The 143,048-nt window shown below is 42.4% G+C and overlaps 1 protein-coding gene across 1 annotated transcript; it reads right to left on the bottom strand.

Annotated features, from left to right (window-relative positions):
- Positions 1–35,755: 35,755 nt before the first annotated feature.
- Positions 35,756–110,629, bottom strand: GASK1B (golgi associated kinase 1B). The gene is made up of 4 exons (XM_082243337.1): positions 109,486–110,629; positions 70,072–70,286; positions 40,921–41,147; positions 35,756–36,674 (listed from the first exon to the last, which is right to left on the bottom strand). The coding sequence occupies exons 1-4, from the start codon at positions 110,345–110,347 to the stop codon at positions 36,467–36,469; spliced, it is 1,512 nt and encodes a 503-aa protein (XP_082099463.1). The 5' UTR covers positions 110,348–110,629; the 3' UTR covers positions 35,756–36,466.
- Between the last annotated feature and the right edge of the window lie 32,419 nt (positions 110,630–143,048).

Here is a 143,048-nt window from a genome sequence, read left to right on the forward strand (position 1 = left end):
TGATTATTAAGTATTGATTAAGTTGTGTTAATATTGTAAGACAGACAGTAACTGCAGTTGTCATTTTTTTTTTTTTTTAGCACTATCCACTTATATCCTAGGCGCAAAACGAAATTATTTTCTTTTATGTACTTATTTAACCCTAGCTCTCCCTGCCACTTCTCCCATGTGGAAAAGGGGGCATATAAAATGCTTACCCTTTTCCATTCATGGAAGAGTAGGCAGTGTATACTCCTTCTTATCATAAAACACCATATCTCAATATAAATATTAAATAAATATTAAATAAATAATGCAGATACAAAATTGTGGAAAAATTATGGCCGCGGCCGTTTATTACTGGTTTAAAACTTGTTAACTCAATAAATATCAATAAATAAAATTAAAAACCAGCCCAGCCATTACAGCTCAGGCCATATCAATAAATTAAAACCAGCCCAGCCACTAAGGCTCAGGCTTTATCAATCAATAAAATTCAGCAAATTTTATTAAAAACATCCACAGGACAGAAGGGGAACTAAACCCTTCTGTCACCATCCACAACCGCGGCCAATTCAATACTAGTTGCTAAGTCTGCATTAAAAATGTAGAGCCCAATATTTGATAAATGGACTCCATCAAATCTATACAAAGCTTCAATCCCCCCTTCCAATTCTGAATGTCTAAAACTAAAAAATCCTATTTGCCTAAGAAGTTTTGCCAAAGTCCTATTGATTTTTTTCCTAATTTTTTCAAAAGGCCGCAGAGAAGGGGAGTTAAGCCACCTAAGCCTCTGCACGATTTCTGAAAAAATTACAGTTGTTTTAGGGGATGACATCGTAAAATTATACAAGTCATTTCTAATCCTGAAAATCAATTCCAAAGATTTAGTTTGTCCTATATCGTTACCTCCCAAATGGATTAATAACACATCAGGGGGGGGGGGGGGGGGGTACAGCTGATGCAACCTACAGAGCTCCAAACCCAGATCCTCCCACAACATTCCCCTCCTACCACACCAATAAACCTGGAATTCTTCAGGATTCAGTCCCAAGTTCTCAGAATAGACTCTGGATCTTGCTCTTTGTTGGGCCCAGTGAATAAACGAATGGCTGACTATCCAAACCACCCTGACAGGACCTAAAATAAATCATATCATATCATTAAGGCGAACATATAACTTGTAGCAATTTGAATTCCATCTACCTAATTTTTTTATTGCTCCAGCATCAAAGCCCAAAACTGATGCTTCCGTAGCAGCCCCAATCCTAAAAGAGTGGGAAGTTATCTTTACATTCTCCAGACCTAAACTAGCCACACACAATTTGAGAACTTTGTTAAATTGGTACTTAGTAAGCGGGGAGCCAGAAACATGTATGAAAAAAGAAGAATTTGCAGTAATGGGTCTTATTTTTAAAAATTCTTTTACTAGATAAACAGGACAAATGTTGGAGCCCTGTAAAGCATTCAAATCTAACCAAACACCTCTATTCAACTGATCAGTCTTTGATCTTTTAATAAACAATTTTAAAGAATTTGAAAAAACTTGTACATTCTCAAAACTCAACTCAATGATCTCAGAAATCCTGAGAGCAGCAAAAAAAGCCAGGGAAAAAATAGCTTTAAACAGTGTAGCTTAAAAAATGGAGAAACATACCTTGTGTGTAACTCCACAAATACTACCTAATATTTGTGGAGTTATTGGATTTCTCCCATCCTTCTTAAACGTTCTTTTTCTATAACCTTTTAAAGCCTGCTTGACTGAAAAGAAGGAGTTACAAGGTGGCATGTTATTTAATTTCAAGAAAAAAACACACCTGCTAGAATCTTTATCACATGAGCATAAGAGTATTCATTTTCAAACAATAACTCCAAAAATTCTAACACTAAATCCTCAGAAAATTCGTCTTCATCCCTTTTAGTACTCAAAAAGGACTGCCACATCCCCCAGGCAGATTTATATCCCACCCAGGTGGCAGGAGCCACTGAATCCTGTATCATTGCAGGGACTAACTTCAAACCAAGGTCCACAGTTTTCTTGGACAAGCTCTGCCTATCAGATCCGCCTCCGGGTGCAACTGAATGAATCTTTCTGTCTGGAAACGAGATAAGGCATCCGCCATGTCATTGTCTTTACCTGCCACATGCTTTGCCTTCAACCAGATATTCCACGACAAACACTTAAAAATCATGTACCTTAGCAAGACAATTAAAGGCGGAGACCTAGATGAAAGACAGTTGGTGGCATATAATACACCCTTATTGTCTGTCCTGACTAAGATCCTCTTATTCCTGAAATGCTCCCCCCATATTTCTAAAGCTACAATAATTGGGAACAGTTCCAGTAATACTATGTTCTTCACTAAACCTCTCACTTTCCAGCTGGGATCCCAACCACCAGCACACCAGTGTGTACGCCAGATGGCTGCAAACCCAGCTGATCCTGCAGCATCTGTAAACAACATGAAATCACTGTCCAGAACAAACTCCTCCTGCCAAACTGCCCTTCCATTGCAGTTTAATAGGAATTGCAACCATACTAGCAGGTCTTCTTTCATATCACTAGACACTCTTACGTGAGAAAATGGAGATTTTAGACCCGAAATTGACATGTATAGTCTTCTAGAAAAGGCCTTACCAATTGGCATTACCCTGGAGTCAAATGCTAGCAGTCCTAATAAAGACTGCATTTCATGTAAACAAACTTTTTTCCTCCTTACTATCTTCAATATGTTGTCCTTAAGCTTTTCTATCTTTTCAGGTGGTAACCTAAACTCCATTTCCTCTGTGTCTATAGTAATTCCTAGGAAATCCAGACAAGTACTCGGACCCATTGTTTTCTCTGTTGCCAATGGGATGCCAAAACGCCCACAGATATTAAAGAATGTTTCCAAAAGATAAAAACAATCATCAGTGCCTTGCTTTCCAAAAAATAAAAAATCATCCAAGTAATGGATTATACTCCCCTTACCCGACTCTTGCACTGTGACCCATTGTAGGAATGAGGCAAATGTCTCAAAATACTTGCAGGAAATTGAGCATCCCATTGGCAAACACATGTCAAAATAAAATTCCCCATTTAATGAAAAACCTAGGGAACTAAAACAATTGGGGTGGACCGGTAATAATCTAAACGCAGATTTAATGTCTGCTTTAGCTAGTAATGTTCCTACCCCCAAACTTCTCAGGACCACCAGAGCATCCTCAAAAGAAGAATATTCAACTGAAGCAATATTCTCATCTATTTGATCATTAAGGGACCCACCCTTGGGGAATGATAAGTGATGGATTAATCTAAAAGAGCCAGGCTCCTTTTTTGGAACAATCCCCAAAGGGGATATTCTAAAATTTTTAAATGGGGGCTCCTTGAACGGTCCTGCTATCCTACCTTCTTGAATTTCTTTGTTCACCTTACTTATAACAATATCCATATATCTATCAACAGACTTCAAATTCCTATAGCATTTACAACCCAAACCTAAAAACTCAGGTAGATGAAAACCGTAACTAAAACCATTAATTAGCAACTGTGAACTCACCCTGTCTGGGTATGCCTGTAGATGTGGGTACATTTCTGCCAGCCTCACTGGAGACTGTGCTCTTCTGAATATTAACCTGTTGCTGGCTTGCCCCAATTTTTCTGAAGCATTTTGACACCGGGTGTGCCCCTGAACAAAAGGCACATTCGTGTCTATATTTGCATGCACCTGCCCATCTACACTGGCTCTCATTGAAGTTAAAGCATATACCTTTACGAAAAGTACTGGTATTGCTTTGACTGTTCACATTCTGTCTAGCTAACGGCTGTCTCTGAGGGACAAAAAGGTTAAGCCATAAGCCTATGTCCTTTTCTCCCCACTTTAAGTTCTTATGTATAGCAACTTTCTGTCTAAAAGACTCGTCATATGAGAACCATGCAGAACTACCAAAGTTCCTGTATGCTTCCAATATGATATCTAAATGTCTAAAAAGACCTACACTTCTATCCGGATAACATTCACATAGAACAGAAGCATAAATTAAATAAGCTTGAAGCCAATTATTAAAGTTTTTTGTAACTGATCTTCTCCTATCTTCCTCATTTTTGTCCTCCCTCTTATCAGCCTTGAAAAGGAATTCCTTAGCAGAGGGGAGCAATGATAAAATATCAATGAACTCCCCCTTCCAAATCCTCTCCTTCACTGCTGATGTGAGGTGGAAACCTAACGGAGACACTTCACAAGCTATAACCTCCTTAACACATGTTTCAGGAACATTACCTACACTACTCTCTAAAACAGAAACATTATTCACAGAATTTACATTTGTAATGCTATCTACATTTTGGCCACAAGATGGCGCCCATACTTCTGCAACTGTTCTTTCCTGACTAACCTGTCTATGGCTAATTACATCAACTTCTTTAGCTAACCTACCAACTACTTCAACTAAATTGGACAGGCTAGCCATGCTATTGGACTCACCCTGTCTCACATCTCTCGGTTCGCTGGATGGTCCTGCCGCACCGATGACTGGGATGGCTCGACTCTCCTCACAGAAGTCTTCTACCACTGCTTCTTCCTCCTGACGAAAAACCGGACGACTTGCTGCACCTTCCGACGCCACCGGGGACTTCCTCCGCTGTCCCGGCCCTCTCCTCCGGTCTCTTCCTTCGCTCCTGCCGCCCGCCGGGCTCCTGGACTCCGCGCACCGGGATGCGTCCTTCGCCCCTTGCCGGACCTGACCTCACCGGTGACGGTGAATGACGCCGGACCGGCATCCTCTTCCTCTTTGTTCTTCCACCGGAGATGACGCTGCCGCCGTCACCATGACCCGGCTCCACTTCCCGCTGCTCCGACCTTCCTTCAGCCACAGACGCTCCGGTAAGCACAGGGGGGAATTCACTTCCACAGCCGGTGCGGTTTCCACCCTAGCTCCTTGACCGGACGGTCTCGGGATATTCAGGCAAGTGCAGATCCAATCCTCACCCCCGGCTTCTCCTGCCCTCTCAATTAATTGCCTCAAAAGGCTCATTCTCTTCCTGAGGGGTAGTATTACAGAGAACCTCTTCTGCTGCTGCTCCTGAGGTGAATGAGCCCCTCACAGCTGGGCTCACCTATTTATACCCTAACTTCCCGCCTAGCTTCTCCTCACAGAGCTTCCCGCCACTGCAGGTGCATCCAATCACCTGCAGCTACCAGTTACTCACCTCAGGTAGCTCATCCCGCCTTTTCTTCCCTGAGGAAAAAACCCGGGAAGACCCACTGACCTTATACTGACCCTATTTAACCCTAGCTCTCCCTGCCACTTCTCCCATGTGGAAAAGGGGGCATATAAAATGCTTACCCTTTTCCATTCATTTGTGACAAACGCGGGTGATTATTAAGTATTGATTAAGTTGTGTTAATATTGTAAGACAGACAGTAACTGCAGTTGTCATTTTTTTTTTTTTTTTAGCACTATCCACTTATATCCTAGGCGCAAAACGAAATTATTTTCTTTTATGTACTTATTTACTTTTAAAAATGAATCTGATGTATTGATATCAATAAAAGTTTTAGATTTATTATACAGTTTTTTCCCCAAGTGATACCGGTAACGTCAGTTTCAAACTTCTTCTGTATCTTCATTCCCAAACTGCAACAACTTACATTTAGGAGAACACAGAATAAAGCGCGGCAGTGGGGTATTCTGTTATAATAATCCAAGTACCGAAAGGTTAAGTTTAAGTTTGCTATGGGGATGAAAGAAAACTGAAGTGGAAGATTGTGATTCTAGCAGTATGTTTAAACTCTTTTGTACTTTGACCTTTTGTATCTCCATGAATACACCAACCCAACTGTTGTATGAAGTACCTTATCTGCTTAGTCAGTGCTGATAAAGCCATTTATGTAAACCTTCACATTCTACACTAGCTTACTATTCTGGAATAGAAAAGGGTCTTTACACAATGGGATGCAGTATTCCCTAAATATGAGAACGACCAGGGGAACATCCGCAAAAGCTGAAAATTGGAACATTTCTAGGAATTACTAAAATCTTCCATTTTTGCTATCCACCTCACAAAAAGATTTGATGCATTAAAAGAGAATGTTTAGCTGTCACTTCAGAAAACCCAAAACCAATAAAATGTGTATTTAATTACACTTCATGAATAATAGTTAAACTGTACATGAAAAGCACATAAAATGCCCAGTTTAAAATCTCCGTTTTAATAATTTTCTTGGCTAGTTCAATAATGATAATTGTCACCCACAATAATGCTGGCTCTATACTACATTACACTATCTGATTTTAATTAGCATTGACTCTAGAGATGAGCAAATGTTTATAAAATCTGGAATTTTGACTTTGAAGAAGTAGAATTACAATGAGCAGAGATTTGCACAAGAAAAAATCCGCATAACAATGAAGCACATTTTTTAGTCATTGTCAGTGTTTTTGACAGAAAAGGAAACTTATTTGACTGTTTCGTTTAACCCTATGGCTGTACACATGTTTAAAAAATAATTTTAACCCTGATGATTGCAGAAAACTCCCAAAGAATTATACAGTTAGGTCCATGTATATTTGGACACGGACACAATTTTCATACTTTTGGCTCTGTATGCCACTAGAATATAATTTAAATGAAATAATCCAAATTCATTTGAAATGAAGACTTACAGCTTTATTTCAAGGGGTTGAACATAAATATCAAGTACAAATTGTACGAACTACAACCATTTTTATACACAGTCCCTCCATTTTCAGGGGCTCAAATGTAATTGGACAACTGAATATAATTATAAATAAAATGTTCAATTTTAATATTTTGTGGAGAATCCTTTACTGGCATTGACTGCCTGAACTCTGAAACCCATGGACATTACCAAAGACTGGGTTTCCTCCTTTCTGATGCTTCTGATGCTTTGCCAGTCTCTAACTGCAGCTGTCTTCAGTTGTTCTTTGCTTGTGGGTCTTTCTGCCTTTAGTTTTGCCTTCAGCAAGTGAAATACTTTCTCAATTGGGTTGAGATCAAGCGATTGACTCAGCCATTGCAGAATAGTCCACTTCTTTTCCTTCAACAGCTCCTAAGTTGCTTTTGCAGTGTGTTTTGGATCACTGTCCATCTGTTCTGTGAAGCACCGTCCAATCAACTTTGCTGCATTTGGCTGAATCTGGGCTGACAGTATATCTCTAAACACTGCAGAATTCATCCAGCTGCCTCTCTTTTCTGTCACACCATCAATAAACACCGATGACCAAGTGCCACTGGAAGCCATGCAAGCCCACGCCCACACACTGCCTCCATCATGTTTTACAGATGATGTTGTGTACTTTGGACCATGAGCTTTGGACCAAGACTTCTCCACACTTTTTTCTTCCCGTCATTCTGGTACAGATTAATCTAGATTCATCCGTTCAAAGAAGGCTTTTCCACAACTGGTCTGGCTTTTTTTCGGATGTTTTCTGGCAAAGTCTAATCTGGCTGTTCTATTCTTCAGGCTTATGAATGGTTTACATCTTGTGGTAAACCCTCTGTATTTGCTCTCATGCAGTCTTCTCTTGATTGTAGACTTTGACAATGATACGCCCACCTCCTGGAGAGTGTCCTTCACATGTCTGGATGTTGTGAATGGGTTTTTCTTTACCATAGAGAGGATCCTGCAATCATTCACCACTGTTGTCTTTGATGGATGTCCAGGCCTTTTTATGTTGCTGCATTCTTCTTTCCTCGGTATGTATTAAACTGTTGATTTAGCCACTCCTAATGTTGCTGCTATCTCTCTGATGGATTTGTTCAATTTTTGAAGCCTTAAAATGGCCTGTTTCACTTCATGGACAGCTCCTTTAAACCCATGATGTAGGTTCACAGCAATAGGTCCAAATGAAAATACCACACTTAGAATCAACTCTAGACCTTTCCCCTGCTTAATTGATGAAGAAATAATGAAGGAGTAGCCCACGCCTGGCAATGAAACAGCTTTTGATTCAATTGTCCAATTACTTTTGTTCCCTTGAAAAAGAGGGGATGGCTAATCTTAAGAGCTGTAATTCCTAAACCCTTCCTCCGATTTGGATGTACATACCCTCAAAATAAACCTGAGAGTTTGCACTTTCAGCCCATATCAATTATATAACTATAGCTTGAATATGTTTTGGTAAATACCTGAAAAAATCTAAAATTGCGCCTGTGTCCAATTATATATGGACCTGACTGTATATTGAAGGCAGACACCCTAGATAATAAAATCTAGTAGTTCCATTTTTTTCTGATACACAAAATTAGCACAAAGGTCTAGGAAATGCAAAACTTCAGGTAAAAATGCACTTAAGTTAATTTTAGGGCACACAAATGCAATAAATTACCCAATGCCCTCGATGCATGCATTTAAGTTCGCATATACCTGTATGTGGAGGTGAGGTGGCCTCAAAAATGTGATGATTTTTTGGTGATAGATTCTCTTTAATGTCTCACCCGTCCTCCACTGAATCTAATGCAGTACAGATAGCACTGCATAGAATTCTTCCACAGCCATATCATTTGGCAAAGTGACACAGGACCCACAAGTGACACACATAGCCTCCCGATTGCTTCCATCTGACAGCTGGCATTCGGCTTGTCAGCTATAAAAGGGTTAGAAGAGTGAAAGGGTTAAAGCCCAGCTCCGTGCATTTTTTCAACATAGACCCTAAGGTAGGGATAATAATGAAAAAAATCAACTCAGGCCAGAGTACTTATCTTAAAGTGGTTTAAAAGGATAAGTTCACCTTTTGACAAAAAATAATAAATGCACATTTTTTTGCAGTTAAAAAAATATGCATTAGTTATTTTCTGTTTTGGGAGCCCGTAAAGCATTGCACCAACGATCAGCACATCGATGATGCCATGCAGGTCTCTTGCAGATTTGTCACTGTATCAGCTTGCTCGTACCTTCTGACAAGAAGACTCAATGAACTACCACTGTGCTCACAGAGCCGTGGTAGTTAATTGAATACTACAAGCCGACAGCCGCAAAGGCTGCCAGACTTTGTAGTTTTCCATTCACAGAAGACTGTGAATGAGTGGCGCGGCCAGGTGGGCGGAGCCCTGTGTCTTTTTTGAATTGTTGCAGCAGACACGGGGAGAAGATCCCCGGTTTGCTATCACAGTGGGGATTGGGGGGGGGCACAAGGGCCGATGTATTCATAAGATGTTACATCCTAAATATGGGTGTAACATGTCACATGTTTTTTTTTTTTTTAATTTAAAATTTTCAAGTTTAACAAAACATTGGACAAGGTTATGCAAGTACAACACACAGAATAAAACAACAACTCGTGGAGGGGATTGGGGGCAGCCTGCCCACTGATAGCGAGCAAGGTAGGGGAACTCTGAGTAGGGGAGGGGGCCAAGCTCCAAGTCCTAGGGTTTGCTAGGGAAGGGTCATGGGGGGGTAACGTATGTGGGAGACTCATGGATCGGAAAGATGAAGGGATCAGGGGGGGAGTCCAAAACATTGGCAATGTAACTCGAGAAAACATTCCATTTGGCGTTGAAGGCGTCGGCCGCATGTGGGGCCGCAGAGTTGAGGCGGTCAATGGAGTGGAGTGTGGTTAGCTCTGACCGAAGCATGGATATGTGGGGAGGAGAGGTGGCTATCCATTGTTTAAATATCAAACGTCTGGCGATGAGCAATGTGGTCAGGATCCAAAGACGAGGTGGGTCGGCTGAAGTGCTGGACCATTTCTGTAGACGCTTGTCCCAGTAACCGAAGAGCAATAACAAAGGGTCTTTTGGTGCGGATACAGTGGTTACCGTTGTTATGAATGCTAAAACCTGGTCCCAGAATGCAGAGATCGGAGTACAGTCCCAGAATTTGTGGAAGAGGGAGGGTCGCTCAGCATGGCACAGCGTGCATTTGTGGGCATCCGGAATCGATTTGTCCGACAAGAAAGGGATATGCGCCCTATAGAATATTTTAAGTTGTGTCTCTTTCCACGTAGAATTAGGGGTAAGGTTTAGGGTGGTCCGAAGACCGCTGATTATCTTGGGTAACGTGTCCTCGCCCGGGAGGTCTTTAAGCCAGTTCGATGCTGAGGAAGTGAAGGAGGCAGGTGGGCAGAGATGGATGAGTGGTTTATAAATATCCGAGATGGTATATTTGCCAGAGTCCAGTAGTGTGTCAATGGGAGAGAGCTTGAAAACCTGCTGTCAGGTTTAGTGTGCCACGTATAAAGTGACGGCATTGCGCCAGGTAAAAAGAGTCTGAGGGTGGCAAATTGTACGTTGTCGATATTTCAGCACAAGACAGCAAAAGTCCAGTTTGTGGGTTGCAAAATTGGATGAAACTGACCAGTCCCTTTGACTCCCAACCTTTATAGACCGCATGTTCCAAGCTGGGGGGAAAAGCGGGGTTCCCCCGAATAGGAAGATGTTTGGAGAAGTATAGGGGTAGTTTTAAGAGTTTCCTCACCTCCCTCCACGCAATAACCGTGTCCCACAGGAGCAGATTATGGCGCAGTGTGTTGAACCCATTTGGCATGTAGGAGTGAGGCTAGTGTAAAAGGGCTAAACATCTGGGATTCCAACTCGAAGTTTGAGAATTGTGAAGTCCGAGATATCCAGTCCAGTGCCACTCTCAATAAGCACGACAGGTTATACAAACGTATATCAGGAAAGTTTATACCGGCGTCTTGCCTGGGGAGGCACAATTTTTTCGAGGAGATGCGGGGTCTCTTTCCTCGCCAAAGAAACCTGGAGAATGCCCTGGAGAGGTCCTGTACATCCTTATGCTTGATCAATAAAGGGAGAGTTTGAAGGAAATATAAAATGCGGGCAAAACTGACCATTTTGATCAGGTGGCATCTCCCCAAAAGAGACAGCGGCAGTTCCTTCCAGTTTTCCAGTTCCCCCTTCACTTTAGCAAATAGCGGCGGGTAATTGAGGGTATAAATAGACGCGGGGGTCCTTCCAATTTTTATGCCAAGGTAGGTAATAGAGTGTGTCGCTATCTTAAAGGGGGAGTCCGATTCCCACCCCCGGGCTGTACCCAGCCCCAAGGGGAGAATCTCGCTCTTGGAATAATTAATTTTGAGGCCCGAACACTTTCTGAAGGCGTCGAACGTAGATACAATCGTGGGAATGTCTGCAGAGGGGCACGAGGTGAAGAGGAGGACGTCATCTGCAAATAAAGAGATCCTCAGGTCCAAGTGACCCAAGCGGATCCCATGTAGGGGGGCAGGGCCGGAGAGATATCTAGATAGGGGTTCCATAGCCAGGTTAAAGAGTAAGGGAGATAGTGGGCAGCCTTGGCGGGTACCTTTAAACAGTCTAAAGTCTTCAGTCATAGAACCACCTACACAAAGTCTGGCCGTCAGGGAAGCGTACATAGATGTGATCAGTTGGACGAACGGGCCCTGAAATCCCATGATATCCAATATCCAAGGCAGCCAGGCAGCCAGACAAAATTGACATTGCCGAATGCCTTTTCGGCATCTAAAGTTACTATAGCCAAAACTTGGGATGGGTGCAACCGCGCTTGTTCCAAAACCAGCAGTACTTTTCGGATATTCGCCATGGCCGATCTTCCCTTAGTGAAGCCGGACTGCGCTGGGTGGATCAAGTGGGGCATAATAACCGCCAAACGTGAGGCTACAATTTTTGATAGGATTTTGACGTCAAGATTGAGCAATGAGATAGAGCGATAGGATCCCGGCTCTAGGGGGTCTTTGCCTTTTTTTTGCAAGCAGCTTAATTATGGCTTGGTTACCCGTTGGGAGGTAAGGCCCGCCGTCTCAAATGCTGGCGTATACCGCCACCAAAGTAGGAACTAGACTCGCTGTTATAGATTTGTAAAATTCCCCTGTGAGCAGTGGTGGGATTCAGCCGGTTCGCACCGGTTCCATAGAACCGGTTGCTAACTTTCTGCAAGTTCGCAGAACCGGCTGAATCCCTCTGCGCGTCTAAGGACTCGCAGGGCAATTGAATGTCCCGCGCTCGGGCAGACGTGGCGGCCGGGGGGCGGAGCAGTGCGCCCGACCCACCCATTCTGTGACAATAGCGAATGAGAATTCGCTATTGTCACATGACCCTCCTCCTGGCCAATCAGGGAGCGGGTCCTCCCGCTTCCTGATTGGCCGAAAGGCAAACACCGTGCCATTGGACAAAGAGGAGGCGCCGCGGGAGGACTCAGAGACATGGGGAGCCGACTGCGAGACCGTCCGTGAGGTAAGTGCATGGGTCTCGCGGGGGGGCGGGGGATCGCTGGCACTCTGCAATTGGGGGCAATGTTGTGGCTGGCACTCTGCAATTGGGGGGCAATGTTGTGGCTGGCACTCTGCAATTGGAGGTAATGTTGTGGCTGGCACTCTGCAATTGGGGGGCAATGTTGTGGCTGGCACTCTGCAATTGGAGGCAATGTTGTGGCTGGCACTCTGCAATTGGGGGCAATGTTGTGGCTGGCACTCTGCAATTGGGGGCAATGTTGTGGCTGGCACTCTGCAATTGGAGGCAATGTTGTGGCTGGCACTCTGCAATTGGGGGGCAATGTTGTGGCTGGCACTCTGCAATTGGGGGCAATGTTGTGGCTGGCACTCTGCAATTGGTGGCAATGTTGTGGCTGGCACTCTGCAATTGGAGGCAATGTTGTGGCTGGCACTCTGCAATTGGGGGGCAATGTTGTGGCTGGCACTCTGCAATTGGGGGGCTATGTTGTGGCTGGCACTCTGCAATTGGTGGCAATGTTGTGGCTGGCACTCTGCAATTGGGGGGCAATGTTGTGGCTGGCACTCTGCAATTGGAGGCAATGTTGTGGCTGGCACTCTGCAATTGGGGGGCAATGTTGTGGCTGGCACTCTGCAATTGGGGGGCAATGTTGTGGCTGGCACTCTGCAATTGGGGGGCAATGTTGTGGCTGGCACTCTGCAATTGGGGGCAATGTTGTGGCTGGCACTCTGCAATTGGAGGCAATGTTGTTCGGCTGGCACTCTGCAATTGGGGGGCAATGTTGTGGCTGGCACTCTGCAATTGGGGGCAATGTTGTGGCTGGCACTCTGCAATTGGGGGGCAATGTTGTGGCTGGCACTCTGCAATTGGGGGCAATGTTGTGGCTGGCACTCTGCAATTGGGGGCAATGTTGTGGCTGGCACTCTGCAATTGGAGGCAATGTTGTGGCTGGCACTCTGCAATTGGAGGCAATGTTGTGGCTGGCACTCTGCAATTGGAGGCAATGTTGTGGCTGGCACTCCAGCCACAACATTGCAATATTCTCCAAGTCCTCCAGTTTGTCCATAATGAGACGTTTGATTTTGTCTTGGGTTTGCTCCGTGCCTTGCATCTGATAAATTTCGTCTTCCACACTGGAGATCCAGGATTCGGCCTCATTGAGGCAGTGGGAGTGAGACTCCAGCTCTTTCCTTATAGCAGCCATGCCTGCTGACATGGCCTGTTCCACCGATGCCTTGATCGTGGGGGTGAGCAGCTCCACCACCGCTTTTGCAATCCTCTCAGTGGAGGGATCTGGGGCCGAAGTGGGCGCCGTGGTGGGTGGCCGGAGGTCACCTTCTGGCTGCCTAGTTGTGTCCATGGCTGCCGAGTCTGCCGCCGGACCGGAGTAGGCCGCGACCGTGGCCTCGATTTGTGGCGTGCCCGGCGGAGGCCTCGCGGCCGGTTTCTCCAGGAAACGTTCCATCCTGGAACGAAGTGCGGGTATCGGCCGGGTCCGGGTGATGTCCCGAAGCAGGAGGGGATGTTAGAGGCGGGCTGGATGTGTCGGGTAGGGCTTTTTATGCCGTTTGCTGGGGCGCACCGCGGGAGCTGCTTTAGAGCCTGCTACTCCATGCGGCGCCGGAACCGGAAGTGTAACATGTCACATGTTAAGAAAAGTGAACTTATCCTTTAAACCCAAAAGCAAACTTTTTTTATATTGCAGCTTACCAATTCTAAGATATGATGGCTGCATTCGTTTTATTTTGTAGACTTTCTTCCTTCTATTTTCATCTGGTGATTTGGCCAGTAAGTCTGTTGTTTTCCAAAAGAACAAGCTCTCTTGTAGATGTATCAGTTACAGTTATGAGACAAACCATTGAACACCGGTGGGGTGCTTACAGTGATCGGTTTGCTGTAACTGCTTACAATGTGTTAGGGAGAGTTTGGCTTAAATTTTTTTAAAGCATTTACATCTGCTAAGCCATCTAACTATCTAATTACCTGACTATGTTGCTGTCCAAAGGTGCCTCCTATGCTCCAAAAGCCTAATAAAAAAAAAGTAATGCAGCCACCACATCTAATAATTGGTATTCTGCAATATTTTACATTTTTGGTCTTGCGTTTAATAGTACAGTAATCCCCCGCTACATCGCGGTTCAGTTTTTGCGGTCCCGGTAATTCACGTTTTTTTTTGTAATGTTATTTTACTATATAAATCATTAAAAATGAAAGATTTTTGTGTTTTTCATAGCTCTTGCTCTGTCTCTAAGTATCTTTTATGTGTTTAAATGAGTTTCTATTGTTTTAAAAGTGTGTTTAAAGACCTTAAAATGCTTCTACACGTACAGTGACAGTAAAAAAATCATGCCTACAATGCATTTTAATAGGGTTTTTCTATTTCGTGGAATTTCACTTTTCGCGGCTGGGTCCGGAACGTAACCCCCGCAATGGAGGGGGGTTTACTATACTCTAAATACAGAGCAGTTCACTGCAAATTTTTTTCACAAGATTCCCAGTTTTCTGGGTTTAATGACACCCAGCAAAAATTAACCCAGAGGACCAGGGTCATGCTAATAATGCAGGTAATTATGGTACCGATCCTTTAAGAGGGTATCACCATAGTGCACTTCATGCATAGTGTATTGAAACAAGGAGAATCAGCATCACAAGAGGACTTCCCTGAGCCAGAGAAGAGGCAAATAAAAGGAAGACCCAGCTTTGTATCCTGTAGGCTTGGAGCAGAGTAGTTACAGAGAGCTTTACTAACAAGTTCAGGTGTCCATAAACATGAACTGAAACTAAGTTGTAGAGAAGAGACTATATAGTTACATAGTTACATAGTTACATAGTTAGTGAGGTTGAAAAAAGACATGAGTCCATCCAGTTCAACCTATGATGTGTGTGTGTGTTTGCTTTTAGACGTACATTGTATACCCCTGTATGTTGTGGTCTTTAAGGTGTCCATCTAACAGTTTTTTGAAACTATCAATGCTCCCTGCTGATACGACTGCTTGTGGAAGAGAATTCCACATCCTTACCGCTCTTACAGTGAAGAACCCCTTACGCACTTTAAGGTTAAACCGCCTTTCCTCTAGTTTTAGTGAGTGGCCACGTGTCTTATTGTATCTCCTTTCTCTGAATAGTTTGTTCCTTATGCTCGGGTCGCCAGTACAGTATTTGTACATTGATATCATATCCCCCCTCAATCGTCTCTTCTCCAGAGAGAATAAGTTCAGGGCTTGTAGTCTTTCTTCATAGCTGATGTCCTCCATCCCCCTAATTATTTTTGTTGCCCTTCTCTGGACTTTCTCCAGTTCCAGCACATCCTTTCTGAGGACCGGTGCCCAGAACTGGACAGCATACTCCAGATGTGGCCGGACCAGAGTCTTGTAGAGCGGGAGAATAATCTCTTTATTTCTGGAGTGAATCCCCTTTTTTATACATCCCAGTATTCTGTTGGCTTTGCTTGCTGCGGCCTGGCATTGCATGCCACTGCCAAGCCTGTTGTCTACCAGTACCCCTAAGTCCTTTTCCATCCTAGACTCCCCCTAGCGAGTAGCTTGCTTTCTGGTTTCTGGCCCCCAAGTGCATTACTTTACATTTTTCAACATTAAATCTCATCTGCCATGTAGTTGCCCACTCCGTTATTTTGTTCAGGTCCGCTTGCAAGGTTTCCACATCCTGCATAGAAGATATTGGCATGCCTAATTTAGTATCATCCGCAAATACTGAGATTGTACTAGATATCCCCTCCTCTAGATCATTTATGAATAAATTAAACAGGATTGGTCCCAGGACAGAACCCTGGGGGACCCCACTTTCCACACCCGCCCAATCCGAGTACTCCCCATTAATCACCACCCTCTGTACTCTCCCCTGGAGCCAGTTCTCTATCCAGGTACTCACCTTATGGTCCATACCTATCTTCCTTAGTTTGTACAGTAATCGTTTGTGGGGAACGGTGTCGAAGGCCTTTGCAAAGTCCAGATACACCACATCCACAGGCTTACCTTTATCTAGGTGGCAGCTCACTTCATCATAGAAGGTTAATAGATTGGTTTGGCACAAACGATTTTTCATGAATCCATGCTGATTAATACTTATAATACCGTTTTCATTACTAAAGTCTTGTATGTGGTCCCTTAACATCCCCTCCAATATTTTGCAGACTACAGATGTTAGGCTGATCGGCCTATAGTTACCCGGGATATATCTCGGCCCCTTTTTAAATATTGGTACCACGTTGGCTTTTTTCCAATCAGCTGGCACCATACCCGTCTGTAAACTATCCTTAAAGATCAAGAATAATGGTCTGGCAATCACCTGGCTGAGCTCTTTAAGAACCCTCGGGTGCAAGCCATCCGGTCCCGGGGATTTATTTATGTTAAGCTTCTCTAGTTTAGCTCTAAGTCTATCTTCTGTTAGCCATGGCGGCACTTCCTGAGGTGTATTATTTAGTTCGGCCTTACAAGCTGGGTTCGTGTAGACCCCCAATTCCTTTGTGAAGACTGAAGAAAAGAAATTATTTAACACTTCCGCCTTTTCTCTGTCCTCAGTGGCCATTTTTCCTTTATCATCTTTTATGGGGCCAATGTGTTCTGGCCTCGCTTTCTTACTGTTTATATACTTAAAGAACTTCTTGGGGTTCTTTTTACTCTCCTCTGCTATATGTCTCTCGTGTTCTATTTTAGCCGCCCTGATTTCATCTTTACATTTCTTATTACACTCTTTATAATGCTTAAATGCTGCCACTGACCCCTCAGTCTTGTATTTTTTGAAGGCCTTTTCTTTAGCTCTAATATACATTTTTATGTTGGAGTTTAGCCACCCAGGGTTTAGTTTTGTTCTTTTAAATTTATTTCCCAGTGGAATGCACTGGCCCACCCCCTTGTTAAGTATGCTCTTGAAGCACTCCCATTTTTCCTCCGTGTTCTTTGTTCCCAGGGTTCTATCCCATTTGATATTTTCTAGCAGCGAGCGCAGTTTAGGGAAATTGGCTCTTTTGAAATTCAGCGTCTTAATATTACCCTTGTGTTTCCTATTACTGTAATTAATACTGAAACCAATTGACCTATGGTCACTGCTCCCTAAGTTTTCCCGTATTTCTATATCCGTGAGCAGGTCTGCATTGTTGGTAATCAGTAGGTCAAGTACCGCATTGTTTCTTGTCGGTGCATTCACCATCTGACCCATGAAATTGTCCTGCAAAATATTTAGGAACTGCCTAGCCTTGGCTGAGTGCGCGGTTCCTTCTGCCCAGTCTATATCCGGATAATTAAAGTCCCCCATTATAATGACATTTCCCATCCTTGCTGCCAATCCTATCTGTAACATGAGGTCCGCCTCCCCCTCCTCACTCTGGTTGGGGGGCCTATAGCATACGCCCAATATTACCTTCCCCACCGTGCCTTCCCTTTGAAGCTCTACCCATAGGGATTCTGCCTCGTCCATAGCTCCATTATTAATATCATCCCTCATATTTACCTGTATACTGTTCTTAATATACAGACATACCCCTCCCCCTTTTTTACCCTCTCTATCCCTGCGATAAAGGGAATACCCCTGAATGGTCGCCATCCAATCATGAGAGCTGTCGAACCAAGTCTCAGTTATCCCCACAAAATCTAAGTCCTCCTCAAACATCAGCAGCTCCAGCTCTCCCATCTTGTTGGCCAGGCTTCTGGCATTGGTATACAAGCCTCGTAATTTAGATCGGTTACATTTATCCTCATTTGATGTTTTTAGGCTGCTCTCTTGATTTTTCCCCGTACCCACCCTGGGTTTAGGAGCTCCGAACACCCTACCGCTAATGCCCCCATTTCTGCCCTCTGAATCTTGCTTTCCACTGGCTAATTCTACATCTGTACCCTCCCCCCCATTCCCTAGTTTAAAAGCCCCTCTAACTTTTCGGCCATCCTCGCACCCAGTACGGCTGCACCCACCCCATTTAGGTGCAATCCGTCCCTACCAAAGAGCCGGTGACCGACTGAGAAGTCGGCCCAGTTCTCCAGGAACCCGAAACCCTCCTTACTACACCAGCTCCTCAGCCACTCGTTAACTTCCCTAATCTCCCGCTGCCTCTCTGGTGTGGCTCGAGGTACAGGTAGTATTTCGGAAAATACTACCTTGGAGGTCCTAGTCCTCAACTTAGCGCCTAAGTCCCTGAAATCGTTTAGGACTCTCCGTCTTCCTCTGCCTATGTCATTGGTACCCACGTGTACCATGACAGCTGGGTCTTCCCCAGCCCCACCCAGTAATCTGTCCACCCGATCCGCGATGTCCCGAACCCGAGCGCCCGGCAAACAACAGACTGTTCGGCGCACACGGTCTATGTCACAGATTACACTGTCTGCCCTTCTAATAATTGAGTCCCCTACCACCAGCACCTGTCTTTCCTTTCCCTTTCTCCCGGCCTCACTGGAGGAGTTCTTCCCCTGGCAGCTAGGGGCGTCACTCTGCTCCAGCAATGCTGGTCCCTGACTGGTTTCCCCAACATCACTCAACGGGGCGAATCTGTTGGGGTGCTCCAGCCCAGGATCAGCCTCCTTGCCTTGTTCCCTTCTACCCCTCCTAACTGTCACCCCTCTACTCTGCTCTGATGCCTGCACCTCCGATACTCCGCCCACCTCTGTGCAGACCCCTGCCTGCACCTGATTGGTACAATCCGGGCTCTCCTCCGGTATGGACATTCGTCTCAGTGTTGCCAGCTGCTTCCCTAGATTCAGGACCTGAGCTTCCAGGGAAGCAACGTGCTCACATTTTGCGCATTTGTATTCGCCCTCGATCACCTGTCCGAGGAACGCATACATATCACAAGATGTACACCGAGTCGCATCTCCACACCCGCCGGGCATTGTACCTACTAATCTAATCTAATGGGGATTCAGCGATTTAAGTCTATCCTATGTGGCTATTTCCTGGCTTCCTAACGCTACCTTCTCACCCTGTGGTATTCCGCTTCACTCACTTGACGCTCAGTTGCACAACACTCACAATCTCACAGCCCAGTCAGTCGCACAACACTCCCAGTCGCACCACCCGGTCAGACGCACAACACTGAGTCGCACAGCCCGGTCAGACGCACAACACTGAGTCGCACAGCCCGGTCAGACGCACAACACTGAGTCGCACAGCCCGGTCAGACGCACAACACTCTCAGTCGCACAGCCCGGTCAGACGCACAACACTCTCAGTCGCACAGCCCGGTCAGACGCACAACACTGGGTCACACAGCCCGGTCAGACGCACAACACTAAGTCGCACAGCCCGGTCAGACGCACAACACTGAGTCGCACAGCCCGGTCAGACGCACAACACTGAGTCGCACAGCCCGGTCAGACGCACAACACTGAGTCGCACAGCCCGGTCAGACGCACAACACTCTCAGTCGCACAGCCTGGTCAGACGCACAACACTCTCAGTCGCACAGCCCGGTCAGACGCACAACACTCTCAGTCACGCAGCCTGGTCAGACGCACAACACTGGGTCACACAGCCCGGTCAGACGCACAACACTAAGTCGCACAGCCCGGTCAGACGCACAACACTGAGTCGCACAGCCCGGTCAGACGCACAACACTGAGTCACACAGCCCGGTCAGATGCACAACACTCTCAGTCGCACAGCCTGGTCAGACGCACAACACTCTCAGTCGCACAGCCCGGTCAGACGCACAACACTCTCAGTCGCACAGCCTGGTCAGACGCACAACACTCTCAGTCGCACAGCCCGGTCAGACGCACAACACTCTCAGTCGCACAGCCCGGTCAGACGCACAACACTCTCAGTCGCACAGCCCTGTCAGACGCACAACACTAAGTCGCACAGCCCGGTCAGACGCACAACACTCAGTCGCACAGCCCGGTCAGACGCACAACACTCTCAGTCGCACAGCCCGGTCAGACGCACAACACTCAGTCGCACAGCCCGGTCAGACGCACAACACTAAGTCGCACAGCCCTGTCAGATGCACAACACTCTCAGTCGCACAGCCCGGTCAGACGCACAACACTGAGTCGCACAGCCCGGTCAGACGCACAACACTCAGTCGCACAGCCTGGTCAGATGCACAACACTCAGTCGCACAGCCCGGTCAGACGCACAACAGTCGCACAGCCCGGTCAGACGCACAACAGTCGCACAGCCCGGTCAGACGCACAACAGTCGCACAGCCCGGTCAGACGCACAGCTCTCAGTCGCACAGCCCGGCCAGTCGCACCACTCCCAGAACACTCAGGTAGCAACAGGTACTCCCAGACACTCAGGTACTACACTACACCCTCAGTCACTGTTCAATCTCAGTCACCAGTCTTACTTACCTAGTGTGTGTCCCTTTAAGCCTGTCACTAGCAGTTCCTGGCTGTGATTCCTCCCTCAGTCGGTCAGTCTCCTCTCAGCACCCCGCTTCCCTCGGTCACTTCCCGGCCAGCTAGTCTCCTCTGCTCCTCTCTGAGGGGGGGGGGGGGGGTTCCCGCACCGCTCGCCGCAAGGGACAGTTACTGTACGCCGCCCTCAACGGGGGGGGGGGGTTACCGCACCGCTCGCCGCCCGCTCTTACAAGGGGGGGGGGGGTTACCGCCGCCCGCTCTTACCTCGGTGGGGGGGGGCCTCTTAGCACCGGACGCCGCCGCCGCCGCAACAATGGAAAGGGGGGGGTTACCGTTCCGCTCACCGCCCGTTTCCTTTCTGGGGGGGGGGTTCTCGCCCGGACGCCGCCGCTCCTCTGAGGGGGGTGGGGGGGACTCACACACCCGGTCTGTCACACCCCGCTCCTCTCACTCGCACACAGACACTGATCCCGCGCGCTCTGCTCTGCTCTGCTCTGCTCCACAGCACCACCTGCCGGCCTCCTTAGCAGGACATCTATTTCATATATACAACTGTAAATAGTGACATCAGGTCAGAGGTATGAATAGGACATATTCCCCTCATAGTATAAAACAGTAATTTCCTCAATATTAAAAAAAAATACAGACAACGGCAATGTAAAGAATTTTATTACATCACATAATCCTTGGTCCATACAGGAGGTCTTCTGATTCTTGAATATGTCTAGGTGTTTCAGGTTCCTCGCTTCCAGTTTGGTTGTTATCAACAGGAATAAAAAAAATGTCCTTTGTCAAATAAAATTCTGAGAAGTCTTGCTTAACACGCACAAGACAACTGACTTTCCATATGTGTTCTTCAGACAGTTCATAGGTGTATGTTGACTTGTCACTCTAAGCCAATCACTACCTTAGCAAGACCAGGGCTTGGCAAATTCTTTCTAAACCTTCCATGCCCCAGCACTAAAAAAGAAAAAGTATGCAACCACAATTATATCAGCCAGTGAGAGCTTAAAAATGGCAAAAACATGATACACTATGCTGACATAGCTTTGTTAAATTACAACAACACAATATACAGTATCTCACAAAAGTGATTACACCCCTCACATTTTTGTAAATATTATATTCTATCTTTTCATGTGACAACACTGAAGAAATGACACTTCGCTACAATGTAAAGTAGTGAGTGTACAGCTTGTATAACAGTGTAAATTTGCTGTCCCCTCAAAATAACTCAACACTCATTAATGTCTAAACTGCTGGCAACAAAAGTGAGTATACCCCTAAGTCAAAATGTCCTAATTGGCCCCAAAGGGTCAATATTTTGTGTGGCCACCATTATTTTCCAGCACTGCCTTAACCCTCTTGGGCATGGAGTTCATCAGAGCTTCACAGGCTGCCACTGGAGTCCTCTTCCACTTCTCCATGACATCATCATGGAGCTGGTGGATGTTAGAGACCTTGCGCTCCTCCACCTTCCGTTTGTGGATGCCCCACCGATGCTCAATAGGGTTTAGGTCTGGAGACATGCTTGGCCAGTCCATCACCTTTACCCTCAGCTTCTTTAGCAAGGCAGTGATTGTCTTGGAGGTGTGTTTGGGGACCTATCGTGTTGGAATACTGCCCTGGGGCCCAGTCTCCAAATGGAGGGGATCATGCTCTGCTTCAGTATGTTACAGTACATGTTGGCATTCATGGTTCCCTCAATGAACTTTAGCTCCCCAGTGCTGGCAGCACTCATGCAGCCCCAGACCATGACACTCCCACCACCATGCTTGACCGTATGCACTTGTCTTTGTACTCCTCACCTGGTTGCCACCACACGCTTGACACCATCTGAACCAACTCCACTAGCTCCTTCCTCAGGCATACTGGCTAAAGAAAGTGACACTGGGACCAAGAAGTGATGTTTTACATGTCAATTCCATGTCATTAACAGCAATCAGTAAGATCCTTCACTAAAGTAGAAGAACCTGCAAAGTTCTAAGACGTTTGTGTGATTTCTCCAAAGTGACACCAGATCTCCCCCCAGGATTCTACTAATGTAGCAGTTACCATGTTAGACACAATAGGTAATTTACTGAAGAAGCCAAGTAGAATTGAAAAGATTCTGAGTTCTGATGTCCTGCCTTCATTAAAAGTGAAGTTTTATGTACTTATAAGTTCCTTCCCTAGTTAATTCTTTCTCCCCTAAGCAACATTCTAATAAAATGTTTAAATAAAGCCTTTCCTTTTCAATACATGCCTTAATTAAAGCTAGGTTTACATTACTGTGATTGGTGGGCATGCACAAAATTGTGCATTCCCGACACACAGAGAAAAGCATTGCACTTCACTAGACACGTAGGGGAGCCGCACTATGCAGCGTGATTTAAAAGGGTGGGAAACGTCCTTTCCCGTGTTTCTCATGAGTAGGGCAGCCTATTGAATTAAGTGAGCTGTCCTACCCATGATGTACATGCGCAAACACGCTTGCACAGGTCTGAACGGAGCCTTAGTCCTAGTGACATCATCAGAGGCGTAACTAGAATCTTCAGGGCCCCGGTGCAAGAAACCATGAAGAGCAGGCCGGACCCCTGGCCGGGGCCCTTCCCGCCAAGCCTGGGGCTCTTCCCACTGATCCTGGGGCCCTTTACTCTCATTGCGGAGCCCTTTATTACGGTCCCACAGCGAGACCCTTTCACAAGTTCTGCAGTGAGCCCCCTTCCTGCCATCTTGGGGCCTCCCCATGGTCGTGGAATGTCAGGGCCCGGTTGCAAGTGTGACCTTTGCGATCCTAGAAGTTCACCCACTGGTGTCAGTAGTTTTTATTTTTTTGGTATTTTAATTGTATTATTTTTGATTATTTTATTTTATTTTTTTACAATGTCACTGACTATGACTCTGTCCATTCAGAAAAGGAAGGAGCTGGTAAATTATATATTTACTGACCCCTTCCTGGTTCTCTATTGTGACACATCCCCTGCAGCAGCTGGAAGGAGAGGGGAGGGAACACAGCGGGGGGGGGGGGGAGCAGGGGAACACACAGGGGCCCAGAGACAGCAGAACAAAAGTGAACTGGATAGGAGGAGTGGTGAGGGCAGCATACAGAGGAAACAATCTCCTCCTGCAGCTACAGGAGGAAAAAGGAGGACAGTGGTTTCTCTACATGCTGCCCCCCGCCGCCCCTCCTATCCAGGTGTACAGGGGAGTTGCACAGGCCCCCTGGAGCATTGGGCCCAGTTGCAATTGCAACCCCTGTAGTTATGTCCCTGGACATCATCACTCGGTTTCTGTGTTTTTCTATGCAATGCAGACAGATCATGGGAGAAATTGTATAAATATCAAAATGCCTTAATGGGGGGATGTGAGTGTGGAGGAATGTGCATTCCTAAGCAGGCTGTATTTACATGCAGAAGGTAATGATGCTGAGCCTCTATAAATGAAAGAAGTTGAATTCAAAAAAATTAAAGGGGTGGTCTAGGGACAATCAGGCTGGAGAGGAAAGGGTTAGATGATGATAAATGTCCTCCAGCCAGGAAGTGAGACTGTCTCTTGCCGACTTGCTACAGCTTCTAATGCATACTGTGAGAAGCTAACATTATACAGTGGAAACATTTTCAGTTCAGAAGAGAAGCCTCTGTACAATTGTACAATACTAAAAATGAGGCTAAAGTTCAGCCATTACCATTAAAATCTATGTCTGTGTCATGTATGTGTTTACTATCCATTTAAGGAAAAAACTAAGATGCTAACAGTACATGAAAAGATTTTGAAACAAAAGTACATGTGAAGAATTTCAGAGCGTATTTCTGTTTTAAACAGGAAATCCATTGCTTCCCAGCTTCTAACATTCCCAGGGGCACATTTTCAGACTTTATCCACGTCAACAGAGACAGAAAGCAGCTGTGGGTAGTGAATATTACCAATGTGTTTTAATACCCACTAATGATCTCATACCATTATCTCCTTTAGATATATTAACTTGTAGGACCTTTTTAGTTAACACTGTGATCTTTCTGTCTGTTTCACTAATAGCCTAAAAGATGAAGAAGGCCACAAATGTTTCCATTTTAATTGGATACAGATTGTAAACCCCAGGTACATATTGCACTTTTTACCAATTAATTCTGTGGCCAAAGAAAATATTACGCATCTTTATTTATTTATTTTAATTTTACTGGAAGGTTGAAATATATGAATATTTTGTATAATGGACTGGCCGAAAATGAGTCAGCCCAATTATATGCACATATACAGTATATTGTATGATGTCAAAAGAGGTTAGTATAGTTAGCTCCTTGTCAGGCACTTGCTCTCATTATCTGCAGTAGTGTATCTGTGTTTTATTGTGGCATGCACATCTGTTGTCACTGAAAGCATGAGATGTTAGGCCCTTTCACACAGGCGGACCGTTCAGATCTGCCTGTCCATTTTTTTGGCGGATCTGAACGGTCCCCCCATGCATCTCTATGGGGGATCGGATGTCAGGTTGATAATTTTAATTTCTATCAAATGATGTAGCATCCTTTAATTTCTAACACATTACTCAGTCCATATCAGTATTGGTATCCAGCATGATATTTTCCCCAGTGAGACCTGATGTGTTTTCAAAGTGTTCCTTTAATTTTTTTGATAAGTGTATATATATATATATATATATATATATATATATATATTGTGGGGATTCGCTCGGTAGCGGGTGTGGATGACCCCTTTGGGGGGTACGTTTACACAAGGAGATAGCCGAGAAGTGGTTGCAAACAGTTTGGTTTATTCATGCAATTTTCTTCACCAGACTGCATGCAGCAAAAACATCCAAACATCTTCCCACAACAAATGTCCATTGAACATGTCCCTTTACTCTTCACATTGAGAATGTCCCTTTGCTTGTCTCTTCACATGGCAAACATTCCTTTATTTCTTCCACATAGAAATAGTTCGTTTTCTCACCTTGAGAAGTCTTCGCAACTGTTTACCCTCCTTAGCGCACATCACTTCAGGGGGTCTTCTCCCATGCTTACACAGCTTGTCGGGAGGCACACATCTGACTGTCCTCCTCTATCCACACGGCGTCAGGAGGCAGCAGTCCTTCTCCCATGCCCACACGGCGTCGGGAGGCACAGGTCTGACAGTCCTCCTCTTCCCAGCTCACACAGCGACAGGAGGCAGCAATCCTTAGACCTCCTTTGGACAAATTATAGAGGCCTTCATTTCCTCATTCTGAACAGCTGAATGGTTTTCAACTTCCTGCTGGCTAGCTCTGTAGCCAACACCCTATAATATTTAGTGAATTGTCTAACACCAGCAGAAGTGTATCTCCTGTCTGTGACAACATCCAGAGATTTACCTGACTTCCTGTCACAATATATATATAAATATTTAGATAAAAATTATATTGAATCTGGGATCTGAGAACATCATAACTGCCAATAAAAAGTTATTTTTAATCATTAATTGCAAAACATCTTGTCATATACGTTTTGTAAAAGTGCAGTTATCCTTTAGCATACAGTATCATTAGCATATGAATAATCTGTGCTTTGGTTCTGTGAATTCTGTAAAAATACCCACAGACCTCTCTCCACAAGGTAATTAAACCAATAAATCTTTAAAACTAAAAATATTGAACTTTGATTGTCATCACTGATGGGTCGGTGTGTTGCTGGTTGCAGCTACAGAATGGGTCACCAATAGAAAAGGCAGAAGGCTCCTTCAAGGGTAAGTGCTGTTACATTTTTCTCTTTAGGTTAAAATAGCCCTAACCTTTGTGTATGTAGCACTACCCCCTAGAGGACTACTGAGAATTACACTTTCTGGATTCCCCTGGGTTATCCTTAGCAATTGATAAATGACAAATGGCTTTGAAAGTCATTGGCTCAGTCAATAATCAATCCAGGGTATGTTTTCTTTTTTTGTGTTTTTATTTGGAACTGGGATAGGAGAAGGGATGAGTGGGATACTCCAACTATAAACTATGCACAATCATGAGGATAACTAGCTGTAGTGTGCGGAAAGGCCGCTGCTTCACCTTGCCACTGAAGTGAAGATAGATAATGTGTTCCTGCTTGAATTTCTCTTCAGGGTTCAAACTTGGCACCCCTTTCTCACTTGCTGTATGTGCTTACACCTGTCCACTGACTCTGCACTGGAGTGGTTCCCTTCCTGGGCAGACCCCCGGCAAGCTTCCCGGTACTCATGGACACTGTTTTTCCCAAGGTTACTCTGCCTCCAACTCCACTAGTCAGCTTTCCTCGACCTCCTGGCTCAGCTCCACACTCCTGGCTCACAAGGCCGACCACCTGTGACCACCATCCACAGCAGCAGAAGGAGAGACGAATGTCACCCTCCTTCTGGGACCGGGCTTCCTGCCCAAAAACACCCTGCCACATGTACCCCTGGCTTTTATAACATATCCCAGGATGCGCCACTGCTTGTGCCAACCCACTGGGACAGCCACAAAAGCCTGTGTGTCACTGGCTGGGTTTCCTCCACTGTCCAACAGGCTCCCCTATTGGACACAGTGGGGACACTCCCTCAGACCAGATGAATAACACATGGACACATGCAACAGGCCTGACTAGAAATCCTGCTCCCCTGATAAGCAGACAGAGCAATTAGGTTTTACCTGCGACTCTCCTGATAAGCAGGCAGAGCAAATTACACTCCCTACCTAGCACCTATCTAGGAGGGTGCTACATGTATTAATCTACATAACGAAAGAGGCATATGGCAATATAATGTTGTTTGTTCAAACATAAGTCAAGGTAAAAAATATACTATAATAATGCATTTGAAACTGACAGATAGCAAAGAATTTCAGGGAATTATAAATAAAAAGACGCTCGGATCTCAGTTTGTTATGAAGTATGAACAACAGTACGTCTTCTGTTTAACATAAAAAAAATAGTGATGATAACATTGGATATTGCCTGTTTGTAGTATTTAAGAACTTTTCTCTGCCTAAAAGCTTGAAGAAGCTTGTGCTTTTTGTGCTCTTTTGCGCGTTTTTATTGAGTTTCTTCGAAGTTTTTTGAGCATAAGCGTTTTTTTACCAAACCCTACCCTCGGCTCATTTTTTCTTTTTTTTTTGTGCATTTTTGAGCTTTCGTTAGCTTTTTGAGCTTTTTCACGCTTTTTTGCCCATTTTTGGGCACTTAGGTATCTTTTCTGCTCACAAGTTCCTCTCAAAAACACGAGTTTGGTAGTGTTTTTTTTCTGCCTGAAAGAGCATAGGCCTGTAAAATCATGAAAAAGCCATAGTGTGCACAGAGACATTGGCTAACATTGAGAGGAGTTTCCAGGCAGAAAAAAATGAGAGCTCAAAAGAGCTCAAAAGCCTGTAGGAGCAGGTTATTTGAGCTTATTTGAGCTGCAGTGTACATGAGCCCTAATAGAGTTATTGGATAGTTAGTTACAGCATATTCAGAATATTTTGTCTAAACTAAAACAAGAATTATCCAAATATAAATGCCATTGTAGCGGTCAGAGGAGTAGGGGACCGCAATGCAGAATTCAAGTACGGTACAGCAGACAGAGAGGCTGAAGCAGCTACCGGCTTTATTAACCAACAGAGTATAATGGCCGGAGAATGATGTTAACAGTAATAACAGATTACATAGGTTTACAGCAAAGTTAACTGCAACGTGATACTTAAAATGGCGCTCCCGTTACCGCACACACAGAAATACAGGCTACTCTGCTATATGATCCTATCTGATTCCCGCTAACCAGGACACGTTGCTGCAACGCTCTGTCTACAGAAACCTGCTCTATGCCCTGCCACAGGTTAGCACCGGTGCACACTCACAGTTCTGTAGGTACAGCTGCTTGATCTCAGTCTCTGTGATGGTGGATGCAGTCAGGTCTCTGGATCTGTCCCTTGCTGTCTGTAGCTGCAGTCTCTTATGCACTGGTCTGGGTTTCTTTGCAGGTTGTTTATCTTGTTCTGTCCCTTGGAGGTCACTGCAGTCTGGTCCCTTGCTCTGTAACTTGCTTGAGGTGCTCTGGGATCTTCCCTCCTCTCTTTCTCTGGTTCTCAGCTGCAGTCCGTAGTACCACAGTTCAGCTCTGTCTCCTCTGGCAAGATCCTGTTGCTCTGTCCCTGGATTATGCAGTCTATATGCCCTCTCAAGGCCACAGCATGCAGTACCTTTCCTCAGCTCAGCACAGCCATAGAGAGACGAACACCACACACCGTCCCAGGAACTTCCTGTTTCCTCCTCCTTTCCAGAAAAGATCCCTTCACTAAAAAAACACCAACAACTGTGGCTTATTCTCATTAACAACAACAGTGACATCTGGTGGCTGAAAGATGCATGACAGTCTGTGGGAATTTCTCAATAGAAGTACAGTGTAATGGAGTTTAGTCATTCAAGGGGCTGACCCCCTACACCATTATCCCTTTTAGTACCCACACTTTATCTTTGGTGGTGGGTTGCCTGGATTTAAGTGTCTAATGACTGACAAGTTTTTTTTTTTTGTATTGGCTGATTTTACATACTTTTCACAACAGTTGCCTGTGGACTGCTAGAACGCTGTTACATGATAGGGGGTGAAATAAAAAGATTACAACTGTGTCCATGCCCTGTTAGATGTATTAGGAAAAAAGTAGAACATTTCTAAAAGACCCAGTTAGTAGGATCACAAAATGCAATTTTTTGTTGACTTGCAGATACTACTATCTGGCACTTATGATTGTGTTAGATAACATGTCCCCTGCTGGATGCTGTGGTTCCTCCATCTGGTCACTACGTCACTACAGGGGCACAGCAGTGTTGTTGCAGTCAGCAGGATGTACCATATAAACCAGCAGAGGACACATTATCCAACACACCAACAAGTGTAAGAAAGCTGCGGTATCTCTGCAAAACAAGGATGAAAAGATTTACCGCCTGCTGCAAAGGCAAGTATTCCATTTCTTTCCTTTCACACAGGCGGTCCGTATGTCCGTTTTTCATCCCATCCGATTGCAGATGAAAAACGGACATAATGCATGTCAATGGGATTGCGGATGTCAGCGGATGACCATCCGCTGACATCCGATTTGCCTCATTTACGATCAGTTCCGCTTTTTGGAACGGAAGAGAACCCTATTTTTGTTCCATTTAAAAAAACGGAACGGACACAAAAACGGATGTCAGCGGTGTCATCCGCTGACATCCGCAATCCCATTGACATACATTATCTCCGTTTATCATCCGCAAACGGATGGGATGATAAACGGACATACGGAACGGACACTCCAGAGTGTCATCCGTGTCTGTGTAAAAAAAAAAAAAAAAAAAAAGTGCCGGAGCGGAGGGAAATACGGTCCCATGTGAAAGGACCCTAAGGCCTCTTTCACACGGAGCGGATCATATCTCGATCCGCTCCGTCACTTTTTTTTTTTTTTTACGGACACGGATGGCACTTGTGTCATCCGGTCTGTATTTCCACATTTCATCCCATCCGTTTGCGGATGATATACGGACATAATGTATGTCTATGGGATTGTGGATGTTAGCGGATGACACCGCTGACATCCGATGTTGCGTCCTTTCCGTTTTTTAAAAGGAAGAAAAATAGGGTTCTGTTCAGTTCCAAAAAACGGAACAGAACTGAAAGGACGCAAATCGGATGTCAGCGGATGGTCATCCGCTGACATCCGCAATCCCATTGACATGCATTATGTCCGTATATCACCCGCAAACGGATGGGGTGATATACGGACATATGGAACGCCCGTGTGAAAGAGGCCTAAGGGCCTGCTGACTGTTTGGGATCCTAGTGCAATTGTGCAGGACTCCAAGATATGTTATCACTGAAAAACTGATGGTGATTAAAAAAACAGTGTATTATTTAATTCACAACTTTTTTTATTTTTGGTTGAATTTTAGGATTAAAGCTGTTAAAAATTATGAAAAGGGTTATGCCTATGTTTTATACTGTTTACCAGAAGAAACAATGACTGCATATTTATTTATTCATCAAATCTGAAAATCCACAAAACAATTACCAACATGGTAAAAAAGGTGATTTTACAATGTTACCATATGTAACACCTGGGTTTACAGTGTGATTCAGGAACACAATCTTTTACATGTAAGGATAAAACACAATATTACATGGTATTAACCTTTGATAGGTCACTTCTTTAGCATTGACACAACTTTAAGTGCTATGCAGATATAACATTTTTATATTTAAAAAAAAAACTATATTTAAATATATAAGTTCTGTGCATTGTTTTCTTTTAGTTCCATTGTAAACATATTAAATGATCCACATAATAATTTAAAAGGCAATTATGTTCCAAAGACCATCAGAGGAAAATAAAAATGTAAATGCAGTGCTGAATTAGTAAAGAACACGTATCATTAATAATGCTGTTGATGCATTACATTTTTCTGACCAAACATAATAATAATTAAGAATAAATGAGAATACAATAAAGAGAAAATGGACAAGAAAGATGATCAAAGGCTGAAAAAATTAGGGAGAAGACCAAATGTCAAAGGCACAGTAACAAGGTCTCCATAGTCATACCAGTGACTATGGTTCAAGAGAACAAGGGGCCAAACTATGACCCCTTGCTAATAATGTGGTGCTTTCACTTCCACTATTAATGATTTGATATCTATTCTATGGATGTGTCCGAACAGAGAAAACTGAAAGATTTACTGCAACTCTAGCACCTCTCCCACCCTTTATTTTGTTATAAAATAACATTTAAATGTTAAAATAAATGTCATAGTGATTGCTTAAACTTATTCAAATTTCATCTTTGCCACTAAATAACTCCCATTTTTTTTGTACATATTTTCTGATAAAACAGTAAAACTCAACACTCCTATTGTATAAACAAAGCTGAACTCCAGGCAGATATGAAAAAATAATAATGTAGTTATGTTTTCTTTTTAAAAAAATAAATGTACGTTTTACTAGTACCTAAATATGTCTAAATATTAGCTTGTTGTAAAACCCTGTACTGCAGTGCTCAAGCAAAAACAAAAACAAGAACCAGAACCAGGTGCTCAGTTCTGACAGTATACATGCTGGCAAGATAATAAGTGTTATAATTCATGACTGCACTGGTAAATTTCATTGTCTAATTCTTTATCAAAGCTGTGCTGCTGAAATAGAGGTTAATGACATGACTGCTCTGTCTGATAGGGGTGCCTCGATCTCAAGAATGGATGCAAAGCATCACAAATCCTTTGGCAGGTAAAGTGTTTTCCATATGCAGTATGTATTTCAACTGTACATTTGAGTGCTTACTTGGAATTCAGCTTTAATTTATACTTTTACTTTAGCCATAGTGATGAGTAATTAATTAAACAGCAAAAAAATAAGTTTACTGTATATAAAGCAAAATATGTATCCTGCAAATGCCTTCCCTAAGGTTTCCCACCACCAGAGCTAAGCTATGTCACATAATATGTTAACATTAGGTTGAAATGTACACAGGAGTCTCCCCGGGTACATGTCAATTGATCATGGTGGGAAAGGGTGGGAAGGTAAATACAGGAAGCTTTTTATGCCTCCTTTAAAATGAACCTTATACTTACCTACTTTGAGCAAAATACAGATCCATTTGAAAATGCAAATAAACTATATTGGCCATTTGGCATGTTAAAGAGTAAAAAAAAAACATTTCCCTTCATTAAACCTCCTTTGTCCTTCCGGTTTTACCCTAATCACTTTATGTCACATTGTAAAACTAGTAAAAAATGTTTACCCCAATATATTTCATAATATTGTCAGTCTAAAGGACCAACACTCCATTTCTAAAAAAAAAAAAAATATTAAACCTGCAAGGAAATGTAATAACAAGGAGAAAATAGATAAGATAAAAACTGGAGCAAAAGAAAAACTGGTTCATTGCCCAAAGCAACCGTTCATATGCATTAGCATTCATTCTCTAACCTGTATAAGAAAAACTGATTAATATGGACAACACTTCTAATTTTGTTCCAGCTTCTTAACCGTCTCCAAAGTTTTTTGGTCCTGTATGCAAGATAATATGAAGCCATGCCTGTGATATCAGTTCAAAATATACTGCTTGCTATTACACGAAATGTGTTAACACCTTTGTATTGTATCAAACTGTTCATTGTAATAATAATAATAATAAAGATTTACTTTTATATTGTCTGCTAAATATGTGATTAATGTGTGGGTTTTAATACTGGAAATAAAGTAGAAAATAATGTTTAATAATAAGTAGTATCAGTGTACTGAAAGTTAATATATTGTAAAAAATATATATATATTAAAAAAAAATACAGTAGAAATGATCCTTTGATTTTAAAGGCTGCCTCCAATATTTTGACAAATTTCATTATAAAAGGTGAGGATGTGAAATCACCCACCTTCTAAATCAATTTTAGAACCTTTTCAGTTCCATCACATTTGCAAAGAAGCTTAACTGTATTTCTGAGAAAAGTTTAGCAGGTAACCGAAAAACAATCTAGTCTAGTGTATGAAATAAAAAAAAAAATGCAAAAATCACTGACTATACAAAGTGAAGTAAAATCTTCATCAATGAGTTTGTGTCAGTTAGCAAAATACTTCTGAATAGCTGTATTTGGCTATTGCGATATGCATATTGTCACTGCTCATTATATTATTGAGTCAAAGTCTAAGAGAAAGTTCTTCTTATGGCTCCCAATGCTTATTATTATTGAGAGCCAAAGGCATATTCATATTCCCTTTACTCACTAAGGCTTAGTTTCCCAGGTACATTGCTTAGGAAAGTTTTCCCCACCAGAAAAACATAGTAAGCGGATTTATACACTGCTCTGCCTTACTAATCAATTTTTGCAAACTGATGGAAATAGGACTTAAAGTGACCCAGTCGGGTTGGTGAAGTATTTGATCCCCACCACATGCTGTGGTTTTTCCTGCCAGGAGGGAGGAACCATTATGTTCAGAGGAGGAAACAGGTGCTCAACCCGTTTGGCTTGTTGAATATCTTCAGTGGTTGGTGAGCACCAAGAAGGCAGCATTTTTAACAAATGGAAAGGTAATGGTTACTACAAAATACATCTACTGTGTAGCAGTCTAAACAGGTCCCAAATCCAGTTATTATTCAATGCTAAAGCTGTATAAAAAATAAAATATAAAAAAAACTTTACCTTTTCTGAGTAAGCCAAATCCTTCTTAGTAAACCAAAAATGTTTAAACAGCAAAAACTGACTTTTAAGGTACCCCAAGAAATTCACAGGGTACAACAAAGTAACGTAGGGAGACTATCGTACACCCCTGCGTACATTTTTTCTTACAAAAATATTAAAAAGGACCACTACAAATTATGCCAAAAAATCTGACAAAAATATACCATTTTTTTTCCTGCAAAGTCAGTTACTCTAAGATAATCATATATCAACAATGTCTACAACTGGTAAACAAATTTTCCCATGTGGGGCAATCAATTCCACTTGGCAGGTATTATCCTTATTATAATAACATCATGTCCCTCTACATGTTTTGCAGGGCTTTCCCATTGCTTTCTCAGGAGGATGAGACCCAAAGAGGCCAGATAAACGGGTCATGTTGTTTATATACTTAGGATAATACTTGCCAAGTAAAACTTATTGTCCCACATGGGAGAATTAGTTGATGTATGATAACCTGACTATGCAGATTTTTTTTTGTGTGTATATTGTGTATATTTGCCTGACTCATTTTGTAGTGGTCCATGTTAATATTTTAGTAAGAATAAATTTGTGCAGGGGTGTATATTTCCCCTTTTTTTTTTTTTTTTTTTTAAAGCCCGAAGCGTGTGAAATCACACTCAAAAAAGACTTAGCACCCGGTGCATAAAAAAGTGCACACACGCAAACGTGAACACACAAAAACTGCACAGGGTGTGCGAAAATGGTCTGGCCTCCGAAGAGGTTGGACCTATACCTTGATCCCCCGGGGCGCAAGACTCCTGACAGGGACTGAGGTACTTCCTATGGTTTGCCTGGCCGAGACCTGGCAAACCCCGTTCTCCAGGGGGACTGCCGAAACAGCCCACCCCAAGTACTGGGTGGGGCTCCCCCGAAGGGAGACCCCCATGAGAGAGGGCGAACTAAGCCAAAAGGCCATGTCCACCCCCTCCCAAGACTTTCAAGGTAGGCCCAGAGACCCACACCGTACTCGTCGTGCAGGAAGAGAAGAGTGATAGTGAAGTGACACACCACAAAGAAAAATACACACAAACAAAAAGGTGGGAAAGGGGAAGTGGAGGAGTGAATTAGTGCCTAAGTGAAAAACAAAGGCAGGCCTTCCGGCCGGAATAAAAATTCCTCTGGTCGAAGCCAAAAGGCCTTGCCCAAGAGGCAGGTGCTTAAAAAAGTGTGTAGGTGCAGTGACCATGGTGCCGAAAAACTCAAGGCGAGCTGCCCCTCACCAGTGAGAATTAAGGCACCCCTGGGCTGCCACCCCAGGGGCACATACACTACAGGCTTTTTCTACCCCGGCCCAATAGCCAGACCGAGTGTAGCCCTTACCTACCAGGAGGTTTGGAACGTGGACAGCTTAGGGTGAGCCTGCCTTCAACTGGGGACAAGCCTTTTGCAAGGCCAGATTCAACCCAGGAGGAAAGGCCCTCCCACCGCCATCCCTATTCCTCACCAATTACATCCAGGAGCAATACTAACCGTCCTTTCCCAGCTTTCTTGCTCCCTTCAAACTGGTAGGGGCGGACCCATTCAAATCAGAAGGCAACAGACCCATCCGGCTTTCTCTGACAGTGCCTACTTCCCGGTCCTCCAGTTACGCCCAGAGCGCCCCGGTTCATTTCAGCCCCTGCCGATACTAACCATCAGGGTCCATACCAACTGATAAGAACAGATACTACACTTGATCTTAGCCAAAAGGCCGAGAAGCGATATATTTCCCCTTATGTTACTTCATGATAGTAATAGCATGAACCTCCATATTTTTAGAAAATGCAAAATTGACTTTTGAGATGCCCCAAGGACACCATAGGGTACCTATGGTGTCCTTGGGGCATCTCAAAAGTAAATTTAGCATTTTCTAAATAATGTGGAGGTTTGTGCTATTACTATCAGGATGTTGTACCCCCACAGTGTGCCTGGAGCCCCCCCCCCCCAATTTTAAATGGTTCACTCCTAAATAAGCTTCCATCTTCCTCCTTCATCTTACATACTCCCCCTCCCAGACGCTGCATCTCATGGAGGGTTTTAGCAACAGAGGCAGTGCTGCCAATCAAAAAAGCTGTGGGCAGGGCTAGGTGTGACCAGCTGCTGATTACCAAGTCAAAGGCTTGTGAAACAGCAGTGATAATGCTAATAGCCACACTTTCTACAGCATTTTTATCCCACTGTAGTGCAAGCAGGCATGGTCTTCTACATGAAGGCAATAATGCTGCTCTGAAGACACAGTGCAGCAGTATTGTCACACCATTAAAAGAAGCTACATGAGGTGGAATTTACTGGCAGGATCAACAAGTATTCAAGCCTAAGACTTTGCAAGGGAACTAAGTAAAAACTGAACATGCAGATGCACTTACAGACAAGTGCTGCAGCAAATGGGAGACCATGATTCTACTTTAAGTGCCTCTGGTGCAATGTACATTGTAAATGACTATATATTTTTAAAAACATAAAAATAAGAAATTGGAATCTATGTTATATATTTCAAAGCCATTATTTCAAGGAAAACATAATTTTCCATAAACCACAATTTCATAATTTTAGCACCAAAATGCAGAATATAGAATACTAATTAGTCCTATAATGATGCTTCATTCAAACTGAAACATACAACAATGTCAGCGGATAAATACACACATCAATCTTTATCTCACCAACATTCTTTTATGCAGTCCAAACATGAAGGACATTCAATTGTTGATTGTAAATTCAATAATGATAGTGCAATACACTATTACTCCACACTTACAGTACTATAAGAAGACTATACTTCCCATTATAAATTGGCTTTACACATAATTTAGAGTTTTGTACTATTTCAAGTAAATGTGGCGTAACAATTCTACTTTCACTTGCTTAGTTCTTTGAGGTTATTGGTCAATTTAATCATTCATTGGTATGACTTTAATTCCGTGAGCATTGATGTAAGTCAGCAGGATTTTGGCCCTTCTTTCTATTACATCAATAAGTTTTTCAATCCCTTGACGTCCTCGCTGACTTTCCCAGAAAACTTTGTCCAGAAAAAACGACTGAAGGAGTCTTTCACGGAGTTTCTGACTTTTTAACACAGAAACTGCAGATTCAGGGAACCTAGAGCAGATGGTAAAAAAAAAAAGCTTAGTATATTAAGGTTTTTATTAAATATTTTGTGTTGGTTGCTAGAGGCAATGTAAACATTGTTTTTTTTTTCAATTATATATATATACATATATATATATATATATATATATATATATATATATATATATATATATATATATATATATATATATATTATAATGCATATGGTAATATCTTTCTTCGTAATATGCAAATGTCCCTGATGTTTAAGGCTTTAGCAAGAGGAATTCCTAATTTAACATCACCCTTTTGTTCTGTTTATTAAACTGTATGTCCAGCAAAGAACTAACTATAGAGCGGGGACCATTACTAGATAATCCCTCTCATGTGAAGCCATCAAGCCAATTGAATAAATAGCCCACTAGCCACAAAATTGGTATAGATTTCTGTACCAGATACATAAAAAAACAATCGAGAAAGGTCCCAGAATGAGAGTAGGTACTTCAGGCAATACTATTAGTTTGACTATAAGCAAAAAGGTACTTTGATTTGGGACAAAAGTATCAAAAAACATTTCCATTAGTGAAACCGCCACCCAACACACAATATCTAAAAAGTGACAATGTTGTCTTACATATTAAAAGTACCATAATCCGGACTCTCATGGAAAAAGCAGACAGGCAGAGAGGCTTAACCTAGTCTCTCACTACACTGAAGTTCTCTATTGGAGCCAACTGGCTCATAACATTCAACAAAACAAAAATGTGATCAGTAATAGGAGAGTTACCCTCTGTGGAGAAACTTAGTGTTAATCCCACCAATCGCCACAATTAGTTGCAATCTAGCTGTTAAAGTGTCTAAATAGACATATCCTTCATGGGGGGTATATTCAAGCAGACAGATCTTGCAGTGTTGTTCAACATCGATTTGCGATATAAATAGATTGAACAGTCTTAATTAGACCCACTGTAAGGTTCATAAAGTGAGATGTGACTAAGAAACCTATTTCAAGTATATCATTTAGTTAGAAAATAAGACTGGTTTGCCAAAACTATTTGTAGGGATTTCCCAAGCATTTCAGGTCAGAGTGACAGAGGCCTAATGAAAAAAAGCCTAGGAGGAACTCACTCAGATACAGATAAATTAGGGACCTTGAAGCCATAGAACCGTTTGGAAGACCTTCTCGGATAACAAACAGGAAATGAATCTGCCTAAAAAACAGTAGTAGCAGAGAGGCTAAACCCAACAGCCCTTACAGCATCCAGACAATAGAGAAAAATCTCTCTGGCATGAACTGGACCTGAATAAAACAAAGGTAACACACTACGCTTATTAAGCCCACAGCAAAGCTAGCAATAACTGGTGACCTGAAAAGATGGGAAAGTGTTAATATATTTCTCCCATGACCATGGATGCTAAGAAGTCTCAACAATGAGGGAGGCAATTACTGACCAAATAGATTCCACCCAAAAAGTTTAAGGACAAATAAAATTATTTGGAGTCTATAAATCCAAAACAGAGCAAAATCCTCATCCTTCTTGGATAAAAACCTTGAAATCTGGAGGAAATCATGAGAACAATAACTCAACAATAACTCAACTATTTCTGAGCAGCTAAAAGAAAGTTCAACCGACTGAGTCATGGGAAAATACAAAGAGAAAGATTAAGGTGGAGAAAGGAGCTGAAACTCTATTTTTTAACCGGTGGTAAGAACTTCCCGGACCCAAGTGTCAACTATGCAAACTTCCCAAATATCTGTGAAGACCATCAGACATCCCAACACCTGTAATGGATCTATCTCCAGAGTCAAAGGGAGTGAAAGAAGCCTGGTGGTTCTGAAAAGTGGAATCTGACTTTGAGGAAAATATGGTATGTTTTAATGCAGGAGGAGAAGCACTGACCTGTGTTATTGATTCTAAACCTGGTGTAGCAGGGGTAGATGAGAAAATGAATCCTTCGACTTTTAATGATTTTGTCCAATGCAGGGCCATAAAAGACAGTCTTCCATGAAAGGTAGTCATAACAAAACCTTTTCACACTGTTGCTCCTGACCAGCACTTAAGCCAGAATGCAATGCAAATCTGGACAGAACAAAAGGTTACCCTTTGGGAGACATAAAATGGTTAGCATCCAGTGCTAATTGTACAAAAGATCAACTCACCAATTATCCACCAAAACAAGTAACAAGCTGAGTGTCATCACTAGCTGTCACCAGATCACTGTTTAGTCATTTAGACCACTCAGCCATTTAGTCATTTTGACCACTCAGCCAAAGTCTCGGAAATAAGTGCTGGGGGAACATGAGTTGAAGGGCAAATGCCACCAAAGAATACATTATTTGAGATATTGCTTCCAACTTTTTGTCATCAGGATCCTGGAAAAACAGAGCGCCTTCTGTAAGAAAACCTTTAGTGGAAATCTATGAAAACCAAGCCCAGGCATCATGGTAGGGGAAAAAATGGTGGAATTCTCAAATTTTCAATGTGAATTGAACAACTTCTGACTAAAATTCAACTGTTGGGGAATTCTGAAGGAAAGAGAAGAATATTTCATCCAACAGAAAATCCTGACAGATCCTTGATAGAAATAGGGAAATTAGACATTTCTGCGGGCAGATTCCACTGTGGAAAGTGGTGGTGGGCATTTTAAGTATCTGTGATCAGGGAAGCAGTAAGATATAGATCCTCTCTGAGGATCTGAAAAAAGGAATTGTTGCTCTACATAAAGATGGCCTAGCCTATAAGAAGATTGCCAAGACCCTGAAACTGAGCTGCAGCACCGTGGCCAAGACCATAAAGCGGTTTAACAGGACCGGTTCAACTAAGAACAGGCCTCGCCATGGTCAACCAAAGAAGTTGAGTGCACATGCTCAGCATCATATCCAGAGGTTGTCTTTGGGAAATAGATGTATGAGTGCTGCCAGCATTGCTGCAGGGGTGGGGGGTCAGTGCTCAGACCATACGCCGCACTCTGCATCAAATTGGTCTGCATAGCTGTTGTCCCAGAAGGAAGCCTTTTCTAAAGATGATGCATGATGCACAAGAAAGCCCTCAAACAGTTTGCTAAAGACAAGCAGACTAAGGACATGGATTACTGTAACCATGTCCTGTGGTCTGATGGGACCAAGATAAACGTGATTGGTTCAGATGGTTTAAGTGTGTATGGTGGCAACTAGGTGAGGAGTACAAAGACAATTGTGTCTTGCCTACAGTCAAGCTTGGTGGTGGGAGTGTCATGGTCTGGGAATGCATGAGTGCTGTCAGCACTTGGGAGATACAGTTCATTGAGGGAACCATGAATGCCAACATGTTCTGTGACATATTAAAGCAAAGCATGATCCTCTCCCTTCAGAGACTGGGCCACAGGGCAGCATTCCAACATGATAACAACCCCAAACACACTTCCAAGATGACCACTGCCTTGCTAAAGAAGCTGAGTGTAAAGGTGATGAACTGGCCAAGCATGTCCCCCAGACATAAACCTTATTGAGCATCTGTGGGGCATCCTCAAACGGAAGGTGGAGGAGCGCAAGGTCTCTAACATCCACCAGCTACGTGATGTCATCATGCAGGAGTGGAAGAGGACTCCAGTGGCAACCGTTGAAGCTCTGGTGAACTCCATGCCCATGAGGGTTAAGGTAGTGCTGGAAAATAATGGTGGCCACACAAAATATTGACACTTTGGGCCCAATTTGAACATTTTCAATTAGTGGTGTACTCATTTTTGCTGCCAATGGTTTAGACATTAATGGCTGTGTGTTGAGTTATTTTGAGAGGACAGAAAAATTAACACTGTTATACAAGCTGCACACTCACTACTTTACAGTGTAGCAAAGCATAATTTCTTCAGTGTTGTCACATGAAAAGATAAAATAAAATGTTTACAAAAACGTGAGGAGTGTACTCACTTTTGTGAGATACTGTATATATATATATATATTTTTTTTTTTTCTTTAATAATATATTACTGAGCATTACACAGCTTCTCTAACTGCTTACTGAGGAGGACCTTCATCACAGGACAGGGGAGGCACCTGGGTTTAACCATTTCTGTTTATTTATTGCGACTGTCAATCAACACTAGCAGAGCAGAATATCTACCACACCCTGAGAGACAGCTCTATCTTGGCAGAAAAGAGAGAGTGTTCACTGCAAAATAAAATCAGTAGTGAAGGTAAAGGCTTGCAGGGAAAAAAGGGTTAAGGGGAGAAGAAAATTGGCAGATTATTAAGGATAATAAATGAACAGTTTTCATTATCTATGTATGAGATGCTTACTCTTTAATTCCTTCAAGTAACTTAAAATTCAAATTATCTTCACTCCTGTCAAAATATCCTTTATTTTTAATGAAGACCAAGTGCCGAGGGTCATGTTTCCTTTGTACGATGTGTGTTAGGTCGATGTTCTGGGGGTCATCACATTTTAAGTGTAGGCCTTGTTGGACACAGCTATCTTCTTTTCGAGGTCTGAAGCCACAGCAGTTTTTGTCAAAACGAGTGTAAACCTGCAAAGCAGTTGGAGTTTGAGAGATTAGGAAAAATATACTTAAATGTACTGTATATCAATCAAATGCAACTACTTTGTTATTTGTTCCCATTCACACAGTATACCTAAAAAAATAAAAACAAGTCTTAATTCTCTGAGATTTTTATAAAAAAGGTGTCTCATGGCTTAATGCAAGTACTTCCCAGCTAGCTAATATGATATATCCCAAAAGCTGGGATGGGAACTAGCTGAGTTCAGTTCTCATGAACTTACAATGTAGAAGCCTAGCCTCTCAGCTTCCCAATGTCCCCAAAACAAGTAAAACTAAACAGTAGTGTTGAGCGAACACGGACTGTATTATTCGTGTTCGTACCGAATAATTGGATTTTTTGTACCCGAACACGGACACGGACACTTTACTGTATGTTCGGGTAAAAATCCGTGTTCGGTCGTTTTATTTCCGGGTTTTGCATGCTTTGGCGCTCTTTTCATGGCGGGCTTTCAACAGCCAATCAACAATCGTTTAACTGGTGTGCCTTAAGCCATCCCAGCCATGCCTGCAAATGTCTCAGTAGCTGTGATTGGCCGTCTGAAGCATGTGACCAAGTCTTTATAAGTTCGAGGCAGCCGCAGCGGCGTCATTATGCTGCTTAGATTCAGGGACAGAGCACACATCAACGTGCTGGCTGCTGATTAGGGAAAGATAGGCAGGAAAAAACCATTTGTGTCCGGATAGAATTGAGGGACAGGTCGGAGTGTTTAGGCAGGGCGAGTTGTAGGCATTTTAGGGATAGAGTCTGCTGAATTATATAGGGTCAGTGTCTTCTACAAACTACAATCAATATTGCTGTGTGGGGGGTGGGGTCTGCACTCAATCCTGATCTACGATCTCTTCTCAATCCTGTTAGGGACAGAGTCTGCTGAATTTTAGGGAAACTGTGTTCTACAAACTACAATCGATATTGCTGTGTGGTGTGGGATTGGAGATAGGCAGGTGTCAGTGATCCACATCCATTTTTCTGTGTGTGAGCTGCAGTGAACACAATCTTTTTGGGCTGCAGTGAACACAATCTTTTTGGGCTGCAGTGAACACAATCTTTTTGGGCTGCAGTGAACACAATCTTTTTGGGCTGCAGTGAACACAATCTTTTTGGGCTGCAGTGAACACAATCTTTTTGGGGTGCAGTGAACAAAATCTTTTTGGGGTGCAGTGAACACAATCCTTTTTGGTGTGCAGTGAACACAATCTTTGTGGGGTGCAGTGAACAAAATCCTTTGTGGGGTGCAGTGAACACAATCTTTTTGGGGTGCAGTGAACAAAATCCTTTTTGGGGTGCAGTGAACAACATCCTTTTTGGGGTGCAGTGAACACAATCTTTTTGGGGTGCAGTGAACAAAATCCTTTGTGGGGTGCAGTGAACACAATCTTTTTGGGGTGCAGTGAACACAATCTTTTTGGGGTGGAGTGAACAACATCCTTTTTGGGGTGCAGTGAACAAAATCCTTTTTGGGGTGCAGTGAACAAAATCATTTTTGGGGTGCAGTGAACACAATCTTTTTGGGGTGCAGTGAACACAATCTTTGTGGGGTGCAGTGAACACAATCTTTTTGGGGTGGAGTGAACAACATCCTTTTTGGGGTGCAGTGAACAACATCCTTTTTGGGGTGCAGTGAACACAATCTTTTTGGGGTGCAGTGAACACAATCTTTGTGGGGTACAGTGAACAGAATCTTTGTGGGGTGCAGTGAACACAATCTTTGGGGGGTACAGTGAACACAATCTTTGTGAGGTGCAGTGAACACAATCTTTGTGGGGTGCAGTGAACACAATCATTGTGGGGTGCAGTGAACTCAATCTTTGTGGGGTACAGTGAACACAATCTCATACTGAAGGTTTGAGGGTGCTGCCTGTTCCATACTCCCCCTACTCCTCATCTAGCCTTTTAGGGGTACAAACAATAGTAATTGGGGCCTAGTGTGGTTGTGTACGTGTGATATACATACACTTTTTTGGGATCATATTTTCTATTCCGCTATTTAATCAAAAACCTTTGGGGATCAGTTAAATTGGGGGATAGTCTGTGTTGGTACGTGTGAGAGAGATCCACCTTTCCAAGTTGTTGGGGTTCATCTCATACTTCTGAAGGTTTGAGGGTGCTGCCTGTTCCATACTCCCCCTACTCCTAGCCTTTTAGGGGTACAAACAATAGTAATTGGGGCCTAGTGTGGTTGTGTACGTGTGATATACATACACTTTTTTGGGATCATATTTTCTATTCCGCTATTTAATCAAAAACCTTTGGGGATCAGTTAAATTGGGGGATAGTCTGTGTTGGTACGTGTGAGAGAGATCCACCTTTCCAAGTTGTTGAGGTTCATCTCATACTTCTGAAGGTTTGAGGGTGCTGCCTGTTCCATACTCCCCCTACTCCTAGCCTTTTAGGGATACAAACAATAGTAATTGGGGCCTAGTGTGGTTGTGTACGTGTGATATACATACACTTTTTTGGGATCATATTTTCTATTCCGCTATTTAATCAAAAACCTTTGGGGATCAGTTAAATTGGGGGATAGTCTGTGTTGGTACGTGTGAGAGAGATCCACCTTTCCAAGTTGTTGGGGTTCATCTCATACTTCTGAAGGTTTGAGGGTGCTGCCTGTTCCATACTCCCCCTACTCCTAGCCTTTTAGGGGTACAAACAATAGTAATTGGGGCCTAGTGTGGTTGTGTACGTGTGATATACATACACTTTTTTGGGATCATATTTTCTATTCCGCTATTTAATCAAAAACCTTTGGGGATCAGTTAAATTGGGGGATAGTCTGTGTTGGTACGTGTGAGAGAGATCCACCTTTCCAAGTTGTTGGGGTTCATCTCATACTTCTGAAGGTTTGAGGGTGCTGCCTGTTCCATACTCCCCCTACTCCTAGCCTTTTAGGGGTACAAACAATAGTAATTGGGGCCTAGTGTGGTTGTGTACGTGTGATATACATACACTTTTTTGGGATCATATTTTCTATTCCGCTATTTAATCAAAAACCTTTGGGGATCAGTTAAATTGGGGGATAGTCTGTGTTGGTACGTGTGAGAGAGATCCACCTTTCCAAGTTGTTGAGGTTCATCTCATACTTCTGAAGGTTTGAGGGTGCTGCCTGTTCCATACTCCCCCTACTCCTAGCCTTTTAGGGGTACAAACAATAGTAATTGGGGCCTAGTGTGGTTGTGTACGTGTGATATACATACACTTTTTTGGGATCATATTTTCTATTCCGCTATTTAATCAAAAACCTTTGGGGATCAGTTAAATTGGGGGATAGTCTGTGTTGGTACGTGTGAGAGAGATCCACCTTTCCAAGTTGTTGGGGTTCATCTCATACTTCTGAAGGTTTGAGGGTGCTGCCTGTTCCATACCCCCCCTACTCCTCATCTAGCCTTTTAGGGGTACAAACAATAGTAATTGGGGCCTAGTGTGGTTGTGTACGTGCGAGATACATACACTTTTTTTGATCATATTTCCTATTCCGCTATTCAATAAAAACCTTTGAGGATCAATTGAATTGCGGGATAGTCTGTGTCGGTACGTGTGAGAGAGATCCACCTTTCCAAGTTGTTGGGGTTCATCTCATACTTCTGAAGGTTTGAGGGTGCTGCCTGTTCCATACCCCCCCTACTCCTCATCTAGCCTTTTAGGGGTACAAACAATAGTAATTGGGGCCTAGTGTGGTTGTGTACGTGCGAGATACATACACTTTTTTTGATCATATTTCCTATTCCGCTATTCAATAAAAACCTTTGAGGATCAATTGAATTGCGGGATAGTCTGTGTCGGTACGTGTGAGAGAGATCCACCTTTCCAAGTTGTTGGGGTTCATCTCATACTTCTGAAGGTTTGAGGGTGCTGCCTGTTCCATACTCCCCCTACTCCTCATCTAGCCTTTTAGGGGTACAAACAATAGTAATTGGGGCCTAGTGTGGTTGTGTACGTGTGATATACATACACTTTTTTTGGATCATATTTTCTATTCCGCTATTTAATTTAACTGGGCCTCCATGCGAGACCTGTGTGCCTTGTTGCGCTGTTTTGAGTACTCCACCAACATGGCCAGTGGCAATGACGCCGTTCTCAGCTTAACTATCCCACTTCTATGCCTCCTTGAAAAAACAATTCGGGCGATGATGGAAGAGGATGTGGCACAGGATGAGGAGGAGGAGGAGGATGAAGAGGTAACATTTCCAAGGCTTTCAGGGCAGTCATTCGCAAGGGGCTCCGAGGGTGGGTTCCTGCACACGCAAACGCCAGGGACGCAATTGTCCAGCAGGGGCACAGTTCTGGAGGATGAGGAGGATGAGGAGGAGGAGGAGCTGGAGGAGGAGATGGAACCATGTTCACAGCAGGGTGGCACCCAGGCCAGCTCATGGCCATCACTGGTGCGTGGCTGGGGGGATACAGAGGACACGGACCATACACCTCCCACAGAGGACAGCCTTTCGTTGCCTCTGGGCAGCCTGGCACACATGAGCGATTACATGCTGCAGTGTCTCCACAACGACCGCCGAGTTGCCCACATTCTAACTTGTGCTGATTACTGGGTGGCCACGCTGCTGGATCCCCGTTACAAGGACAACGTACCGTCCTTAATTCACTCACTGGAGCGCGATCGCAAGATGCGCGAGTACAAGCGCACGCTGGTAGACGCCATGCTGCTGGCATTCCCATCTGACAGCGGGGCCACAGTGGAAGCACAAGGCAGAGGAGGAGGAGGAGGAGGTCGCCAACGCAACCAGGGCACCGCCAGCACCTCAGAAGGCAGGGTTAGCATGGCCGAAATGTGGAAAAGCTTTGTCAGCACGCCACAACAAACAGCAGCACCAGCAGCTCAGATGGAACGTCTTAGCAGGAGGCAGCATTTTACCAACATGGTGGAGCAGTATGTGTGCACACGCCTACATGTAGTGAATGACGGGTCTGCCCCCTTCAACTTCTGGGTCTCCAAATTGGGCACATGGCCTGAGCTTGCCCTTTACGCCTTGGAGGTGCTGGCGTGCCCTGCAGCCAGTGTATTATCTGAACGGGTATTTAGCACGGCTGGGGGCGTTATAACAGACAAGCGCAGCCGCCTGTCCAGAGACAATGTGGACAAGCTCACGTTCATTAAAATGAACCAGGCATGGATCCCACGGGACTTTTCCGTACCTTATGCAGAATAGCAATGGATACCGACCTTACCCACCCATTGTTCCATTTTTGCTCTTTCTCACTCTTTTGGGGTGTACCCTCATTTAAAATTTGTGAAAAGAAGCAGTGTTGGCTACCTCGTCCTCCTCCTCAGGGCCAGATTAATGTAGGGGCTATTGGAGCTGCAGCTCCAGGCCCCTACCTTTTATATAGGCCCCGGGTTGGCCATATTCACTGTTACCGCTCTTCTGTCACTTGTAAACACAGAAGTCTGGCTTCTATGCTCGCTTCCCCAGGCAGCACCCTCAGAACCTCCCCACACAGCGTGAAGGCCGGACAAGGAGGGACAGTTGGCGATGCATGGATGTGTTTATGGGCTTCAGAGACAGCATCCCATGTTGAATTAGGCATGCATGGCTGCACCCTTCCTCCTCTGGGTGCATGGCAAGGCACGGCCCTAAGGCCCTTCAAAATCCTCAGCACCAAGCCCATGATGCTGTTAATCCGGCCCTGGTCCTCCTCCACCGCCGCTTCCACCTACACCGCCCATAGGTGTGCGCAGCCTATTGCATTAAGGTGTGCACCCCAAAGTTGAAATACACATGCATGTGTTTGCCAGCAGGGAGAGTAATGTATCGGGGCCATGTACCTGTAGGCAAGGAGAAATAGAGCAGAGCAGGTCCCAGGGAGATCTTTCCCATCTCCTCACTGGCAATGCTATGTGCCCTAGGTGATTAGGGTGTGCCCAGGCACACCCAGCACACCCTGTGCGCACGCCTATGTCACCGCCACATCCACCACCACCTTAACCTCCCTCCTACTCCATATGGGCCTCGTCCTTCAGAGATGAAGAAGAACATTGTTTTATTTTTCTGTTTTTTTTTGTTGTTTTAAGTTATTTCCCTATCCACATTTGTTTGCAGAGCACTTGCCATGCTCTTAATTACGTTTTGCTGCCATTTGCAGCACTCTAGCCCTTTCCTTTGGTGTTTTAGAGCCATTTTAGTGCCTTAAAGTTCGGGTCCCCATTGACTTCAATGGGGTTCGGTGTCCGGGAAAAGTTCGGTAAAAGTCCGGGACACGGACCCGGACTTTTTTTTAAAGTTCGGCCGAACCCGTCGAACACGGACATCTAGGTGTTCGCTCAACCCTACTAAACAGGTTTTTTTCCTGCTGGAAGTTCCAGAAAAGAGCATATAAACAGGTAAGCTACTATTTTTTAATATTTTTAAGCTTTGTGAATGAGAACATGTAACGTATATAAAATAGGTGTAGTTTAACTTTGGCTACACAAGTTGAAATACTCTTTAAAAGTAGCTTTTATTTTAGGTATTTAAGCCTTTTTAAATACTAAAAAAACTTTCAATGTGCTACAAAAACACAGTAAAAGCATCATATACTGCAAATGCAGCTGAACACAGAGACACTATGAATTCGTTTTGAGAGAATGAATCAGATTTAGACTTAGACAAGCACGTTCCCACATTAAACTGTGTGTCGGGAAAGTGACTGATGCACATTTCCTGCTTCATCCTGGGCTCCACCCTGGCACAGCTATGTTTAGCTTGGAGAACATAAAAGTATGATACTACTGCTAAATATAGGGTTTTAAGCCAGAGAGAACAAGGCTATTTCCTAGATGATGAGGCAGTCTACAACAACCACAAACATTCCCTCATCCTCTGTCTGAAGCCCTATAACAAACAACAACCAGGTTCCATCTATTTGAAGAACCTTCGGGATACTTTGCCAGCAGTTGCTCCATTTAACACTATAAATGTGCCCATACAATGGCAGATCTCTTTCTTAACTAGACATAGGATCTCTGCCCTAGTTTGTTCTAATATCTGCACCATGGTATTACGCTCTTCATTTTTCTTGACTTGATGCAAGGTACATTTTGTTACATGCACAATGAGGGTACTCTTTCTATTAAAAATAAAATGTGTGCATTCTGATGACAAGGCCCATTATTCCTTAAAGAGGTTGTAAACCCCAAAACATTTTTTTTTTCTTTTTGCAACCTGAAAGAGAAACACATAATGAGCTAGTATGCACCGCATACAAGCTCATTATGAAATACTTACCTTAGAACGAGCCCCCGCTGTGCCGTCCGCTTACCTGTATGACGAGCGACATGTCCAGTTGCCCATCTTCCGGGATCGTGGCATCCGGCCATCTGATTGGCCGGAGCCGCGGTGACGTCACTCCAGCCCACGCGCGCGGGAGCCGACGGTCAAGGCACGGGCTGTGCCAGTGACGTCACTGGCTGCATGTAAGGTAAATATCTCCTAAACTGTACATGTTTAGGAGCCATTTACAGTACCTATAGGTAAGCCTTATCATAGGCTTACCTATAGGTACAAGTTACAGAGGAGGGTTTACTTCCTCTTTAATGTTTATCCCTCAACGTCTATAAAAAATCAACTGCATTGCTTGCCAATATTGGGCAATGTGGGATACATTTCAAGATAGACTCTGGAGGGTAGGTGTTCATTCAAGCATGATGCAACCACTCCCAGGACACAATAACACCAGAGAAATGTATTAATTTGGTAAGTAGTCTCAGTCTACAGGAAAGAAAATTAACGTAATTTTTATATAGTGGCTCCATGCATATTAGCATTTTTTTAAGCTCAAAAAAAGCTAGAAAAAAAACACTGGATGAAAAATGCTGATAATTGCATTTTTTGTGCTAGCTTTTAGTAGCATTTCGGTCGTTTTTAGAAGCTTTTAGGAGCATTTAGGAGCATTAGCCTCTTATTAGCGTTCTTGCTAATGCCCCTAAATGATTTTAAAAGCTGCTAAAATGCTACTAGAAACTGGTACACAAATTATATTATCAGCATTTTTCATCCAGCATTTTTTTCAGCTTACGAAAAAAGCTACTGTGCATGGAGCCTTTAACTTCAGGTGTTTTGGCTCTATGTGCCTTCACTTCCCCAGTGACACAACAGGAAATGAGAGTAAATATATCCAAAGTGAGATGAAATCCACTATTAGAAGGTTGTCTCTGGATCACGTATCTCCATTGGAAGATCCCCTCTCAAATCCCTCCAAAAAAAGGTTGAATGAATATAACTTAATGCCAACCTTCTACCCTGCTTTGAAGCACTCATACTAAGAGAGAGAAGCACAGCTCTATAAACTAATCATGTCTCTATTGTCCTGGTGACCAACAAGCAGCCTGCAGGCTGGCCCACTATGCTCTAGGCCTGTAATCAGTGACAGAGGCTATGGCAGACCATGGCACTGGGACTGCCAGTTATCAGTGACACCTGTGGTCAAGCACTACACCCAGGAGCTCAGCTTTTGTTACAAAACTCTTCACAGGAGCACTCGCTATGCAGAATACTGTGAACACAATGTAGAATAAAGCTTGTACAGCGTTTCCCCGAAAATAAGACCGGGTCTTATATTAATTTTGGCACCCAAAGACACAGTAGGGCTTATTTTCGGGATAGGTCTTATCATGTAATGTGCTGTCTTCTCTCCCCCTCTCCCTCCCTCCCTGCCTGTCAGGAATCCAAAGTGTGAACCGAGTAAAACTGGTTGTAAAATCCTAGAATCCAGTCTATTATAGTATAACAGTATATCATGTCCAATGTGTGTGTTTCTGTAAAATAATTGTGCCAAATACCTTCATTACAGCTCCTCTCTGTGCTTCCTTTACCCACCAGAGCTCTCTTCCCTGCTCCGAGCACTGGAGAGGGAGCCCCGCTGACAGCTGGGTGAAGAGGAGGAGAACAATCGGAGGTCAGCTGAGCGCCGGTGCAGTACAAAAGGTATTTGGCACAATTATATTACAGAAACACACACATTGGACATTATATAAAACAGTAATAGAGTGGATTCTAGGATTTTACAACTACTTTAACCTAGGGCTTATTTTCGGAGTAGGGCCTATATTTCAGCCCTCCCTGAAAATCACAGTAGGTCTTATTTTCTGACTTACTTATTTTTGGGGAAACACGGTAATTAGGATTGAATCTTTTATTAGGGGCCATTGTGGGAGGGGTGCCCAATGCCATCTGTCACTGTTATGGAACCTGGTATGACAAATAATTGAGTGACCTGTTGTTCAGTCTGTACAGTGTTTGGTAAATCCACAGATCTGGTTATATTCTTTGTGTGGGTGCTCTCTCTGACATGAACTCCTCTCGTTCGCTGGCCAGAGCCGACTACTCAACACTAGTGATGGGCCGAATACCCCCCTGTTCGGTTCGCACCAGAACATCTCGAACAGGGAAAAAGTTCTAGCGAACATGCAAACTCAATAAAGTCTATGATACATGAACAGGAAAAATCAAAAGCCCTCATTTTATATGAAAGTTATTGCTATAAAAAGTGCATGGGGACTTGGGTACCGCCCTGGGGGACATGTATCAATGCAAAAAATGTTTTTAAAACAATCGTTTTTACAGGAGCAGTGATTTTAATAATGCTTAAAGTGAAACAAAAAAAAATGAAAAATGAATTTAAATATCATGCCTGGGGGGTCCCCTTAATGTGCCTGTAAAGTGGCTCATTTGTACAATGTATGGATCTTGCTGCAGCAATACTGGCATTTCTAAAAGAAAAAATGTCATTTAAACTTGCTTGTGTAATATATATTCGGCTCCCCGCAATATAGATTAAAAAAAAAGAAAAAAAAATGGTCTGGGCCCCCCCCCCCAATATCCATACCAGACCCTTATCCAAGCATGCAGCCTGGCAGGTCTTGATATGGGGGGACAAGCGAGTGCCCCCCCTCCTGAACTATACCAGACCACTTGCCCTCAACATGGGGAGGGTGCTTTGGGGTGCCCCCCAAAGCACCTTGTCCCTATGTGGATGGGGACAAGGGCCTTTTCCTGACAACCCTGGGCTGTGGTTGTGGGGGTCTGTGGGTGAGGGGCTTATCGGAATCTGGAAGATCCCGCCCCCCCTCCATGTGAATGGGTATCGGGTACATCGTACCCTTACCCATTCACCAAAAAAGTGTAAAAAGGGAAAAACCACATAAGACAGTTTTTGACAAGTTCTTTATTAAAAAGAAAAAAAAAGAGTGTCCCTCAATGTAAATCTATCTTCAATCATGACACCCGCTGACTCTAAAACTAGAATAAATTTCAAAGAGTGACGTCAGAAGGGGCGGTGCCAATGGGTGACGTAACCCGGTGGCCTTGCCCCTTGCCTATAAAACAGCTATCAAAGCTGAAGAAAGGCATATGGCAGAGCGTCTCAGAAGAACGTTTTTTACGTTTTTTTGGTGAATGGGTAGGGGTACGATGTACCCAATACCCATTCAATAGGATGGGGGCGGGACCCTTGTTAAAGTCCACCCGCAGACCCCCACAACCACAGCCAAGGGTTGTTGGGAAGAGGCCCTTCTCCCCATCAACATGGGGACAAGGTGCTTTGGGGGGCACCCCAAAGCCCCCACCCCATGTTGAGGGCAAGTGGCCTCGTATAGTTCAGGAGGGGGTACACTCGTTCATACCCCCCCATCCTGGACTGCCAGGCTGCATGCTCGGATAAGGGTCTGGTATGGATTTGGGGGGGGCACGCTGTTTTTTTTTTATTTTGGCGTGGAGTTCCCCTTAAAATCTGTACCAGACCTGAAGGGCCTGGTATGGATTTTGGGGGGACCCCACGCCATTTTCTTATTTTTTATTTTTTTATTTTGGTGTGGAGTTCCCCTTAAAATCTATACCAAACCCAAAGGGTCTTAAAGTGACACTAAGAAATATCCTTATTCTCCAAAAATAATTCATACACATCCACTGCTAAATTGTCATTAAATTGTTTTTGCCTCCATGTAACTTCCTCCTGAGCTCACAAACCTTTCCATTTGTTTGGAACGAGCAGTGCATGTTAGCTGTGGTCATGTGTACTGCTCCATGCACTACAAATCCCATTATCCATAGTCCCTAATCTATCTCAAAAGTAAGCAAGAGAGGGTTGCTATTGTTGTACATGCAGTGGGACCATCTATAAAAAAATAATACCTACCCTCTAACTAAAAAATGTCAGATCACAGCAGCAAAAAGAAAGGAATCTGGTGATTTGAAGAAAAGCAATAGAAGGTAATTAGTTAAGCTACCTATTTGAAAAAATTTTTGTTTTTTAAACCAGAGTTTAGCGTCAAGTTATATTACTATACATACTTGCTATACAAGAATTCTATAAAGAAAATACTGGAGCTATTGCATCACTTGTTGGTTTTATAGTTAACCCATAAACACCTCATCATACCTTGTGAGAAAAATTAAAGTGACCCTGTCATAATGTTTTTTTTTCCAAAACTGTCATACTGTACCTACAAAATAGGAGAGGGAATACTTAACTTTCCCATTGTCTGTGCCACCAGAATCCAGATGAATGATACCCCAGGAAGTGTCAGCTTTCCTGACAAATTCAAAGGAGGATTTCTAATGAACAAAGAGGTGTTCTGGCAGCAAGATAGCGAAGAATGACCTCCCTTTTTTTGCAGGATTGAAAATGTTTATTTAATTTTAGGGTTGATATATAAATGTGGCAAAGGTCTTGAAAGTGTTACATGGCTGAGCAAAGTTTGAGATGTGCCAATGCAGGGGTTTCCAAACTATAGCCTGTGGGCCATATCCAGCCAGCTTCAATATTTTATCCGGTCCTCTGATGTAAGAAGGGACCCTGATGGATACCCTGATGTAAATATGATTGGAATTCTAATGCAAGGGGAGACTCTAATGGGCTTAAGTTTATTTGTAGTTTCTTTGTTTTGTTTTACTGTAGTTTTTTTTTTTTCTGCTGTTCTAAATCATATCATATTAATCTATAAAACAGATTTTTTTGGCCAGAGAATATTTGTAAAATATAGAAATTGGCCCTCATACTGAAAAGTTTGGAGACCCCTGTACAAATACAGTATATTGATGTTTGCATATACAGTATCATATGAACTTATAATATTAAAGCTAATTTTTTGAATAAGTAATGTGGACAAAACACCTGTAAACAAAGATTGTGATGTTAAGCCAAACAAAGAACAGTTACTTGATGTGTTGAACCAAAAGGTTATGATGTTGGCATCATTTTCACAGTGTTTGAAAACTGCTTTTTACAACAACTGTATAATGATCTGCTAAAGAAGCATACCAGACCCTGGAAGAGAATACTTCTCTAACTACAACATGCACAAAGAATTTAGGACCATAAGTTTACATGTAATGACATTTACCAGGCTATAATTAGGTAGCAATAAGTCATTAGTTAATAAATCACCGCTCTTTTTGCTTCTGTGTATGTGTAATTTATTAACTCATATCACTTGCAAGTTTCTACTAAATACAACCATAAAATAGACGCCTTGTTCTGAATGGGTTTCCTAATGCTTGCACGCGTTCGCTTCTCACTAGACCTGGGGAATGTGGCAGGAGGGTGAGGAATGCTGTTACTATTGACAGAAGTTACTCAATACAAAGGCTGAGGCTTCACAACTACTTGTGTGAGGACAAAGTGCACAGGAAGGTTCTCTGAAGTCAAAATAAGATTTGTATAGGATAAAATACTTCATCTTTCTACAGACTTATCAGCACGGGTTTACTGTAGAAAGAATATGCTGATCTGACACATTATCTTCAAAATATAAAGGTAAGCCAGAACATGTTTAAGCATAACTTCTTAGGAAGAAATTTCATTTTTGCTGAAATACAAATTAACCTCCCTGGCGGTATGATTCTGTCAGGAATTCTGTTCCAAAAGCGGTACAATTCTTTTCATGGAAATTTGGCGTTTTGTATTATAGGCCTACAATTCTTAGTAATTACTGACTTAAACCTGACCAAAACAAGTCTCTAGTAGACATCCCAGATGTGATAAATTTGAAACACAAACAAGTGAATTATAATCGAATCAATAATATTATTTTATTATTTTATTATTATTTAATATATAATATATATAATAAAATTATATTATTGATTAGATTATAATTCATGCGTTATATATTATATATATATGTGTGTATATATATATATATATATATATTGTGGGGATTCGCTCGGTAGCGGGTGTGGATGAATTATAATCGAATCAATAATATAATTATATATATATATATATATATATATATATATATATATGTGTGTGTGTATATAGATATATATATATATATATATATATATATATATATATATACATATATACAAATGCATATATATATGCATATATATATATATGCATATATATAATATAAAATGTGTTATGTGTTTTGTGCAACGTTTTTTTTTTTTGAATTTCCCTCCCTAGTTCCGCTCCCATGCAGCATTGCTGCTGCAGGGAACGGAACTAGGAAGTCCTCCTACCGACAGACGAGCGGCGGAGATCTCGGCTGGCGGTCACAGCAATGAGAGCTCATCGCTGGATCGCCAGGATAAGGTAAGAGAAGCTCCGCTGCGCTGTCTGCACGCTCTGCCCATTGACCCCGAGCGTGACTCGGGGATACCGCTAATAGCAGAAAATTCCTACCCAGAGTCACGCTCGGGGATACCGCTAAGGCGGTTAAATGACATGTAAGTATATATCAGAGTTCAAGTTCTTAGAATTGGAATGAAAAAATATAAAAACACACTATTTGGTGGATGGTTTTTAAGGCTCCGTTCACATCTAGGCATTTTTGGGCGATTTTCTGCTCTAAGCCTCGGCTCTAAAAACACCCAACAAGACAAATCCCATTCATTTCAACAGCCCCTGTTCACATCTGAGTGTTCTGTCGCCTTAAATAAAATGTCCATCGCTCAAAAAGTATATGAGCTTATTTTTGACCCCTTTTACACTGAGACGCTTTTTAGGCACTTTCGCGCTAAAACAAAGTGCCTGCAAAGCTCACAAAACCAATTTCAATAAAAATCAATTAATGCTTTCACACTGGGGTGGTGCGCTGGTGAGGCAGTGAAAAAACTCCTGCAAGCAGCGTCTTTGGAGCAAGGTTGGAGGAAATGCATTGAAAAGCGCACAAAAAGCACTTCAAAAGCACCTCAAAATAGTTATTTTGAGTCACGTGACCTTCAAAAAAAGTGCACCACTGACACCTGAAAAGCACCTGAAAAGCGCCCAAAGTTTTCAAGTGCCTCAGTGTGAAAGCAGCCTTTTGGCAGATTACAGGCATTTTACTGTCAACTCAAAAGGCCTACACAAAAATGCTGCAAAGATGCTGCAAAAAAGCACTTCAAAAATGCAAGAAAAAACTTCCGAAAAACGCCCTAAATATGCCTAAAAAACACCTGTAAAAATAGCAACGCCTAGATGTAAACAGAGCCTAAATGGGCACTATGCCAAAATGTTCAGTGTAAAGATTATCACATATAACTTAAATCTGGGTTGGTAAAGATGTGCAACAACAGGGGCAGAAAAAGATTTTCTGCTCTAAGCCTCGGCTCTAGAAACACTCAACAAGACAAATCCCATTCATTTAAACGGCCCTTGTTCACATCTGAGTGTTCTGTCACCTTAAACAAAATGTCCGTCGCTCAAAAAAGTATATGAGCTTATTTTTGACCCCTTTTACACTGAGGCGCTTTTTAGGCACTTTCGCGCTAAAACAAAGTGCCTGCAAAGCTCACAAAACCAATTTCCATTAAAATCAATTAATGCTTTCACACTGGGGTGCTGCGCTGGTGGGGCAGTGAAAAAACTCCTGCAAGCAGCATCTTTGGAGCAAGGTTGGAGGATTAAAAAATGCGTCTCAAAAGCACCCCCTCTTCATCGAAATGCATTGAAAAGCACACAAAAAGCACTTCAAAAGCACCTCAAAATAGTTATTTTGAGTCACGTGACCTTCAAAAAAAGTGCACCGCTGACACCTCAAAGGCACCTGAAAAGCACCTCAAACGCGCCCAAAGTTTTCAAGTGCCTCAGTGTGAAAGCAGCCTTTTGGCAGATTACAGGCATTTTTCTGTTTTTCATTGGTCACTTGTCAACTCAAAAGACCTACACAAAAATGCTGCAAAGATGCTGCAAAAAAACACTACAAAAATGCAAGAAAAAATGTCAGAAAAACGCCCTAAAAATGCCCAAAAAATGCACCTTCTAAAAATAGCAACGCCTAGATGTAAACAGAGCCTAAATGGGCACTATGCTGAAATGTTCAGTGTAAAGATTATCACATATAACCTAAATCTGGGTTGGTAAAGATGTGCAACAACAGGGGCAGTAAAGGTGGCAAGCATTAATGGGCTACTTGCTTCAGCACAGCTTCAGCACAGCTCAGAAATATTTTTCTTCTCAACTGTCAATGTACCAAAAAAGATTCTTCCATGAAGCATTTATTATACGAGGCTCTTGCTATTTGGTTACCTGTACACTGAGATATTAGTGTATACACCATGTGTTATTTATAATCAGATGAGATGTTGTGGGCCCTACCTCCTTACATTCAAAGGAGTTTTACTGCCTAATTTGTTGGTGAACTCGGGTGATGCTTACCATTTGAAGGCCAGTCAACATACACAAAATCATACAACATACAACAATGACTCTTAAAGCCTAGTACACATTACTAGTTTTTTTTTTTCAATCAACCCGCTGAGTTAACAGCTCAGGTCAAAGTCGCAATACTAACAATCCGATATTAGTACAGCGATTGTGTTGTGACAGGGGGGACGGCCCTGCTGCAAGAACACTCTAGTCAGTGCTTCCAACCATTGTCTGAGAGCCCTGATCGGGAGACGGTCAGCAGACCTTTTTCAGTTATGACCCTTCAACAGAAGGAGGCCAAACGTCCGGGGTTCCTATCGGACCGGCTTCTGTACACACAGGCCAAATGTCGGCCCGGTTTCAAATGAACATTCGGCTGTGTGTACTAGGCTTTCATTTTTTCCTTTAAATGTGGTAATAGTAAATATTAATAAATAGCTATTACCAGTAATGGCAGAAAAAAAATGTCATATAATCACCTTTTGCATTTTTAACACAGTTTACACAGAATTATCTCTTAGTAAATTATTTGAAGGTCAGTATTTCCAAAATAAAAGCAGAACTATTTGTCTGGTTCCTGGTAGTTCGGTTCACACCAGAACATCTCGAACAGGGAAAAAGTTCTAATGAACATACAAACTCTATTAAAGTCTATGGGACACGAACATGAAAAATCAAAAGTCCTCATTTTAAAGGCATTATAAGCAATTTACTGCCATAAAATGTGTAAAGGCACCTGGGTACTGCCCTGGGGGACATGTATGAATGCAAAAAAATATTTTTAAAACAATAGTTTTTAAAGGAGCAGTGATTTTATTGATGCTTAAAATGAAACAATAAAAATGAAAAATTATTTTAAATTTCGTGCCTGGGGGGGTCCCCTTAATGTGCCTGTAAGGTGGCGCATCTGTACGATGTATGTAGCCTGTTGCAGCAATACTGACATACTGACTGACAGGAAAAAATGTAATTTAAAATTTGCTCGCGGCTGTAATGTATTGTCGGCTCCCGGCAATACAGATGAAAAAAAAAATGAAAAAAATATCATAGACCCCCCCCCCCCCCTCCCAGTTCATACCAGGCCCTTCGGGGTTTGGCATGGATTTTGAAGGGAACCCCATGCCAAAATTTAAAAAAAGAAAAACAAAAATAAACGGCGTAGGCTCCCCCCAAAATCCATACCATTTGAATTTACTGATGTAAGCCATGTCTCTGCACTTCCTGGTTGCCAGACTATTGTGCCTTTACCAGCCAATATCTCACTTGTCTCTCCTGCTGCAATCCGTATCTTCGCTACCATTCGTTACCGACATTTGACTTGCTCCTCCACTACGCTTCTGCTTGATCCCTACCTGCAACTATTCGTTACTGACCTTTGGCTTGTTCCTTGACTATGTTTCTGCTTGATCCCTACCTATATCTGCTAATGGACCTTGGCTTGCTCACCTGCTGGTGGGGCGATCCTGAGGACCGCGACCTGGTGCTAACATGCAGCAAAGCCCATCTCCATCATCAGGAGCTCTGGTGAACACCAGTTAGTACTTAGATTCCGCACCTCAGGTGAGCCTGCGTCATCTGCCAGGGTGACCTGCCTATGTTCTTATCCTGTTGCTTCCTGTGTGAGCTTCCACTGCTATGAACATTCCGCTAAGTTCCAATTAAGTTCAGGTGTAAGGCAAGTACCTAAATGGGCGATGTTTAGGCCAAACTTATGCTCGGCCCAAACCGTTCACCCATCCCTAGTGGTGCCTCAACACTGTAACCCCTCACAAGTACTCTTGCTGGGTGCAGGAATGGGCCCTGCTGTTAAAAATTAGAAACAAAAATTTAAATTACATGTACTCGTCATACAGGTGTAGAAAAATTGGGCCTTGGGTGTTGGTGGTGCCTAAACACTGTAACCCCTCACAGTTACTCTTGCTGGGTGCAGGAATGGGCCCTGCTGTTAAAAATTAGAAACAAAATTTAAATTACATGTACTCGTCATACAGGTGCAGAAAGATTGGGCCTTGGGTGTTGGTGGTACCTGAACACTGTAAGCCCCCACAGTTACTCTTGCTGGGAGCAGGAACAGGCCCTGCTATTAGAAATTAGAAACAAAAATTTAAAATTACATGTACTCGTCATACAGGTGCAGAAAGAATGGGCCTTGGGTGTTGGTGGTGCCTGAACACTGTAAGCCCTCACAGTTACTCTTGCTGGGTGCAGGAATGGGCCCTGCTGTTAAAAATTAGAAACAAACATTGAAACTACATGTACTCATCATACAGGTGCAGAAAAATTGGGCCTTGGGTGTTGGTGGTGCCTGAACACTGTAAACGCTCACAGTTACTCTTGCTGGGCGCAGAAAAGGACCCTGCTGTTAAAAATTAGTGAGTTCCAACCTGTGGGCATGTCACAAATAAGGCGGTTGAGGGGCAGGTTGAAGCCCTGTTGAAGGTCAGCCAGCCGAGCACTGGCATTGTAGAACCGCCAGAAATGGCCACAGACTTTTCTGGCCTGCCTCAGAAGATCCTGCAAGCCCAGTTATCTGTTCAAAAAATGCTGCACCACCAAATTCAGGACATGTGTCAAGCATGGAACATGTGTCAAGTATCCTTGTCAGAGGGCGGAGAGAAGGTGTGTGCTATTGTCACATATAACTATTCCTCTGAGCCTGCCCCTGCAGAGCTGACAAAATCTCTGGCCCGGTATGACTCCTGTCCGCTAGACAGACCAACTGAAGCACTGCATGACATATTTTAGCATGACCGCTTAGGGAGCACTGCTAGTTCAGAGGAAAATTCAGCAGAGGAGGCTATAGAGGAAGAAGAAGATGAGGAGGAGACAGATGTGGCAGAATCATCACCGATGTTTTGGAGGCATGGTGGCGCAACAAGATCCAGCACTGACCCCTGTCCTGCATCCTTCCCAGCTGCCAGCAGAGTTACCCAGTGCGTCGTGAAGGAAATGTAACGTCCCTGACCATGCCTGCTGGACTATGAGTCAGCAGTAATGTGAACCTTCCTGCTGACTGCTCTGTCCAACGAGGCCCCAACATTGCCTTCCACATGATGGTACAGAGCTGGAATGGCCTTACGTGAAAATAAATTTATTTTTGGAACCTTCCACTGGGTTACAGCACATTCCGTAATTTCACGAAAGGGAGCAGAGTCTACCAGATGAAATGGCAGCAGTTGTAGTGCTAGCAATTTTGCCAAGCTAGCATTTAGACGCTGAGCATGTGGATGGCTGGGACAATTTTTTTTTTACAGTTTAAAAACTGGGGTAGGGAAAATTTGCCTGCTGACAAATCAACAGGTGGTGTACTGCTAGCAGATTGGGTGAAAGTACCTGTGGTACCCATTGCTATATCATCATCCCTCTCAGTGCAGGTTTTTGAGAGGAATTGAGGTATAGTAGAGGTAGAGATCTCAGATGAGGAGCAAAGAGAAGTCTGTATTTTATTATGATGTGGGTCTTTCAAGTGCTCTTGCCAAGGACTGCATGGCAGGTTGTCATATGTCTTGTCAAGCATGTGGCGCCCAAGCAGCTGGTGTTCTGGCCACGCTTGATCCGCTTCAGACAGAGATTGCAAACAGCTACACTGTGGTCTGCTGCACATGTATTGAAAAATGCCACACCAATCAACTTTTGGAAGTTGGCGGGGAGATAGCAGCTCCCTGCACCTATGGAGCTCTGTGGTGTGATGCAATACGGTGGCTGCCCTTAAGCTGGTCCCTGGAGGACATCCTGCCTTGTTGGAGTTGTGCCGCCTCCTCCTCCTCACTTTCCTTCTCTTTTCTCTCAGGCACCCAAGTACGGTCAGTGACCTCATCATCTCCTCCCTCCTCGTCACTGGAGCAAACTTGGCAGTATGCTGCAGCTTTTGTAACATGGCTGCTGGTTTCTTGACCGTCATTGTCACCCCCTCTCTCTAGGCTCACGGTTTTTCCTTCCTCAACCTGGGAACCAACATCTGAGCATTCAAATTGCTGCGCATCCTTCAGTATCATGTAACTGACACTATTATCGAATAATTCAGGTGACTCCTCCCTGCATGATGTTGAGGAGTAAGGAGTAGCTGTGGACAAGGAGCCTGTGGAATAGGTCCATTGGTAGCTACGGTGGAAGGCAAACTAGTATGAGCCTGGGTGACAGAGGATGAGGACGGTTTAGTTGTCCACTCCACCAACCCTTCTGCATGTTGTGCCTCAATAACACAGCCAGCACCGGAAAAAAAGGACAAGTGTGCCCCGCCTGCAGAGGATGCACCATGTCTGTGACCTCCACTTTTCACTGTGGATACAGGGGCTGCTTGCCCTATTTTAGTGGACTGTTAGCATCTGCCTCTCTTTGTTGGCCTTTTTGACATGATCGGGATTTTTGGATGGGTTTTTATAACTTTTTAATATAGAATTTGGAATGGAAATATGATGCTTGGGTGCATTACATTTGTGCTTGGTGCACTATAAACTGTTTTATTATTGTTTTTTTTATTTTTTGGGGGGTATTTTTATAACCTTTTATTATAGAGTGTGGGAAGGGACTATGGTGCTTGGGTGCAATCATTTTGTACTTGGTGCACTATAAACCATTTTATTGAATTTTTTTTTAAAAAAAAAAGAAAAATTAAATAAAGCATAAAAAACAAAAACCCCTTCTGACACAGAAGGAATAGCACCTGTGACACAAAAGGGATGACAGCAATTATGCCTTAAATAAAATTAGCGTTGCTGCACTAAAAAAAAAAAAAAAAAAAAAACACTGCTGCCGTAGAAGGAATAGCACCTGCGACACAAAAGGGGGACAGCAATTATGCCCTAAATAAAATTAGTGCTGCTGCGCCACAAGAAAAACCTACTGCTGACACAGAAGGAATAGCACCTGCGACACAAAAGGGGGAACAGCAATTATGCTCTAAAAAAAAAAAGAGTGCTGCTGCGCCACAAAAAAAACCCCACTGCTGATGCAGAAGGAATAGCACCTGCGACACAAAAGGGGGAACAGCAATTATGCCCTAAGTAAAATTAGTGCTGATGCGCCACAAAAAAAAAACCCACTGCTGACGCAGAAGAAATAACGCCTACTTCACAAAAGGGGGGATATCAATTATGCCCTTTAATAAAATGAATGCTGCTGTACCACAAAAAAACCCCACTGCTGAAGCAGAAGGAATGGCACCTGCAACACAGAAGGGGGAGTATTAATATTGCAGCAACAGAACCTAATGCTGCAAAAAAAATTGAAAAGAAAAAAAATATCAATGAAAAAAAAATGGGATCAGTATACACCAATACTTCAGTGGCCCCACTACACAAGAATCACAGCACAGCACTACACTGACTGCACTACACTGTGTTATACAAAAATCAGCCCTGTGTTAGACAAGATAAATCAGCACAGCACTACACTACACTGACTGCCCTACACACAAGAATCAGCATAGTACTACACTAAACTGACGGCAGTACACTGTTACACAAGAATCAGCCCTACACTACACTGCACTGACTGCATTTAATATGACAGCACAATCCACTAACTACCTGCCTAATCTTCACTCCTAATCTCCACTAACACACTACACACAGCTGCCACATAAGCAGCCTTATATAGTGTAGGGTGTGGACTTAGCCCCTAAGCCATAAATGGCTAAAGGCACCCTGCCTTTGGCCAATCATGGCTTTGACAGGACATTGTGCTGTGATTGGCCGAAGCATACAGGTCAGGTGCATGCTTTGGTCAAGCATAAGCACTTAATGCACTGCAATCGCGCAGTGCAATATGGGGTGCTCATCGGCGGGCAAACTTCCCTCCGAGCACCACATTTGTTTGCGTGTTCAGCGAACACACGAACACCCAATGTTCAAGTTGAACTTACGTTCGACTCGAATGTTCAGCCCATTCCTAGTTCCTGTGACCCTAGTTCTAAAAATAAGGCAAATACACCAAAAGTGGAAACAGAAATAAGGGACTTTTTTAGGTGCCGCAGATAACCCCAGGAAACAGATATATGACCATTTATATTAAAATGTTAAATCTTTTATTTTATCCAACATAATAAAAATATCCATTAAACAGATCATGGAATAAAAACCATCATCTGTGACTGCAATTCTCTGCTACCCAAACCCTCTCATTAATCAATAGATTTATGAAGTGACAATTCAAATAGGATATATAGGAACGTAACGCGTAAGGGGGGAGGAGTAACGCATGACGTCACCCGCGGCCATCACATTGGTTTGAATTCTCATGCTGTTTTAATGCACTGATTGAGTGCCTTTTTTGTAACTACCTTTTTATAATTGTGATTACATTTTATGAGAATACAGAGAGCACTAGATTGCATCTTATTTCCACAGATACGGAGCCTCAAAAAGATTCCTCTAGTCAAGCTGGGACTTCCACATTTGAGTTTACCACAGAGATCCTGTGATTGTGCTATGTGACCTTTTTTGGTCGAGTAAGTGAGGTGAAAGGCAGTGTTTGTCTGTGGTGGATGGGCTGAACTTCACCATACACTTCTGCATGGTTTATGGAATCACTTTTCAGCCCACAAGTGGCTGAGTTGTTGTCCCGTCACTTTTTCCAGGCTGCCTATGGACTTTATTATTTGTGTGTCACTATTTTATACTATAGGTCAAGTTGTTTACAGACTGTCCATTTGTGCTTTTTATTAGTGTTTGTTTTTAATATGCTGCACTGTATTTTCTACCAATTACATGAATAGAGACTAGTGATCGACCAATATCGTTTTTTTTATTGCCGATACCGATATTTTGGTCATCGCACATAGGTATTGGCCTATATTTTCATACATTAGAATTTTTTTTTTTTTTACAGGTACACTTGTGGAGGGATCTGGGGGTCTAAAAGACTCCAAACCCCTCCTCTGCACTTAAAAGCATTCAAAATGGCTGTTTTGGATGCTGTCATTTTTTTTAATTTGGCGCTGAGTACCCGGAAGTGATGTTTTGGCATCACTTCCGGGTTTTTTACATGGAGACCCGATCAGAGCCGAATGCGGCTTTGATCAGGTCTTCTCTTCGGCGGCCATGCAGGATGGTTGCCTGGGTCTCCCGGTGGGAAGGGAGACCCAGGCAAACCGCGGAAGGAAGCGGGAGGGGGGGATTTCCCCTCCCGCACCTTGTAATGACAGCCGAGCGGCTTCTCAGCCACATCGGTTGTCATTACAAGACAGCCGACCGTCGGCTATGGACGCGGGTACCGGGGTGATGCCTCTAGCTGCAGGAATCACTCCAGTACAAGCACTTTCCCGAAATATTGGCAATATCGGTCACCTTGGTGGCCGATTCCGATATATTGGGGAAAGTGTATATCAGCCCTCGATAAATCGGATTTGCCGATAATCGTTCGATCTCTAATAGAGACTACTTAAAAATGAAAGGCAAAGGGACAAGGGGTAAATTGCAGTATCTGGAGTAGAGGCTTTTGCTTGATGGTAAACTAGAATGTAACTTTGGATGGACTCTTATTTTATGATGAGTGGGTCTTTAACTAGAGGATTTTGTGCCGAGGAATTTGTGAAACAATTTTAAATGTGTCTAACAACAATAATGTATGGTTCTTTTTTTCTTAGTTCCTTTTTTTTGAAAGTGACTATGTTTGCATACAAAAAAGCTTTTGAACAAATAATTGCAGTGTACTTGCAAGTAACACATTACCACCAAGCAGTTATAATATTTTCTCTATAAAATAATTTTCTTTGGTGCACTTATTTCTAGACAAATTCAAGACTGCCAACCAACACCTGGAACAATAAATAAAAAAAATACTAAATGATATGATGTTTAGGAAGCACATGATGACTTTAAATCCTCCAGATTCATAAACAGATTGCGCAGATAACATTTTGGAGGCTTTATAAAGTAATGTGTTGAAAGAAATCAGATTTTGTTGTTCTGTGTAACTCTGACCCTGGATTAGAAGGCTAACTATCTCATATATTTTCCCACTCATTCCACCAACTTGTTGATAGGGTCTACAAGATGAAAAGCAGACACCTATTAATAAGCTGTCATGTATTTTGAAGTGTGACACACGCCAAACTATTTCTAAATGACTTGTACTATGTTTGGGGTCAATATAATCCTCACATGACTTTATATTACATTCCAGACATAGCACAGTCACAAAAGGAGAGTTATGTATGTAATGATCACAAAAGGAGCTAATAAAGTCATAAGCCATCCTATTTTTATCTGTGGGATTCTTTCTCAGCAAACTTATTATACTTCACACAAATATTCAAAAGAGTGTAGGCTGGGTCTATGATAAAATTCAGTTTATCTTTATTAGTTCACTTACAGTTTGTATCCTTTCCAAGCTCTCCAGCTCCTCCATCCAGTCACAGGTGCAGGTTCCTCCAGGATCCGCCACTCCCCTTCAGACTCCTGTAGGACATATGAGGCCACACTCTGTTCTCCTTTGTTCTTTGGACTAAAACAACTTTATCATTCAAGTTTCAAGTTCCAGCAGTGCTTATTCTGGAACCCAAACCACATAATTGTTTTAAACCCAAAGGAGAACATGATGTTCTTGTCCTAGTACAAACAGTGTTATAGCAAAAGTGTATCATTTTAGGATATATATACATATATATATATATATATATATATATATATATATATATATATATACACACACACATATTATGTATACACATACCTACAGTATATCAAGTCCAGTTTGTCAATTAAATATTTCCATCTAAAATCTTTTCAGAAAACCATTCAAAGTGGGTCTTTTTATCAGTGGGCAAACACAGAGTTGGAGGACAGCAGAGACTGGAGATGACTGGAGACCAGAGAGGTGGTGCAACAGAGAAGAAAGCACAAGAGCAGGAAAATGGGAGTTGGAGTGTAAGGGTAGAGAGGGAAGTAGGTGCAGAAGAAGTAATAAAAATGGAGGATAGCGTAGATGATAAACTAAATGGATAACAGAGAACAACTACAGCAAAAAGAAACAACAGCGGAAGGTAGAGAGTGGTCATATGGGAATAGAAGTAGGATATTGGTGCAGCACAGTGGCTAAGTGGTTAGCACTTCTACCTAGCAGGGTCGCCCGTTTCAAATCCAAACCACAACACTCCCAACTCTGTCTGGAGTGCATGTTCTCCCTGTTTCTGCATGGGTTTCCACCCACACTTCAAAGACATGCCAGGAGGTTAACTCGATCCTGTCCAAATCAGACCAGTATATGTATGAATGTGAGATAGGGACCTTAGATTGCAAGTTCCTTGACGGCAGTGACTGATGTAATTATGCAATATATATGTGCATAAATTGATGGTGCTAAATAAGTAGCTTTAATAAATATTGGACATTGTGTAGAGGAGGAATAGGAAGCAGAGGCCAAAATGCACATGTGGAGAATTACAAAACTGCAGAGTAGAATAGGTTTTCTTTTCTAGAGTAAAGGTTCCAAAATATAATTGCCAGTGATCAGTGTGCACAGTCAAGATACACAAGCACACTAAATAAGTGCAGTTAAAACAATTTTGTGTAGTGATTACTTCAGTACTTCACAATTTTCTTTGTCTATTAACTTAATATTTGTATTACTTTGTGTTGTTTTTGAATGTTTAATACAGAGGTGTAACTAGAACCTTCAGAGCCCCGGAGCAAGAAACCATGAAGGGCCCCCCGGACCCCTGGCCTGGGGCCCTTCCTTTCAAGCCTGGGGCTCTTCCCACTGATCCTGGGGCCCTTTACTTTCGTTGCAGGACCCTTTCACAACTTCTGCAGTGGGCCCCCTTCCTGCCATATTTGGACCTGCCCATTGTGGTGGAATGCCAGGGCCCGGTCGCAAGTGTGACCTTGGCGATCCTAAAAGTTCACCCACTGGTGTCAGTAGTTTTTATTTTTTGGTATTTTAATTGTATTTTTTTTTTTTTTTTTTTACCATGTCACTGACTATGAAACTGTCCATTCAGAAAAGGAAGGAGCTGGTAAATTACATATTTACCGACCCCTTCCTGGTTCTCTATTGTGACACATCCCCTGCAGCAGCCAGCAGGAGAGGGAAGGGAGCACAGTGGGGGGGGGGAGTACAGTGGGGGGGCAGGGGAGTACACAGGGGCCCAGAGACAGCAGAACAAAAGTGAACTGGATAGGAGGAGCAGCTACAGGAGGAAAAAGGAGGACAGTGATTTCACTACATACTGCCCCCGCTCCCCTTCTATCCAGGTGTACAAGGGAGCCACACTGGCCCCCTGGAGCATGGGGCTTGGTTGCAATTGCAACCCCTGTAGTTACGCCCCTGGTTTAATACACTCTACGGTTAGAAGGTCAAGCGCAGAGAATAATAGAAATAGACTTTGTACTTGCGACGGGAACTTGTATAGTATTAGAAATTAGACAAAAATAAATGATGTGCTCCATTTGTATGATAGCACATAGATAACATTAAGGCTGATTTACCAATAGAGTTGAGAAATGCCATACAATAATTAGTGTGAATATTCACTTATTTTATCTAATAATGTAAAAAGCAATTTTCAGTTAATTTTGAATACTCAATCAAGTGCACGTGATATAAGTGAATAGAAATTTGCTTTTCAAATGATGCCACTGTAAAGTGATGCCACAGGCATCACTTTACAGTGGTCCATGACATAGAGATGAGACAAAACACTAATTCTGCCAATTTGGAAATACCATAGCACAATAATCACCACTAAGTGCATTTTTTTTCATGTAAAGTATAAAGAATGCCATCACAACTTGTAATTTAACAATTTAAGTTGGCATTTATAATACTTTGGATAGTTGCACATGCAGGAGCCTGGGGCACCAGTCCATTCACTCACCCAGAGATGTATAGTAACTAAGTAGAACTACTTCACTACTGTACTTAAATACCGAAAGGCGGTATCTGTACTTTTCTAGAGTATAATTTTTTTCTCCTACTTCCACTTTTACTTCACTATATTTTTTCAATGATTTCAATACTTCTACTCCAATATTTTTTTTTGTGCTGCATAGTTACTCTTTACAATTATAAAAATTACCACTGCCAGAACAGTAGATGGCAGGTTTCATGAAGCTCAAAACATGTGTATTATCAGCGCATACAAAAATAAATGCTACTGTATGTATAAATAAAAGCTGCATTTGAAATAATAAAAAACAATATGATGTTCAAACTTTTGACTTCTTTCCTTAATAACTACATAACACAGTACTTGTACTTTTACTTTCAGTACTTGAGTAGCATTTTTTTAAAAACTACTGGTACTTTTACTTTCAGTACTTGAGTAGCAAAATTTTCAAAAAAACTACCTGCAATACTTAAGTACAAAAAATGTTGAATACTTTAGTACTTCTACTCAAGTCACTTTTTGATCGAGCACTTTCACTTCTACTCAAGTCACTTTTTGATCAAGCACGTACTTTTACTCAAGTATGGGTTTCGAGTACTTTATACAACTCTGCACTCACCCCATAATGTTCCCCAACCTTCTTTTCTATGCATGTAACCCATTAAACCACACTCTTCTCCACTAGGAGCACAAGAATTATAAACCATTCTATCCATCTCATATGGCAAAACATGTTTTTTCCATCAGCATAGGATTCTATGGAGATTCTAACCAAGTCATACAAATTTCTGTTATTATTTTATTTTTTTTTGTTTCTACTTTCAGATCTAAAACATCTTTAACTTTATTTAGATATGTTTGGGGTACATATCAAATTAGGACCTCAAAACAAATTCAATGGTAAATGGACCAAAAATATTTCAGTTACTAATATGTCTATTTCATATCAGTGCAATGCATCTAGCATTAGCATATTCACTAATTAGCATTGGGGCTTTTGGTCTTTTTCCTTTCCTGCAGGAACTGAACATTCTGCCGTGTAAAATAGAATAATGCAGATTGGTATGAATGAGCTCTTTTTACCAGGATTGCAGCTGTTTCCTCCTTTTCAGCTTGTCGTTGCTCTCATAAATTCTGTGAGTATTGCTACTGGTTGTATGATGCTGTGGTATGTTGTTTGTGACTGATTTATAGGTGTACCAAACTAAACTCAGGATAACTCAAAGATCACATCTTCACTGGTAGTCTACCATCAATCTTAGTTCTGGAAAGGTTGTTTAGTGCTACATGGCAAAATCCTTACTTGTACTTCTTATTTAAAACATTATTTAGCAAGCAAGAAATAGAACTCATGTAGATTAGTAAGTATGTGTTCTTCTATAGTGAAAAGGACAACAAAGAATTAACAACTCATTTATAAAGAAACATACTATTGCAGAAGAAAGCATGAAGATTAAGATACTGTTGGTGGGAGTGGGGTGCTGAAAGGAAGATGTCTTACCACTTGTCAATATAGGTGACATATCTGTCCATATTACTAGTGTATTAGGTCAAAACCCAGTGTTAGTGATCACTAATCACCTTTTTGGAACACCACCACTGCAGTGACCAAGACTGGCTCAGACAGCTGAAAGTAATCAACACTTTCCATTCTTTGGTTAAGGTACCTGCATTGTGATTGGATTATAAAGTATAATCAGTCACTAACTTTACCTATAGAAAGATGAAAAATAAACAGTGAAATGGTGCAGATCTGAGAGGAGAGAGACACACTTTTTTAAAAACATTTTCAGTGCAGCCTGAAAACTTCTTAAAGGAAGCCTGCACAAATTTCTCCAGGAACAAGGAACCAGCCTAAGGAATTAGGAGCCAGCAAAAAACAGTTGTCGCCTTAGTGACCAGTATTACTCCAATTTTATTGACACACAGTGATGTATATGTGTGTAAATGTGTCAACTGGGAAGTATTGGGCCTGACAATGGTGATTATAGAGAAAGGGTATGAAATCTCAACACTTCAGTCAGGGGAAACTACAAGTTCAATGCCTATAGTACTGAAGGTCTTGGAGGTTTCCTACCCCTGTTATGGAGTATAAATCATTTTTAGATAAGCAAGAATAGAAAATGAAGCACCAGACCTGATGCTGAAGAATTTGGAGTATGAAGTACAGGTCCAGAGGTGCAGAGTACCGCGCAGTCTGATCCCTGGACACACAGTGTTATGCTACTGATATGGATTGTCAGCTGTTTTTCTTCCAGACATCTCCTAGTGGTGCCTGAAGAAATGCCAGTCTACAAGACTACAAATGGACTTCAGTGACCACATCATCAGACACCAGTTTATAGTTGCCATTGTGACCTAGCAACCAAGGTTTATGCAGCACCGTCTTAAAGTATAATTATTTATGTTGGATAGAATATTATTACTTAAGCAACTTGTTCATAAAATATCTCTACATATACAAAAATGCTTTTTTTCAACAGGCTGACAGGTTTCCTTACTTGTAGAAGAAAATCAAAAAGTGCCATTTTGGACCACTCATAGTGATGGACGTCTGGACAGCCCAGGTCTGCCTTTGGAGCTTTTCCATTTAACCAACACTTGTGGGAAAGAATTGTTTGGTACGTTTTCCACTTAAGTTTGACAGATGACTGTGTGATGTTATCAGTAGGAGACAAGGAGGAATCCCACAGTATAACTGGACATGGCAGGACATCTGAAAAACAAACAACAACAAAAATAAAACATATAGCAAATTTTACTATGCTTATTTCAAAATGAGAAAATGAGAATCCAGATACTGTCAATAACAACAATTCACATTTCAACTGTTATTCTGTGTCTACAAAACAAAAAATAATATCAGATTGTTTGTTATGGGTAGTCCCCCATTCCTTTCTAGTTTTTAAAAATGAACATTCTTGTAATGTTGGCCAGTTATTTTATCATCACTTTTTAGAGTTTGCTCACTCCATGTCCATTGACCTGTGTTATTCTGCACAGATCAATGAAAGCTCACCATGAAGGCACATAGAAAACTATTGAAATTCTGCATTTTTTGCACTGCACCTCAACTCATGTAAACACATCTCAATGCGTAGAGAGGAATAAAATGTAATTTTGTGACATTTAAAAAAAAAATAAAAACAGGCAAACAGTGCCTTGTAACAACGCAAGATACTGTTCCGTATCACCGTTACATATTGGACACCAGGCACCACACCAAAATGGCTTGTTTTAGACTGAGGGATGGTGAGAAAGAGCTTATGTAGTGAGTTTGTTTCTGTGAACAAATCCCATACTTACCCAGATCCTATACTCACCAGGCCCGAATGGCGTACATCTCACCAGGCCCAGATGGCGTACATCTGAGAGTACTCAAAGAGCTCAGTAATGTTATATCTAGACCACTGTTGCTGATCTTTGCAGATAGTATTTTGAAAGGAACTGTACCAGGTGACGGGAGGAAAGTTAATGTGATACCAATATTCAAAGAAGGGCAGAGGCATGTCCCGGGAAATTATAGGCCAGTCAGCCTGACGTCAATAGTATGTAAACTTCTGGAGGGGATGATAATGGACTATATCCAAGAGTTTGCTAAAGAGAACAACATCATCAGTAGTAATCAGCACGGGTTTACAAAAGGGCGTTCTTGTCAAATCAATCTGTTAACATTCTACAAGGAGGAGAGCTGTGAGCTAGATAGGGGGAGACCAGTGGATGTGGTGTACCTGGATTTTGCTAAGGCGTTTGATACAGTTCCCCACAAACGTTTAATTCATAAAATAAGGTCTGTAGGCATCAATTACAAGGTTTGCTCTTGGATACAAAACTGGTTAAAGGGATGTGTCCAAAGGGTGGTAATAAATAACGCATACTCAGACTTGTCTGGGGTGGTAAGTGGGGTCCCCCAAGGTTAAGTCCTGGGACCAATTGTGTTCAATTTATTCATAAATAGCATTGAGGACAGGATCATTAGCTCAATCTCAGTTTTTGCAGATTACACAAAATTAAGCAGGGCAATTACTTCTCATCGTGAGGCAGAAATCTTACAGAATGACCTGAACAAAATAACAGAGTGGGCAACTACATGGCAAATGAGGTTTAATGTGGAGAAGTGTAAGGTATTGCACTTCGGGACAAAAAACATAAGCGCCCAATATACTTTGGGGGGGGGGGAACCCCTGGGGGAATCAAAAATGGAGAAAGATCTAGGAGTCTTCGTGGAAGATAGACTTGGCAATAGCATGCAATGTCAAGCTGCAGCTGCCAAAGCCGGCAGAATATTAGCATGCATAAGGAAGGGGATGTATTCCAGAGATAAAACTATAATCCCACCACTTTATAAAACACTGGTCCAACCACATCTGCAGTATTCTGTCCAGTTCTGGTCGCCAATCCTCAGAAGGGATGTGTAGGAGTTGGAGAGAGTCCAGAGAAGAGCAACTAAACTGATTAGGGGACTGGAGGACCTTAATTATGAAGAGCGCTTACAAGCGGTGGATTTATTCTCCCTGGAAAGGAGACACCTGAGAGGGGACATGATAGTAATTTACAAGTACCTAAACGGTGATCTCAACATAGAAAAAAAAACTGTTCAGTCGCAATGAATGCATGAGGGCACGAGGCCATAGAGTGCAATTAGAGAAGAAGAGATTTAACCTTAGGCTACTCAGGGGTTTTTTTACAGTAAGGGCTACAAGATTGTGGAATTCTCTACCACAAGTGGTAGTAACTGCAGGGAGTATGTCTACTTTTAAAAGACTCTTGGACGTACATCTCAAGGATCAAAACATTCAGGGGTATGGGAAATAATTAAGTCCACACACACCTACACAGGTTGAACTGGATGGACTATCGTCTTTATTCAACCACAACTACTATGTAACCATGTAGATAAGGATAAAGACAAGGCCCTATCTGTACTGCCTAAAGCTGAACTATGGGCAGGAAAGTTTAAACCTTTTCTTTTTTCTACAAAGTAATTTCTTGTGATTGTAATGCTGTAGCTACTGCCAAAAAAACTACTCGTATCCTACATAATGAGAGCCTTGAGTCCTTTTCCTTTATATCCTGTTTGTATGACCAATGGCTTCGGTGCTCACTCCTTTCCTGGCCACCAATCATTTAACATCTTACTGCTGTTCTACATTAACTAGTATTTACATTGCCGCTGGCTTCAGTGAGAAGACCTAGGTGTTTCAGACCTGTCCCTAACATGGCTGATTTTGGTTCACAGGCAAGGGCAATGGAGTGTGCAGGAACGTTGATGGGTCAGAAGGGAAAAGCAGTTTTCCTAACCCAATCATCTGTCACCCTGGGAGCCAGCATTCTCCTATACACAGTGGTGGACCTGGTTTCCTTGGGTCCTCACCTCCAATGCAGGCAGGTCAGAGGACATGCAACCATCAGGGCACAGGAGGCTGCAGAGACCATTCTTACAGCTTAGAGGAGCTTAGAGGATCGAATTGGTAAAACTGCTTTTCTGTTCCCCAAATGTCAGCAAGCATTTACCCTTGCAGTGTGGGGTCTGCCCCACCACAAGGGAGGAATTTTTCTATCCCTGATGTTTAGCTTTATGGATGAATTTTTAATGCAAAAGAAGGTACTGTTTTTTTGGAAAATTAGACTTGTAAATTTCCAGTTTCATGTGTTTGTAAAGACACATACAGTGGTATCTTTACATCCACTGAGCAATATGTGTGCCAAAATGCATTTACATTCTTTATATGGGGGCTTGTTTATCCATTTCCAAAAACAAAATGTGCCAAACATGCATTGGGACTTTTTATTGAGTTCCCTGCAGTTATGAGTAGATATTAGAGATGTATCTGTAAATGTGATTGAGGTGTCTTCACAATCCACCAAATGAAACATGCTGCTAACATTTGACTGACTACATTAATTGTATAATATTAGCTATCTACCAAAAATTCAAATATAAAAGCTCTGAGTTACATTTTTTACCTCAGCACTGAATTTCATAGAAAGCTCTGATATTTAGCTTGCAATTTATAATGTAAATGGCAAGTCTTTAATCACTACCTTGACATCCAGCATATTTCCTTCTGGAATACGCCCTCATCACCCTCATCCTGTCTGGGAATTCAGCTGGGCATACTGCTGCCATAGTGAACTATGTAATCTGAGAACTAATTTTGTACATTAAAGTGATGTGTAGTAAGATATCTTCAAAGGAGAGATGTCTTTGTTGTAGGATAGGATAAAATGCCATTACATTGTTTTAACATAAATAACTAACAAGTATTCAAGCTCCCTAAGACATGTTACTAACATGAAAATCTCAACAGACATTTACAGCAGATCGTATTGTAGAAGCTTACTTATCCGGATAACATCCAAGACCTCAAATAAAAAAACAAAAATTTCCACTTGTCACAATGACACATGCCAGGAAAAAAAATGATTCTCATAAGAATTTACTTTTGAGTATTCTCTTCCACAGTGAACAGTTTTACCTCCCTTTAATTTCAACCTAATTACAGCTCAGTAATTTGTTTTTAAGTGGTTCCTATGATCTTTTGATTGGTGGTTTCTTGAGTTCTATGAAATAAATGCAGCTTTCTTAAACTGGCAGATGAAGATCATTATTATCCCAACTTATAGTTTGAGTAAGGCCTCAGTCCCCAAAAATCTTTGCTATGTTGAAATCTATGCATCATGTTTAGGCAGGCTACATACGTTACAAACTGATTGCACAATCTGCTAAAGTTAGGTTGAATTGTACTAAAATGAAAATATTTTATGATCAAATTGTTAGAAAATTACTTGAAAAAAGAAATTGTACAGTGCATTTTTTTGTCACCCAATCTATCTGGCCAATCATAAGGCGCTTTTCCACTGCATGGAACCGAACGGTTCGGCTCGCTTTTGTGCTTTTCCACTGCTGGTACTGCATGGTATAGTGTAGGAATGGTACGGTACGGTGGCGCTTTTCCACTGCATGGAACCGCATGGAACGGCACGGCTCTCAAAAACAGTACCTACTCGATTGTGGTTCCAAGAGGTACCATACCCGGTACCATATCCCACAATCCTTTGCATGCAGTCACTACTAGCCACTGATTGGTCAGAGAATCCCACCCACCCAGTTGTTATCCCACCCACTTAACTTTAGTACTACTTTAGTGGAAAAGCAAACCATACCGTACCGTACCGAACCGTTCCAACACCGTACCATGCGGTACTAGCAGTGGAAAAGCAAACTGGGCCAAGCAGGGCCGAGTAAAGCCGAGCCGGTACTTGCAGTGGAAAAATGCCAATAGAGATCTGTCATCAGAAGCCCTGCTGACTGGCTCTTGACAATCTTTCCAGGGCTATGACTTGGCTTTGGAGTGTGAATCCCTGCACAACAACAATAGAAGGTCTATGGCCTTTTGTAGAAACAGACCTGCCAGTGGTCATTAAGTGGGTAAAGATGGCAAATATCTCAGTTTTTGTGTAAGTACAACATCTGGAGAGATTTCAAGTGTCAAAATGTATACTTTTTGCAATTGTCTAATCAGTGACTTGGACAGTCTTATTGGATCAATTACTTTCTGGGGCCCACAAAAGGATAAAAAGATTGGGGCATAAAGGAAGCTTTTTCTGGCTAATTAAGCTAATAGCAAGTATCTGATGTCTGCTGTTAATTTATTTTTCTTTTAAAGGTTTAAAGTGGAGTACAGGTTCCCTTTTAGCTAAAAGTCAATGGGATTGCACTAAAATTGTAAACATAATTAAGTGTAGCGCAAGCTTTTTGTTTTATAACGTGATCCCCAAAACAATCAATTTACGTGTACACAAATGTCTGTGTTCCTTTATATAATAATAAAAGTCCAAAGTCTCTGTCTTCAGTGTGCGTTATTTGAGTTTTGTCACCGTGCTTCTCCTCCAGTGCAAATGTGTCACTTAAAAAATGTATTCACCACCAGTGCAATATTCCTTCACCATCCACACTAACTGCTTACCTTTATATTTGAGCCATTTAACAGTAAGTTTTAAAAGCTCATTGCCCCTTAAATAGGGCTATTGATCTCGTTTACACTAATTGTATTAAACTTCTATAAACCATATGCCTCCAATTTCTCCTCCAGCAGCAACAGCTCAAGAAAAACAAAACAGCTCTTATAGTACAGTATATAATAAAACCATTCCCATTTATTAAAACCAAAAATAGCACTCCCAAAATAAGTGCACTAAATCCAATGCACACAGAACAATTGCCCCCTAATCCATAGATTCCCCCCTTAAGCATCAGCATTAGTCCCATGTAATGTACAAGATGGCTCACTTCCCGTTCTGCCTGTGTGTGTGATGACGTCACTTGACCACATCACTGATGCGTTTCATCAACTAAATGTGACTCTCTCAAAGGGAAGAGGGCTGTGATGTGCTTGCAAGTACTTTTAAGATTTGGGCTTGCACTAATAGCTGGAAAACAACATTCTGGGCTGATGGGAATAATTGACAGCAAGTTCTGGTGCTGCCGTGTCATCATTCCTTTTTTTGATGCAGGAACCAGAAAGCTGATCCCAGCACAGTTTGAATAAATATACTGAACAAAATTATAAACATAATACTTGTTTTTACCCCCATTTTTTCATGGGCTAAACTCAAAGATCTAAAAAAACAGGATTCAACCGTGAAGAGAACACCTCTCCAAAGTGCCAGACGCCATTGAATGTGAGCATTTGCCCCGATGAGGACTACAAGAATGTAGATGAGCTTACCTGAGACGGTTTCTGACAGTTTATGCAGAAATTCTTTGGTTATGAAAACCAATTGATGCAGCAGCTGTCTGGGTGGCTGGTCTCAGATGACCTTGGAGGTGAAGATGCTGGATGTGGAGGTCCTGGGCTGGTGTGGTTACACCTGGTCTGCAGTTGTGAGGCCGGTTGGATGTACTGCCAAATTCTCTGAAACATCTTTGGAGACGGCTTACGGTAGAGAAATGAACATTTAATTCACGGGCAACAGCTCTGGTGGACATTCCAGCAGTCAGTATGCCAATTGCATGCTCCCTCAAAACTTGCGACATCTGTGGCATTGTGCGGTGTGATAAAACTGCACATTTTAGAGTGGCCTTTTATTGTGACCAGCCTAAGACACACCTGTGCTATAATAATGCTGTCTAATCAGCATCTTGATATGCCACACCTGTGACGTGGATGGATTTTTTTGGCAAAGGAGAAGTGCTCACTAACACACATTTAGACAGATTTGTGAACAATATTTGAGAGAAATAGGCCTTTTGTGTACATAGAAAAAGTCTTAGATCTTTGAGTGCAGCTCATGAAAAATGTTAAGTATAGTTTCTGCAATGAAAAAGTATATATTTGGAGGGGCTAGTCTACTGTTAATCAATAAGCTAAGGGGCTATGTTTTAGGATTAAGGGCACTTGTTGAGGGTTCATTCTAATGGGAAGGCAAAATCAGGTGTTTAGATTAGGTGTTAAAAGTTTTGTTTCAGTATCAGTGGTTACGTTTTTTGGAGAGAGATCAAAGCTCTCAAATCAAATTAATACCAAATAAATCCTTGGCCTTCCTCCCCACTAGTTCCGATTGTGATGACTACTCCATCGAGACTACTCTTCTTACCAGTGTCTGACAGGTTTGGTCATCACCTCTCTCCATGATCCTGGCTACAGACATATTGAAAAAGATCTTAGAGGATGTCCATGACCACTATAACTGCTGAAAAGTGTTTTTTCCTCTTTAAAATGGACAGTCTATTTAAAGACTCATTTTGCTTTTGCCAAAGTGTACAAAGGACTTTGTGTGCAATTTGTGATAAGTGATACACCAATAAAACATGGAAATTATTACCATTCCATATTTAAAAGCAAATGTGTTAACAGCAATAATGTGACAAAGACTTTGCACAATAGTATCAAAATGGAACAGACACATTTTAAGCCTGAGTCACCTTCCTGAGGAAACCGCTTGGAGATAGCAAAATGCAGACCTGCTAGATACACACACGCAACCTAAACCTAATGACTTCTTGTCCTACCAAAACAAATTACATTTTTTTTCTTTTACAGTAAACTACACTGCTTCCCCTGAACAAGCAGATCCCCAGATACATAATGCTATGGAACATTCACATTTCATTAGTATCTTGGCTTAGCCTTTTGTAACTTTTTATTTAGAACAAGTAGTCTATTAAGGTTTTCAGTCATCCAGCATATGGGATATCAAGGGATAATACATCATCATCATCATCAAAGACAACTAGATTAATTCAAATACCTTCTATAGTTCTTGAACTGGAGGGATTTCCCTAAATTTTATCCCACTACTTGGATGACTGAAAACATTCATAAACATCATACAATACTGGGGAACAATTTAAAGTGCCCCCCAACATTATATTTCAGCTTATCTTTTTTTAGATGTGGTGACTGCATTCATTTTCTTATTTTCAGCTTTTTTTCCCTTTATTATTGCCTGTCGATCTGGCCATTTTTCAGTTTAATTTAACAGACTAAGCTGCCCAGCAAAAGTGGAAGTTTGAGTGTTGAGACAAACCATTTGCCAATGACAGGGATGTTTGCAATAGTCAGCTTTTATTTTTTATGAGAAACCTTTTTCCCCAAAAAGGAAAAATAACTGTTGCTATAGCTGCTTAAAAAGTGTTACTAAATCCACATCAATAAAATCAATCTGTATATGCAGCAAAGCATGTTTTTTTATACTCATTGTGGAACCTAAGGTGTTAATTCTTTGCATTGTGTATAAAGGCTGTTTGATCATGTATCTCTGATTCTCTTTTTTCACTGTCTCCAAAAAATAACCTGATGTTTACAGAGCCAGGGGACGGGCTGCACAGCCTCAGTTTGGTGTGTTTTGCTAGAGAGTTTTTTTTTTTCTTGGGAGAGTGCATGTGATCAGCACAGGGCCAATTAACACTGTCCAGACAAAGGATCAGGGGGAGAATGAAAATTCCTCCTACAAGCTTTACTAGGATGAAAGTCACAAGGCTGCTATATACTGCTGATAAGAAAAAGGTATTTATCTGTATATATTTACTAAAATAATTGCATTTCCATGTTCTGTGGGAGACCAGTAGTAGTAAATGCAGATTCTGGGTTTAGTTTAAGTCCATCCAAATCTGCTAGTGCATGTCTTTTTTGGGGTGTACCCCCTTCTTCAGGGTCCAAGCAGTACTAATACACAAAGTTTTAACAGAATGTTAGTATGACAATCTCTGAGAGAAGAAAAAACACACAAACATACACAGCAATGGTAATTAAACTTGGATAGTTAGTGAGATAAGGCAAGGAGAGAGGGTGGAAGAAGTTGTAAAACTGTCAGATAGTGATTCAGAAAACTGAGGCCCACATTTAGTCCGTTAGCTTTTGTGTCAAATAGAATTATCATTCTTCTTTCAAAAATGTCCTTCCTTGAGCTACTTTTAGGAACTAAAATATTCAAGTCTTGCATAGTGTGGTCTTATTGTGTGAAATGATGTCCCACAGGTGTGCAGAAACCATATTCCTTATGTTCCCTAATGGTTTGTCTGTGTAAATTAATTTGTTTTTTTGTAATTTCTGTTTTTTTTTTCTAACATAAGATCCTTTGTTACATTTTTTTTGCACTGGATGAGGTACACAGCATTACTGGAGGGGCATCTGTATGATCCGATAATAATAAAGGCCTCTTTTGTGTGTGTGACATTTTTTAAAAGATTGATTTGGCTGCACAGTTTGCAGAATTTTTTGTTGCAGGGCTCGGTTCCTTTATTTGTGACTTCATAATCAGAATGAAATTTCCTGCTGATTCAATTATGTCTGAGGTTAGGTGGTTGTCTGAAAGCCAGTATTGAGGGATTGTTGGAATATTTCTTTTAGTGTTTTATCCTCTGTTATGATGGGTTGCAAATCTTTGATTATCTTTCTTATCCCTTCAAGTGCTGGTACACATTTTTTTCTTTTTGTATTGGAGAAGGTTTTCTCTTCAGGTTTTCAGGGCTATGTTTACGTTTGTATTGATACTTTTTTCCTTGTAAACTTTGTTATGGAAAAAGTCTGCTAGTACTCTAAGGCTCGGTTCACACTACGTCGCTCCGACTTCGGGGGCGACTTGTGAAGTCACGTGCAGCGCGACTTTGGCACGACTTGCACAGACTTCATAAAATTAATGTCTATGCAAGTCGCTCCAGGTCGCCCCGAAGTAGTACAGGACCCTTTTTCTAAGTCGGAGCGACTTGTGTCGCTCCTATTAGAACGGCTCCTGTAGCAGTCAATGGACCGCGAATTTGCATGACTTGTCAGGCTGACCAAGTCGCCTGACAAGTCGTGCTAGTGTGAATGGAGACTAAGATGTTTATTTCTGACTTCTTGGTCCATGCATATTCTGTGGTATCTTATAGCCTGGCTGTGTATGATGGCCTATTTGGTGTGTTGGGGGGTTGAAACCGTGGAGATAGTTGCACCCATCAGTGGGTTTCCTGTATATTGAGGTGTGTAGCTTGTCATTCCTGATGTATACTGTGGTATCTAGGAAATTGAAATGTGGGCTTGAATAGTCCATTTTTAGTTTACTTGATGGGTGAAATGTGTTGATGAATGAGAAAATTCTATTCAGATTTTCTTCACCTTCTGTCCAATAATATGATGAAAATATCATCAATATAGCGAAAGTATCTGTATGGCTTTTGTTGTATGCTGTAATGGAACTTGTCTCCCAGGTCAGCCATAAATAAGTTTGCATATTGGGGTGCCATTTCACTTCCCATAGCAGTACCCACACACAGACAATATCATTATGTCATTAAGATGTCATTATTGAAGGTGAAGTAGTTGTGTGTTAGAATGAATTCAATGAGCTGTGTAACATCCTTGGCACCGCATTTGTGGTTTGGTGGGGATGATAAAAATCTGACATGCAGTATTCTCATCCTTGTGAGGAATGTTACTGTACGAACATTCTATACTCATGGTGACTAGAAATGTTTTGGATGGTAATTACTGTATACTGTTGATCTTGTTCAGAAAATCAGTTGTGTCTTGCAGGATACTGGCTGTATTTATGACTATTGGTTTTAAAATTTTTTCTACAAGGACTAAGATTTGTTCAGTAAGTGTGTTCATATCTGTTATGATGGGTCTGCTTGGATTTCCTGGCTTGGGGATCTTGGGCAGCATGTAAAAGTCCCTGATTTCTGGATTTTACAGAATCACACTGATAAGTTCTGAATGCAGGTGGGTTGATAGTGGTTAAATGAGACCTTTTAATTGTTGAATAAAAGTCTGGGTCGGATCATAATCCAGTTGTTTATGATAAGCAGCATTTGCCAGTTGCCTCTGGCCGTCTTGTATGTATTTGTATCAATCACAACTGTTCCCACTTTATATGGTGGTTTACTAGAAACAGCCTGATTGTTGTGTAAATCGTGTATAGCCTTTCATTCCGGAGTTGAAAGATTGTATAAACTTCTTCTTTTACTAGGTGGATATCATCTATATTAACAGTCTGTTAATGTAGGTGTCCAATTTGGTGTTATGTTCTTGTGGAGGTGTGAAGTTGCTGCTTTTTTTTTGTCACATTCTATTGGTATAGGGTTGCTATAATTTCTGTGAAAATAGTCTCCTGAACAATTTCTCCATATCTGAGAATAATTATTCAATTTGGTGGTTGGGCAGAATGTAAGGCCCTTAGAGGGAACTATTATTTCTGGTTCAGAAAGTTTGTGATAGTACACATTGATGATTCCAAGTTCCTCTGTCATATCTACATTTTCAGTCAAGTCAGTGCATTCATATGGGATACTTAGGATTCTGGATTGGCTTCCAGGTCACTGGTAGAAGGAAGTATAGATGTGTTGTTTGGATTGTATCCAAAGAGCCTGCTCTTGGTATAGTTTCTAGAGCTTTCTTTTGCTTCTTATTCACAGCAAGTTTTAATTTGGTTAGCTTTGGAAGGATCCAATTCTGTTAGGATTTAAAAAAACTGACTGCTTTTATTTCCCAATTTTTATTCTTTAACCATACAGTTTGTGTATATGGTTGCTCATTAGTCTTTCGCTGGTACGTCTACAAAGTCCTTCTGCATATGAAGAGTTAGGTGTATTTTCACAAGGATTTTTTAATCCCGAGGCCATGTGGTATGAGATTCCTCTTTTTGCATCTTGAGAGAAAAAAGTCGTCACTGTTATGGCACTTTTCCACTGCAAGTACCGGCTAGTACCGGCTCGGCTCTACTCGGCCCTGCTTGGCCCGGTTTGCTTTTCCACTGCAGTACCGCATGGTATAGTGTCGGAATGGTTCGGTACGGTACGGTATAGGTTTGCTTTTCCACTAAAGTAGTACTAAAGTTAAGTGGGTGGGATAACAATGGGGTGGGTGTGATTCTCTGACCAATCAGTGGCTAGTAGTGACTGCATGCAAAGGATTGTGGGATATGGTACCAGTTTGGTACCTGTTGGAACCACAATCGAGTAGGTACTGTTTTTTCAGAGCCGTACCGTACCGTTCGGTTCCATGCAGTGGAAAAGCAAACCTATACCGTACCGTACCGAACCGTTCCGACCCTATACCATGCGGTACCGCAGTGGAAAAGCACAAAAGCGTGCCAAACCGGTACGGTTCCATGCAGTGGAAAAGCGCCATTACTCTGTGTTTCCTTTGCAATCAGGCTTGAGGTCATTGTAGCCGTATTAGTTCTTACCATTCTGCTTAACATTTTGTGAATCAGTACTGCTTGGATCTTGAAGAAGGGGACATACCCCGAAAGCTTGTCCTGAAAAATGTTATGTTAGTGCAAATAAAAAAAGTATCACGGACAGTACTCAATTGTCTCTTTGCAATCAGGTTAGTTAACTGCTTCTTCATGTGACTATCTTCCATCATGCTTGAAGTGATTGTAGTCGTATTAGTGCACTTGTTACAAAAACAATTGACAGTGACTTTTTTTTTCTTTCTCTTTTTGTGTTACCCCATCCCACTGGACATAAGCATTATTGTGGCAGCACAGGGATGGACCTTGTTCGGTCCAGCCACATACATGTGTCGCTATTTTCTTGTTAGCAGCATGCTCAGTTGAGCCTAGCACTGTTACTGCACTCTCCCCGACAGCTGCTAGTCACAGAAGAATGATTGGGAGTTGGTAGGACAGGTTCCTAATAATGTAGTCACTGGTTTCTGTGACAGTCAATCAGGAATGACATGATTAGAAAGCTCATGAAAATCCCCAGGTGTTAAGGTCAAACAATGCCGTTGACATTAAGGGATCAATACTCCCTTAGACCATCAAGTACACCTGTGGTTTTAGTTTCAAATCTCTAGAATACAGTAGTGTGCTAAAATCCCAGGACCCCCTAAAAACATTTTCATGAGTCCCTGCAGTGGTTGGTGGCTTATAATTAACCTCTGTTTACATCCCCTAAACATTTTTGGACAGAGCTGGACATTCTTTATTGCACTCCTATTTTCATCTCCTCAAACACTTGTCTACCTAGGTATTTTTAAAAATGTCATGGTAGACAAGTGGTTAAATCACTCACAGCTGCTGCAGCAGTTCTGGACTTGATACTGGCTTTAGGAGCCAGCAAGGGGCTTTCTGACCAAATTGATTTGGCAGCTGTAGAGTGGCCTAATTAATTTTACAAGGCTGTCAAAGGCATACTCCCCCCTCCACCATGACCACCAGAGGCTCCTACGGTGTTCCCTGGGCTCTCATGTTCCCAGGACCGTATCAAACAGCTTCCCTGGAGTAAGCAGAAGGAACTCAGAAAACATCCAATTCCTGTATCCTTGTGTGACTAATGACCCTGAAAGCAACATATATTACATCAATTCCGGGGTCACAGCAGTCATTCTTAGTGCAGCTGAAGCCGCAGATATTCCAACACGATCTGTGCTAGAATAGGTGCATTGGAGAGCATGGAAGACATTTGGGGTCTAATAGACTCCTAATGTCTCCATAAAGAGTACCTGTCACCTGCTCATGCTATCACACAGGGAGCTTGTTAGCCCCTTTGTGATAGCATCAAAGTAAAAAAAAAAAAAACGAAAAAAAAAAATGTTTTTTAAACAAATTTAAAGCACCCCCATCAGCCCTGCACAAGCCTTATATAAAAAGCACATGCAAACATTAACTGTGCCACACATGTGAGGTACATTTGCGAATGTCAGAGTGAGAGCAATAAGGCCCCTTTCACACGTGCAGACCATTTGTCTGGTTTTCATTTATCTGTTGACGCATGAAAATCAGACAACAATGCATCTCTGTAGAAAAATGGATGTAAATGGATGATCATCCATTTACATCAGTTTACATCCGCATCCGTCAACAACCGTTTTTTGGAACAGATCAAAGCCCTATTTTTGTCTCGTTAAAAAAAAAAAAAAAAAAACTGACAAAAAACGGATGTAAACAGACAAACGGTTCATTTTTGCATCCGTTTTTGCATTGGTAGTGGAAGTAATAAAACTGATGTACAAAAACTGATGAGAAATTGATGAGAAGCTGAAGAAAAACTGATGTAAACAGATGAAAAACAGATATAAATTGATGAGAAGCTGATGAAAAACTGATGTGAACAGATGAAAAAATGATATTTGAACAAACATGACTGAATTGATGAAATGAGTGATCTGCGTGTGTAAGGGGCCTTATTCTATGGCTGTAGTTCACAACTAAGGGCTCTTTCACACGGGCGTTCCGTTTGTCTGTTTTTCATCCCATCCGCGGGCGGATGAAAAACGGACATAATGTATCTCTATGTAAATACGGATGTCAGCGGATGATCATCCGCTGACATCCATTTTTCGTCTGTTCCGTTCAGTTTTTTTGAACGGAAGAGAACCCTATTTTTTCTTCCGTTCAAAAAACGGAACGGACGCAAAAACGGATGTCAGTGGTGTCATCCGCTGACATCCGTATTTACATAGAGATGCATTATGTCCGTTTTTCATCCGCAAACGGATGGGATGAAAAACTGACATACGGATCGGATGACACAAGTGTCATTCGTGTCCGTTTCAATAAAAAAAAAAAAGGAACTGATCGGGCATAAAAAACTGAACGCCCGTGTGAAAGAGCCCTAACTCTAAACTGATGACCCGTAAAAGCATTTTAAAGCGTCGTCTATGGAGAACTTTGGGTACTATAGTTTTTTGAGATTCAACAGGTGTGCGCAATTTTAATACTAATACTTGGTATTGATTTACTCAATGCAAACCCATCTTTTATATTTTACCAAAACATTGGGTACAATATTGTGTTTGTTGGCACTATAATTAATTTTAGTGTTTTTTTTTTTCCCTCCGAAAATATGCCTTTAATAAATAACTGTGCAAATATTGTGCAACATAAAAAATTACATCTACCACATTTTGGGGGTTTGCAGTCATTTTTAGCAAAAATCCAGATTTAACATATGTGCAAAAAATTAGAAAAACTGCCCTGGTAGAAAAGTAGTTAATACTGTACTTCTATACAGGACCTATGTATATATTTTTACAGTGGTGGCCATTGTAATTGAACAATTACAAGTTGTAGTCAGGCAATTTGACTTAGATATAGGCAAATACTTGATGCACTGAAACTGTACCAAAGGAAAGCAGCTTCACGGTCAACTTAAACTTACGATGTTTTGGCCAGCAGATTGGTGATCAGCATACACTTATCTACTCATGAGGTAGCAAATTTACAGTTTATTCTCAGACATACTTCGGAGCAAATGCCTACAGTTTATGGCCAATCAGCTAAAATTGGGGGTGCAAAGATTTAGTATAAGCTAGGTTAGGCAGCGGACATCGTGTATACTGCATGTCCAGTTTTACATTAATATCCTTATTCGCACTTGTTCTTTAACTTTCTGGGAACAGATTGTGTATTGTGTGTGCTGATCAACACAACAACCTGAACAAATAGGAGTACATTCCAGAACAAACAGCTAGATGGCTAGCGTTTCTGTGACCACAGACAAATTTACATTTACACATCTAAGTAAATGACCCACAATAACGTCAGGAAGAAGGAATTACAGATTAGCAGTTGCAATCCTAAAAAAAAAATAAAAAACAGATCATGTTAGTAGAACTTAAGCTGGTCATACAAGAATAGAAAATCGAATGAAAAATTGAGCCAGTAGACACGTTTTTGTATTGTTATTGTGCTTACTGCAGTAGTCGGTTTTTGTTTTCAAGATCAAAAACAAATGAAGAAACATGTTAGAGTATTTTATTTTTTTTTATTCAAACAAACAATTTTCTAATTATGTATAGGTCACTCTTTAAAAATCTTTAAGTGAAATGTGCATGAGCAGTAGGGGTAGTAGTAGTAACTGATTAGAAAAATACAATCTTTAATGTTAAAATTTATTGTAATTAATTGATGAAATTCACAAGAAAACTTCTGATACCCTGTGTGATTTTGTGCATCTAAACAGATGCTAAAATTTATAGTATTAATGTCAGCCTTTATATCTCAATTATTGTGGCTAATGTTCTATCAATCTGATGTTAAATAATATGTCACCTCAACATTTTTTATTCCTGATATGTGTCTCTTGTATCGTGTACTTTTGCTTCTTTTGTGTGACATACGGTGATCCTGCTGGTTACGCTGCTTTTCCTATTTCAAACTGACCGCACTAGGCATGACAGCACATCCATCCCAGTGTGGCCAGTTTTCTGGCTGTGCTTGGAGAACAGCCTGCCTCTCCTCCAATGATCAGACTTGAGGTGACATGCCACCGCTGCACAGGCTTTCACTTGGAAGATCAGTGTACTGCTGCTTCTCCACCTCTACCACTACCACCCCTACCCCCTGCCCCTTATGCGGCTGAGAACAGAGATTATGTGATCACTTATAAAACAAAGAGAAACGAAAGGTATTTATGATATTAAATATACTGTATGTAGCCGGGGGTGGACTAAAGTTATCTGACATTGCAGACTTGTCCTCTACCTTTCCTCTATTTTCCCCTAGTGCTGGGTTCGGATTATATGCATCATACTCCTGAGCCTAGAAGAAAGCATTCTGGGAACTGTAGTCTCCTGAACAGAGATCACTGAACTGCAGAGCTAACAATGAACTACACCTCCCAGCAGGCCATCTGCTCCAGGGGAGAATTGTGGGAGAGACTATAAAGGGATCTGCTGGCCAGGCCCACGATCTCTTGCTTCCCGGAATCCATCGAGTATGCACCGGTTCGCCACTGTATAAGAGGATCGCGGCCTACTAAGCGATACCCACCTTCTGCAGTTTCAGCCCAAGCGGGATGGACGTTGCTCGCTATGCCAGGGGTACCCCAGCAGCATCGCTGATCGCATCGGAGTCGGTTGGCTCACTGAATCAGCAGACCACAGCCATCTCAGCTGGCTTTCAGTGCAGAGAGTCGACTTTGCCTGTTCTTAAAGAAGTCATTAAAGGTCCTCAGGATTGGTGAGAGGGCACTTGCCCAAAATCCAGTTACCAGTCACTAATACATCACTCTGAAAACTGTATACAGACACCTTATACCTGGATCGCTTACCATTAGTCAGAACAAGCCGCCCTGCATTGATTGCCTATCACTGTGCCATCTCTAGGAATTCTTTGTTTTTTTTTAGCTCCAACTGCCGGTGAAGATAATTGCAAGGCCTTGAATTCTGAACACTGCTATTTTATTGCTCTTAAGAGGGGACATGCTCCTGGTATCTATAATACTTCATCTCTCATTAGGATTAAGGTATTATAGGCTGGCCTAGGGTTCCCCCTTAGCAGTAGTACTACTCATAGCAACCAATAGCTTTTTTGAGAGATCCATTTACCTACTGTCTGTTATTGTGTACATACGTGTCATTCATTGTTTATTGCTAATTGTCATTTAACTGCTCTGAGGACTATTTCCACTGAGCCCAGACTGTTTATCCAGGGCTTGGCTGACTAATACCCTTTTTAAGTCTCTTCTCTTAAAGCAACTGCATTGTGTCAGGAGGGCTGGAAAGTTCACAGGGTCAAGGCGGCACAGAACATGCAATTACAAACAACCCCTTTGGGGGCAGTGCTACATGTATATACCGTATATACAGTATCTCACAAAAGTGAGTACACCCCTCACATTTATGTAAATATTTTATTATACCTTTTCATGTGACAACACTGAAGAAATGACACTTCCAATGACCAGTATGAGAGAGTGAGAGCGATAACACCAAATTTAAACACCTGCTCCCCATTCACACCTGAGACCTTGTAACACTAACGAGTCACATGACACCAGAGAGGGAAAGTGGCTAATTGAGCCCAATTTGGACATTTTCACTTAGGGGTGTAAACACTTTTGTTGCCAACGGTTTAGACATTAATGGCTGTGTGTTGAGTTATTTTGAGGGGACAGAAAATCTACACTGTTATACAAGCTGTACACTCACTACTTTACATTGTAGCAAAGTGTCATTTCTTCAGTGTTGTCACATGAAAAGATATAATGAAATATTTACAAAAATTTGAGGGGTGTGCTCACTGTTGTGAGATACTGTATATACACTGCTCAAAAGAAATAAAGGAACACTTTAAAAACACATCAGATCTCAATAGGAAAAAATATCATGCTGGATATCTATACTGATGTGGACTGGGTAATGTGTTAGAAGCGAAAGGATGCCACATTGTTTGATGGAAATGAAAATGATCAACCTACAGAGGGCTGAATTCAAAGACACCCCAAAAATCTAAGTGAAAGAATGATGCAGCAGGCTAGTCCATTTTGCTGACATTTCATTGCAGCAATTAAAATAGTACTGAGTAGTTTGCATGCCCTTCCCCACCTGCTTGTATGCATGCCTGACAACGTCAGGGCATGCTCCTAACGAGACCATGGATGGTATCCTGGAGTATTTTCTCCCAGATCTGGACCAGGGCATTTCTGAGCTCCTGTATAGACTGGGTGCAACATGGCGGTGTCGGATGGACAGAAACATAATGTCCCAGAGGTGTTCTATTGGATTTAGGTCAGGCGAGCGTGGGGGGCCATTTAATGGTATCAGTTCTGTCATCCTCAAGGAACTGCAAGCAAACTTTTGCCACATGAGGCCAGGCATTGTTGTGCACCAGGAGGAACCCAGGACCTACTACACCAGCGTAGGGTCTGACAATGGGTCCAAGGATTTCATTCCGATACCTAATGGCAGTCAGGGTGCCATTGTCTAGCCTGTAGAGGTCTGTGCATCGCTCCATGGATATGCCTCCCCAGACCATCACTGACCCTTCACCAAACCAGTCATGCTGAATGATGTTACAGGCAGCATAACATTTTGAATGGCTTCTCCAGACCGTTTCACGTCTGTCACATGTGCTCAGGGTGAACCTGCTCTCATCTGTGAAAAGCACAGGGAGACAGTGACAGACCTAACAATTCTGGTGTTCAATGGCAAATGCCAATTGAGCTCCACGGTGCCAGGCAGTGAGCACAGGGCCCACTAGAGGACTTTGGGACCTCAGGCCACCATCCTGAAGTCTGTTTCTAAAACATTCACACCTGGAGGTCAATTTATAGGGCACTGGCAGTGCTCATCCTATTCCTCCTTGCCCAAGATACCTGCTAATGGGTTAAGGACCTTCTACTGCCCTGTGCAGCTCTTTTTAAATAACTGCCTGTCTCCTGGAATCTCCTCCATGCTCTTGAGACTGTGCTGGGAGACACATAACCTTCTAGCAATAGCACGTATTGATGTACCATCCTGGAGGAGTTGGAACCTCTATAGGGTCCAGGTATTGGCCAATGCTACCAGTAGTGACATTGACCCTAGCCAAATGCAAAACTAGTGAAAAACAGTTAGAAAAGATGAGTAGGAAACAAAATTTCAGTGGTCGCAATCTGTAAAACGATTCCTGTTTTGGAGATTGTCTCATTGTTGCCCATCTAGTGCACCTGTTGGTAATTTCATTACCACCAAAGCAGCTGAAACTGATTAAAAAACCCCTTTGCTACTTAACTGACCAGATCAATATCCCAGGACTTTTATTGACTTGATGCTGTACTCTGATTAAAAAGTGTTCCTTCCTTTTTGTTGAGCATTATATATATATAAATATATATATATATATATATATATATATATATATATATACACACACACACACACACATACACACACACACAAATATTTTGTCTTTAATTTCCATTGTAAACTGAATGGGTTGGCTTACAAGGGAAGGGTTTACAAATAGCAGAGTTATAAGCCAGTTTTTTTTAGGGATTAGGTTAAAGGTTACATTTATGCATTAAGCTATAGTTAATGTTTACAGGTTATGTATAAGTGAAGGGTGATTTATTAATTTTTGTGTGTGTTACAATACTTTTTGGGTGTATGCACACAATTGTTATTCTATTTTAGTTCTAGGTAGGTCAGGGAAATATATGATCCTCTGCTGCATTTTACTGCTATCTGGGACTCTTTTACATTATAATTCTCTCCCTCCTTTTTTAGAATAATTTCCAGTTCCTGTCCTTCTGACCACAATTTTGGAAGACAGGAAATGCAGGTAAATCTCCAACAGCAATACAAATGTAAATGTATTTTTTAGTACAGGGTGGGCTAGAACTCCAATCAGCTTTTTATTGCTGTCTGTGTCCCTGTTGCATTTTTCCCTCACTTCCTGTCCGGTTAAACCATTTTACTAAGAGAGACAGGGATAAGAAATCTCCCAAACTGAGCCCTGAATGGCAATCAAAACACATTGGTACTAATAATGATCACACTTTATAAAAAGTTTTTGCTGAATTGTTTTCACTTTAATGCGTAATAGTTCTAGATTGTAAGCTCTAATGAGCAGGGCCCTCTGATTCCTCCTGTATTGAATTGTCTTGTAACTGTACTGTTTGCCCTCATGTGGTAAAGAGCTTCGCAAACTGCTGGCGCTATATAAATCCTGTATAATAATAATAGTGGAATATAATAAATTAAGCAATCTATTGTCAAAACTTCCTTGTCAAATCAACCAAGCCAGTTTTCAAAAGTAAAAAGAAAACACCTAGGCATGAAAGACCAGCCATCTATAATTACCAAATTCTGGTTATTTTCTGTAATAATTCTGTACAATCATCACAATGAATCAAAGGAGATCATTTTTTAATGCCACTGCAGGACAGTGATATATATTACGAATAAACTAACAGCAGGTCTTTTTATTATTGGACCATACATATATAATACCTGAAATGTGGCTTTTTCAAGCTTTTGCCCAAAACTACAGCTGCAACACAGACACTTGATGATGTAAAACACATTTCCCATAGATATTGTAGGTAATACAACAGCTCAGCAAGAGATACATTGAATTACATGAGCATCACTTTTTCTAGCCATGATACTCTGGGAAGCAAGAGGCCAATGGAAATAAAAACACTAGACTATCACCATGGAGAAAAATCCTGCATACAATGGTACAGAATCAACGTATGGTACAATGCCTTTGTTAACTCCGTGCTGTAACAGCATCAGGGACACAAGGGTCTGTAATATACCAGGAAAGATCCATTCAACTAAAACAACTCTTGATGCTTTTGGAGGATAGCACTTTGTGGTGTACAATTATTAATAGATACATGATTTCTTTATATGCGTATGATGTAGTGGCCATATAGATGAGTTCATTACCAAGACCTTTTTTATATTTTTAATGGAAAAAATACTGTCCCTTCCTGTTGCCTCTGTTGTGAAGAACAGATACTATAAGTTCTGCAAAATTATTTCCACACCCCAAATAAGAGGGGCAAAGCCCCCCTCCAAATGGTTGAAGAAAATCAGAAAAAGAACACCAGTCTTCCCATTGCCCAGATACTAAATGATAAAGTGTAACTGAAGTAGAAAAAAAAGGAGATTTGTTAGAAGAGACTTTGCATGTTTAATCTGCCAAAAAATACTTTTCTGTTTTTGTATCATTATTTACAACTACTGTATCATTATTTACAACTACATTACACCTACTTTAGGCCCCTTTCACACGGGCGCTCCGTATGTCCGTATATCACCCCATCCGTACGCGGGTGATATTTGGACATAATGCATGCCAATGGGATTGCGGATGTCAGCGGATGACCATCCGCTGACATCTGATTTTCGTCCTTTCAGTTCTGTTCCGTTTTTTGGAACGGAACAGAACCCTATTTTTTCTTCCGTTTAAAAAACGGAAAGGACACAAAATCGGATGTCAGCGGTGTCATCCGCTGACATCCGGAATCCCATAGACATACATTATGTCCGTATGTCATCGGCAAACGGATGGGATGATATGCGGACATACGGACTGGATGACACAAGTGTCATCCGTGTCCGTAAAAAAAAAAAAAAAAAGGGCCGGAGCGGATCGCAATACGGTCCGCTCCGTGTGAAAGAGGCCTTAAGTGCAAAAAGCCTGTTAGGGCCCATCCATATCAAATGTGCTGGGCAAACTTGCCCAATGTAGCCCCAATGTTTAGACAAGGCAATTTTGCAGTTGTATGCACTGAAAAAGTGGGAATACCCTTTTTTTTTTTTTTTTTGGCACAGTGTTTAACGATGCAGAACATCGCATCACAACCCACAGCAATAAATGAAGATGAATGAAATGCCACTTTGTGAAATTTTAATAAATTTGAAGGAAAAAAGTCATCAATGCAATGGGTCATTTAAGACACATCATCCCTGCAGCATTCACAGCACACACTAGTGGCTGCAGTATAATGCACCTGCTGGTGTGAACAAGTCTTTTATCATATCAGAAATTCAAAGCTGTTGTGTGTCCTGTGCAGGCTTTATGCAGTATATTGAGCAGTCTAATTAGCCCTTCCATTTCTTATATTGGTCTATAAAATAATCAGTGTATGTTGTCTGAAAGATGAGGAGATTGAGAGGGTAGTTTAGCAAAAGACAGCTGTGCAGGACTGATACCACTCAGTCCACTAATATTCTGTGTGTAAGCTCACAACAAGACTTAGGAGCTGAGTGCATTTCTGGCAGATTACCAGGTATTTGTATTCTTTAAAGGGATTGAGCACATAGAGATGTGCATGCATTGCAGAGATGGACTGCATATGTTTTATTTCTATTTTTTTTTTTGCTCTGGCATACACTTTGGGGTGTATTTATCAAACATTTACAGAGCTTTTCATTCTGTGAAACTGGGTGTACATTCATTCTGTATCAATGGGATCAAAACTGAAAGTTCACATTTTATTTTCTCTCTGGTTAGAAATAGTCATTCATAGAAATCAGAAAATACCGCATTATAGTCACTAGGCAATCGTAGTAAAAACTATTTATACCCTATGATCATAAGCTTCATCTAATGGCCATAATGTAGCATTTACCTTATTGCTGTGAATGAATACATTCAAACTGTGGAAAAAAATAGCTTAACCACTTAAGCCCCGGAAGATTTTACCCCCTTTCTGACCAGGGGGTATTTTGCGATTCGGCACTGCGTGACTTTAACGGACAATTGCGCGGTCGTGCGACACTGTACCTAAAACGAATTTGACGTCCTTTTTTTCCCACAAACAGAGCTTTCTTTTGGTGGTATTTGATCACCTGTGCAATTTTTTGATCATGCGCTATAATCAAAAAAAGAGCGACAATTTTGCAAAAATAACAATATTTTTCACATTTTTTTATATGAAATTCCCCAAAAAATGTAAAAATCAAAAATTTTTTAAACTTTTGGCCAATTTGTTTTCTGCTACCTAGGTTTGGTAAAAAAAAATCACAATAAGCGTATTTTGATTGGTTTGCGCAAAAGTTATTGCATTTACTAACTAAGGGAAAGATTTTTGTCATTTTTGTTGTTTTTTTTTTTAACGAGTAATGGCGGCGATCTGCGCTTTTTTTTTTTTTTTGCGGGACTGCGACATTGCGGCGGACAGATCGGACCCTTGACTGACAGTTTGGACACTTTTGGGGGTACCAGTGACATTACTGCAGTAATCAGTGCTATACATATGCACTGTTACTGTAAAAATGACACTGGCAGGGAAGGGGTTAACTTTATTAGAGATGCCATGACTATGTGTGTCCCTAGGGGAGTGCTTCTTACTGTGCAGGGATGTGACTGTGTGTGTAACAGCACAGATCAACGGTCCTACATAGCAGGACTGTTAGATCAGTGCTTTTACACAGGGAAGAATGACAGGCGGCTTTATTTACACTAACCGACTGCCTTTCTCCCTTCACAGTGGACGATCGCACGGAGGTGTCCGTGAACGAGCCGAGGCGGGAGCGGGAGCGCGCCTCCGGCGGAGCGCGCCCGCCCGCTATTGGCTCCCAGGCTAGTGACGTACCGGTACGTCACTTTGCCTGGCCGGGGCTGACCGCCGCAGTATATGTACTTGCGGCGGTCGGCAACCGGTTAAAGCAGTTGTATACCCCGCTTGGTGATTTTTACCAGGAGGTAAGCCAATAATGAGGCTTACCTGTAGGTAAAATGAATATCTCCTAAACCTGCACAGTTTAGGACATATTCACCCTGCATGCAGCCGCTGACATCATCGTGCTGGAACTTCAGAGCTCCTTGCCGGAATGGAGGGCTCCTGCGCACATGCGCAGGAGTGACATTATTGCGGCTCCAGGCAATCACAGTGCTGGAGTCCGCGAACCCGGAAAAAATCTCGGGGGAACATTTCAGCTCCCTCAGCATCCTTACTCTCCAATATGTGTTCCACTGGCCGCTCTAGCCAGTTTACGCCAAACGCCAGTTATGAACTTTGAATGAGCATTGGCGAATGCAGATATGAGATCTTGTTACAACGCTTTACTATCAGCATGCTTGAACCTGCACCAACATCTAGCCATTATCAGAATGTGATCTGGACTTCCAGGTAGAAAGAGGAGATTATTTGGGCACTGAAGAGCAGTGAGAAACCTTCGGGCACCCTTGATTGCTCCATCCTCTATTACTGTTATCCGCCTTTTTTGAGTGGACTGTTGTATCACAGTGGCAATAGTGCTTGTACATCTATCCAGCTCACGTGGAGCCTTGAATTGGGATGCACACAGGTCAGTTAGTGTGTATACTGAAAAGCGCACATTGATTCGCTTAGGTGGACTAGATATCTGCATCACTGGCAGTTTGAATCTTTATACCTGTGCTATAGTAACAGCTGATTTCCTCCAGAGGAGGCCATGTATCTGCTAGTGTTTTCTATATTTGGGACTGGCTACGGGCCATTTCTACAACCTTGACTCTACAATACAAGATTTCTTGTTTGTACATGGACTGACATTTTTGAGGAACTAGGCTCCATAGTTATAGGGATATTCCCTGACATGGAAGATTGGATTTAATCCTCATCCATTCATTTATACTAGTAGGGTTTGAGGCTGTGCACCGGTGCTATGCTATTAGGAGTGAATGGGGCCCTTTTGTATGTGCCCACCGTGACAACGTTGTCTGTGTGGTTTTTATATGAGGTGTCTGGGTGGGTATTTTTAATGACACACTTTTGCAATTTACCAATTTTTTTCAATAAAGTAATTCTTTTTGCATCTTACTCCGTTGTTGGTTCTCCTTTACAACTACTTTTGTGGAGTGACCCTTTGGGGCCCCTCCGGTGTACTTTTTTCCCTTACAGTTGTGTTTGAGTTGTGGAGGCACCCAGTCCTATCTGGACAAAGCAGTGATCTCATTTGATATTTCCCATTCCTATGGTCTGAGTGGGTTTAGACGGTCCTGTTTTTATTTTCAAATTAAAGCTCAAAATGATGCCTCTCTTAACATGACCCAAGGAGCCAAATCTTGCAACTAGACAATACTTGGGACAATACAAAATTTCTTTAAGGTGATGATCATTCCCCAAATCCTAGTAAAATGCCAAAAGGACAACTGGCACAACAACCAGGGAGAGGATAACTCAAAAACACCTTCCAACTGAAAGGCCAAGGTAAAGAGGAATCAGGACATCAGAGTATGGTCGCAGTGCTAAACACATTTACAAACAGTGATCTTTTTTTTTTTTTTTTTAAATACAGCCCAGCATTATGTATCGTATGTATGAACATAAACAAAAAATACATAAATGCTGGTACTACTAACAATAAAAATATATTTAAAAAAGTGACATACTTAAACTAAAATATACTAAAATATATAATATACTATATAAATACTATATAAATATACTATATATATAAATATACTAAAATATTAAATTGCAATGTTCAGTCATACACATCAGAGACTATGGATGTTTGTTTTGTAAGTAAATACACTTGTAAAAAAATAATGTTTATGTATATTTGGCATCATCTTATGGTCTTACCCTTTCAACAGGAAAAGGGAGGAAGATAGGATTACACTTATCAGTCTTATACATTCCTCTTCCTTGATATACCCGATACATCAGCTTAGGAGCAGGCATCAATACCGTAACATGCATGCTCGAAATTCCTTTAAAACAGAAGTGATTTATATGATTCCAAAGCTGTGAAAACCTTCCTGTGTATAAAGTAATGATACGAATGTTTCTTTCATGATAAAACGTAAAGAATTTGTTTTAACATGTTAAGGCATCACTTTCTCAAAGTGATTCTTTTGTATGGAAATTCTTATATGTATGTATTGAAATGAGTGGCTTGAAGTAGCGGTTCCTGTGGCTCTCAGCCTCACACACTTAAAGTCATACTAAAGTCTCGTTTTTTTTTAGTTAAAAATAACAAACATGGCATACTTACCTGCTCTGAACAGTGGATTTGCACAGAGCAGCCCAGAACCTCCTCTTCTCGGGTCCCTCCTCGGTGCTCCTGGCCCCTTCCTCCTGTTGAGTGCCCCCACACCATGCAGCTTGTTATGGGGGCACCCGAGCCAAGTCATAGCTCCCTGTGTCCATTTAGACATGGAGCCGCTGCCTGGCCCTGTCCCCTACTCTCCTCATTGGCTGACTGACTTTGATTGACAGCAGCAGGAGCCGATGGCGCCATGTTGCTGTCTCAACCAATGATGAGGGGAGTCCCGGGCACCTAAAACACTCCTACAACATCGCTGGATCCAGATGGGGCTCAGATAAGTATTAGGGGGGCTGTTGCAAAAAGAAGACTTTTTATCTTATTGCATAGAATGCATTAAGATAAAAAACCTTCTGCCTTTACAATTACTTTAAGTTGGCCATACACCAGGGGGATTTTGTTTGAACGTTTGCACGTACATTTTGAAAAACCATTTGTCAGACCACTCGATCTTCCCACCATTGAGTCAACTCATTTAATTCAGAAGCCCCTAAAATTTTGTCCAAACCTGCGACTTGAACGTATCCCAAACATAGTAAATACAGTACATGCGGAAAGTATTCACAGCACTTCACTTTTTCCACATTTTATTATGTTACAGCCTTATTCCAAAATGGATTAAATTTATTATTTTCCTCAAAATTCTACACACAATACCCCATACTGACAATGTGAAAGAAGTTTGAAATCTTTACAAATGTATTAAAAATAAAAAAGGAAAAAATCCCATGTACATAAGTATTCACAGCCTTTGTCAAGACACTCAATTTTGAGCTCAAGTGCATCCTGTTTCCACTGATGATCCTTGAAATGTTTCTACAACTTGATTGAAGTCCATCTGTGGTTAATTCAGTTGAATAACATGATTTGGAAAGGCACACACCTGTCTATAAAAGGTCCTGCAGTTAACAGTGCATCTCAGAGCACAAACAAAGCCATGAAGTCCAAAGAATTTTCTGTAGACTTCCGAGACAGGATTGTATGGAGGCACAGATCTGGGGGTACAGAAAAAGTTCTGCAGCATTGAAGGTCCCAATGAGCACAGTGTCCTCCATCATCCAAAAATGGAAGAAGTTTGGAAACACCAGGACTCTTTCTAGAGCAGGCCCCCAGCCAAACTGAGCAATTGGGGAAGAAGGGCCTTAGTCAGGGAGGTGACCAATAACCCGATGGTCACTCTGACAGAGCTCCAGCGTTTCTCTGTGGAAAGAGGAGAACCTTCCAGAAGATGAACCATCTCTGCAGCACTCCACCAATCAGGCCTGTATGGTAGAGTGACCAGGCGGAAGCCATTCCTCAGTAAAAGGCCCATGGCAGCCTGCCCGGAGTTTGCCAAAAGGCTACTGAAGGACTCTCTGGTCTGATGAAACAAAGATTGAACTCATTGGCCTGAATGAAAAGTGTCTTATCTGGAGGAAACCAGGCACCGCTCATCACTGCTAAGCACACAGCCAAGATAATAAAGGAGTGGCTACAGGACAACTCTGTGAATGTCCTTGAGTGGCCCAGCCAGGAGCTTAGACTTGAATCCGAATGAACATCTCTGAAAGTGGTTGTAAAATCATGCATTCTATACATTAAGATAAAAAAACCTTCTGTGTGCAGCAGCCCCCCTAATGCTTACCTGAGCCCCATCTCGATCCAGCGATGTCCATGACTATCTCAGCCACCCGGGACTTCCCTCCTCATTGGCTAAGACACAGCAGCAGCACCATTGACTCCCACTGCTGTCAATCAAAGTCAGTTAGCCAACGAGGAGAGAGAGGGGACGAGGCTTAACTGCAGCGTGTCTGAATGGATACACAGAGCTGTGACTTGGCTCGGGTGCCCCCATAGCAAGCTGCTCCCTGCGGGGGCACTCAAAGAGAGGGAGGGGCCAGGAGAGCCAAAGAGGGACCCAAGAAGAGGAGGATCCAGGCTGCTCTGTGCAAAACCACTGCACAGAGGAGGTAAGTATAACACGTTTATTATTTTTATTGAAAAAAAAAAAAAACGAGACTTTGCAATCACTTGAAGAGATCTGAAAATGGCTGTGCACAACGCTCTCCATCCAACCTGATAGAGCTTGAGAGGTCCTGCAAAATAGAATGGAAGAAACTACATTTAAAAATAGGTGTGCCAAGCTTGTAGCATTATACTCAAAAAGACTTGATTCTGTAATTGGTGCCAAAGGTGCTTCAACAAAGTATTGAGCAAAGAAAAGAAAGGAAGAGGAGGCGCAAACACCTAGTGCATTACCCGTGGTCAATGTTGCAAATTATTTAATAAAAAATGCCAAATGCATACTCACAGACGTAAAGATAAAAACATGTTACAAGAATCCACCATGTGTGAACTGGAACAAGTCCTTCAGTCAGGACCGCTAACGCGTTTCGGGGGTCAGGCCCCCTTCCTCAGCGCTGGTCTTACCACATGCAGATCACAACTATATATGACAGCTTTAATTGCATCAGTTCAATCCCCCTCCCTCCCTCCTCCCCCCAGGAGAAAGTGGGCGGGACCATCCAGTGCTTCTGATATTGGCTCTCTCAGCCTTAAATGGAAGTTAACCCCTTGCTCATCTTGATCTAAAGATCATATAGTATCCATCCGGAACTCTGCACCCTGAAGTGTGCATATGTGAGCAAATGAGCCGTTAGGATGACTGTTGTTATTACTGGTGTGTGTGTGTTCAGAGTGGGCACTTGTCAGCAGGAAGCTGGATGGTTTACAGCATTCAAGGAGATTGCATACAATTCGTACATACCCCGCCGTGAGCAGGAATAAGGCTGGAACATACCAAAATGTGTAAAAAGTGAAGCGCTGTGAATACTTTCCCTATGCACTGTAGGTTTTATTTTGTGCCTAGATGCGCATTATAATATATCATATTAACTGTTAGAATTTTGTTCATTCGAGAAAAATTTTCCATCCAGCTCCTCCAAATTTCATCAACACTAAATTTAAAGTCTACCACCACCAACCTCACTTAAAAAAATCAAACGAACAATCCAAAAATAACATTTTTCAAATGAGATTCTAGTAGTGTATGGCCAGCTTTAGCCTAAGCACAATCTGCTCCTCTCCTAGTATGCGTGTCTCACTGGGAGGTCTCAGGAAGGAAAGTCCAGGCTTTGACACAACTGTCTTTCAGCAATAATTGACAGAAGCATTGCTGAGCTGCTAGAGAACACACGTCACTTTTTTCCTCGATGAGTTTCCATTTGTATGTAGTTGCTTCCATGAAACATTCTGTGTATGAGCCAATACTGGCCTTGCAGTGTCAAAAATATTTCATTTTTTTGTTAATGTTTTAGAGTCATATCACTAAAAGATGACTTAGAGAGTTCACTTAAAGTACAGGTAAGTTCACTGTATTTAAAGGGTAACTCCACTTTCGTGGGGAAAAAAATCAGCAAATAAAGAAAAAACAATATAGCGTATACAATTGCGACACAAATCATATTGTAATGGATTGTTATTAAAAAATTACCTTTCCTTTTCAATTTGCATTTGGTTTAGTTTTCTGAAAATGCAATGCAATATGGCTACCTGGAGGTGTTCTTTTTGTTTAATACGTTTTTATTGAGAAATTTGTACAAACAACAGATAGGAACAAAAATGTATCAACCATTATGGGAGAGGAAAAAACATACCGTCTCCAACAGCATACTCATGACCATGAATATGAACAAAACATTCGAGTTGAAATGTGAGCAAGAATGGTAACAAAATGCAGCAAGACAACGGAGAGGCAGAATGATAAAGAAGAAACAAAAGAGTGGAAAGGAGATGAGAGAAGATAGGAAGAGAGCGGGAAGCGGGAGGAAGAAGAGGGTGGTGGGGGGGGGGAGGGAGATAAGGGAAGAAAATACAGGAGGCGACCGCCTCCTATGGCTGTAGAAATAGAAAACATTAAAAAAGTGAATAACCAGCAAAGTATTATGACATTAACGCAGCATATCTTCCATATTATAAAGGTGATCCACAGTTTGAAGCCAAAGAGAAATAGGGGGAATAATTTGGCCTTTCCAGTATCTAGGGTTTAAAGCCTTGGCGGCATTCAACAGGTGAGGGGTAATGGAACCAGGAGGTGTTCTGTACACAGAATGTGTACTGATCCACACCCCAGAAACATCATTTCCTGCTTGTGTGATTGGCTCACCAATTTTCCCAGAAGTCTGTCTAAGATACAAGTCAGATTTCTGGCATCCCCTGCAACAAAAATGTCATTTTTGGAGAGATACTTCCATTAGGAATACGTCTAAAGGGATGCAGGCCCAGCAGATTTCCTCATTAGAGCCCTACAGCTGCCACAGCTGATAAATAATTAAGAAACCACTCCCATTTGACCCACTCAGCACAGAGGCACAGAGGAATAAACAGGGATTTCTTCAGAATAACAAAATGTAGGAATTTGCAACAAAGTTTGTTAAAATCCCTGTGTAGCACCCTACAGGTAGGTGCTAGGTAAATGCATAGTGGGCCTGTCTGCCTAACAGCAGGGCCGTGTTTCTTTTTGCTAGGTAGGTTGTCATGGTTTCAAAGTGTGTCTCCTGTGAGGGGAGTCTCCCCACTTGCTCTATTAGAGGCTTCTAATAGGGCAGTGGAGGAAACCCAATCAGGGGGGCACATCCAAGCTTGTAACTACCTCAGAAGGCAGATTATGCTGCAACTGATTCTGGGAGTGGGTATAAGTTTGGGGGAAGAGCGTTATGCGGTGTCTTTGGTGGGAGCAGAGTCCCAGGAGGGAGAAAATGGCTGTCTCTCTTCCTGTCTGAGGAAGTGGATGTCTTGGGGTGTCACCTTAGAATCCAGAGAGTTCTGAGTTGAGCTGAGGGGATCCTGTGTGCCGAGAACCAGCAGAGAGCGAGAGGGGTCCAGTCCCAGGAAAGCCTACACAGGTCATGAGTACTGGGGATTGCCCCTGGGGGTCTGCCTGAAGAGTTAGAGGAGACCACTCCAGAGGAGGTTCTGGGATCCAGTGCCAGCTAGTTGAAAGGGGGTACCTAGGTTGAGGACCCTGAAGTAATAGAGGGGGTACATATTCAGTGGACCCTAAAGAGCTAAAAGTGTAAAGGGGGCACCTGCGGTTTGGGCCCTGAATTATACTAGTTGAGAGTTGCAGTTATACAGTAATCCACGGCAAGCTACCTCCAGTCAATGCATAACTGAGTGGTCAGAGACTTTGCATTGCAGTGGTGTCAGTAGTTCTATGCTCCACAGTCCTGAGTCTTCTGGACCAAGAGTCGAGGATTCAGCACTTCTGTCAATTAATAGTGTGTTCTAAGCATCAGTGAGCGCTGGCTAGCAAACAAGTAAACCGTAGGTGCAAAGCACCTGTCCCCTGCGCTCTGAGTGGTGCAATCCTCTATCCACTTCGGCTACAAACTTGCAGATGTTGAGAACTATTGACACGGCAACTCTGGAAAGCTTCGGCCTTGCAGCCCCTTACAAGACCAGGGTAGTCTGGGACCACTATAAACGACAAACAAACACAAGGGCGCACCGGCCTAGTGCATTATCCTTTAATAGGTTTTACTTAAAATAGTAGAATAGAAATACTCACAAATGAGTTCTTGATAAAAGCATATCAGACAAGATATAAAATCCTCAGCATTGAGATCGGGAATGAATCGCCCCCCGAAGCTGTATAGGCTTACGCATTTCGAGGCTGCGCCTCTTCTTCAGAGCCTCTGAAGAAAAGGCACAGCCTCGAAATGCGTAAGCCTATACAGCTTCGGGGGGCGATTCATTCCCGATCTCGATGCTGAGGATTTTATATCTTGTCTGATATGCTTTTATCAAGAACTCTTTTGTGAGTATTTTTATTCAACTATTTTAAATACAACCTATTAAAGGATAATGCACTAGGCCAGTGTGCCCTTGTGTTTGTTTGTCGTTTAGAGTGCTGGCTAGCGTCGGCTGGCGTCAAGGCAGCGTTAACAGACATTTTCTGGATAAAGTCCCAAATTGTATCTAGTTAAGCCTAAAAGGAGTATCCCACTCATTCCCTTCTCCCATCCCCTTTTTCTACAATAAAACCACAAAAAAAAAGATGCCAGAGTTGTCAATGCCTCAGTTCTCACACCCAGGGTCACAGCTCACATGGGCTGGAAGGTAACCGGTAGCAATGGCAGACCCACATCAGGCCACAGGCATCAGGCCTGGAAAACCTGCTACACCTGTAATGTACAGAGATCACCCAGAGGGGAATGTTTTCTCAACAAAAGTGGAGTTATGCTTTAAGGAATATGGTGCTTCCGGGGTGTTAGCCGATGGTGTATCCATTGCCGGAGGACAGGGGGTGCTGGTGGCACCAGCAGCTAACATCCTGGAAGCAAGGCTGATGAGCATCATATTCCTTAATGCTGGATATTACTTTTACATACATCTCTCGGTCTATTTTATTTTCAAACTTTTTTTTTTTTAATGTATGGAACTGGCATATCTAATGTATTGTAATGTAATGTATATCTAATGGGACATTTGCACCTTTCATCTTGTCACTGGTTATTTTATGAACCAAAATGACTGTATATTGTTTATTAATAATACGTTGCTGCATTCAATTCATGCTAGCATGCTGGTAAATTCCCTTGACAATATATCCTTGGGAAAGGAGCAGCTTACATTAGGATGTATCCTATAAGGATATAAGGTCATGCTGATTCTTTTTTATCCTATTGTTCTCTCCAGATTGAATAGAAACAAAAAAAGCTAGCACTGCACATACAGCTCTACAGAGGACTTCCTCAACATGCATCATCCTATAGATCTAAATGTCAGTTGGATAAACAACCATTCAGGTCTAACATAACTGAACAGCATGGGATAAATATTGATAGTATAAAACTCTGCTCTGGATTTACATAGGGTTGTCATTCATAAAAAAGAACTTTGCTCCTTTAAGCCCTGTGAAGAGCCTGTAATGTTAGGGATGTTTTTTTAATTCTGAGTGTTATCTGCTGGTATCAAACATTTATGACCTCGAGTTTTCGTAACAAAATATTTGAAGTTCATGCAAATCAATATTCACTGATAAAGTTATCAAGAAAAAATAAAAAAACAAAATGGCTCATTTTATTACAAGAATAAAGTCACATCAACTGCAGCGTTAGTTAAAATAGGTGATTTTCTTACAGTATATCTAATGACAAAGCTTTTTTTGTAGTTTTGGACAAAGTAAAGAAGTATTAGAACCCCTGTTAGGTTTTTATTGCTGTTTGTGTCCCCGTTAGGAAAATTCACCCTCTCTATTTGTCTGGTTTACTGTTAACTCCAAACGTGAAAGAAAATCCTAAATTTTGCAGTGTCACCAGAATAGGAATAGAGAGGAAATCTTCTAATGGGGACTCTAGTTCTCGTGACTCTGGTGAAAACCAGGAATTCTCGCTTTTGGAGTGATTCCCTCTCACTTCCTTTTTTGGCTTTGGGACAGGAAGTGAAGGGAAATCTCCCAATGCTAAGTGTTATAACCTTCCCTTCCGCTATGCAAAATGAAAAAAAAAAAAAAAAAAGATTTTGCCTTCTACTTCAGCTTGAAGTGCAGTAACCCATAGCATGTATTCGAAATTCACTATCCTTAACCTTCTTAGCGGTATTCCCGAGTGTGGCTCGGGGTTAAATATCTGAGCCAAAAGCAGTAACCCCGAGCCACACTCGGGGTACCGCCAGAAGCATCACTGGATTCTGTAAGCAGGGTTACTTACCTTGTCACCGGGATCCAGCGATGTGTCTCGGCGGTGTCTCGCGGCGGTTCTTCCTCCCGATCGTCTCCGTGCCCCGGCTTCCATCTCCTGCAACTAACGTTCGCAGGGGGGTGGAACCGGCGGCAAATTCAAATGGAAAAACACACCAAACACACTGATACAGTTCAAAATAAAAAAAAAAATCACATTAATTTGCCCCCCAGTGCCCTTTCCTGCAGTTTTACTGTACTTTTTATGTATATATATATATATATATATATATATATATATAATGTATACAGTTGGTTTGGGCTGCTCATTCACAAGAATTACATGCTAAATAATGGTACCGCTTTCAGCACCTAAAATCCAAAAGAATCATACCGCCAGGGAGGTTAAAGGATAACTCCACTTTTGTGGGGGAAAAAAAAAATCAGCAAATAAAGAAAAAACAACATTGCGACACAAATCATATTGTAATTGAATGTTATTAAAAATAACCTTTCCTTTTCAATCTGCAGCTGCTGTAATTTTCTGAAAATGCAATGCAATACGTCTACCTGGAGCTGTTCTGTACACAGAATGTGTACTGACCACACCCCAGAAACATCATTTCCTGCTTGTGTGATTGGCTTACACATTTTCCTAGAAGTCTGCACTAAGATACAAGTCAGATTTCTGGCATTCCTTACAACAAAAATGTCATTTTTTGTGAGGTACTCCCAATAGGAACACGTCTAAGGGGATGCAGGCCCAGCAGATTTCCTCATTAGAGCCCTGCAGCTACCACAGCTAAAAGATGATTATGAAACCACTCCCATTTGACCCACACAGCACAGAGGCACAGAGGAACAAACAATAATTTCTTCAGAATAACAAAAGGTAGGAATCTACAACAAAGTTTGTTATATTCCTTGCAATGTACAGAGATCAACCAGAGGGGAATTTTTTTCTCAACAAAAGAGTTACGCTTTAAGCGTAAGCCACTTTAAGCCACTAGAAACATAGAAACATAGAATGTGTCGGCAGATAAGAACCATTTGGCCCATCTAGTCTGTACACTATAGTACAGTATGGATTCTGATTGGCTGCTGTGAGTTACTTCACTTACAAATAAGAATAGTTTATGAAATAAACCATTTTAACAGATCTTATGATTGCATTTACTGTAAATATTATTTGACAAATACCCCTTCTACTTTATCTACAGTATTTTGGTTCTGAAACTTGTTTCTGGTGTAGACAAAAAGTGTTAGGGCCCTTTCACACGGGCGCTCCGTATGTCCGCAAATCATCCTATTTTTTTGCGGATGATTTGCGGACATAATGTAAGTCTATGGCATTGCGGATGTCAGCGGAATACCATCTGCTGACATCCGATTTTCTTCCTTTCAGTTCTGTTCCGTTTTTTGGAACGGAACAGAACCCTATTTTTGTTCCGTTCAAAAAACGGAAATGAAGGAAAATCGGATGTCAGCGGTGTCATCCGCTGACATCCGCAATCCCCATAGACTTACATTATGTCCGCATATCATCCGCAAATGGATGGGATGATATGCGTGCACACGGAGCGGATGACAGAAATGTCATCCGCTCCGTGAAAAAAAAAAAAAAGTCCCGCAGCGGAGCTCTCACACGGAGCGGACGTCTGAAAGAGCCCTTATGTGCACCACATACTTGTCTATAGACATAGGTCAGGCAAACAATAAAAAATATTTGGGGCAATTTGTCAAAAGGTCATTCTCATATGAAATTGAACACAAATGATTTTTCTTTAAAGTGGTTGTAAACCTCATACTTTAAAAATGAACAAAGCATATCCTTCTATAGTGTAAATGTGTCTCAATCCTGACCCCTAAGTGTCATTTCTGTCTGCTGCTTCATTGCTCTGCTATCAGCATTATATACTTTCCCTGACACCAAGAGAAAAATGGTTACAGGAAAGGAAGCTTCAGCTGATTGACAGCCTCAGCTGTGTGAAGGAGGGTGTGTCCCTTCTTTCCAATCAGCTGTCAGAGCTCTCCTGACTGAGCTCTGCTGAGTGTAACTTCAGCTCTCTGCCCCATTTTTCTGACAGCTCATACAAGCTTTATAAATTCTGGATTTGAATGGCTGCAGAGAAGAGAAGTCTACAGATAAACAGGTAAAATGTAGGATGGTTTGTTTAATCTCTGTGTATCACCTGATGCCAGTCATTTCACTGGTTATATTTAAGGGTTTTCAACCTTTTTATTATGTTACCAGAATAAAAAAATTCCATACAGGGCATACATGCCCAATTTTATGGTCACTAATCCCGACCACAAACAAGATTTGTTAAATCTGCAAAATTTACCAATAACAATGAAGTATTAGGTCCTACCATAATCCATTCACTATCAAAATAGCTGCGCTGTCATAATAAGTAGTCATTGGTAAATTATGCTGGAAAAACAGATCATAACTGGCAGGTGACTATGTTAAGGGTCATATATCACAGTTCAAAAATGTAGAAAAGTATACTTTTTGTGTACAAAATATTTCCATTGTTCAAGTCTCTTCAGATTCACAAATTTCTTTTATAACTACAGAAAACTAATGAAAATGTGTTATTCAGAAAAAGTATTACTTTGGCCCCTTTCACACAGGGTGGACTCCTCCAGGAATCTTTCCACTGATCCCCACTGGGCAACACAGGTGACTGGTCTGTGTCCGCTACGCTTATGCAGAGCAGACACAGACACAACCTGCTTTCCTCTACGGGTGGCGGGATGTAAATGTCCCTTTACACATGATTGCCATCCGATTCAATCCACCAGCCGGATGGGGAATGGATCCCCATCTGTCTGTTTTTAGCAGATTAAATTGGATGTCGGCAGGTGTAAATGGATGCATGTTCGTTTATATCTTCTGCTCCATAGGGGACACTTGAGGGTCCGATCAGGTCAGGAGGGCCTGATCAGTCAGTGCCTGTGAAGGGGGCATTTGCTGGCTGTTATTTCTTTAGAATAACAATGTTATCTTATTAGATACAATGAAAAATTACTCCCTCTAAAAAGCACAACTTTAATTATATATAAGCACACACCTGTGTAACACTAGTTTATTGCGTGTGTATAAGTATGAGAGAAATGGCTGGACATTACTTAAAGCAATTTTTCATTTTACACTAAACCAAGAAAATGTAATTAAAGAGGAGTTCCGCCTCCCAGGAAAAAAATTAAAAGTCAGCAGCTACAAATACTGTAGCTGCTGACTTTTCAATATTAGAACACTTACCTGTCCATGGTTCCCGCGATGTCGGCACCCGAAGCTGATTTTCATATCGGCTCTTAGGTGCTGCTGCCATTCAGGGTAAGGGAACCCGGCAGTGAAGCCTTTGGGCTTCACAGCTGGTTCCCTACTGCGCATGCGCAAATCGGGCTGTGCTTTCTAATTGGTCCGGCGGCGGAGAAAGGAGGAGGGGGCTGGGCCAATTAGAAAGCAGTGCTGTCTGCCAAAAGTGGGGAAGGGTACCTGTCAAAAACAGGAACCCATTCCCCCCTCCCCCCTGAAAGGTGCCAAATGTGGCACCGGAGGGGAGGAAGGAGCATATAAGCGGAAGTTCCACTTTTGGGTGGAACTCCGTTTTAAATTTAAAAGACAGATAGTTCTGTTGTACACGTCTGCCTTTTTGATCAGTAACTGAAAAATAACAAGTTAAAATATAAACAGAGATCCACCACTTGCACAGCCTATAAAGTTGACAATATTAGGAAGTAGGAAGATCTGTAGGGCAATGTTTAGGTGGGCCCATGCTATATAATTATTGCTGATCTAACAGATTGAATCTAAGGCTGGCCATACATGAGTTGTCTTTATCGTTTAACCAGCGAGTTCAACGGGAAAAAAAATGACTTGATTCCCCCATCTACACATTCAATGTGGATGGGGGAATCCCTCCTGCTGAGCTTTTGTATTCTGACAGCAGGGAGACTTCCCACGTTGTCAGAATCCACTGATCAGCACTGACAGCTTTACCTGACTGTGTCGATCAAGACATACTTTTCTGAGAGGATGGCTGTACACAAGACGATCCTCTGTGTACAAATCAGCCTTCCCAGGAATTGGAAATCTGAACCAGACGAATTTTGATCCATATAAGTAAAATACAATAGGTTTGTCAGGATTAGTGACTATACAGTTGGGTACTAATAATTAGTTGGCCACAAAAGCAGGCAAGTTAAAATATTCAAGGTCTTTTTTATAACTGGAAATTAATACAAGCCCTATAAAATTTTGAGCAGAAACCTCAGACAGATAAAAAATAGGAATACATACTGCAATTATGAAATGTTTCCTTTTTACTTATCAAAGGTTCCCAGATATTTTACAACACAACTACTCACTGTAGTGCATTCTCTGCTTAAAGCATATCCCATTATACATGGAAATAATCATCTCTGAAGGTGTACTGCTATTTTCACTGGTTTATTGAATTACAGTAACTTTACAGGATGGACAAATATAGCACCAATAAAGTCTCTTACAAGGTTTATAGTGTTAGTACATGATAGACATGTCTGCAATGTGTAATATTTAGTAACCACAGAAACTATGATGCACATCCTTTAACTTACACAGCAGGCTTAGGAAAAAACTGTGAGGAATTACAGTTGCCCAAATATATAAGTCAAGCTTTGATCAGAAGAGCCTGATGGGTTTTGTGGTACCAACATAGCTAATCTTCCCTTGTGCAGGCCAACTATTACATGAGAAATAATAAAGCCCCCAATTAAGAGCTAATTACTGCTGACATTCATTCAGGAAAGAAATTAAAGCAATCTTGCATATTACCTTGAAAGTTTGAGCCATAAGAGTCCATTCAGACTATCGTGACTTGTCAGGCGACTTGGTCGCCTGACAAGTTGCGGTCGGTCGGCCGCCATTGAGTAGCACAGGACCCGACTTAGAAAAAGGGTCCTGTACTACTTTGGGGCGACCTGGAGGCGACTTGCATTGACTTCAATTATATGAAGTCCGTGCAAGTCGCGCCGAAGTCGCTCAGCACACAGGTCGCCCCACAAAGTCGTGTCGCGACAGTCTGAATGGGCTGTAACATGATATAGAAATGTTTACACTAATGCAAGTATTTTGAAAACTTCAAAATACTATACAATGTTGAATCAATTCTTAATACCCCCCAAAAAAAGTCCTACCAAAATATATCTGACTGTGATTTTCCAGTAAGGTCATTTTCGTACGGGGTTTATCGGCTCATTTGTCTCATGCATAGTCAGAGCCTGGATATTTGTTCACAAAATAAAAAACTATCTGAAAAGGAAAGAGAATTTGTTGTCCTTAGTAACTATATTCCAACTGCTATTTTACTAATGGCAGTTAGAAAGTGAAAGCAATAATTTAATTGGCTGCTGTGGGTGACACATTTACTTTCAGACATTTTTGCTATAGGATTCCCATAGAGTGAAATGATGAAGAGTAGAGGAGAGCAAGAAGACAAAGACAGGTGGTCATTGTACATGTGTTTCAGGAAACCAAATCTATTCTACAATAGAACAATAGATCCTCTCACCTTGCACGAACTCAAAATTTCGGCTTACAGCTGGCAATGACCGGTTAAGCCCCAGTATCCGATCCAAGTGGAAAGCAAACACTTCACTCATGTCCAGGGGTCGTTTAACAAGACCACACTCTCCCTGGCAGGCTGATGAAACGGGCTTTTTCTTGGACGGCATTTCAAACAGGATGAGATGTGCATGGCTTGAAGGCACCTGTGTAATCTTTTGTATCCTGGAATCTGCTAGGAACCGCATTGCTCTTATGTCAGCTGGACTAAACCAAGGTGGTGCTCTGTCACTGTATATTCTAATGTTACTCTGATGCTTGTTCGTCTCCCCCCTAGCATCACCTACAAGATTTAATCCCAGGTCCCTGGATTTGTGGGTGGGGGTTCCCCTTTTTTGATTCCCTTCCGCAAGTTTGTCCTCAATTTTATGAATATCTTGAAAGACACTGTGCCCCAGCTCATTCTTTCCAAATGATGCCGATTTCCTCCTCTTCTTTGGTTTCACAGTCCCCCTGATATTGGCCGGCTTGATTCTCTTGGACCTCAGAGTGATGTACACAACATTTGGCTGCAGTGTTGGAGAGCTGTTTACAGCGCCCCCATCTGGCTGTGAATTTTCCACATAAAATGTATTCTGTTCCAAAAAGTTCCTTGGTTGCTCAGTGGTAGACACTTTCTGAGTGGGCTTCTGTGGCAAAACACTTACCACCTGACTTACTATAAAAATCCCATACAGAATACAGGCAGTGCAAAGCAGTAGTAGACTCCTCTTGCTCTTGGGACGTCTCCCACCACACGTTCGACAGATCCAGGCACAAAGTAACCGAATCAATGAGCTCCTGAAGGTTCCTGTCCGAGCTGAGGTCATCTCTCCAAGCAATCTACATAGTGACAGCTGCTAGGAAGCTGTGATCTCCTGTTGGGATCTTGCATGCTTCTTAGAAAGAAAAGAAACAGTTTGTTTAGGAAATGGAAGGAGCTTGTTCGGAGCCTGAGAATGGGAATGTGCTGCTGGATCTCACAGTGACTCTGACACTCCACTGCAGAGAGCCTTTTATCAGCTACCACTAGGGAAGTGATTTCTTTCACTGAATGAATGGAGACAACTGTGTAAACAAAGCGAGGCGGAGATCTCCAGTCCAAATGTCAGGGGCTGCCTGCCTAAGAATTGTTCATGTGAGAAAGAGAAAAAAAAAAAAATGCAGCATATTTTTGTCATACCAGGAAACGTCTGTTTGCCGGGACAGAGAACTCTTCAGTACGGTTTCATTCCCTCATATTAGAAGCATTTTAATATAAAACTGCAAGGCGAACTCTGCCCTGAGCAATGACAGCTTAATTTGTGTGAGTGGCTATTATATAATACCTCAGGAATTCCAGGGAGAATTAGAAACAGTCTCTCTATAAAACCTAAATGGAAATAACATTTAAGAGCACCACACCCTATTTCCTAAGCACACGTTCAGCAAACTCTTTCAGTTACCTTAATATTTAAAATGCATTGTAACAGTCAGTTTATATAAAACGTTTGCTGCACTCATCATTTCTGTGCCTCATCTGACAACGTGTCATTGTATTTTCCCCACTAGGTGTGGAAACACTGTATAGCGTTCCAGATATTCTGCTTCCTTAGTAAACGTGGTTAGATTTTCATTTAAATGTTTGTACTAAAATTGTGCGAAATCCTTTGTCAGAGCATTCTTACTTGCGCTCATTGGGTCAAATTTAGTTTGAAAGCCCTTCAAATTTCATCCAGACCTGCTACTTGAGTGCAATCCAGGACTTAATAAACATGATTCGATTTTCATTTAAACATTTGGAAATCTGAAAAATCGTTCATCAGAATGTTCTTGCGTTTAAATAGTTTTGCTCGAAAGCCCTTAAAGTGATTCTAAAGCTAGATACACACTATACAATTGTCTTTAGATTTTTTCCTTATAGCCTCGTACACACGATCAGATTATCGAACGATCTTGCGTCCGATTTTTGTTGCATGCTAGTCTCATATGGAAAGTGAAGAGGTTACTTTCATGCGAAAATTCCCGTACGACAGAATTCTACTTCAGAAGTGATGTCATGTGTTGAATTGTTTTGTATGTGTTCTTTCATTTCTGAGCATGCCTAGTCTTACTCTTATGATTTTTTTTTTTGGACAAAAACTGTTCTTATTAACCGCTTGCCGACTGCTCACAGTATATTTACTGCGGCAGTCAGCCCCTCACAGGCAGAGCGACGTAGGTCTACGTCGCTAGCCTGTGAGGCTCTGGGGAGCGAGCGCGCGCCCGCGGAGGCGCTCTCCCGCTCCCGCGCGGTCACGGACCCCCCGCACGTGTGACCGGCGGACCCGATGTCCGCCGGTCACTCGGCGATCGTCGGGGGAGAGGGAGAAAGTCAGGCGGCTTGTGTAAAAAAGCTGCCTGTCATTTTCCCCTGTGTATGAAGGATGATCATACAGTTCTACTGTGTAGAACCGTTGATCACTGTTCATACATCTGAAGCCACAGCCAATCACAGTAGAAAGCACGCCCCTAGGGACACACATAGCCCCTCCCTTTCAAAAAAAGTTAACCCCTTCACTGCCAGTGTATTTTTACAGTAACAGTGCATATGTATAGCACTGATTACTGTAGAAATGTCACTGGTAACCCCAAATGTGTCAAAAATTTCAGTCAAGGGTCCGATCTGTCCGCCGCAATGTCGCAGTACCGCAAAAAAAATCGCAGATCGCCGCCATTACGCGTTAAAAAAAAACAAACAACAAAAATGACATAAATCTTTCCCTTTGTTAGTAAACGCGATAACTTTTGCGCAAACCAATAAAAATACGCTTTTTACGATTTTTTTTACCAAACATAGGTAGCATAAAACAAATTGGCCGAAAATGTTAAAAAATTTTGATTTTTACATTTTTTTGGGGGGGAATTTCATATAAAAAAATGTGAAAAATATTATTTTTGCAAAATTGACGCTGTTTTTTTGTTTATAGCGCGTGATCAAAAAATCGCACAGGTGATCAAATACCACCAAAAGAAAGCTCTGTTTGTGGGAAAAAAAAGACGTCAAATTTGTTTAGGTACAGCGTCGCACGACCGCGCAATTGTCCGTTAAAGTCACGCAGTGCCGAATCGCAAAATACCCCCTGGTCGTTTAGCAGCCAAATCCTCCGGGGCTTAAGTGGTTAAACTAAAATTGGACGTTGTGTTGACGTACGATAAAAAATTTTATAGCCTGCACATCCAGATTTTGTCGTCCAAAAATTCGCAATCGGCTGTCGAAATTTTACTTCCGATTTTCGTATCTTGTGTACGGGCTTTTAGTCTTGGTTCACACTAGCGCGATGTCAGACATCGCATGTGATTTGCACCGCATTGCTGTGCAGATCACATGTGATGTCTGTGCAATGCGATTTCAGCCATACAGATTATATAGCTGAATTCGCATCACACTCGGTCCAAAATGGTGCAGGACTCTTTTTTTGGTCCGCACTGGAATCGGGTAGCATAGGTGTTCACACCCATGCAATCTGATTCCTGCACCATTTGACAGTTCGCACTGCGATCTGCGAACCAATATAGGAGTGTCATTAACTTTCTATTGAAACCTGCAGCGATTCGCATAGGGAAGTGTGAACTGCCTGCGAGTCCTATGCGATGCGTGAACCGTCACTGGAATCACGCTGGTTCCGCATCGCACTAGTGTGAAACAGGAATTTAAGGTTGTATTTTTTTAAAAATAACAAATGCTATACTTACCTGCTCCGTGCAATGGTTTTGCACAGAGTAGTCCAGATCCTCATCTTTTTCTGTCCCTCCCGAGCCACACTCCTGTAAATGGACATTGTCCATTAAGAGAGAACATGGCTCAGCCCTCTCCTCATTGGCTCACTGGCTGTGATTGACAGCAGCAGGAGCCAATGGCTCCCACTGCTGTGTGAGCCAATGAGGCGAGAGAGACCGGGGAGAGCCGCTACTGGATCGATATGGGGCTCAGGTAAGTATAAGGGGGGCTGGGAGGGATCTGCACCCAACAGGTTTTTTACCTTAATGCATACAATGCATTAAAGTGTTACTAAATCCAGAACCTGCATTTACTATATCTGGTCTTCCAGAACATGGAAATGCAATTATTTTAGTAAATATAGACGGCTAAATACCTTTTCTCATCAGCACAGTATATAGCAGTCTTGTGACTTCTATCAGTTCCTAGTGAAGCTTGTAGGAGGAGTTTTCATACTGCCCTGAGCTGTCCTATGAGGGTGCAGGGCTCCTGACCCTCTGTCTGAATATATCTGAACAGTGCTGATTGGCCCTGTGCTGATCACATGCACTGTCCCAAGAAAAAAAACAACCTCTCTAGCAATACACACTAAACTGAGCATGTGCAGCCTGACTCCAAAGGCTCTGTCTTATCCAGACAAGTTTTGGAGTCAATGAAAAAAAGAGGAGGATCTGTGCATACAATATCAAGCATCCTTTTTACACAATGCAAAGGATTAACCCCTTGGGTCCCACAGTGAGTATAACAAGCATGCTTTACTGCATATACAGACTGATTTTACTGTTGTGGGTTTAGTAACACTTTAAGGTAAACAACCTTCTGCCTTTAGAACCACTTTAAAATGTAATCTAGACCTGCTATTTGAAGTCACAGACATATTAAGCAGAAATAAATGTAGAATTAGCCACTTCCCCCAAATGGATGTACCCGTACATCCTTGGGGTTCAGTGGTAATACCGGGATGATGCCTGCACCTACAGAAGTGATTCAAGTGGCTAATTAGCCACTCGATCACTTCTGCGGGTCTCACGGGCCCATCGTGGAGAGCAGGAGCAATGTGGCCGGCACTGATGGCTGCCTGGTACAGAGAGAGAGGAACTGATGTCGTTCCCCTCTCTCTGTAACCCTGGAAACCGGGAGCGACGAGTATTTGTCACTTATGGTTCCGCCCCTTTGTTTACCTGGCCACCAGCAGCCAGAGAAGCAGCCAATCGGACTGATCTCGGTCTGATCGGCTGCATGGGGGGCCAGAAGAGAAATTTGGGGTCTAATAGAACCCATATATCTCCATAAAGGGGACCTGTCACAGCCCATGCTGTCACAAAGGATGTTGTTCATCCCTTGTAATAGCAATAAAGTTATTACAAAAAAAAGTAAAAAAAAAGTTTTTGCATAAAAAAGTCCCACCGTACATACTCGCAAATGCAAACGCATACGTTACTCCCGCACTACTACTGGTGATCTCACTACTACTACTACGCAACAGCAATAATTCTAGCATCAGAACTAAATTCTAAACTCTAGCAACCCTAAACTGGTAAACTATAAAGGCATTTAAAGTGTCACCTATGTAGAATTTTAAGCATCGTAGTTTGCCGCCATTTGACGGGCAGGTGCAATTTTAAAGCGTGACATGTTAGGTGTCTATTTACTCTGTGTAACATCATCTTTTACATTAAACAAAAAAATTGAGCTAACTTTACTGTTTTTTTTTTTAATTCATGAAAGTGTTTTTTTTCCCCAAAAAAAATTGTGTTTGAAAAACCGCTGTGCAAATACCGAGTGACATAAAAAATTGTAACACACACCATTTTATTTTTTAGGGTCTCTGATAAGGAAATGTAGGAGCAAAGTGTCAAAATAGGCTTGGAAAGGAGGTGGTTAAATGAGCAGGCAGCTCTTTATTGCAGAAGAGGCATAGAGTGGCAAAGATTAGCTGGTGCACTGCACACAGAATCTGGTGCAGCTGTGCATAGTAAACAGCTTCTCAGTTTAGGACTACATTCACATTAGTGCATCTCCAAAGTGACTTTCATCTGACTTTACATTCTCTGGATCAAAATCATATCAAAAGTTGCATCAAAGTGCTGCAGACACCTTTTTAAAGTCACAACGATTTAAATGGGTGCCAATGAAAAGAATGGGCTGGGACTTTTCAGACGTCGCACCAGTGTGAATGAAGCCTTATTGTCAAAGCTTCAAGTAATTGTAAATGTTTGTTTCCTTTTTTTCCTTCTTTTAACAAACATGCCTATACTTACTTGCTTTGTGTAATAGTTTCGCACAGAGCAGCCCTGATCCTCTTCTTCTGGGGTCCCCTGTTGGTGCTCCAGGCCCCTCCTCTTCATTGGGTGCTCCTATGGTAAGCCGCTTTCCATGGGAGCACCTGTGCGGGCTCGCTCCTAAGTCCAGCATACATTGTCACAGACAGCGGGACTCAAGCCTTTACAACCACTTTAATTGAACAAGCTGAAGTTAGAAGCTGATTGGTTACTACGCACATCTGCACCGGATTATTTGTGAATCCATTTCAGTAAATCTCCACCATTTATTTTTGGGAATAAGCAGTGGCGGCTGGTGCTCAAAATTTTTGGGGGGGGGCGCAAAAAGAAAAATGTAATAGGTATTGCTTCGCGGCAAAAACACGGTAAAAAAATTGCGTGACTTTGAGGTCATGGTACAGGCATGGCACAGGGGATGGTACAGGCATGGCACATGTGATGGTATAGGCATGGCCCAGGTGATGGTATAGGCATGGCACAGGTGATGGTATAGGCATGGCACAGGTGATGGTATAGGCATGGCACAGGTGATGGTACAGGCAATGAATAAGCACAAGGTGTGAAACGCGTCTGCTGTCCAGTCTGTCTTGCAGTCTTGTCTGATGTTGTACCTATGATTTGAAGAAATAAACAGCTGCTCGGGATCTATCTGGCTCAGCTGAATGTTTTCAGAGCGGTGATTTGTTTCATTTTGGTTTACAGGTGATGGTATAGGCATGGCACAGGTGATGGTATAGGTATGGCACAGGTGATGGTACAGGCATGACACAGGTGATGGTACAGGCATGGCACAGGTGATGGTACAGGCATGGCACAGGTGATGGTATAGGCATGGCACAGGTGATGGTATAGGCATGGCACAGGCATGGCACAGGTGATGGTATAGGCATGGCACAGGTGATGGTATAGGCATGGCACAGGTGATGGCACAGGTGATTGTATAGGCATGGCACAGGCGATGGTATAGGCATGGCACAGGTGATGGTACAGGCATGGCGCAGGTGATGGTACAGGCATGGCACAGGTGATGGTACGGGCATGGCACAGGTGATGGTACAGGCATGGCACAGGTGATGGTATAGGCATGGCACAGGTGATGGTATAGGCATGGTACAGGCATGGCACAGGTCATGGTATAGGCATGGCACAGGTGATGGTATAGGCATGATACAGGCATGGCACAGGTGATGGTACAGGCATGGCACAGGTGATGGTATAGGCATGGCACAGGTGATGGTATAGGCATGGCACAGGTGAGGTCACAGGTCGGCTTCAATCACTTACCTGCTCTCCTCCTGGGCTGCCTGCGAGACGGCGGCGGGATTCCGGGAACCGTCTATGGCGCTGCTCGTCTCGTCCTCTTCAGTCTTCTTTGACGGCGGCGGGCTCTCTGGGTCTTCTGATCGGTCCGGCGGGAAGGAGATCGGGCGGTGACGGTGCGTGACTGACGCACGCACCGGCACCGCCCCCATTGCGACGTCAGCGGGGTCAGCAATCGGATGTCCTGGATGATGATTGGTCCAGGCTGGAGGGTGTCCTAGCGCTATGACCTGCGCCCAGGTTACGCCCCAGAAGGCAGCCAATCGGCGCCTCTGCTGGGTCGTAAACCCCACCCCCCCCCCCCCATAGCCACCACATAGGCCGGCGAACGGGATTTTTTTTTAACTTTATTGTTCTTTTTGTAATCTTTTTTTTTTTTTTCTTTCCTTTTTTCTAAGGGGGGGGGGGGGGGCGGCGCCCTGGCGCCCCCTATGCACAGGCCGCCACTGCCAATAAGACAAATTAAAGCTTGCCGTACATAGATCAATTTTTTGTAATCAGTCAACCGGCTGAACGAAAAAAAACTAAGGGTTTCCCCCATCCACACAAACGCGGTGGATAGGCATTGGCTGCAGTGTTGATCAAAATGCATTTTCCAGCAAGCTCGTTCATGAGAAGTCGATCATTAGATTGATTTCTCATGAATAAGAAAGGCCATAAAAGCACAAACATTAGGGCAGTCGCTGCTGAACTGGGCAGATTTCGATCCATCCATGACAAGTGTGACCTGCCTGCTTGCAGTCATCTACTAAATGTACACTGAGCTGCACATGCACAGCTTATCATGCATTCCTCACACACCCTGGCTGTGTCGGAATGACTGACTCCTGTGCACATGCATGGAACAACTTCATTCCTCCAGCTGTAAATCCAACATCCGGAAGAAGTTCCAGAAGATGACAGTGGCCAGCAAGGGATGTAACTGTCAACTCTCTGGAAGTTGGAGGCAAGTATTTTGTGGAGTTTCCACTTTGAACAGGTTTCATTATAATATCTAAAATTTTTCCCAAACTGAAACCACATTCACTGTTAAAGTTCCATTGGAGTTTTCTCATCACTAAGATCGAAAATAAACATTCATTTGACCCCATTAACCATTCAAAAAATCGACCAAAGATTTAAAAAATGAAATCTTTCGACCAAAATTCTACTGGTGTCAGGCTTAATGCATTTGTAACATCATTTGTTTTTCTTTTAAAATAACAAACATGTTTTACTTACCTGCACAAAGCATCCCCAACCCCTCTCTTCTTGGGTCCCCCGTTAGCGTTCCTGGCACCTCTTCTTCTTGGTTTGCTACCGTAGGACACCATTTCCTGTTTTTGCACACCTGCAGGCTCAATCCTGAGCCAAGCTGCTTGCGTCAATAGATACAGACAGCGAGGCTCAGCTCCGCCCTTTCCTTGCTCATCACAGAATTTGACTGACAACAGCGGGAGCCCATGGCTCCTGTTGCTCTCAGCAAAGCCTGTGAGAGAGAGGAGAAAAGAAGAGAGCCGCTACAGATTGGAAAAGTGCTTGATCGAGATCGGGCTCAGATAAGTATAAAGGGTATGACAGAATAAATTAAGGTAAAGAATGTTTAAGCTTTACAACCACTTTAAAGTGTATTTCCTCTTTTTTCCATCATATTTATTAAAGCACTACTTTATACTGTATTTGCTATGCGTTCTCTTAAGGTGCCCAACTTATAGGCAGAGGCAGTCTACTTTCTCCACGGCAGGTGGCACTCCTCCACAGCAGCCCTGTTGCTGGAAAGAAAGGTTCCTCTATAGTTTCCTGGGTCACTGAGGAAGCTATCCTTTTGGAAGCTGCCACTCCACATGACTCAAGCAGCCATCTTGGGTCAGGCAGAGCCTTTTAAGGCCCTGGCTCCTGGGTTTTGGCGTGCTTTGGTGAGTGGACAGAGTAGGGCCAGGTATAGTGCTAGGGAAAGGTTCCTGATAAAGGGAAAACTCATCTCTTGTGGACATTCTCCCAATTGGGGACCAGACAGCCAGGCCGCATGCAGTCCCCTCTTAACAGAGGCTGTCATTACGGCTGGAATCTACTCCTGTCACACTACTGATCTGTAAGTGTACCCAGTTGGATGGCTTTCTCACCAGTTTTGTGAACTATTGCTGCATTTCTTTAATACATGTTAATTGAACCTGCCTGTGTGAATTATAGTCTCCGCACCATGCTGCATCCCACCTACAAGCTAGTAAAAGGTTAAACCTTTGATAGGACAGACAGTGTTCAAATCTAGTTTACAAATGATAATGGAAATCTGCCATCACAGTACAGACAGGGTGATTATGGTGTACATTAACTCCCCAGCCCCCTTGCATTCCACAGGAAAAAATCAGTTTAGGAGTAAGATATAAGAGCAAGTAAAAGCTAAGCAGCATATTTTGAATATTTTTTTAGGCCTTATTTTCACGGGTGTACTTCCATGCAAAGGGCCGTGTTTGCCCACACGAGTATGAATAGGTGTTCCCTGGCTCCACATGCAGGCAGTCCCATTCATGTCTATTGGGATGCAGTGGCTGCATGGAACAGCACCTGGTCCCAAATGTCTTGCTGATAAATGGTAGTAATGAATGGGCGCTATGAATAAACCAGTGTTCCAGAACCCGAGGTTCATCCAGTGTTATGAACCAGAGGTAATTGGAGCACTTTTTTCAACATTTAACCTGTATGTATTTTGTGACAGCACAGTATTTTGCACCTTCCATAACACTGTCCTTCAACATCTTGGCTTTTTTGTGATGGTCTTGCAGCTTGATGGGCTGACATTTTGGCACAATGAGGGGAATAAGCAAGATGTAGACCCTTTTGAATTTTGTAGGGATGCCACAGCAAAAGCTCCATTGCTTGCACCTAAATCATGTACCTAATGGCAATTTATAAAGAAAGAAATCCGTATACTTACCCTTTCTGAAGCCATTCTGGTCCGGTCCAACGCTGAGCTGTCAGTGGCGGCTTCGCTGTGGGGGCAGGTGCAGACGAGGCAGCCGACAATGGAAACCCCATAGTAACTCTATGGATGACGTCACTTCCCAGGCATTTCACAGCCCTTGGTGGCTGTGTCCTCTGTAGAGCTTCCGTTGCTGAAAAGTGGAATAGATTGGCTTTAAAAAAGGTATGTATAGTGATTCCTTCTTTACAGGGCTACATAGGTTAGTCTTAGATCATGGATGCCTGTAGATGTAGCGATTTTAGTGTTGGGGTGGACTTACCCCATAACTCATACAAAAAATACAGTATCTATTTATTTATTTAAAATATATGGTTATGGGGATTATTAACGGTTGCTTTTTGAGGTGTATAACAATTATTTGTAACATTTGTTAGTATAAGTTTTGTTTGAATTTGGTATCTGCAATATACTACACTTTGTGTATGCTAATAATTTTCTATTTCTTTTTTTTAAAAAATAATGGTTAGGTGCCATAATGTAATTGTATTTAACATTTTAAGTTGTGGATATTTCTTGATATTGTACCGTTCAACAAAATTTTAAATAATTAAAAAAAAAAAAAAAAAAAAACAAGTCTGTGGCTGCCATCTCCTGGCTGTAATGTAAAAGTGATCCAGGTGACTATATACAGTGTGGGAGGTGTGCCCCCCCCAACATAAAAATAACCTGTCACTTGCTGTATCCTATCAAATAGGGGGCTTGTGATAAAGTTAAATAAAAAAAAAAACAAAAACATATGCTTTAAAAAGTAATTATATCAAAGTTTAATAAAAAAAAATAAAAAGTAAGTCCATTGCCCTGCGCACACCTGCAAATGCATACAGTGTGCAAATGTATGTAAACCACGACTGAACCACATATGTCAGATATTACCGTAAAAGCAATAATTCTAGGACTCTCTCTTTTTATGGTGTACTCTAAACTGATGAGGCATGTAAAACATCTCTTATTAATAATTTTGTGTACCATAATTTTTTGCCACAGTTTGGAGGTTGACACATTTGGCATCTATTTATTCTACACATCACTGTTGTGATCTATGATTAGCCCACAGCAATCTCATGGTACCTGGCTGGCTGTACCATGTGATTAGCTGTAGCCAATCACAGATTACAACCAAAAGCAAGCTGTTCATGAATGGTTAGCCCATTCATGACAGCTAAAACTTTTGATCTTCACTGTATAAGCAATAACAGCGTATAAAAAAAAAAAAAAAAAAACTGATCTCCCCTCCAGAGTGGAACAGTGACACTGAGCTGCTCTGATGACAGGATGTAAAAACAAAATAGTAAAAAAAAAAAGAAAAATCTTTTTAAAAAAATTGAACAAAAAATTATTACTATTTTTTTTTTTTTTTTTAACATACTGTCACCAGTCGATATCCCTAATCACCTTCACGTCAATTATATAATGATACTGTACTGCAAAAATAAAAATGTGGAAACATTTTTTTTTTATTTATTTCTTAATTTTTCAAAAAATTGTGACAAAATATTACAGCTTAAAAAAACTCGCCATGCTTACTGAATACCTCTCACATACCAATTAGTATACACTTGTAGCACTGCCCCCATGATGGCTGCTGGTTAGCGGGTGTTCCTCTGTACTCATCTGACCCTGAGAACCTTCCAACCCACCTGACCTTTAGGTTCTGACATGACAAGTATATTCTCCAAAGGACACACTGGCACAATGAAAGTACCGTTTGGTTATTTTACTTGAATAGATAAACAGGTATAACTTGGTAGTAGAAGAATGTATTAATTTCGGTCTATCAAACCCCACCAAACTCAGTGGAGTCTAACAGACTGACACAATATTAAAATAAAAAGGTCAATAAGAAAAATCAAACATCATTGATAATACAAACAAATAGAATGTCAGCAACTTCTGTCAATACTATTGCGATATAGAATAGCTATGGCCTAAACAAGAGACCTCTGAAATCACTCCAGCTATTACTGGTCCTAACTGATAGCAACTCGAATTACTGTAACTAAACCCAATTAAAGCAAATAAATGCTTTCTTCCCTCTCCTAGCAAGGCCTTGCTAAAAGTCTTCACCGAAAGTTGGAGCTCTTATCACTGTTCGCTGTGATATTTGTAATCCCAGGGTAGTAATATGTGTAATCCTGTCAGCAGTCAGTGTGTTATTAAGGGAGAATTATACTTGCAATTAGGATTTCACTAGGCACTCTTCCACTTGACAGTGTCCACATGTGACAATCCTGTGACAAGAAATGATGCACCCTCCCACGCTCCGGCGTCTAAGAGTGATCCATACTCGACTGTCCCAGTCAGTCAGCTCAGCTTCCTCCCGCTCTCCTCTCAGCTCCACTGAATCCGCTACCGCTGTGTAGTCACTCACCAGTAGTGATGGACGAACATCTGCCGGGGCGGTTCGCGAACGTCAGTCGCAAATTTTCTCAAAAGTCCGCGAACCGCAAGTGCACGGCGGGCCACATTGATTTTAATGGGAGGCGAACTTTAAAAACCTTTAGGTCATATTTGCAGCCACAAAAGACGTACTAGCTGTGCACAATTAGTCCCAGCATATGGACAATGTCATAACAGAAGTATTACAATTGGAAAAATTGCCCTAAAAATTATTTTTATTTTTTTTACAGCAAAAATATGTATTTTTTTTTCATAAATCAGCCAGAACTGACAGCAGCTGGTAAATACATGTCTAATACATATATGGTCCATTCACACATCTGTAAAATGGGTTCGCATTCATTCCACAATTTGGCGGGAACCTTTACAGACCCATTGATTTTCAATTCCAGTCTGAAAAATTAGGCATTCACAGGATAAAGAAGTGTCGGCCATTCCAGGCCCCAAAAATTAGCCCACATGGGTTTACCTGACAGCTAAGAACGTAGTATTCTGTGGCTGAAGGTACATTAGGCATTCACAGGAAAAAGAAGTAAGTGTCGGCCAGTATAGGCCCTAAAAATTAGCCCACATGGGTTTACCTGACAGCTAAGAATGTAGTATTTGGTAGCTGGAGGTACATTACTTATTCAAAGGATACAGAAGTAAGTGTCGGCCTGTATAGGCCCCAAAAATTAGCCCACATAAAGGGGCACTCTGACAGGGACACACTGTCAGCCTGTGTCCCCTCCTCATCCAGCCTGTGTCCCCCCTCATCCAGGCTGTCATGCAGCACGTGTCCCCCGTCATCATTCAGCATTTGTCCATGTCCCCATCAGAGTCCTCCTTTACATCCAGTGTGTCCCTGTCAGAGTCCCTCCTTTACATCCATGTCCCCATCAAAGTGCTCCTTTACATCCAGTGTGTCCCCGTCAGAGTGCCCCTTTACATCCAGTGTGTCCCCATCAGAGTGCCCCTTTACATTCAGTGTGTCCCCATCAGAGTGCCCCTTTATGTGTCCCGCTCAGAGTTCCCCTTTATTATTCCAGTCAGAGTGCCCCTTTATTATTCCCGTCAGAGTGCCCCTTTTAATATTGCGGTCAGAGTGCCCCTTTAATATTGAGGTCAGAGTTCCCCTTTAATATTGCGGTCAGAGTGCACCTTTATTTTTCCAGTCAGAGTGCCCCTTTAATATTGCGGTCAGAGTGCCCCTTTAATATTGCGGTCAGAGTTCCCCTTTATTATTCCCGTCAGAGCGCCCCTTTATTATTCCCGTCAGAGTGCCCCTTTAATATTGCGGTCAGAGGTCCCCTTTAATATTGCGGTCAGAGTTACCCCCCCTCCCCCCCCTATATAGTGCACTGCACAGCAATGCCAAAAAAATTGCAGCCCTTTAAATTACTTTTGTGGACATTAACAGAGTGATTTGTGTGACTGCTGCCAATCTCTAACTGCCCCTAAAGCACAGACTGGATACCTGTCCCTAACCTGAAAAGAGACTGGACCTATACCGAAATATCAGCCCTGAAAGGACTTTTGTGGACATTAACAGAGCGATTTGTGTGACTGCTGCCGATCTCTAACTGCCCCTAAAGCACAGACTGGATACCTGTCCCTAACCTGAAAAGAGACTGGACCTATATCGAAATACCAGCCCTGAAAAGGACTTTTGTGGACATTAACAGAGCGATTTGTGTGACTGCTGCCGATCTCTAACTGCCCCTAAAGCACCGACTGGATACCTGCTCCTAACCTGAAAAGATACTAGTAGACCTATACCGAAATACCAGCCCTGAAAAGGACTTTTGTGGATCTTCACAGAGCTATTTGTGTCTGGCAATCTCTCCTTAATGAGCACAGGCAACCTCTCCCTACGCTGGCAAAAAGCGGAATGTGAAATGGCCGACAGCTCAGGTCTATTTATAGGGTAGGGGGCATGTCCATGTGCTGAAATGTTTTAATTGGCTGTCCCGTTCCACCTGACGGCTGTGTCATGGGTCAAAGTTCTTCTGATTGAAAAAGAAAATGGCAGCACGGACATCTTCGCGAACATCGGCAAAAGTCTTTTTGCGAATTTTCGAACAAGCAAAATTCGCCATGAACCGACCGCCGGGCGAACCGCAATGCCATCTCTACTCACCAGCATCCACCCCGCTGAGGATGGGCTTCGCTCTCACTAGGCCGCATGCGCAAGGCCTCAACCACCATCAGTGTCCTGACTAACCTCTCAGGCTGGTCTGCACTCACTGAGTCCCAGAAGCAAAAGAGCCTGCATCCTGTGTAGCAGATAGATTTATAGGCTTTCCCATGATCCTTCGCTCTCTCAAAGCTCCCTGGGAGTATAGTTTCTTTAGCAGTCCAAAAAATGGTCTGCATCCAGTCTCGAACTATATCTTCCACAATCCAATTTGTCCTTCCTGCGAAATCTGATCCTCTTTTGTAAGCAACCTTAAAGGGGCACTCCAGCAATGTCAACAATAATGGTAAACCTGAATATAAGTATATATCTGCAACATAGATGTAGCACCCTACAAGGTAGGTGCTAGGTAAAAGCATAGTGGGCCTTGGCTGCCTAACAGCAGGGCAATGATTTTCAGCTGGGCTGTCATGTCTGCCAGGTGTGGCTGCTGAAAGGGGAGTCTCCCCACTGGCTCCATGAGAGGATTCTCATTGGGCAGTGGGGGAGGAAACCCAATCAGTGGCTCATTCAGGCCTGTATCTTCCCCAGAAGGCAGATTCTGCCACAGAGGATTCCGGGAGTGGGTATAGGTTTGAGGGGAACGCATGACGCAGTGTCTTTGGCGGGAAGCAGAGTCCAAGGAGGGAGAGTACAGCTGTCTCTCCTCTTGTCAGAGGAATCGGGTGTCTCGGGCGGCTTGTCTGAGAGTGCAGAGAGAGAGAGAGCTGAGCTGAGCTGCAGAATGGATCCAGTGTGCTGAGCAAGAGGGGCCTAGTTCCAGAAAAGCATTTCAAGTTCGTGAGTATTGTTAACTACCCCTGGGGATCTGCCTAGCTGTGAGGGGACCACTCCGGTGAAGGTCCAAGGGATCCAGGAGCTAGCTAGCGGTAAAGGGGGTGCCTAGTCCGAGGACCCTGAAGTGTTAGAGGGGGTACGTAGTCAGAGGACCCTGAAGTGTCAGAGGGGTGCCTAGTCAGAGGACCCTGAAGTGTTAGAGGGGGTGCCTAGTCAGAGGACCCTGAAGTGTTAGAGGGGGTACCTAGTCAGAGGACCCTGAAGTGTCAGAGGGGGTGCCTAGTTAGAGGACCCTGAAGTGTCAGAGGGGGTGCCTAGTCAGAGGACCCTACAGTGTAAAGGGAGCAGGAGCAGTTGGGCCTTGAAGAGTTAATGAGTACAGTGTACAGTGTACAGTGTGAAGTGTACAGTGTTAAGAGTTGCAGCAGCACAAGCAGTTACAAGGAGCTACCCCAGTCAGTGAAGGGCTGGCGGGAGCTGTTCACCAGACTTTTGAGCTAAACAGAGTGTCAGGAGTCAAATGTCCTACAGTCCTGAATCTTCTGAGTTAACCAGAGTATTAAAGTCGAAGTTCCAGCACAGTTAAGCAGAACAGTATCTTCAAGCGCCAGGGAGCGTTGGCTGGCATTCAGCTGGCGTCAAGACAGCGCTAACAGGCATTTTTCTGTACAGTGTCCCAGTTGAACCTAGTTGAGCCAGAGGAGTATCCCACTCATTCCCTTCTCCCATCCCCATTACAAAATAAACAAAACAAACCAAAGATGCCGGAATGGTAATTGTCTCAGCTCTCACACTTGGGTTTTCAACTTAAATGTGTTGGAAGTGTTACTGGTAACGATGGCAGACCCACGTCAGGCCCAATGCCTGAAAATATATACATATATATATGGTAGTCCGGTATAGTCCATATATATATATATATATATATATATATATATATATATAAATATTAGTAGAAAATATTTATTTTTTCAAAAGTTTGTCTTTTTTTGTTTGTATAAAAAAAATAAACAAAAAAATAAAAACATAGTGGTGATTAAGTACCATCAAAAGAAAGCTCTATATGTGTGAAAAAAAAAAAACAGTTATAAATTTAATTTACAGTGTTGCATGATGACGCAATTGCCAGGTAAATTAGCACAGTGCTAAATAGCAAAACATTGCCTGGTCATGAAGGGGGTAAAACCTTCCTGAGCTCAAATGGTTAAGGCTTAGCTCTGCTGCTTGAAGCCGATGATCTTCTGTTACTTAACTGTAACCTAAAAATCTAAATTCTGCTGCGCACCTAACTTCCTGTTTCTGACCTGGCTTTCCCAGTGACCAACTTAAAATTCTGTTCTTCTGGTATTGCCCATGGCCTACCTCTCACTACAAATTCTGCCCAGTGACTACCTGGTACCAATCCCTGCCTGCATCCTAACTACAGTCAGGCTTGTGTAACAGGACGTCAAATAAATGTGACAGGAAGTCAGCTAAATCTGTGAGTGTTGTCACAGATCGGAGATACAATTCACCAATTACTATAGGGTGTCGGCTGCAGAAGCCAGCAGGAAGATCTAAAGACGGTGAACAGACTTCAGCTGTTCAGAATGAGGAAATGAAGGCCTCTATAATTTGTCCAAAGGAAGTCTCAGGATTGCTGCCTCAGGAAGCTGTCTCCTGAAGCCATGTGGGCTGGGAGAAGGAGTACATTCAGATGAGTGCCTCCCGACAAGCTGTGTGGGCATGGGAGAAGACCCCCTGAAGTGATGTGTGCTAAGGAGGGTAACCAAGTGTGAAGACGTCTCAAAGGTAAAAGACATCAGATATCCAGAGGGCTGGGTGCATGTATCGCAATTGCTTCTGTGGTCGGGCTGGCATGCTTATTGAAGTATTATAGAAGTTGCAGAAGATACACTTCCATGGCTGGGATGACTATGGAAAGACTATGCTTGTGTGAAGAGATTATACATGGACTATTGAGTGTCCACTGTAGGACAAGAAAGTCTGCCCAACAGTAGGTTGGAGACAGACTCTTAGGTAGGTTCCAGAGTGAGAAGGTAGCCGCCCACAGAGGCAAGGATTTATTTTCTGTTTTATATTATTTTGGATGTTTTTGCTGCATGCAGTCTGGTGAAGAAAACACCATTAATAAACAAAACTGTGGTTTGCAAGCACTTGTCGGCCCTCTCTCTGGGAAAACGCACCCCCCAAGGGGTCATCTACGCCTACCACCGAGCTAATCCCTCACACTTGTTACAATGATCCTGCTTGTTACTCTGTTTCTGGCTTGCTCATCTGTTGCTGACTTTGGCTTATATCCATCTGTTGCTGACCCCTGTCTGTATTTGGCTACCACCACCTGCTGCGGAGGATCAGGCTACTTATGGCACTTTTCCACTGCAAGTACCGGCTCGGCTCTACTCGGCCCTGCTTGGTTTTCCACTGCATGGTACCGCATGGTACGGTGTTGGAAAGGTTCGGTACGGTTTGGTATGGTTTGCTTTTCCACTAAAGTAATACTAAAGTAAGTGGGTGGGATAACTATGATTCTCTGACCAATCAGTGGCTAGTAGTGACAAACAGTCAAGGCTGCATGCAAAGGATTGTGGGATATGGTATTAAGCGAGCCGTACCGTTTGGTTCCATGTAGTGGAAAAGCGCCGCCGTACCGTACCATACCGAACCGTTCCTACACCGTACCATGCGGTACCAGCAGTGGAAAAGCACAAAAGCGAGCCGAACTGTCCGGTTCCATGCAGTGGAAAAGCACCATTATTGCTGACTCCCGCTTCCAGATCTTGAAACATCTGCATGTGCTGCAGTGTCTCAGCTCTCCCCTGCATTGAGCTACAACTGGCACCAGCTTTTTCCTTGTTCAAAATATTTTATTATTTTAAGAGCATATAACAAACAGATAAGGATATATAAGTTATTTCCCAAATACATGAAAATTGCAAAGCACAGGGTCCAAACAGGAGCACAGCTTTTTCAAGCTTCAGATCTTCTGATTAAAATAGACCTAAAGGCAAAACGTTTTGTGGAGTGGAGATGGATTAGAACATCTGTTTCTATTGCTACCTACATTTTGGAGATTCACCCTCTCTATTTGTCCTGTTTACCATTATCATCAAAAGTTAAAGTAAAAGAAAATCCCAAATTTTGGATTGTCCCCAGAACAGTAATAGAGAGGAAGTCTTCCTATTGAGACACCAGTTTTGGTGACCTGAGGACCCTAATGGATTTCCTTAATTTGCAGGGATTACCTCTCACTTCCTGTTTTGACTTCGGGACAGGAAGTGAAGGGAAATCTCCCCAGTGGCAGGTTATAACCCTCCCTAACTCTATCCAAAATGATTAAAAAAGTTTTGACATTAGTTCTACTTTAAGAAGTCTCTGTGGCTCTAGGTCATTCACTCCTCACCTATGCTACTCTGTGTGCTCAAACTCTCCAAGGGTGTTTAGAAAAGGTTCAGAGTAATTGATCATTTTTGACTGAACAAAGAAAAAGATAAAGCTGCCCAAAGAAATAAAAAGGTCAGCAGCAGCTTCTTGCTGTGGAATAGTTATATACTGTAAGCTGAGCGTGCATATTTATGCACTACACAGACATCAATGGTCTTTTCTCAGAGAAACAAATATGATTGATTGGGAAATTTTATTTCTTCAGCTCTAAAGCTATCCAAAAACGAACAGATTTAGGAATAAATGTTTCTATGAACATTCAGACAACATTTTTTATCAGTACATTTGATGACTTGATGAATATTTTTTGAAAGTACTTCAAAATTTCCTTTGCTTTTAAAATTGCAATGAATGCAAATTCCTCAAAAAGAAACACATTAGTTGCTAGAAATTAAGCCGGCCATAGATGGATTATTATTATTTTTATTATACAGGATTTATATAGCGCCAACAGTTTGCACAGCGCTTTACAGCGTGAGAGCAGGCAGTGCAGTTACCATACAATTCAATAAAGGAGGATTCAGAGGACCCTGCTCATTAGAGCAATCTAAAAGGGAGGGTCAAGTGATACGGAAGGTAAGAACTGTAGGGGGTGGGCTGATGGAGAAAATAAAAGTATAGTTGCTAGGTGGAGGCAGGAAAGGCTTCTCTGAAGAGAAAAGTTTTCAAGGGATCGCCTAAAAGTTGACAGTATTGGAGATAGTCGGACAGATTGGGGTAGGAAATTCCAAATGATGGGAGAGGCTCACGAGACGTCCTGGAGGCGAGCATGTGAGGAGATGACAAGGGATCTAGAGAGCAGGAGGTCTTAGGAGGAATGAAGAGTATGGTTTGGTTTGTAATTTGAGACTAGGTTAGTGATTTAGCTGGGAATCAAGTTGTGGATGGCTTTGTAAGTTATTGTTAGTATTTAGAATTTAATTTGTTGGGTGAACCGCAGCCAATGGAGGGTTTAGCAGAGAGGGGTAACAGACGCTGAGTGGTTTGTAAGGTGGATGAGTCTGGCAGCAGCATTCATGAAGGACTGAATAGGGTATAGGCTATTTAAAGGTATTCCAATGAGGACAACGTTGCAGTAGTCGATGCGAGATGACCAGGGAGTGAAATAGGAGCTTTGTGGTGTCATTGGTTAGGAAGGGGCGTATTTTGGAGATGTTACAGTGGTTGACGCCACTGGTTCAGCAGGGACTGGCCGAGATTCAATCATCTATTGGCAGGCTGATTGTACCCAAGCTGATCAATCAGTTGACTTGGGTACAACCAGCATGTCGGATTTTTACCATGCAATTATTTCCAGCGGCTATAGTCGCTAGCAGTAATCACTGTGTTCTCCTGGCAGGGACGGCTCCCCGTACACAATTGAACACAATAGCTTCATGGGAGGAATTCCACAGACAGTTAGTGTTGATGGGGTAATCAAGCGATTTTTCTTGTAAAATAGAATGAACATTCTGGAAAGGGAAGTTTTCTAAGGAAATTCTTCTAGTGTATAGCGGTCTTAATCCTACATAGAGATTATTTGGCCAGAGGATGTCTGCACAGGTCTCAGACTGGCCACAGATATTTATTCATTCCTACTTTTATAATCTAACATCTATGGTTTACAGTTTTTGTAATTTGTATTTAATTAATTGAGTTGAAGCCTTGCCCTACCATTTTCCAGAGCAGCATTTGTATTATGGGAATAGACAATTGTATTTAGAAGAAGAAAAATATCAGATAAAAAATATACTAATGTCTCAGGGCAAAAGTAGTCAAAAAAACAGAACAAACTATAACTATGTATACAAAGCAACTGAGAAGGAAACAAATAAAATCGAAACAGTGACTGTACAGGCACAAAATGCTGCCCAGTGGATAGCACATCAGTCTTGCAGCAGATGTGTTAGTGCCGGTTCACATTTGTGCGGCTTGCGAGATCGCATGTAATTCGGAGCGCACTGCTCCTTCATTACATGCGATCGGAGGTGCGGATGCGAATTCAGCCATACACTTTGTATGGCTGAATTCGCACTGTATCCGCACCAAACACGAACAGGACCCTTTTTTCAGCCCCATCAGGATCGGATCGCACAGTGGTTCACACTTGTGCGATCCGATTCTGTGCGAACTGTCAGATCGCACTGCGATATGCGATCAAACTGGGGGTGTCGTTAACATTTAATTGACACCCCCTGCGTATCGCACCAGAGGTGCGGTTGCGATGCGGGATCATGTGTGAACCGGCACTCAAAGTGATTGTAAAGTCTTGTTTAAAAAAATAAATAAATAACAAACATGCCATACTTACCTCCTCTGTGCAGTTGGTTATGCACAGAGCAGCATGAATCCCCCTCTTCTCGGGTCCCTTTTTGTTTCTCCTGGCCCCTCCCTCCTATCGAGCACCCCCACAACAAGCAGCTTGCTATGGGGGCACCCGAGCCGAGCAGCAGTTCTGTGTGTCCATTCAGACATGGAGCTGCTGTTTCGCCCCGTCCCCTCTTCTTCCCGGTTGGCTGACTTTGATTGACAGCCGCGGGAGCAAGTGGCGCCGTGGCTGTGTCTCAGTCAATGAGGAGGCAAAGTCCCAGACGGCCGAAGGACTCGTGAACATCGCTGGGGAGAGAGGGACTTCAGGTAAGTATTAGGGGGGCTACTACACACAGAAGGCTTTTTATCTTAATGCATAGAATGCATACAGATAACAAAAACCTTCCGACTTTACAACTCCTTTAAACTCTGTCCTCTTCTGTGGTTAATTTGTACTTTACACCAAATGCCTGGAGGTTTGTAAATATTGGACTACTGCTCTGCCTGTACTAAAAACTGCCAATGAGTGACCATGGCTTTGTTTCACTGTATAATTCTCGAACCTTAATTTTTATTTCTCATTTTATTGTTTCAAAGATACCATCATTTCTAGCATTTTCTACTGTAGCTCCCTCACCACTTTCAAAGGCTAAAGCCTTAACATGGTATTTATCTCAGCGAAGGAAATGCATCCGAGTATCTATGAACGCATTACCCACCAGTTATAAAATGAAAAGTGCTGCCAACTGCACTGGCCTCCAATGACAACATTTCTTATCACAAGTGTACCTCTCAATATCCCCCCCCCCCACCCCCCCACACACAATACTCTTTTAGCTTGTGAGCGAGTCTTTACAACTGCGTCAAGTGTGTGGGTAGGGTCATATGTGCCAGTGCATGTGGGGTTACCTCTTGCGCGGAGCATGCTCATCAATGCCCAGGACCAGGAAGAGACTGCGGTTATGTGAAGAATAAAACATTAAGGAAGTTCCCCGGTTTAAAGATGAGCTATTACTGTGTGCAGTAATAATACTGAAAAGAAACTTGTTCCATGTCAATACACATTGTAACTTGATGTAAGTTTGCACTCAGAGGAATGTGTCAAGTCTGTTCCCACTCTACCAGTCCAGTGTACCACTGTTACCTCACTCCAAGTAACAGAATGAGGTCCCGCTGAGCACCTAGCTCGGACCTCATGTGGACTCTCACTTAAAGTGTTACTAAACCTATACCAGTATAATAAGTCTGTATATGCAGTAAAGCATGCTTGCTATACTCATTGTGGAACCTAAGGGGTTAATCCTGTGCATTGTATAAAAAGGCTGTTTGATGCTACCTTCTCTGATCCTCCCCTTCTTCCACAGTCCCTTATCTATCTCCTGATAGAACAGAGCCTTGGGGGAAAGCTGCACATGCTCAGTTTGTGTGTAGCGTGTATTGCTAGAGAGTTTTGTTTTTTCTTGGGAGAGTGCATGTGATCAGCACAGGGCCAATCAGCACTGTCCAGGGGTCCTGCAGCCTCATAAGAGAGAATGAAAACCCCTCCTATAAGCTTTAACCAGACACTGATAGAAGTCATAACTCTGCTGAAGAGGAAAGTAATTTAGCAGTTTATATTTACTAAATTAATTGCATTTCCATGTTCTGTGTACTGTGGGAGACCAGATATAGTGAATGCAGGGACCTGGGTTTAGTAACACTTTAACTCTTTCCTACCCATACCTTGTGACCAGGCTATAGATCTGTGTAAAGCGGGTTCAGATCCAGTTACCATTGGATACCGTCCATTAGGGAAGAAGCCAGAAAATCAACCCCCCTCGCTACCAGAGGACCTGTCACTCTTACTAGATACCACGCCTTATGACTTGCTGCTTTCTGCCTTGAACTTGTGTTTGGTTACCCTTAGCAACTACACTCCACTTCTTGTCTGGCAGAGTTAACCTGTTGTAAACCTGCACCTGAATCATCTTGCCAGCACACACACAAAATTCATTACATTAGCACAGTATTGACCCCAAATGAGCATCCTGCCTTCACTCCGACTTGCTGCTGCATGCCCGTTTAAGGTGCCCAACTCAGAAATTAGGAAAGCCAGAGCAACTAGGCAAAATAATTTTCAAAAGGAGGTCAGCAACAGCAGCTAATTTCAGTACAGGTTATAGGGTATGGTGGTCAGAGCAATACCCATCACTGCTCTATGCTGATGTAGGAATCAAGGTTCAATAAATCACTGGTTATTATCACAAATATATCCTAAAATATGCAGTTATATCCGTCCACTTTACGTACAACTGTGTAAGGCTTTTTTCATGTTGGTGCAAGCAATGGAAACCATAACTTCTGTACAGTAGGGTATGCAGAGCAAAAAGACAACAGAACTTTTATCCAGGAAAGAACACTGTTTTACTTCTCCTGCCAGAGTGGTGGGTTTGGAACAATTGGTTAGGGGAGAACAAAGATGAGTACAATGGTCATCTTACAGCTGAAGTACAGGCAGACATAAAAGCACATCACTTAATCTGTCATCCCCCTCTAGTCTTCATTGATGTCAGCCTACTGTAAACTCCAGTACAAGAACATTGAGCTCTATTGCTTTGCACCACTTTACACCTTACATACATGTTAACAAAAGGAAAGAGCATAGGGATGACCTCATCAGTGTGTTGCAGATACTTCATTATCCAGTCAGAAGTTGGGGCAGGTTCTTGACCAGGCTGTATTTCCTAAAGTATACAAGTCAAGAAGAAAAAATAGGAGTTGTCATTGCTGAACTTATGAAAATGCAAGTTGCCTAGTTGCCATGCTTGCCCACTAGATTCAATGCTTTGAGTCACTGATTCAGAGCAAGTATGGAGATCAGGAAATATTAAAGCAAGTGTTAAATCAAGAGGGTGTGTATGATAGACAGGCAAGATTTTCATAAGAGATTAGCAATGGCAGACTCCATATTTCTCTCAAGACAGGTTTCAGAGAGAGCCAAAAACTGGGTGTAGTGTCTGGCAGGAGTGTTTGAATCATAGGACTGACAGAGGTATAACTTTGAGGCTATGATCATACTGATGTGTTGGGAAGCCTGAGCCATGTTCTTTTTTGTTTTCTGTCATTTATTCAGAAAAAGCCTGTGAACCACAGTTCATGGGCTTTATGGGCACTACCACACCAAATTAGATAAAATACAAAATTTTTTGATGCACAATAAAAACCATTTAAGTTAAAAACATAATAGCATAGTAGCTACTGAGGTGGTGGTCCAAACATAATAATAATTTATAGCACACTATTAAGTTACAGACTAGAAGTCCAAATCAATAGAGGGCTCTGCTACCACTTAACATAAAGCTCAACATGTTTTGCGTATTCTGCTTCTTCAGGAGCAAGAGGTGTTAACATAGGATTGCTACCAAAAAGAAGATGAAAAGAACAAATAATAGTGCATAATATAGTAACAATGTAATTTATAAACCCCAACATTAACACTAGCATTATGTAAGTATAGCTGTTCAATGCACTTACAGCAACATTGTTCAGAGACAATATCCCAGGCACAGCATGCCACATGAAAAACTATAAACATGAGGCCAGGATCCATATAATGCTATAATGCAACCATCAACTAAATATATAATTTATCTAAAAACGGTGAGCGCGGGGGGTGTCGGTACAAATTACTCCACAGCCCTTGATCCCAGCCAATTAAACATATACTAAATGGACTTTATTCAAAATGCCTTTGATTATCTCCAGATATTCAAATTGCAGATAGCAGAACTTCAGACTGATATTACAAATATCAATTAAAAACTAACTCCAACCGTAATGTTTTTTACTTTTGTATGAGTAGAAAAGAGCTAACAATTTTGTTGATGTATTATTTATCTTGATGACCCAACAGGGAAAATTACCCTCTATGCTTTTTTGTGGTACTCGTGCAAGAAATGATGGGGGCAGCTGTCACCAGGACAGGAAGGCTGAATAAAGAAATTGTAACAAGTTCATCAATTCTCCACTCTACTAGACTTTTGTATGCGAGTGATGGAGAGATTTCTTATTACTTTCTTTCCTGACAAGAAGGGAGGGGAAGTGTTCCAAGTAGGAAAATAAATGGCAACTTAAACGGAGACTCTAACCCCTTCCCTACTGTGCCCACAAAAAAATTAAACCTTTTGACTTTTTTGCAGGAATGCATTCATAAATAAGAATCCTGAAAATATATTCATTAAATTCATGACAATCTTACAAGAAATATGCTAATAGGAGAATAGAGTGATGGCCTCACAGTTACTAGTAACAATTGCCAGGCTTTTTAGCCCAAAAGACTTACATTTGCCCACTTAATATTTGTTCAACTCGTTCTATTCCTACAGCATTTCCCTGACCATCCTGATTGGGGACTGCTCACTGTCTGGTGACTTACTGCTTTGAGACTACACGTCTCATGATTCCTCTCTCCCAGCCCATAATACTTGTGTCCCCACTCCAATAACTTCAGGTGACCTCCTGCATTGGGATTACAGTATGTCCCATGATTCCTTCAAACACAGTCCATATTGCGCATGTCTTCTCTAATGGAGCTTCAGATGGTCCTTTCACCCAAAGCTTTTTTCCCAGCTAGGAATGTGCACATGTAAAGAAAAAGAAAAAAGCTGCGCTGATGTAAATAAGCCTGAATGTTGGTAAGTGATATACCAAAACACATAAAATTGTCAATATAAATAGATCACATAAACAGATATATCCTGATGTATAATAAATTCACATCTACAGAAATGCAAACTAATATGTGACTACAAATCGCAGATGGATATAATAAATCACCAATTGATAGATGATATCGTGTCCATAAATAATATAAACAATAAATGTGCAAAAAAAGTCCCAAGGTATCGATCCAAAGTAAATTAGGATAGATGAAGTGGGTGAAGATTAGGAAATAAATAGCTGCTGTCACCACGGTGCTCCAATGAATATGACATGCATATCAGCTTACCAGACTCAGGGTCTGCAACACAATAAACACTAATCTCCTCTCAACACCGCTTCTCATAAGGGATCCCTAATTCCAGTGACCCCAAAACCATGTATAGCAGGAATGAACAGGTATGCTCCAACACTGGTCTCAGATAGGGTCTCCGAAGGTGTCATATAAAAGAACAATAGGCTCCATAGTGTAATACCATAAAATACAATTTATTAAACGAATAAAAGGATTGCACTCACATTACATTAGATGAAAACTCATATGGCAGAACAAACAACCCGGCCGGCTCTCGTGTAGCCTGTCCTTGGGGTAGCGCAGTGACGTCAGCACGCCGTACCCTACGCGCTCATCTCAAAAGACTTCTAATGAGGAATGTGCACATCATGATGCTACGATGGGGTTTCAAGGGGGACCCTGTATGGCAGCGTAGCCACCCTATAGGCAGAAATACAGCAGCATAGTTTTGTTGCAGGATTGTGCTGCAAACTCAGGCTGCAAATACAATGGGGACAGCAGAAACAGAAGTGCTTGAGGTATGGTGCTACATAAAAACAATTTGTTAAAGGCTAAGTGCTCTTTCTGACTATGTTACATCTTTAGCTTGTAACATCAAACAGGGTCACAGTCCGCAGCACGCTACCACCCTTACTAAATATGGGGGTTCTTTTTCTCACACACATTTTCATTCATTTGTTGTGGTTCTGTGCAGCTCTGCCCACACAGCTGCGTCATCAATTCACAGAGATCTGTGAGTGGAGAGACTACAAGTCCCATCTGCCACTGTGGCAGAGGGACTCATGGATCTCAACTGAACACAAGTGTGGTGACATCACCATACTTGCAGTTTCATTGATACTTCCCCAGCTCTGTTACCAAAGGTCTGTTACTGGTTTCTCCCACTGATCTCAAGTCACCTTTCACTACTCTCTCCTGTGGTTCCTGAGGAGGAACAAGTGATAGCTGAGGGGAAGGGGGGGTTGGATTGGCCATGGAGATCGAAACTACCAGAAGTATGAGTTTCCCAGCAGACTCCAAGTTACCATTTTACAGCATCAGAGAACATTTCACCAGCCTGGGCAGCATTAAAGAAAAGTATTGATATGGTTTTGCTGACTATCTTCTGTTCGGTTGCATTAAAGACTCTTGGCTGGCAGGTCTGTAGAAACACGTAAAGACTTGGATGTTGTTTTGACATTTTTACAAATAAAGCTTTCCTATATTTAATATTTAATGCAAGCATGTGGAACCTAGTGGGGAGATATAAAAAAAATTGCATGCAAAGACTTTGTGTGCAAATCATTCATCTGGCAACAAAGTTTTATTACCATGCCTTTTCAATAAAGATATTTCTAACATAACACATACCAGCATATACATTTTACCCAATCATCATATTTACATTTTTCTTAGTAAAGAAAGAATCACAAGACTTGTTGGAAGTCACAAGAAACTGATGCTGACAAGCAGACTAATGAATCACACTTCACTTTGCAGATGTCTCTGTTCTGAACACAGGATGACCCCAGCCAAAGTTCATGAAATGTGAAAATGTGAAATCTACAAAAGTATTATTCTAAAATCTCAGTCCCTGGTACGCACTAGTACTTAGACAATTAAAAAAAAACTGAAATCAAATGGCACAATCCAGGTCCTGACCTATAAGCTGAAAAGCAGAAAAACATAGTTAGTTGGTTGTAAACCTCCTAAAAAAAATAAATAAAAAAATAAAAATCTGTAAGACAAAGGCATAATGAGCTAGTATGCATTGCACACTAGCTCATTATGAAATACCTACCTTAGAACGAAGCCCTTCCAGCAGTGAGCGCTCACCGCTGAGAATGCCGACATGTTCATCTGTCTTCCTACTGGGTTTGTGTCCTACGGCCGTCTGATTGGCCGGAGCCATGATGACAACACAGGGCTCTGAAGGAACAGCACCGGTGGCCGTTTCTTCAGAGCGCAAGCTCCGGTGATGTCACTGGCTGCATGTAAAATAAATATCCTCTAAACCACTGGTGTCAAACACAAGGCCCCCCAGGCCATTTCATGTGGCCCTCGCACCTCTCCTGCAGCACCCCCCTTGTCTCTGCCCCCACATTGTCTCAGTAGTTGGCAGCAGAGGGGACAGAACTACTTTGCCAGATCCAGTGCTTCTCTGTGCAGCTGCAGAAAGGCTTGTCTTTGCTCACCCCCCCCCCCCCTTCTCAGCAGTCGGCAGTAGAGAGGAGGGTAGAACAACTCCATTTGCAACACCACCTTTTCTCTGCTTCCCATGGTCTCGGCATTCAGCAGACTCCACCCCTCCTCTGGTCCTCCTCCAGACCCTGTACTTTCTTCCTCCCAGATCCACCTTCATCTTCATCCTGGCAGCAGCACAAGGTAAGGGGGTGCACTGTGATGTAAGGAAGGGTGGGTGACTCTTGACTTCTGATGGCGGGGGGCTCTTGACATCTCATGTAAGGGGATGTGAGGTGCTCTGGACATCTAATCTTACAGATATAACCGGCCCTTTGAGAGCAACCATAATGCTGATGTGGCCCATGAGGAAATTTAGTTTGACACCCTTGCTCTAAACGGTGCACGTTTAGGAGATATTTAAAGTACCTATAGATAAGCATTATCATAGACTTACCTATAGGTAAAAGTTACAGAGGGAAGCCTACTTCCTCTTTAAGTGTAACAGGAGACGTATCCCACATCTCTATGTAAGCAGGGGTTAGAGCCCTCCTTTGAGTAGAGCTGGTGGGGGGAGTTATACATAAATAGCCCTATATAGCCAGTGACGTTCATCTAAGGCTATACACACACACACACACACAAATATATATATTGGGAACATGTTCAGTATTGGTCCTCATGGTGTTCAACACTTTGCTTTTAACCACTTCCCAAACCACCTGCCGCCTATTTACTGCGGCAGGGTGGCTCTCCTGCACAAACCGCCATAAATCTACGTTGGTCGCGCGCGGGAAGCTAGGGGGCGAGCTCCTGCCCCCACTCGGCAGCGGAGAAGTCAATGCGTATATAGAAGGATCACCTGAGCTCTGTGATCATTTCAGGGAGAAGGACGGTCGGCTGTGTTTACAACAGCCAACCGTCCTTCTCTCTCTGAGGGGAGTGATCGCGGGTGTCAGGCGGAAATTGGAGCCGCCTGACACCCGCGATCACTCTCCACAGAGAGAGAAGGACGATCGGCTGTTGTAAACACAGCCGACCGTCCTTCTCCCTGAAATGATCACAGAGCTCATGTGATCCTTCTATATAGGATCACATGTCTCTTTGGTCATCTCAGAAGGCACGCCCCCCCAACAGTTAGAATCACTCCCCTAGGGTCGCATTTAACCCCTTGATCACCTATACTGTTAACCCCTTCCCTGCCAAGTGTCATTATTACAGTAACAGTGCATATTTTTAGCACTGATTACTGTAGTAATGTCACTGGTACCTCCAAAAGTGTCAAAATGTAAGTCAGGGGTCCGATCTGTCCGCCACAATGTCGCAGTCCCACAAAAAAAAAAAAAAAAATCACAGATCGCCGCCATTACTAGTAGAAAAAAAAAACAAAAAAAAAAGGCAAAAATCTTTCCCGTAGTTAGTAGACGCGATAACTTTTGTGCAAACCAATAAAAATACGCTGATTGTGATTTTTTTTTTACCAAAAATGTGTAGCAGAAAACACATTGGCCTAAAATGTTAAAAAATGTTGATTTTTAAGTTTTTCTTTTTGAGAATGTCATATAGCAGAATGTGAAAAAAAAATTTTTTTTTTCCAAAATTGTTGCTATTTTTTTTGTTTATAGTGCAAAAAACAAAAATCGCACAGGTGATCGTATACCACCAAAAGAAAGCTCTATTTGTAGGAAAAAAAGGATGTCAATTTTATTTGGGTAGAGCGTTGAACAACCGCGCAATTGTCTGTTAAAATGGGAGCTGGGCTAGCACCCAACTAGTGTGTGCAGGGATTAGCTGGAGACTCACTCACCCGGTGCGGCTTTCTTTGTTTCATGGTGAGTGGAGTTATACATCCCTAAGGCCTGGTTCACACTGGTGGGACATGCACTCTGACATTGGAAGCAAATTTCGCATGATGTGTATGACTCAATGGTTTCCTATAAGAGCCGTCTTAACTGGTCCCAAACAAGTCAGTCCAACTTTGAAAAAGGTTCCTGCACTACTTTGGTCTGACTTTGGTCCAACGTCAGGCCATTCAATATTATTGAAGTTGGATCAAAGTTGGATCATCATCCTAGGGGCGTGGGGTCCCCCCTAAAGTCCATACCAGACCCTTATCCGAGCATGCAGCCTGGCATGTCAGGAAAGAGGGGGGATGATAAAGCCCCCCTCCTGGACTATACCAGGCCCCATGGCCTCAACATGTGAGGGTGGAATGCATTTGGGCGTAGGGGGACTCTTAATGCATTCTATGCATTAAGATAAAAAGACTGGTGTGCAGCAGCCTCCCTCAGCCCTCCTAATACTTACCCAAGCCCCATCTCTATCCAGCGATGTCCATGACTGCCTCAGCCATCTGGGACTCTCTCTCCTGATTGGCTGATCAGGAGAGAAAGTAGGCAGAGCCGAACAGCAGCTGTGTCTGAATGGACACACAGAGCTACAGCTCAGCTCAGGTGTCCTCTGCTATGGGGGCACTCAACAGAAGGGAAGGGGCAGGAGCCCCAGCCAGGGACCTGAGAAGAGGAGGATCTGGGCTGCCCTGTGCAAAACCACTGCACAGAGGAGGTAAGTATAATATGTTTATTTTAATAGGGAAAAAAAACGAGACTTTACAATTACTTTAACTTTCAACTGCCCCACTGTGCTTTTGCTAAAGTGCCATTAACATGTGGTTTTTGCTCGGGATAGCTGAGCTTTCCCATAGACTTCTATGTGGTCTTGCGGTTTTGGTGCAGTTTCAGAAAGTGCACCAAAGCTGCTGCATACTGTATCTTTGGTATCATTTCTTAAACCACACCAAAACTGTGGGACATCATAGAAGTCTATAGAAAAGTGCAGATATCCCTTATGCAACCCACGGGTTAGCTGTGCTTTGCCCAAAGCGCAGAGGGACCGGGGTAGAGCAGTTCGAAGCCCCCCTTAAACCACTTAAGCCCCGGAAGATTTTACCCCCTTCCTGACCAGGGCCTATTTTGCGATTCGGCACTGCGTGACTTTAAAGGACAATTGCGCGGTCGTGCGACGCTGTACCTAAACGAATTTGACATCCTTTTTTTCCCACAAACAGAGCTTTCTTTTGGTGGTATTTGATCACCTGTGCGATTTTTTGATCATGCGCTATAAACAAAAAAAGAGAGTCAATTTTGCAAAAATAACAATATTTTTCACATTTTTTATATGAAATTCCCAAAAAAAAATGTAAAAATTTAAATTTTTTAACATTTTAGGCCAATTTTTTTTTTTTACCATATGTTTGGTAAACATATGTTTGGTAAAAAAAAAAAAATCGCAAAAAGCGTATTTTGATTGGTTTGCGCAAAAGTTATCGCGTTTACTAACAAAGGGAAAGATTTTTGTCATTTTTGTTGTTTTTTTCTTTAACGCGTAATGGCGGCAATCTGCGATTTTTTTTTTTTTTTTTATTTAAAATTTTCAAGTTTAACAAAACATAGGACATGAATATGCATGTACAAAACATATAATGTAACAACAAGATGTGACAGGGTTCGTGGGCAGGTTGCCCACTGATTGTGAGCAAGGTAGGGGAACACGGGGTAGGGGGTGGGACCAATCTCCAAAACATAGAATCCACTAGGGGAGAATCATGTGGGGATTGCAACTGTGGGAGTTTGATGGTTCGGAAAGATGAAGGAAGCAGGGGGAGAGTCCAAAACATTGGTGGCGTATTTCGAGAAGACACTGCATTTGGAGTTGAAGGTGTCGACCGCACGTGGGGCCGCAGAGTCCATGTTGAGGCGATCAATAGAATGAAGTGTGGTTAGCTCTGACCGAAGCATGGATACATGAGGAGGGGAGGTGGCTACCCATTGTTTTAGTATCAGACGTCTTGCGATGAGCAATGTGGTTAAGATCCAAAGACGAGGTGAGTCAGCTGAGGTGCTGGACCATTTCTGTAGACGCTTGTCCCAGTAACCGAAGAGCAATAACATAGGATCTTTCGGTACGGATACTGTGGTCACTGTGGTTATAAAGGTTAGAACCTGGTCCCAGAATGCAGAGATCGGGGCACAGTCCCAGAATTTGTGGAAGAGTGAAGGGCGCTCCGTGTGACACAGAGTGCATTTGTGGGCATCCTGAACAGATTTGTCTGACAAGAAAGGAATGTGTGCTCTGTGGAATATTTTAAGCTGAGTCTCTTTCCACACTGAATTGGGGGTAAGAGCCAGGGTGGTCCGAAGACCGCTGATAATCTTGGGCAGTGTGTCCTCGCCTGGGAAGTCCTTGAGCCAGTTCGCTGCTGAAGAGGTGAAAGAGGCAGGTGGGCAGAGTTGGATAAACGGTTTATAGATGTCAGAGATAGTATACTTGCCAGAATCCAGTAGGGTGTTAATAAGAGAGAGCTTGATCCTTCTGTCAGGTTTGGTTCGCGTGCCATGGATAAAGTGACGGCATTGCGCCAGATAGAAAGATTCTGAGGGTGGCAGATTGTACGTTTCCAACATGTCAGTACAAGACCGCAGTAGACCTGTTTGAGGGTCACAAAATTGATAGAAATTGACCAGTCCCTTTGATTCCCATTCTTTGTAAACCGCATGGTCCAGGCCGGGAGGGAAAGTGGGGTTCCCTCTAATGGGAAGGTGTTTGGAGAAGTACAGAGACATCTTCAAGAATTTCCTCACCTCCCTCCACACAATAACCGTGTCCCGCAGGAGCAGGTTATGGCGCAGTGTGGGTGGAAGATGAGCCCATTTGGCATGTAGGAGTGAGGTTAGTGTGAAAGGGCTAGACATCTGGGACTCCAGCTCAAAATTAGAGAATTGAGAAGACCGAGATATCCAGTCCAGTGCCACTCTCAACAGACAGGACAAGTTATATAAACGAATGCTAGGAAAATTTATACCAGCGTCTCGCCTGGGGAGGCATAGCTTTTTCGAAGAGATGCGGGGTCTTTTCCCCCGCCAAAGAAATCTGGAGAACGCCTTGGAGAGGTCTTGTATATCCTTATGCTTAATCAATAAAGGAAGGGTTTGA

Source organism: Pelophylax lessonae (assembly GCF_965119305.1).
Source record: "Pelophylax lessonae genome assembly, chromosome: 1".
Classification (NCBI taxonomy): domain Eukaryota; kingdom Metazoa; phylum Chordata; class Amphibia; order Anura; family Ranidae; genus Pelophylax; species Pelophylax lessonae.

Coding starts and splice junctions, on each gene's coding strand:
- GASK1B (XM_082243337.1), bottom strand. CDS start 110,347: ATGACCTCAGCTCGGACAGGAACCTTCAGGAGCTCATTGATTCGGTTA. Junction 70,287..109,485: donor AAATTTTGAGTTCGTGCAAG/GTGAGAGGATCT, acceptor TTTGTTTTTCAG/ATGTCCTGCCATGTCCAGTT. Junction 41,148..70,071: donor TTTTTGATTTTCTTCTACAA/GTAAGGAAACCT, acceptor ACTGCTTTGCAG/GTTTACACTCGTTTTGACAA.